The 144,179-nt window shown below is 37.4% G+C and overlaps 1 protein-coding gene and 1 pseudogene across 1 annotated transcript in view; both read right to left on the minus strand.

The window, feature by feature from the left end:
- The window catches only part of SCN7A (sodium voltage-gated channel alpha subunit 7), a 77,176-nt gene extending 75,455 nt beyond the window's left edge, over positions 1 to 1,721 (minus strand). The window contains exon 1 of the mRNA XM_065927887.1: positions 1,498 to 1,721. Coding sequence (XP_065783959.1) covers positions 1,498 to 1,507 — 10 coding nt within the window. The 5' untranslated portion in view covers positions 1,508 to 1,721. The remainder of the gene's footprint in view (positions 1 to 1,497) is intronic.
- Positions 1,722 to 42,985: 41,264 nt separating this feature from the next.
- On the minus strand, positions 42,986 to 82,718 carry LOC136164235 (DNA primase small subunit-like; annotated as a pseudogene).
- Between the last annotated feature and the right edge of the window lie 61,461 nt (positions 82,719 to 144,179).

Raw genomic sequence — 144,179 nt, forward strand, 5'->3', positions numbered from 1 at the left:
AAATATGTAATGGTTTCATTCCAAGGAAGTAAGAACATATGCCCAAAACAAAATTTAAAACTAAAAAGAGGAAGATAGTAAATCATATTTTGAGAATATTCAGAAGTGTTTAAATATGAATTGTTATCCAAGGCACACAATTTTGTAAGGATGGAGGCTCACAGGTTGAATATACTTTAAATTGTATTGGTGGCAGTAGTTCATGACTTGAATTTGAATTTTGCTTCCTCTAGTGCATTCTAGTGAGACCTGTCAAAACTTATATTGAGCTGGAGTTTAATTGAGAGCTAGAGAGTGCAGTGGATGAAAATGAGGAACAATTCCTTATATAAGCAGTAGTTACACACGGTACTACCTTTACATAAACCTCCATGTAATCTCTCTCATTTGGTCCTTATCAGGGTCTGTAATTTTTTATATCATTTACAAATAAGAAACATAAAGTTTAAATAAAAAGTTAAATAACTTCAATTTTACAGAAACAAACATAAAGTTTTACCACATTAAATTCAAAGTAATTTGTCATATTAAATTCAAAGTTTTCTTCAGTGATTAGCTCATCAGTGATTAACCCAAGTTAGCTCATCAAATTATTACTCATGGGTCTTATCTTCTTTACTTGTAAAACTAGAGGTTGGGTTATAGAAACTTGAATTAGGGCTGGTCATAGCAAGGCCTGGCTTCCTTATATTTGCTATAGACTACATGATAGCTAGGAAGAAAAATATTCACAAAAAGCACCACTCAAACTCCTTTCCATTTCAAGAGATTTTTCTGGCCAGTATCCAAACTTGACTCTATGATTTCCACTAATGAAAGGAACCCATTAGTGTGTTATTCCACGTGAATTCATCATTTGTCCTTCTCAGACTGATAGTATTGGAAGCAACATACAACCAGAGTCACCATGAACACATCATCATCACTTCCAAAAGAAAACCTTCAGAAGGTATGCATATTACAGAGCCAAACAATGGAAAAATGAAAAAAAAAAAAAAAACCTGTTGATCCAAACAGTACCAAAATGCCCAGCCATTAAAACTGGGCATGCCATTTCCTATCACATTTGTGCTGCTAATTTTATACTATTGATTCTTACACAAAAAGCACCTATCTTGAAATCACTAAGTTACTTGGAGTAAGAGATAAGATTCGTCAGAAGAAGTCTACTTTATCTAGCAGAAGCTTTTATTCCTTCTGTTCTATTATTGTACCATGTAACCAAAAAGTCATTGGCATATAAGGAGTTTAGAAATTTTACAGAAACTTACCTGGCGAGATGAGAAAACTGACCACACATAACATACAGTGCAGAGAAAACATTCACAGACCGTGGTTGCTGGTGAAGCAGTTCTCTTAATCTGAGCCCAGCATTTCCCACCGGGGACCCTAAGGAGTTTATGGGGTGGGGCAGGCAGGGTGGGCCGGAAAGGCTGGCCGCAGACGGCAGCTATCGCCAACCTGGGACTGGGCACTCAGCAAGAAAAAGGTACTTACTTGCTGCCATGGGACAGGCTTCCACCAGCACCTACGGGAACCCCGAGAAGCTGGGCTCCCTGGACCCCCTTTCTCCTCCCGGGTTCTCTTTCCTCCGGATCTCTGCTTTCCTGAGTTCTGGCTGCTCAGGAGGCGGCGCCTGCCCGCACCAGCTGATGCCACCCAGGCCACGACAGCTCCGCAGTCAACGGACCCCACCGGACTGCCGGCTGCAAAGTGTCTCTGGGGCGGCCGTCCAGTCGGTCGCCCAAAGACCTGTCCTGCCCAGAGGCGCAGTGGAGTCCTGCCCGCCGCGGGGAGGCCGCTTTTGAGCCCTCCGCAGTCCTCCCGCCCCTCTCCCAGCCACGCCACGCTCGCCGACTGCCTCAGCCCCCGGCCCCGGCGCGGGCTGGGTGAGGACGACCCAGAGGGGCCGCGGCGGCGGCGGCGGCGGCTGCAGCTGTGGCGTCTCTTCCACCAGCTGCTCGGGAAGGAAGGGGGCGAGAGGAGCAGGGCGGGCGAGGAGGGGGAGCGGGCAGAGGACCGCTAGGGCCAGAAGGAATGGAGCATCCAGGACGAGCCGGGATGCGGCTGGGCGTGGGCCAAGAGACGCGAATCGGAGGGACAGGAGCGGGAGAGGAGGCAAAGGCAGCGAACTCGGGTCTCTACCTCTAGTCGCTTGCTTTGTCTCCTTGCCTAGCTGTCCCCGTAGAGCTGCCAGGGGCAGATGTCAGCCTGCAGCATTCAAATCTGGACGCTGCTGTAGAGGTGTGCTCGGCTCCTCTGTGTGGGGAGGGAGGGGGGACGGAGTGCGGATGTTTAGGAAAGAATGGGTTGGAGTCCCTACAGCCTTCTCCCTGGAGATGAGATTTCCTTCCCATTCTGGTGACTTGAGACACAAGGACAGAGGAACAGTTATCCACATGTTGAAAAACTAGCGCGCAACAGCGTGCTCCATGGTGGCGAAAGGTGATGGATCCGCTTTCCCAGAGGGAGTTTGGAAAATTTTACTACATCACAGAACATTCATTTTACAACCCAGTCTTGTTCAGTAGTGAAGTTTCCTTAACAACAACAACAACAAAAGAGTCCTACAACATAGATAATAAAAGTAAGGAAAAGGTAAAAGAAATTATGTGCATTTATAAGAGGCTCAAATTTTATGTCCCAAGGCATCAGACAGAAAAATAAAGGAGAACCAAGCTAAGTTCTGTCCAAGCCATGTCAGAAATAGCATGCTTTATCCATGATTCATAGAAAAGGTCTTATTACTTCTATTTTGTTTGCTTGTTTAAATTATACACTTGCTATGGAAAGTTTCCAAATATATACGAAAATAGAAAGCATAATAAACTCCTGTGTACTCAGCCTCAACTATTGTCAATATGAAGTCAATTTTATCTATACCCACATTTTTACCTTGGCTTAATTTAAAAGTAGTACAGTTATTTGGAGAAGGCAATGTCACCCCACTCCAGTAATTTTGGCTGGAGAATTCCATGGACGGAGGAACCTGATGGGCTGCAGTTCATGGGGTCTCGGAAGAGTCAGACAGGACTGAGCTACTTCACTTTCACTTTTCACTTTCCTGCATTGGAGAAGGAAATGGCAACCCACTCCAGTGTTCTTGCCTGGAGAATCCCAGGGACGGCGGAGCCTGGTGGGCTGCCATCTATGGGGTCACACAGGGTTGGACACGACTGAAGACTTAGCGGCAGCAGCAGCAGCAGTACAGTTATTTTATTTTATCCAAAAAATCAGCACATGTCTCTGAATGATAGGGTCTCCTAAAGAATAACGCCCCTCCCAAAAAAAAAACCAATACAAATATCATACCAAAAACTAACAATCATTATTTTGTAGTCAAACATCCACTTGATTTATTTGACAACATGTGAATTACCAGCCTCTCTTCCTCACACTTTGTGGTTACATTCCAAGTAGATTTTCTAATTCACTGAACTTTTCTTGAAGCAATTCAACTTACACATCCTCCTCACCCAGTAAAATTCTATGCATCTTTCTGTAATTCAATCATAGTACAAATAATAAAAATTTGATACAACTTAAAATAAATAAATAATAAAAACATGATAAAAATTTAACGAATATAAAATATCTAATACTTTAAAGTTTAAATAAGATGTCTGACATAAAGTGAAGAGAAATATTGCTTTGTATAAAGTGCAACTAAAACAGGCAACTAATCCCAAGCGGTTGTGCAAACCAGTAATAGAAACCAAAGGCAAACAGAAAGGAAACCAATGATACTAGATTTACCTTCTGAGTTGAGTAACCAATTTTTGTTGTTATTCTGGAGCAAATATTTTCTCTCTACTATAGATAATATTACTATGTTAATCTGACAAATTTTTAGCAATTATTATGCTCCTAATAATAATAATAGCTGATAAGCACACTTTGGGTTGCTGTGCCAGGGCAAATGTTTGGTGGGAGGGGTTATTCGCAGTATGCTCTCAAGGCTTCTGCCTTAAGAATCTGCTATGTTCCAAGCTGTGCTTCCAGAATATGTACTTAGAAGATAGAAGCTCTAGACCCACTTGCCCTGCTGCTCATCAGGAGAAACATTTTCTATCACACTACACTTGAACCAGGTAAGTCCCTGGGGGAATTATTTCCCTCGAAGCCTACGTCAGTGGAGGCTGTTTATTCTAACCTCAAAGATGTTAGTGTCAGGTGTGTGGATGGGCTTGGTGTTTTGATTCTCACTCCACATCACCACATCTAGAGTTGGTAAAACCTTAAACAATTATCGAAAAATACAAACAAATCAAAACATACCTTCCTTTGAAAGTATGGCTACTAGCTGTATCATCCTTTTCTTCTTCTGGTCGAGCATTCATCTTTGGCTTCCCCTGTAGCTCGGCTGATAAAGAATCTGCCCACAGTGTGGGAGACCTGAGTTTGATCCCTGGGTTGGGAAGATCCCCTGGAGAAGGGAAATGCTACCCACTACAGTCATCTGGCCTGAAGAATTCCATGGACTGTAGTTCATGAAGTCACAAAGAGTTGGACACAACTGAGCAACTTTTACTTTTCTGACTTTGTATTTTTATTAATTAAGGATTTATTTTCTGGTTGATAATTTCCCCTACTGTCTGGACATTTAACAAATTTCTCATCCATTTGGATGCTGGTAACCATTTTAATAGCCTAGTTTCTAATTTCTTCCCTAATAGATGATTTTTCTCTAGTCTGTTTTGGCTATTAAATCCCACACTCACACTTTGAATCTTGTCATAGCTAGCAACTACTTGTTTTTCTCTGTAACTTTTATCTGACATGCTAAATATCAGTTGCTGATTGTTTTTTTCTGTTTTTTCCCACCAGAATCCATGCTGCATGACAAAGGGGAATTGTTTATTCCCTGTTGTAAGACACTTAGAACAGAGGGTGTAATACAGTAGGTACTCAGTAAATCTGCTAAAAGAATGAACCCTAAGCATACTCTCAGTTCACTGAGTGCTTCTTGGAAGAATGTGGTGATTCACCAGTGATAAATCATAGGCCACATGTAATATGAAGAATGTGAAAATTGTTTGTTGATCTGCTTTCATTCTGCTGAATTTATGATACTTATGTACTTCAATGCTTCTGTAATACACAAGTGTAAATATTTCCCCTGGCTGCAGAATCTTGATACAAAGCACAGAGCTGTCTCAAGAGAAGTGATAGAAATAAGAAAGTCCAATGTTTTGTCTGTGGGGAATGCCAAGACACTCAGAGAGATAAAACATTCAGCATCAAAACAAAACCCTTATTCTAAGCTACTAAGGAACAGACCTTGGTTTGGGATTGTTGTCAAAATCCAGGCCTAGATATTTTTAAGGATGAATATAAAATAAACCATATTGTAGAAACATGTCTCTGAATCACTCAAATTTTGTGATTGTTAAGAGTTCATATTTTCTTTTGCAAATACTAACTTTCCACATCATATGTAATATCACAAGCAAATGCCTATGATCCTTTATGTCTTAGTCAGTTAGAGCTGATATAAAATATATCACAAACTTGGTGGTTTATAAATAATAGAAAATCATTTTTCACAATTTTGGAGGCTAGAAAGTACCTACAGAGTGAGGTTCTGTGTTGCAGACTGCAGGTTTTTCATTGTATCCTCCCATGATGAACTGAGAGAGGACAAAAGCTCTCTCATGATTCTTATACAGGGATTAAATCCACTCACAAGGGCTCCACCTCTATGACCCCATCTAATCCTAATCACTTCTCAAGGGGCCCTGTCTCCTAATGCTGTCACATTGGGGAGTAGAGTTTCAATGTTTGCATTTTTTTGGAGGAGTACACAGATACCTTCCTTTCAGTTTTTATCATCCTAACCTACCTACATCGTCAGTGCTGCAAAACCAAAATCTGTGCCTTATGATTATTTTTCTTTGTATATTCTACTTATGATTCTGACTATATTTGAACTCCTTAGAACTATTCCAAGAAAACCTTGCCATAGTTTTCAATTCTACCCCAAGTTTCAGAACTATAAGAATTTGGAAAGTGAGCAAAACTGTAAAAAGTTGCTTAAACAGTTGCAGAGAAACAAAATAAATGTTTTGATTCTTAAGGATTCTCAGAATTGAAAGAACAGACTATAGATGGTGACAGTCAACTGGAGTCCCCCTACAAAAAAAAGTGGGTAAAATCTTTTTAGAGCTTTATCAGTCGATAAATTACTAAACTGGTTCTAATTTCTCAGATTCCCTTAAATATATGTGTATGTAAACAATGTCCCATTTTTGACACTTCCCCAAAATATTCCAAATAGCCAACAGAGACTATCAATGAAAAGCCAAATTAAATATTGGAAAGCAGCAGGGGAAAATATGTCAAATATTTCATTTGGAAAACACATTCATTTGGTATAAGGTGGACAATTTTGTGCCTATATTCATCTCATAGTTTCCTATGAGACGAATATAGGACACATCTGGAGTCTGTGTTCAAAATGTTCCTGATCACTGTGAGCATTGATGTTTCAGTGGTATAATCCTCACTTGCCAAAAGGTTGTTGATCACAGTGCTTTCCATCTTATAATTTTGTGTCCAAGATTCATCTATTAAGTAATTTCTAACCAGTCTTGGCAGAAACTCAAAATACTTTCTAGTGAAATAATAAAACACAAAACAAAGATAATTACAAAATCACAATTTGTTGTTATCTGAATGTTCCATTAAAATTTGTGTGTCCATATGTGAAATAGTTGAATATATGCATGTAGTATGTAAAAGTAGGATTTGACTACAGTTACAAAAACCTAAAAAAACTGTGGCTTAAATATGGTATAAATTTATTTCTCTCAAACTTAATAATCTATATAGAGGGAGTTCAGGACTATAAAACATCACCAAAGCAGGCTCTTTCAATTTTGTTGATCTGCTCTCTCTACTATATTATACAATTGTTTGCAAGATTCAGGATGGTTCAGCAACACATTTGTATTACGGTAGAAAAAGGGAGTAAAGAAAATGTAATTCACACCCATTTCATGAAAGATAGCACTCCAAAAGTTTTATTTTACACATTCTTGAGCTCATATCATGTTGGCCAGAACTTAAACCCATAGATACAACCTGGGGAATGTCATGTGTATTCTGATGTCTATTTGGTGAGCCAAAAGTTGAGGCTTCTACTAATGTAGAGAAAGGTAAGAATAAATATTGGGGATGACCAGTAACTTCTGTCATGCCATGTCTGCATCTGCAATTAGCATTCTGACTGGATTGAATGCCCTCACCACACAGCAAATTAGGGGGAAAACGTGTGACTCCTAAAGATTTAAGAACTTATAAAAACATAACTAAATTTATCAATAAACATTTTTTCCACCTAAATCAGAATTATTAGGAAAGAAATTCAGATTGAAAAACAATCATTTGAACAGTTACAATATTGGATTCTAGTTTGTTTCCTCAAATGCATTAGGTTTCTTACCTATCAAGAGTGATACTGGTGGGGTTCCCTTGTGGCCCAGTGGTGAAGAACCCACCTGCCAGCACAGGAGACTTGGGTTCGATCCCTAATAGGGGAAGATCCCACATACTGCGAAGCAAATGAGCCCCTGCACCGCAACTATTGAGCCTGTGCTCGAAAGTCCAGGAGCTGCAACTTCTTAAGCCTGTGCACCCTGGAGCCTGTCCTCTACAAGAGAAGCCACTGCAGTGAGAAGCCTGCAAACCACATCTAGAGAGTAACCCCTGCTTTCCACAAGTATAGAAAAGCCCATGCAGCAACCATGACTCAGCACAGCCATAAATAAATAAATAATAAAAAAGCGCTGATACTGTGAAAGCTCAGATAACCATCTCAGCAGACAGCTAGAAAACCTCAGGAATTAGGGAGACCTGGGAAACTTGCACCTGGGCTAAGCTGGGTGCTGAAAATAGGGAGTTGTTTGAAAATCTGTAGGCCATTAGAGGTCCAACTGATGGACCTATCCCACTAGCTGCTCTCTTTCTCAACTCAAGGCAGGAAGTATATTCTCTAGAAAATTTGGATTATAAAGACCTGAAATCTCGAATATTAAACAGAGAGAAGAATAGAGAGAGGTTGCTGGACTGAAAGGAAGAACACTAATAAAAATGTTTATTCTAGCAACTCAAATATCCATCAACAGATGAATGGATAAAGAAGTTGTGGGACATATATACAATGGAACATTGCTACTGCTAAGTCACTTCAGCCGTGTCCGACTCTGTGCGACCCCATAGATGGCAGCCCACCAGGCTCCCCCATCCCTGGGATTCTCCAGGCAAGACAACTGGAGTGGGTTGCCTTTTCCTTCTCCAATGCGTGAAAGTGAAAAGTGAAAGTGAAGTTGCTCAATGGAGTCCGACACTTCGCGACCCCATGGACTACAGCCTACCAGGCTCCTCCATCCATGGGATTTTCTAGGCAAGATCCTGGAGTGGGGTGCCATTGCCTTCTCCGAATGGAATATTGCTTAGGAATACAAAGTAATAAATTTGAGTTAATTGCAATGATGTGGATGAAACCAGAGCCTGTTATATAGAGTGAAGTAAGCCAGAAAGAGAAAAACAAATATGTATATTAACACATACATATGGAATTTAGAAAATGGTACTGATGAAATCTATTTGCAGGGCAGGAACAGAGATGCAGATGTAGAGAAGGGACTTGTGGTCACAGCGGGGGGAGGAGAGGATGAGACAGATGGAAAGAGTAGCATTGACATATATACACTATCATGTGTAAAATAGATAAGCTGGTGGGAAGCTGCCGTCCAGCCCAGGGGGCTGAGCTTGCTCTCTGAGGACCTAGAGGGGTGGGATGAGGGGGTGGGAGGGAGGCTCAAAAGGGAGGGCATATATGTGTAGTTATAGCTGACTCATATTGTTGTACAGCCAAAACCAACACAATATTGTAAAGCAATTATCCTCCAATTTTACTTTTTAATTTGTATTCTAGATGATGAGACTCTCCCCTGTGCTCCAGGTAATTTCCCTTAATTAGCACCAGTATTCTGGTAATCACATTTTATATTTCAGAAAGAAGATTCTGGGCTCTCCTCCTGCAAAATTTGGCATATCCCACAGGATAGACTCATTGCTACTGGTACATTCATACCTTCAACAACAATTAACTAATTACTGGATCATTCTAGAATAAAGTCTTCTAGTCCACAAGATTTACTTTATCAATCCTCAAACCCATGCATAAATATACAGTGTATCTGATTAGTTTCTTAGTGATCACTAAGCAAAAATCACTTGACATTTGAGGGATGACTTCATCATGGCAGAAAAGAACTCAATCAAATCTACTGAACAAAGTAACTTTTTGAAGGTAAAGACAGAGTAAGACAAAGAAGAAAATTCAAAGAAAATATAATTAACATGAGAAATGAGTTATATGTCCATGGAACAAAGAGAGGATGTACTATTTGAAGGATCAGTATATGAAATAGCTCTTGAAATCTTAATCTATGATTGATGGTGATGAAGCTGATAATGTGCTACACTCAACAAATTTGGAAAATTTGCCAGAAAATTTGGAAAACTCAGCAGTGGTCACAGGACTGGAAAAGGTGAATTTTCATTACAATCACAAAGAAAGGCAATGCCAAAGAATGCTCTAACTACCGCACAATTGCACTCATCTCACACACTAGTAAAGTAATGCTCAAAATTCTACAAGCCAGGCTTCAGCAATATGTGAACCATGAACTTCCAGATGTTCAAGTTGGTTTTAGAAAAGGCAGAGGAACCAGAGATCAAATTGCCAACTTCCGCTGGATCATCGAAAAAGCAAGAGTGTTCCAGAAAAATATCTATTTCTGCTTTATTGACTACACCAAAGCCTTTGACTCTGTGGATCACACAGAGTGAGATCCACTCTGTGGATCACTGGAAAATTCTAAAAGAGATAGGAATACCAGACCACCTGACCTACCTCTTGAGAAACATATATGCAGGTCAGGAAGCAACAGCTAGAACTGGACATGGAACAACAGACTGGTTCCAAATAGGAAAAGGAGTACGTCAAGGCTGTATATTGTCACCCTGCTTATTTAACTTATATGCAGAGTACATCAGGAGAAATGCTGGGCTGGAAGAAGCACAAGCTGGAATCAAGATTGCCAGGAGAAATATCAATAACCTCAGATATGCAGATGACAGCACCCTTGTGGCAGAAAGTGAAGAGGAACTAAAAAGCATCTTGATGAAAGTGAAAGAGGAGAGTGAAAATGTTGACTTAAAGCTCAACATTCAGAAAACTAAGATCATGGCATCTGGTCCCATCACTCCATGGGAAATAGATGGGGAAACAGTGGAAATAGTGTCAGACTTTATTTTGGGGGGCTCCAAAATCGCTGCAGATGGTGATTGCAGCCATGAAATTAAAAGATGCTTACTGCTTGGAAGGAGTTATGACCAACCTAGATCGCATATTAAAAAGCAGAGACATTACTTTGCCAGCAAAGGTCCGTCTAGTCAAGGCTATGGTTTTTACAGTGGTCATGTATGGATGCGAGAGTTGGACGGTGAAAAAAACTGAGCGCCGAAGAATTGATGCTTTTGAACTGTGGTGTTGGAAAAGACTCTTGAGAGTCCCTTGGACTGCAAGGAGATCCAACCAGTCCATCCTAAAGGAGATCAGTCCTGGGTGTTCATCAGAAAGACTGATGCTGAAGCTGAAACTCCAATACTTTGGCCACCTCATGTGAAGAGTTGACTTGTTGGGAAAGTCCCTGATGCTGGGAGAGATTGGGGGCAGGAGGAGAAGGGGATGACAGAGAATGAGATGGCTGGATGGCATCACCGACCTAATGGACCTGAGTTTGAGTAAACTCCGGGAGTTGGTGATGGACAGGGAGGCCTGGTGTGCTGCGATTCATGGGGTTGCAGAGTCGGACACGACTGAGTGACTGAACTGAACTGATGCTAATAATGATGGAAGAGTTTGATAATAATATTGTGGAAATGAGCAAGTATGTACAAATAAAGAGACAACAGTATATTAAAGATAAAATGAGACAAAATTTCAAAGGTTCAATCTTCAGCTTCCAGAAGGAGAATATAGTGAATAAGTGAGAATAAATCATAAAATAAACAGCACAAGGAAATCTCTCAGAATTGAAGGATCCAAGTCTCCCAACTAAATGGGCCCAGAGATAGAAAATCCATTTATATGGAAATAATTTCTCAACAGGGAAAATAACCATGAAATACTAGAATTTTTAGATTAAGATATTAAAGCTCCCAGACAGAAAAAGCTGGATTAAAACTCAACATTCAAAAAACAAGGGTCATTGCATCCAGTTCCATCACTTAGGCAAATAGGTGGGGAAACAGTGGAAACACTGACAGATTTTATTTTCTTGGGCTCCAAAATCACTGCAGATTGTGACTGCAGACATGTAATTAAAAGATGCTTGCTCCTTGGAAGAAAAGCTATGACAAACTTAGACAGCGTATTAAAAAGGTAGAGACATCAGTTTGCCAACAAAGGTCCTTATAGTCAAACCTATGCTTTTTCCCGTAATCATGTGGATGTGAGAGTTGGACCATAAAGAAGGCTGAGCACTGGAGAATTGATGCTTTTGAACTGTGGTGTTGGAGAAGACTCTTGAGAGTCCCTTGGACTGCAAGGAGATCCAACCAGTCCATCCTAAAGGAAATCAACACTGAATATTCATTGGAAGAGCTAATACTGAAGCTGAAGCTCCAATACTTTGACCACCTGATGTGAAGAGTCAACTCATTACAAAAGACTCTGATGCTGGGAAAGATTGAAGGCAGGAGGAGAAGGGATGACAGAGGATGAGATGGCTGGATGGCATCACTGACTCAATGGACATGAGTTTGAGCAAGATCTGGGAGGTGGTGAATGACAGGGAAGCCTGGTGTGCTGCAGTTCATGGAGTGCAAAGAGTCAGACATGAGTTACATACCCTTTTCCCAAATCTTGAGTTATATCATTTTCCAACAAAATCAAGCAGATTCCTTTGAGAGATGGTTGATTGTAGGACTGGGACATGTAATATATAAGATGAGTCTGGAGCATCTTGCTTTTCCAGAAAATAAAAGCTCAAAAAAACTTCACAGTAAATAGGGCACATCAAAACAAAAAGACAAGAGAGCCAACTGAAAGCTACTAATGACCAAAGCTAGAACAATTTGAGCAATGAACTAAGTAAAGTAGTGTTGGATTATAACCCAAAGTATAAAATATCCATGAGTTCATGCTGATATAAATAAATGATTGAATATTATAATAAATGTGGGAGAAGAGACAAATCTTCCATGCAGAAGAATTCTAAATAATTTATATAGATTCTCCACACTGAAGGAGAGGGAGTATAACTCCTTACCCCTTAAATGTGGGTTACACATAGATACTTCAGTCCAAAGTGTACAGTATTGAAATGGGAGAAAAGAGTAACTTTACAGTGCAGAAACCTGAAAATCCTACCTCAGCCAGGTGATCAATGGCAACATCAACAGTCATAAATCCACTGCACTCTTATGAAACGACTTGATGGAAATAGCACTTTACCTCTGTGATCTTCTTCTTTGCAGACAAAAAGAAAAACATCAGACAAATCCCAATAGAGGAACAACCTACAATTTATCTGACTGTTACTCTTCAAAACTGTTGATGACATTAATGCAAGGAAAAGTCTCAGAAACTGTCATATCCAAAAGAAGCCTAAGGATACAACTAAATATAAAGATGATAAGCTGGATGGGATCCTGGAACAGCAAAAAGAACATGAGGATAAAAACTATGGATTCCAGTTAATAATTTTATCAACATTGGTTCATTAATTGTGACAAATGTATCATACTAATGAAAAATGTAAATAGTAAGGGAAATTCTGTGTGAGTGTGTGTGTGTGTGTGTGTGTGTGTTGGGAGGGGTGCGGAGAAGGTATATAGGACTCTTTGTATTATGCTTTCAAAATTTTTTTTTATAAATCTAAAACTATAAGAAATGCAGTATTATTAGGACAAAATAAAAGAGGAATAGATATTTCCATATTCTCAAAGAATCTAGTCACAAAATAAGCATTGATTACAAAGGAAAAAATAGCAACTTTACAGTGGAGTATCCTGACAGAGGCCAACATAAAGAAATGATCAAAATGAGGCAGCCTGGATGGGAGGGGAGTTGGGGGAAAATGGATATATGTATATGTATGGCTGAGTCCCTGTGCTATTCACCTGAAACTATCATAATATTGTTTGATAATTGGCTATACCCCAAGACAAAATAAGACGTTGATAAAATTAACATCACCAGTAATAAGACATGTAATATTTTGTCAGAATATTCACAAATTCAATTTAATCAGGCGAGCACACAAAGCAAACTCAAATGGAGAGATAAACTAAAAAATAACTGGTCCATATACATCAAAGGTGTCAACATCACTAAAGACAAAGAAAGACCAAGAGACGGTAATAGATTGTAGGGACCAAGGAAGCTCGACAAGTACAGATAATGTGGAATTCTGGATTGTATCCTGATCATTAATACAACATTGGTGGAAAAACAAGTGAAATTCTAGTAAAATCTGTAGAGTAAAACAACACCACAAAGAATTGTGCTATAGGAATCCAGAAGGCAACGGGGTGGTGAATTCAAATATCTAGAGAAGAATGAACTCCAATCTAGTATTTTAGACACAGCTAAACCATCAGTTTAGCTTATTGCCAACTTCAGACTTAAATAGAAGAAAGTAAGGAAAACCACTAGACTATTCAGGTATGACCTAAATCAAATCCCTTATGACAATTCAGTCAGTGGAAGTGACAAATAGATTCAAGGAATTAGATGTGATAGACAGAGTGCCTGAAGAACTATGGAAGGAGGTTTGTGACATTGTACAGGAGGCAGTGATCAAAATCACCCCCCAAAAAAGAAATGCAAAATGGTTGTCTGAGGAGGCCTATGGAAAACAGATACAAAAAGAAGAGAAGTAAAAGGCAAAGGAGAAAAGGAAAGATATACCCATCTGAATGCAGAGTTCCAAAGAATAGCAAGAAGAGATAAGAAAGCCATCCTCAGTGATCAATGAAAAGAAATAGAGGAAAATAATAGAATGGGAAAGACTATATTTCTCTTCAAGAAAATTAGAGATACCAAGGGAACATTCCATGCAAAGATGAGTGCAATAAAGGACAGAAATGGTATGGACCTAACAGAAGTAGAAGATATTAAGAAGAGGTGGCAAGAATACACAGAAGAACTACACAAAGAAGATCTTCATGACCCAGATAATCATGATGGTGTGATCACTCACCTAGAGTCAGACATCCTGGAATGTGAAGTCAAGTGGCCCCTAGGCAGTATCACTACAAACAAAGCTAGTAGAGGTGATGGAACTCCAGTTGAGCTATTTCAAGTCCTAAAAGATGATGCTGTGAAAATGCTGCACTCAATATGCCGGCTAATTTGGAAAACTCAGCAGTGGCCACAGGACTGGAAAAGGTCAGTTCTCATTCCAATCCCAAGGAAAGGCAATGCCAAAGAATGCTCAAACTACCACACAATTCCACTCATCTCACACGCTAGGAAAGTAATGCTCAAAATTTTCCAAGCAAGGCTTCAACAGTACGTGAACCATGAACTTCCAGATGTTCAAGCTGGATTTAGAAAGGGCAGAGGAAACAGAGATCAAATTGCCAACATCCCTTGGCTCATCAAAAAAGCAACAGAGTTCCAGAAAAACATATTCTATTTTACTGACTATGCCAAAGCCTTTGACTGTGTGTATGACAACAAATTGTGAAAAATTCTTCAAGAAATGGGAACTCCAGACCACCTTACCTGCTTCCTAAGAAATCTGTATGCAGGTCAAGAAGCAACATTTAGAACTGGACATGGAACAACAGATTGGTTCCAAATTGGGAAAGGAGTACGTCAAGGCTGTATATTGTCTCCCTGCTTATTTAACTTCAAAGCAGAGTACATTGTGTGAAATGCTGGGCTGGACTGAAGCACAAGTTGGAATCAAGATTGCAGGGAGAAATATCAATAACCTCAGATATGCAGATAACACCACCCTTATGGCAGAAAGCAAAGAATATCTAAAGAAAGTCTTGACGAAAGTGAAAGAGGAGAGTGAAAAAGTTGGCTTAAAACTCAACATTCAGAAAACTAAGATCATGGCATCTGGTCCCATCACTTAAAGACAAATAGATGGGGAAACAGTGGAAACAGTGACTGACTTTATTTTTCTGGCTCCAAAATCACTGCAGATGGTGACTGCAGCCATGAAATTAAAAGACACTTACTCCTTGGAAGGAAAGTTATGACCAACCTAGACAGCATATTAAAAAGCAGAGATGTTACTTTGCCAACAAAGGTCCGTCTAGTCAAGGCTCTGGTTTTTCCAGTGGTCATGTGTGGATGTGAGAGTTGGACTATAAAGAAAGCTGAGCACAAAAGAATTGATGCTTTTGAACTGTGGTGTTGGAGAAGACTCTTGAGAGTCTCTAGGACAAAAAGGAGATCCAACCAGTCCATCCTAAAGGAGATCAGTCCTGGGTGTTCATTGGAAGGACTGATGCTGAAGCTGAAACTCCAATACTTTGGCCACCTGACGCAAAGAACTGACTCATTTGAAAAGACCCTGATGCTGGGAAAGATTGAGGTCACGAGGGGAAGGGGACAACAGAGGGTGAGACAGCTGGATGGCATCACCGAGTCAATGGACATGAGTCTGAGTAAACTCTGGGAGTTGGTGATAGACAGGGTGGCCTGGCATACTGTAGTTCATGGGGTCGCAAAGAGTCAGACATGACTGAGTGACTGAATTGAACTGAACTGAAAACGTCAGTAACATAAGAAAAGGAGATAAATAATTTTCAGACATGGGAGTTCTCAAAACTTTATTTTCCATGTTTTTAAGAAATTTTGAAAAATATGATTTATCCAGAGAGAATAATACAAAATTACTCCTGGGATCTAATAAACAGGGTTTCAAAACAGAACAAATGTGCCAGAATGAGAGCTACACTGTAGACTCCGAGAGATCCAGTTCAGACTGGATGTGGAAGTAAATGTGGTATTTTACAGAAATTCTGAAGAGTGTGAGAATATTTAGTTAACAGTTTTAAAAAATAAGGAAATTTAAAAATGATTTGAGTATTAACCCTAGCAAAACAAAATCACACACACACATGGAAATATGGTTACGGTACTCTCCTTGACTTAGCAGAATCTTATTATCAAAGCAACCAACGTGGGTTTAATCTGTGTCATAGAGCAACACGGGCAGGATGTTTACATGGGCAAGGGGTGAAAGAGAGGGGAAACACTAATTTTCCATAGTGGAAATCTGATAAATAATACTTTAAATTGATGAGTCAAAAAACAACAGTGTCTGCATACTATTTGTAAATTTGGAAGAAGATTACAGATGAAAGTTAAAATAATTTAAAGGGTTGCCTGCCTAAAGTCAAGAAAATGAATTTTTATACATGTCTTTTAGGACTAGTTAACATTTTAGTCAATGTTTATGTTTTACTTTAATAAAACACAAAATTAATTGAAAATAAAGTTGATATATAATTTCCCAGGAAGTTATCATATCAGTATCAATATATAAATATTGTCTCTCCTCTCCTCTCGACTGCTGCTTTATCTCTTTATCCCATCTGAAGAAAAGACAAACTTGGAGTGAGAGAATTCACAAAAGAGGTATTCAAGAGATGATTCTCTGAAGAGATGCTGGCATCCCCAATTTATCACATCACCAGAAATGAAAGAAATTTCCAGAGTCACCCAATATTCAATTGGCTCTTCCCTTGTTAAGTGAATATTGCATTGATAGCCATAGCCTGAGAAGTTCACCTACACATTCTTCCAGACTGCACTCTCACATTCGACAAAGTCTATTTGTAAGTGCCATCTTGTAACTCCCTTTAAACAAAGAAAAAAACTGTGTTGTTCACAATCAGGTTCTACAAGGATAAGTTGTTAGACACAGCAAGTCTCTGACCAACGACCCTGAGAGGAATTCAGGATGAAAAATAGAATGGGGCACCCTATGCTCTGGGTAAGCAAGTCCCATAGATAGATGTATATATCTCAGGAAGAATTTATTTTAGTGGACCCAGATTCTCACATCTTCCCATGTAATCAAAAAAGCAGTAAAATCATTAACCTGAGATAGCTGTTATGTGTGACTAGCAGTAGACTTTTACCAAGATGTATGCTTGACTGCATACATAGCCAAAAATCATATATAAACTAGCTTCTCCTCTGCCTCTTGGGAGAAATTTCCTCAGAGCTACTGAGCAGTTGCCTTCCGGCTATCGTGTTGCCTAAGGTCCCTGAATAAAACTTAAACTCACAGCTCTTAAGTTGTGTGTTTTTCTTTAAGTTAACATTCCCCCTGGAAACTCTCTTCCAGAAGCAAGGACATCCCTTCCAGAAACAGAAAGCAACTGCCTTTCAGGACCCCCACCTCCCCATGCCCCGATATTCCAGCTGATGGAGGGAGTAAATCTTTTTTTTTTTAAATTATTTTATTTTAATTGGAAGCTAATTACTTTACAATATTGTAGTGGTTTTGCCATACATTGACATGAATCAGCCATGGGTGTACATGTGTTCCCCATCCTGAACCCCCCTTCCACCTCCCTCCCCACCCCATCGCTCTGGGTCATCCCAGTGCACCAGCCCTGAGCACCCTGTCTCATGCATTGAACCTGGACGGGCGATTTGTTTCATATATGATAATATACATGTTTCAATGCTATTCTCTCAGATCATCCCACCCTCGCCTTCTCCCACAGAGTCCAAAAGTCTGTTCTATACATCTGTGTCTCTTGCTGTCTCACTTATAGGGTCATCATTGCCATCTTTCTAAATTCCATATATATCTGTTAGTATACTGTATTGGTGTTTTTCTTTCTGGCTTACTTCACTCTGTATAATGGGCTCCAGTTTCATCCACCTCATTAGAACTGATTCAAATGTATTCTTTTTAATGGCTTAGTAATATTCCATTGTGTATATGTACTACAGCTTTCTTATCCATTCGTCTGCTGATGGGCATCTAGGTTGCTTCCATGTCCTGGCTATTATAAACAGTGTGGTGATGAACATTGGGGTACATGTGTATTTCAATTCCGGTTTCCTTAGAAGGAGCAAATCTTGAATGAAACAGTAGTCTAGCAGGGTTCATATCTTGCCAACACCATCTTTTCTGATGCACAACAAACATCAGCTAATGTAAATAGATAATCATCTAAATCCAGCATTCTGAAATTTTATGAAGGGAAATAAGTCAGGTTTTTCCCCTTCACCATGTTACAAAAAGCAAAAAGAATTAACTATTGTTTCATTCTTCTTTCTGGTTTCGCTTCTTCTATGTTTGTCAAGCCATTTGCCTCTTGCTCTATTTTCCCTTCAATAGTTTATACTTCATTTTAAAAATCCTTAGGAAACCCTTTGCTGTCTCCTACCAGATCAAGTTAATTATCCCAGCTATGGGCTTTCATATTACTTATTGTAATTTATTTATTTAATGTGCCACTCTGATTTTTATCTTCTTCTCAGAATGTAACATCCAAGGGGTCAGTGACTGTGTTATTCTTACCACTGTATCTCAGTATGAGCTCTGCAGATTCAAGAATTGTTGTATATTTTATCTGTAAAACAAAATAATAATGTACCAGTGTCTAAAGTCATTGGGATGGTTAAATAATGCAATGTATGTAAGGCTCATTAATAGTAATTACATAATAAATGTTATATTTTATTGTGATTCAACTTTTATTACAGATTATTAAGGAACAATCACAACAATAACAGAATAACAATGCAATTTCCAAACACCTACTTTAGAATAAACTAGAAGGGTTAAAGGAAATAGTATCACATTGTAATTAGACAAGCTTCCTAAGAACTGTGGTTACATAATGTAAAGTATAATGAGGATTTTGGACACACTAGAGAAGGCAGAAAATAAATTATGCATGATGAATAGGAAAGAAAAGTAAGATTCCCAAGTGTACTAAACATATAAAATTATTAAAGTCATATTGGACAAGGCTTTGCTTTTGCACAGTTCTGGCCTTGGTACTAGTAAACATATGTAAGAATATTAAAACATAGTACCAAGTGTAATCAGCTTATACTAAGTGCTTAATTAGTATTTATTGATAAAATAGTTTATAATTAGTGGTTTTACACATTTCCCACAAAATGTAACATATCGTTTAACAGAAACATTTCTCTGCTTAGAGGAGGCCTAGGGAAACCAAGAAATTTAGAGGGCCGAAAAATTGATGCTTTTGAACTTCGGTGTTGGAGAAGACTCTTGAGAGTCCCTTGGATTGCAAGGAGATCCAACCAGTCCATCCTAAAGGAGATCAGTCCTGGGTGTCATTGGAAGGACTGATGTTGAAGCTGAAACTCCAATACTTGGGCCACCTCATGTGAAGAGTGGATTCATTGGAGAAGACCCTATGCTGGGAGGGATTGGGGGCAGGAGGAGAAGGGGACGACAGAGGATGAAATGGCTGGATGGCATCACCGACCTAATAGACATGAGTTTGAGTAAACTCCGGGAGCTGGTGATGGACAGGGAGGCCTGGCGAGCTGCAATTCATGAGGTCGCAAAGAGTCGGACACGACTGAGCAACTGAACTGAACTGAACTGAAATAGTTTTGCAGGACTTCTCAGTATGATTATTCAAGACTGTCTCCACATATACAGCCTTTCTTCCCTAAGATGACCAAAACTGAGGCTTTTTTACTCTCCCCTAAGATTTACATTTCCTATCTCTTCCTGATCCCCGCCCCCCCTTTTTTTTTCTGCTTTCTTCCTCTGGGACCTTGCTCAGTTTTCTGCTTTTTCTTTATCTTCTAATTTTCCCATTAGGCTGTAGACTGTAGATACACTACACACTCTGTCTACAGAAAAAGGCACATAGACACAAGCCTAGAACGTTTTGCACTTAGTTTCTTAAGATTCGTGAGCCAGTCTGAGAGTCATTTATGAATCTTAAAGTAGACAGTGTTTCTGCAGAGCACCACTCTATTTCTTTTCTCTGTCATCCTAAAGGAACAGCTCGTGCTTGATATTTTGCTTCCTCCCCATTCATTCTTTCATTCTATTCTGGAATTTGGCTTTAGGCTCTTCCTGTTGAAATGCTTTTGCCAGTCACTAGAGTATCTTATATAAATAAAATACCATGCAACAGACATGGTTGTTGTCTCCATAAGAACTATACTGTTTTACTCTTCTTTCACTTTATATTTTCACAAACTTTTTGCAAAGTTTACACTACAAAAATTGCAATTATACATGTTTCAATGCTGATTAACTGAAATTGTGTATTACCATATGCTATAATTCAGTAATCTCATTTTGTTGCAATGGTTTTTCCTCTCTGGAAAATCATATTATGTTAGGATTCTGGGAAGTGAGCAGGCACTGTATTAAAGCTGTAAAAAATGATTTGCTATATGTCAGAATCAACAGACACTTTTCAGTTTCCATCTGCCTAACACCTCTGTTGCATTATTATTTCCTTCTTGAAGCTATATTTTTCTTTGTGTTTGCTGATCCTACACTTTTCTAATCCAATTTCTCTGGCCCATTATCTCAAGAGACCTGGTTTTATTCCAGTTCTTTCTCTAGTCTAGGGCCTTCCAAAATAATTCTCTGCAATGATGGAAACGTTCCATAGCTGCCTAATACAATAGTCATTAGCCCTATGGAGCTATTGAGCACTTGAAATATAGCTAGTGAAATTGAGGAACTGCACTATAAATTTTTATTCTCTTGAAACTGATTTAAATTCAAATAATGACATGTGTCTAGCAGCTACCTCATTGGGCAGTATAGCACTAGAGAGTAGTGAGGTTTTGAAGATTTTTTTTTCTCAGTTGCTTTAGTTGCAAAAAAAGGGGGAGCGGCATCAGAACAGCTGGCTGCAATGATTTTTTCTACTTCCAGGTTTACATTCTGAAAATAAAATAACATGTCATGAAGAATGACATAAAAATATGTCATTTTTCACATAAAAATGTCATGATTTCCTGAAAACGCAAACCCCAAAGATTTTCCCTTCTACGATATGAAGCAGTTTGAATACTAGAGAACACAATTAGTACTCAGTTAGTTATTGGAATTTATTCAGAGAGCATTTGCACAGAGGAGTAGAATACCACTCAAGAAATTATAGTTTGCTAAGAGAGTAGGTCTTTTTTTTTTTTTTAAGAGAGTAGGTCTTAAAAGTTCTCAAAAAGAAAAAAAAGTGCAACTGTGTGATGATGGATGTTAACTAGTTTATTGTGGTGACTATTTCATGATATATACACATATTGAATCACTGCTATACACTGAAATCAATATAATGCTAAATGTCTGTGACAAAAAAGAAATTATAGCTTGCTGTTGCAAGAAGCATACATATTGGCTACTTATGTCTTAATTGAATTAGAAAGCATTGACTTAAATTAGATAACAGAACTGATTTTGGATTTAATAATTATTCCATGATAATTTTAAATATTTATGAACTGTGTACATTATTTAAGGAATTTCCTCAACATGTTCTTTCAAGTGTCTGCACATAGTGGGCATTGAGTAAATGTGACTTACTGAAGAAATAATTTTTTGCATCTGTGCATTATTTTATTTGGGGCTTCCAAGGTGGTGCAGTGGTAAAGAATCCACTTCCCTGGGTTGGGAAGATCCCTGGAAAAGGAAGTTGCAATCCACTCCAGTATTCTTGCCTGGATAATTCCATGGACAAAAGAGCCTGCCGGGCTACAGTCTACGGGGTCACAAAGAACAGGACGCAATTGAAGGACTGAGCATGCACGCATGCACTGTTTTATTTATTTTTACTGGAGTATAGTTGCTTTACAATGCTGTGTTTCTGCTATACAGTGAAGTGAATCAGCTATATGTACACTTACGCGGTTGCTGTTGTTTAGTCACTAAGCCGTGTCTGACTCTTTTGTAACCCCATAGACTGTTGCAATGGCAACCCACTCCAGTATTCTTGCCTGGAGAATCCCATGGACAGAAGAACCTGGGGAACTATGGTCTATAGGATCACAAAGAGTCAGATACAACTAAAGCAACTTAGCATGCAGACTGTAACCTGCCAGGCTCCTCTGTCCATGGGATTTCCCAGGCAAGAATACTGGAGTGGGTTGCCATTACCTTCTTTGGGAGGATCGTCCCAATTTAGGGATGAAACCCAGGTTGCTTACTTGGCAGGAAGATTCTCTACCACTGAGCCACATGGGGAGACCATATGTATACTTTCATCTCCTCTTTTTGTATTTCCTTCCCATTTAGGTCTTCACAGATCGTTGAGTAGAGTTCCCTATGCTATAGAGTAGGTTCTCATTAGTTATCTGTTTTATACATAGCAGTGTCTATATGTCAACCCCACTCTCCCAATTCGTCCTACCTCTGCTTTCCTCCTTGGTATCCATACATTTGTTTTCTGCATCTGTGCCTCTATTTTGAAGAACGATTTTAAATTCAGTTTTTTCTTTAAATACATCACATTTTAAATAAGAAAATACCCTATTGCCCCCTGGTGGTCAAATCATGTCTTATATTCTACACAGTTTACCTCCTGCCCTACATTCCCATTGTTTGATTCAGGCTTTTTCTTATCAAAGGCAGGGTTTTGGTGCAGATCTATTTTCATTTCAGCTGTGACTTTTTTGAGATTAATAATTATACCTGACATGTCTGAGCTGACTCAACTGCTGTATCTAACGTCATTCCTGCCTCAAATCCACATTTCTCAGTCTCTGTTTTCCCTTTACCTCTCTTTCCTTCCCTTGCTCCCTTTCTCCTCCCTTCCTCTCATGATAACACACTTCATGCACATTTGCAAGGATGCACATTAATTTAGCTTCCTTTCTGTACTTCCTGTTCAAATTGACTTGGAAGGAATAGCAAAATTATATTACTAGACAGCCAAAGATGACAATGATCTCTAGTTCAAATCTCTCATGGAAGAAGCTAAGATGTATGTCACAAGGGGCGTTTAAGATAATAGTGTCAATAGTAAGATGTTAGATATCCTGCCCACCACTCAAGCCTTTCCCTTCTGTATTCCTTCTTAGTTTCCTTCTTAATTTCTTGCACAATTGCCTTAAAGTCAGGGATTTTTCACTGTTAATTTCATACACAAATATTCTTAAATTTTGTGCCAAGAGGTACAAGGCAAACACTTGGTTCTCTTATGAAAATTATAGACTAATAGAGGATACAGATAAAAAGGATTTACAGTACGATGTGATAGTGCATTAAAAGGACAAATAGAAGTTACTATGGAGAATCAAGACAAAATTGTTCTGAATCAAGATGCCAAGGATCAAACAAAAACATTTCTCATGAGAAGCAGTGGCTAAGTTTTGGCCAATGTTGCAATTTCAATAACCACATAATAGTCAATTTGGTGGTAGCTATAAGAAATTTGACCATGTGATATAAAAGCAAAGCAACTTATCTTTCTACAGGACAGGTTTGTTTAGTAATAGGGATTGATTTATAAAAAGAAAGCAAAAACAAACTCAGGACTCAGTCTGTTCCAGATTAAATACCTGAGCATCCCCTAACCCAGGCAAAGAGAAATGTGAGGAAAGAAGAGAGAGAAACAGGTAAGCTGACAGGAAGGTCATTAGATTTTACAATCAATTGAGTAAAAAATAAAAGCACTAATGTGCTTCAGAAAAAAACAACTTATGAAATTCTAGGCAGATAATAAGGAGTTTATATAAAATAAGTGCTCAGACTTTATTTCAATAATGTAATTTTTTTAAGAACTCAGAATGTATGAAAATTTTTGCTACATTTTGGGGGAGGTTAGTTGCAAAAAAGTGACAATTTATATTGGCATTTAGGAAAAAAGAACAATATTTTGAGGGTCATAATTAGGTACAAGTTCCAGATTTTGTTTTAAAAAAGAATATTGTTTTAGGAAATTATATTTTATATTTTAATGATAATGGAGAATTTGTCTTTTGAGACATATACAATTAAGGCTTTAAAAATTTACACAAATACCATAATTGTGACTAAAAGGACTTCCTGTGTAGAATGTATTGCAATTGCTTTTTGGCTTCCACTCTTGTAGTCATTAAGAATAAACGTCAGTATTTGTAAAGGCACAAAATTTTGTCTTGCTGCAATGGTAATGATTTTCAATAGTCCAAGAACAGGGAAGGAAAACAAAATGCATTTAGAGAGTGAAGATAATTTAAGAAATATATTACCGCTCAGGAAATTCTTAGAGTCTTGAGGACATTGAGACTAAGAATACTGTGATTGTGAACTGACATTTGTATCTGAAACACAATGGTTTTATTTTATTTTAAATCAGCTAACATCATTTATAGTTAAAAATTTTATTGAGGACATTATATACAATACATTCTTCATCTCAAACTGAAACTTATGGTAAGTATTCATTTTATGGAGGATTAATTATTTATTGAAGTCAGAGACATAATGGAGAATATGAATAATGCAGTATATTGTACTCTCCAATAATTTGTTTGCTTGAAAATAGCCCAGATTTTCTTTTCAGTAGGATTCCTCACTCTTCACTCAGTTTCCTTCCAGCTAAGCTATTCTACACTTGTTTTGAAACTCCAAAGAATTCTGAATTGCTTAGTGAAGTGAAGTCGCTCAGTCGTGTCCGACTCTTTCCGACCCCAGGGACAGTAGCCTGTACCAGGCTCCTCCGTCCATGGGATTTTCTAGGCAAGAGTACTGGAGTGGGTTGCCATTTCCTTCTCCAGGGAATCTTTCCCACCCAGGGATCGAATCCGGGTCTCCCACATTGTAGACAGATGCTTTACGGTCTGAGCCACCAGGGAAGTCCAGGGTCCCAATTATTTCAGTCATTTGGGGATAACTCAGCCTACTATCCTCTGACATTTAATAGAGGTGAACAATGATGCTTCTACCTCACATAATTCTATGTTTCTCCATGCATAGAGAAGTAACAAGACCATGGTAAATAGGCCCTTGACTCCAGAAGAATGCAGAAATCATTTTTTCAATTAAAAGCCTCCCCAATTGAAATGCAATTAAAATGATCATTCAGGGTGTTAGTAAAGGGGAAATGAACTTATTAAAAGGCAGCACAGAACGAGCAAAGGCAGTGACAGTGGAACTGTGCTCTGACAGCTGTCATTGGAGCCGACATCGTTCTGCACATATTATATGCGGAGCTAACGGCTCATAAGGAAAGTAAGATTATCGTCTCAACATACTTAACGAGTCCAGGTAGAGCTAATTCAGGGTCCATGTTCTTAACCCCTAGTGGATAACCTCTTAACCTCTATATTCCAAGCCAATTTACAGTCCCCAAACTCTGGTTTGCTTTAAAATTAGTTTAAACAAATTATTGCAAATTTAGTAAATATGGAGTGAGCTTCAGGGATCAACATTTTAACTGCAGCCCAGATACAAGTGTAGACAAACCAAAGTTCTGGGATATACTGGCTTGGCAGGAATCATGAATACAACAATGGAGTTACACCTGCGAGCATCAGGTATTTGGTTTGTGCAAGTTGGAGGAGCCAGCTCCTTTACTCAATACCCTTCACTCACCATCAGCAGCCTGCACGCATCACTTGCCGAGCACCAGGCAAGTTCCCTTCTAGGGATTCTTTAAGCAAAGAGGCACTGCCTTCTTTCAAACATTTATTCTTCCTAATGTAACTGCTTCGGCTAAGCATTGGCATCTTCTTAGAATATTATGCCAAGAAGAACATAATACTCTTCCCAGGTCCTCTGGGACTGCTAAGTGGGGAACATTGAAAAGCAACTCTTTCCAAGTTTTACTAAGAGCCATCAGTGACAAGTTAAATTCTAATCCATCTTCTAAACACAATTAATGGAAATGCTGAAAGGAATGGACTCAGAAGTAGCCAGCTCTTATGTAATAACACCATTTCCAGTTTCATTGTAATTTGTCTATAAAAGTGTTAAACAGCATATAAGCCAGTTAGAATATTGATCTTTTTTTTATTTTTTGTTACTTCTAAGCACCCATTCTTCAATTTCACTCTTCTCTAAATTTATTTCATTTTGTACTCAGATGCTCAGTCCTAGCCAACTTTCTGCGGGCCCATGGACTATAGCCCTCCAGGCTCCTCTGCCCATGGGATTTTCCAGGCAAGAATACTGGAGTGAGGTACTGTTTCCCACTCCAGGGGATCTTCCATACCCAAGGGTCAAACCCATGTCTCGAGCGTTTCCTGCATTGGTAGGTGGATTCTTTACCATTAGCACCATTTGGGAAGCCCATTTCATTTTACAGATGCTATTATTTATAACCATATACACTTGATTCAGTTTTAGTTATCACACCAAGTTTTACAATGTCTGAAAAGTGCATGGGGCACTCAAGATACTTTAGTACAACAAATGAGTATACTCTAAGAAGCACTATAAAATATGAAACAAAAATGAGTTTGGGTAGAATTACTGATTTTGACAAATTTTGCTATAAGCATTAATATTATTAATATATAGTCAATATATATTATTAATAAATTCATTAATGTAATGAATTTCAACATGTGATGTATTTTTTGAATGATAAATTACTTGGAGATACTAACTTGAAGGTGCTCTGCTAGGACTAGGTCCCAGATTTTAAAAATGCAGTAGCATGGAATATGAAAAAAATCAGACAGTCAATCTAATAGTGTTCTTGAGTGTCAAATTATATACCACCAAAAAGTTTTGTTCATTAAAAGGTCAACACTGGAAGTATGGACTGCATTTCTGGAGCTTAAAAGGCTGAGTTGGGATTCATGAGAATCAGGGTACCACTGACTGCCACCACAGATCTAAAGCTCACCCACATTTCCTAAACCGATTATGTTGTCCAAGTTACTGCCAATCCACTGATTTTATGTGGACCATGTTCAAATTACTACAGAACAATCTAAAGCTAAATTTTGTGATGCTTACTCATCCCACCACTTTTGACAAAAAAAGTTTCACGCAGCAGATGGAGGAATTTGGCTTTCTGATGGGAGCCGAGACAATCCGGTTGAGAGAGCTGTAAATGAAGGCCAAATTAACCCCCCATGGGGAAAACTTTGACCAATGAGGGATGAGAGTCCAGAGGGAACCAGGATAAATTCCCGCTCAACATTCTCCGGTTTGGACTATTTGGGATGCAATAGTTCCACACTGCTGCTAGGAAAACGCCCACCAAACTAAAGCAAAAACTTACCCTTGTTAAAGAGCTGTGACTGCCTCACTCCTGGATATATGTGCACTCCCCTTTATCACTGAGAAATCAGAGCCTGAAGCAAAATCTATCTGCTTATGCTTTATTGGTACTGCGGTCCCTGAGACCTCAATTCCTATTGTATTGCAATCACCAACAAAAAGCAAGCATATAAACTTTTACTTCAGATTCTATTTTCTATGTAATCCTATCAAAGAAAATACAGCTGACCAGGCAGGGTTTTTAACATCATTTCAGCCCTAATGCAAGTTTCTAAAGCTTTAAGAATTTGTTCAGCTTTCATAGGAGAGAACACGGGAAGCCATACAGAGAAATACTTCATAGAGCAGGCTGAGTTAGGGAACTCAGAAATTGCTCCAACAGGGAGAGTTTTATGCCTGAAACTGTTTACTCAAGGCTACCTGACTTTCGCTAAAAGGAGATATCGAATTGAAGTTAGTAGGGACAGTTACAGACTTAAATAAGATTAAGATTTCTGAAAGCCAAGGGAAAGGAAACATGATAATATAAAAAATTAAGTTTGAAAAATCAAGGAACAAAAGAGGCAAATTGTTTAGAATTCAGCTGAGAAGGAAACTTGGCTTAGGAAAAGGCATCTAAAATAAACTGCCTTACTAATGTACCACTAGCTTTCGATTCTTGAAAGTAGATCAATATAATAATGGCATATTATTCTTTTTTATTTATTTTTGGATTTGATATGCTAATATTGTGTTAGGGTTTTGCATTTATGATTATGAGAGACAGTAGCATACAATTTTTTTTTTTTTTTTTTTTTTCTTTTTTTTTTTTTAGTAGCATACAATTTGACTTTCTTAATATTTTCTTGTCAGATATTGGATGCATGTTTATGCTGACTTCATACCAGAATTCAAGTCTTTTTTCTATTTTCTGAAAGAGCTTTTGTATATGTCTAGAAAGTTTACATGTGAAACCATGGCTTTATAAGACTACTCACAGACTACTCAAATTTTATATTTCTTCCCAAGCCAAATTTGAAAAAATACATTTTAAAGAAATTTGTCCATTAAATGTTTAACTTCTAGAAATAGACCTGTCCATTATATTTTCACTTTGCTTTGTATACTAGAATATGTAATGATGTTCTGTTTAAAAAATCTCGATCTGGTAATTTCCTTTCTTCTTAATCAGTCTTGCTATTTTTCAAAACAAATTTTAGCTTAGTCTTTTTAAAGAACTAATTTTGGTTCTTTTGAGTCCTCGTCCTCTATTGTTCATTTATTTTCTATTTTATTACTTGTGCATTTTATCTTTATTATTTATTTTCTTCTCTTGTATTTCCCTTTGATTTGCTGTTATTTTCCAGCTACTTTAGAGGGATTCTTCAATTATTAATGCTTAGGCTTTCTTCTTTCCACAATATGCATTTCAGTTTATAAATTTCACATAGCACCACTTTAGGTGCATATCATGAGTTTATTTGTTTTCTTTTTATTTTCATTTAGCTTAAAATATTATCTGATTTCCTTGACAATTTGTAGAATAGGCTATTTAGAATTGTGTTATTTAATCACTATAGTGTTAGAAATTTATTTTTGTTGTTGTGTTGTTGTTATTGTTTGCTATTTGTTACTTGCTTAATTTCATTGTGGTCAGATAAATATTCTGTATGATTTTTAAACCTTAGGGGCTTTATGGTTCAAGACGTGGTCTGTTTTGTTAAATGTTTCATGTGCCTTTGGGGGGAAAAGTGTATTCTGTTGTTAATGGGTAGAATGTTCTATATGTCAGTCATTTTTAATGGTGTTGCTCAAATACATTATGTGCTTCCTCATTTTTGTGCCCTTCTTTGAAGAGTAACTGAAAGAGGTATGGCAAAATATCCTACTATGATTGTGAATGTGTGTACTTTCATATACTGTTGCCAATATTTATTCTCTATATTTTATTTTATTGATATTTTGGATATCAAAAGATATTGAATATCATGATATCTCCTCAGTACATTCAATCTTTTATCATTATGAAATATCATCTTTAAATGATGCTATTTGTTTTAAAGTATTTTTGTATGACTTTAGTAAAACTAAACATTCTTTTGGTTTATATTGCACAGCATAATTTGTACATCATTTTACTTTCAATCTTTCTTAAATGTGTTTTTTATAATCAGAGAATAGTTAGATCTATTTTCATCCAGAATGAACATCCTCATCTTTTAATGGTATCACTGGTATATTTGGATCTAGATCTATCAGCTTACTGCTTTTTCCCATTTTTCCCTTTTGCTCATTTCCTTTTTCTTCTTTCTTGACTTATTATGAATTAATCAAATGCATTTTTAACATTTCTAATTTATCTTTCTTAACTATGTGTTGGAGAAGACTCTTGAGAGTCCCTTGGACTGCAAGGAGATCCAACCAGTCCATCCTAGAGGAGATCATTCCTGGGTGTTCACTGGAAGGACTGATGTTGAAGCTGAAACCCCGATACTTTGGCCACCTGATGCAAAGAGCTGACTCATTTGAAAAGACCCTGATGCTGGGAAAGATTGAGGGCAGGAGGAGAAGGGGACAACAGAGGATGAGATGGTTGGATGGCATCACTGACTCAATGGACATGGGTTTGAGCAAGCTCCGAGAGTTGGTGATGGACAAGGAAGCCTGACGTGCTGCGGTTCACGGGGTCGCAAAGAGTCAGACACGACTGAGCGACTGAACTGAACTGAACTATGTGTGGTCAGTTGCTCAGTTGTGTCCGACTTTTCACAAGCCTGTAGACTGCAGCCTTCCAGGTTCCTCTGACCATTGGATTTTACAGGCAAGAATCCTGGAATGGATTGCCATTTCCTTCTCCAAGGGATCTTCCCAACCCAGGAATTGAACCTACTTCTCCTGCATCTCCTGCATTGTCAGGCAGATTCCTTATCACCGTACCCTTGTTAACTATGTATTGTATTATTATTTGGGCTTCCCTGGTGGCTCAAATGGTAAAGAGTCTGCCTGTAATACAGGAGACCTGGGGTCAGTCCCTTGGTTGGGAAGATTCCCTGGAGGAGGAAAAGGCAGCCCACTCCAGTGTTCTTGCCTGGAGAATCCCATGGACAGAGGAGCCTGGGGGGCTACAGTCCATGGAATCACAAAGAGGGGAGAGTTTGATTTCCTAGAGATTACACAGTGAATCCTTGATTTATTGAGTCTACTTTAAATTAATACTTTACTCTATCTAAAGATAGTACACATAGATACATATTATAGTATATTCAAATTGCTGCTGTATACAGCAATTTGGATAAATCTCAAAATCATAATATTAAAGAAGATATATACAAAAAAGTACGTACTTCAGGATACTATTTATATAAGATACTACTATCTGCCAAACTAATTATGGTCATATAAGTCAAGATAATGATTTCTTTGGGGGAAAATTGACAGAGATGAGGTACAGAGGAAATTTTGTGCATGCTGGCATTTTCTATATTTTTATCTGTGTGTTGATGGCATGGTTGTACTATATCCCATGGACAAAAGAGCCAGGAGGGTTACAATCCATAGAGTTGCAGAGTTGGACACAACTGAAATGACTTAGCATGCATGCACACATATACTATATCCATTTTAATGAAAATTCACTGAGGTATACACTTACATTAGCCTTCCCAGGTGGTGCTAGTGGTAAAGAACCCACTTGCCAATTCAGGAGATCTAAGAGATGCAGATTCAATCCCTGAGTTGGGAAGATCCCCTGGAGGAGGGCATGGCAACCCAATCCAATATTCTTGCCTGGAGAATCCCATGGACAGAGGAGCCTGGTGGGCTACAGTCCATAGAGTCACACAGAGTCAGACACAAATAAAGCAACTTAGCACACATGTGCACATATACACTTATATCTGTACAATTTAATAGATATATTGATATGTGTGATAAGTTAATATATATTAACCTTTAGTAAATGTAAATAATCTAGTTTTATATATATTTTTTTTACTTTTAGGAAAGAGAATTTACTGCTTCACATTTGCATTCATTCAAAAATAACTGATGTAAGTAAAATATACCAATTGGAATAATGATTACAAATAATTAGCAATATTAATAATTATAAGGAGTGTTTTAAAAACACTCCTTATAACTTCTGTAAGTTGTCCAGACAGGATGAATCCACCCCTCTGTGCTCATAACACAGTGCTCATATGTTTTTGAGTAGTCATATAGCTACCACATTTAAATGTGCAACTGTACGCAGCAGATGAATAATAGTCATTCAGTTTTCAAGGAGGGTTCTGGGAAATGTAAGGCCATGGGTCTTTAAGCGTAATCCATTACAACATAGTAATCCATTTTGTAATCAACCTTGATTTCAGAAAAAAAATCTTGTAAATCTTATTCTCTTCAGCTCTGCCTTAGGCTTGCTCTGGTGATCCTAGAGATCGTGGGGTCCAACTCTTGACTCCATGGACTATACAGTTCATGGAATTCTTCAGGTCAGAATACTGGAGTGGGTAGCCTTTCCCTTTTCCAGGGGATCTTCCCAACCCAGGGATCGAATTCAGCATTGGAGGTGGATTCTTTACCAGCTTAGCCACAAGGGAAGCCCAAGAATACTGGAGTGGGTAGCCTATCCCTTCTCTAGCAGATCTTCCCAAACCGGGGTGTCCTCCATTGCAAGCGGATTCTTTACCAACTGAGCTATCAGGGAAGCCCTGATCCTAGAGACAGAGATTGGAAAAACAGTCTGTGAGAGGCTTGCGGTGTCTTTCTCCAAGAACCTGAGGCTTATCTGCATGACATCTATTTCCTCAAATCTGCCTGTTTCTTTTTTCTAAGTCCTAGAATCCTGCCACAATTGTCCTCCTTTTTTTCTTCATTATTTACTAACTTTACTAAGTAGTCAAGATGTGTGCTAGGTGTGTGATTAAGACAGGAATCTTGAAGAAAGATTTCTTCTTATCTTGGTTCAACTTTTAAAATATTCCAAATACCTTGTCACTCAGAGTAGAACTTCTTCTCTTTAAGCTCGTAGGTAGCTTATTTCTACTGTTCTTGTTTAAAGAATTGTTATAGGGACCTCCTTGGTCCCTGATTAAAGGACCAATGATTAAGACTTCATCTTCCAATGCAGGAGGTGTGGGTTTAATCCTTGGTTGGGGAGCTAAGATCCTACATGCCTTGTGGACAAAAAAACCAAAACAGAAGCAATATTGTAACAAATTCAATAAAGACTTTAAAAGAGTGGTCCATACCAAAACATTCTTTTTTAAAAAAATAAAGAGTTGTTATAAATTCTGCATGTGAATCCAAATAACTGCACTACCTCTAGTGTAGTGAAGACAACCTCTGTTGAAATATTGTCTACTAGTGTCTGACCTTGCAAACTTTTCATAGTTGACAACATTTTCATGTTTCTTTGATGGTTTTCATCTTTCTCTTATAACAAGAATTTATTGGGCTTACAAACAAATTCATATCCTCTTCTTTGCACAATATTTCTTCAGTTTCCAGTAGAAAACAACCCTTACTGTTTTCAAATTTTATAGCAGTAGCCACAGTCTTCAGCCTCAGCCAGCAAGGTAGTGCAATGGCTTTAAATTCATTCAGACATTATAATAATGACCATTACCTTCCAACCAAGAAAAGTCCTACTGCTTTAGAAATTCGGTTTCCAAGCAGATTGTGTTGAAAATGTTGTTTAGCCTGCAATATTACAGAGAATTTTCCTTGGCTTTCTCTGTGCCGTTAAAACAAATAAACAAAGAAAGCAACCATGATACAGAATGTTTTATATCTTCTGATTGAATAAACAAATTTTCCCTCCAAATCACAACTCTAGTCTTGTCAACTTGGATGCCTTTCAACAGTAAATTTCAGTATCATGTTTGTAGTTAATTTTTACTTTTGACTCATCTCTAGGGAGATGATTTTAATTCTAGATAAACTCTGCTTTCATTTTGAGGACAGAGCTTTCAACGAGTCAGAAATAAATCCAACACAATTTCTAGTCCTCTGTAGTCTTCCCAGGAAATAACTGCTGTCTGTCCAATTAGTTACTCAAGTTAGAAATTAGGAGTCATCAGTGTCATATTCTTATTGATCCTTTACTCACTCCATCATTATTAGTGAAATCTGCTGATTCACTTTAGAATAGCTTTTAAAAAAAATTTAATTTTATTTTATTCTCATTTATTTTTATTAGTTGGAGGTTAATTACTTTACAATATTGTAGTGGTTTTTGTCATACATTGACATGAATCAGCCATGGATTTACATGTATTCCCCACCCCGATCCCCCCGATCCCTCTAGGTCTTCCCAGTGCACCAGGCCTGAGCACTTATCTCATGCATCCAACCTGGGCTGGTGATCTGTTTCACCCTAGATAATATACTTTTAAATTCATATACACATCCACATTTACAACATCACTAACCTATTCCTAGTCACTATCGCCTGTCACCATTACTAATACAAGAGTCTCCTATGAGTACATCCACAGACCTGCTCCTATTCCAAACGGTTTCTGTCTGAAGAAAAATTCCTTCACATTGGAAAACTGATTATACCAATCCATTTCTCCTAAAGTCAAGATCAAAATCATTATTAAGACCCTCGTGACCCTGCATGGTCTGACATCTTTCTATCCCTCCGTCACCTTTCACTCCAAGCACCACCTCACTGAAGGCACTTCAGCCACATTTCTTCCTTTTGTTCCCAGAAACGTCTATACGACTTCACCTGATCATTCTTCAGATTCCAGGGAACGCTTTGTTGACCATCCTGTGTATACTAAACTATCAAATTCCTCTATTTTTTCAGTTGTAGCAGTTCACTTCAGTTCAGTCGCTCAGTCATGTCCGACTCTTTGTGACCCCATGGACTGCAGCACGCCAGGCTTCCCTGACCATCACCAACTCCTGGAGCTTGCTCAAACTCATGTCCATCAAGTCGGTGATGCCATCCAACCATCTCATCCTCTGTCGTTCCCTTCTCTTCCTGCCTTCAATCTTTCCCAGCATCAGGGTCTTTTCAAATGAGTCAGTTCTTCACATCAGGCGGCCAGAGTACTGGAGCTTCAGCTTCGGCATCAGTCCTTCCAATGAATATTCAGGACTGATCTCCTTTAGGATGGACTGGTTGGATCTCCTTGCAGTCCAAGAGATGCTCAAGAGTCTTCTCCAACACCACAGTTCAAAGGCATCAATTCTTCGGCATTCAGCTTTCTTTATAGTCCAACTTTCACATCCATACATGACTACTGGAAAAACCATAGCTTTGATTAGACAGACTTTTGTTGGAAAAGTAATGTCTCTTGTTTTTTAATATGCTGTCTAGGTTGGTAATAGTTTTTTTTTCCCAGGTGCAATTGTCTTTTAAGTTCATGGCAACAGTCACCATCTGCAGTGATTTTTGTAGCAATTAGAACATTAATAATTTAACATCTGTATGACTGATTATTATTCACCATCTGCAGCGATTTTTGTAGCAATTAGAACATTAATAATTTAACATATGTATGACTGATTATTAGTATTTCTCATCTTTCTTCTACAAAAGCTAAGTGCAGACAGAAACCCAGTTTGCTTTTTCTCTCAGGTATGTCATGAGTACCTAGCACAGTACCTAGCTCATCAATCATTTGTTGAATGAATGAAAAAATGATCTGGCAACCTTAAATAAAAGCAGTTTTAGTCTCTACAATATTCTGTTAAAAATTCTTAAGTCTCAGTATCTTACTAAGGCATGTTCTTAAAAATCATTTTTTTTCCACTTTCCATATTTCACATACCTCTTGGTTATCTGTTTCTTTTCTCTTTCCTCTCTTCATTCCCAAGAGAAATCCTGTGATTTAACTAAAACAAACCCCACTATCCTTTTCTCCAGCTTTCTCTTTTACTCACTTTTAGTATAAGTATGGGGATCTTTGGTTCGTAGGTAATTGTTAAAGAGATAAGTGAGGACTGGGAAATAATAACAGTTAACATCTGTTGAGGGCTTCTTAATGTGTCTGGTGCCGATTTCAGTACTTTACATGGATTGGCTCACTTAAACTTCAGAAACACCATTATGTAAGGTCTGAAGCAATTCTCATTTTATTTAGGAAAGATATGAGGCACGAAGGAGTTAGTGATCTGTCAAGACCAGAGGAATGATAAATAGTTGAGCCCTGTCTAAACTTAGAAATTTCTGAGACCTGTCTATCACCAAGCAGTATGCTGCCATCTCCCAAAGGTAACAAAATAATTCTCAGTGGTGATGAGTCTGGAAAGGACTGTAAAAAACCCATGTATTTTATACTGTTTTGTGCTTGTCACACACACATACGCCCACCCAGTATTTAGCATAGGCTCTAGGATATGGCCAATAAAATATCAGTAGAATGAACTAATGAATGAAAGAATTGATGATCCAATATACTAGTCCATCAAGTGGTACGACTTAAGGTGGTGAAGTAACAAAATGATAGATAAGCAGCATATGTTAAGAAGAATAATCTGTAGGGCAAATTGCAGGGGACAGTCTTGAAAAACTCCAGTAACTAGTCACATAGGAAGTGGTAAGACAGATGCTTTTAAAAAAATTTCTTGAATGTGAAGTACTTTTCCTTTTTCTCCTTCCACCACATATCTGTAGGACAGATAAGGCAGATAATGAGAAAAGGAAGGCAATTCACATCCATAAACTGTTTAAATACATTATTGTCCAGAATAAAAAAAATTCTCTCCAGAAACAGACCAGCTTATGCCTCAATGAAATTTATTTTCTATTTAATATCTCATAGAGAAGGCAATGGCGCCCCACTCCAGTACTCTTGCCTGGAAAATCCTATGGACGGAGGAGCCTGCTAGGCTGCAGTCCTTGAGGTCGCTAAGAGTCGGACACGACTGAGCGACTTCACTTTCACTTTTCACTTTCATGCATTGGAGAAGGAAATGGCAGCCCACTCCAGTGTTCTTGCCTGGAGACTCCCAGGGACGGGAGAGCCTGGTGGGCTGCCGTCTATGGGGTCGCATAGAGTCGGACACGACTGAAGTGACTTAGCAGCAGCAGCAGGGATTATATTAATCTCTTTCACTGTAGTTTTAGTGATAAGGAAGGAATGCAAATTGTTTCCTAAAGGGCCTTTTCCTTTTACCATCTCTATTACCTTCTCTTCCCAAACCACATTAGATTTAGCGTCAGGGTTCTAAATGTTACTATAGTAGACAGAACTCCGTTTTCCTCCTCTTTTGCCAAGGATGTGCACATCCCAATGCTCAGAATGTCAATGCTACTTTACCTGACATAAGAGACTTTGCAAATGTGGTTAAGTTAAGGGTCTTGTGAAAAGGGAGAGTAGTCTGGATTATCTGAGTGGGTGCAGTATACTCATAGGGATTCTTATAAGACAGAGGCAGGGATGTCAGAGTCAGCGATAGTTTTGGAAGATAGAAGAGGGACCATGAGCCAAAAAGTGCAGGAGGCTTCTAGAAGCTGGAAAAGGCAAGGAAACATATTCTTCTCTAGAGCCTCCAGAAAAAGTGCAGCTCCTATGACACTTAGGTTTTAAGATATCTGACCCACCCCCATAACGTAGCAGTCACCCTAAGCTACCACGTTGGTGACAATTTGCTACAGCAGTGATAGGAATGTAATATCCCTATAGTATGTCCATAATTTTTTTTTTTTTATTTAAGGTTGGCAAAGGAGCAAAGCACTGATATTGATTCACCTCAAAGAGTTAATTATTTTGCTATAGCTGAGGACAGAGACGAAGTAATTCCTGTAGCACTGAAAAGTTAAAGTCATCCAGTTTTGTTTTATTTTCAGAGATGCTCTAAGTGGCTTCAATAAAGTATCTTAGTTTTTCAAAGCTAGGTTACCTCTGGAGGAGTAAAAGATTGATAGAGGGAGAAGGGAGAGAGGCAATGTATATGTAAAAATATGTAGACACTGATTTATATATGTGTTTACTCTATAAAGTACCAATTTTTATTCCACTGTTTAAGATTATCAGAGGGAAAAAAAAATAGCTCCTGAGAGTTAATCACATAAATCCAAGCATATGTATATCATTTTGATATATAAACTTGACTATATAAAAAGCATTCCAGAATTATATTGTTCAAAACAAAGTTTTCTAACAAGTTAGAAGCAATGTTTACACTTTATTCTGGGTTAATTACTCCATTTATCCATATCCTAACCATAATTTACATTTAAAGTAGTATATTTGAATACAATACAAATATTCTATACAAATATTTGTACAATTTGTACAGTACAAATATTCTATACAATTCTATACACATTGACTGTACACTATAGTTTGGTCTTTCATTAATTTACTCATAACTTGAAACTCAATTTCTCCATTGTATCCAACCAATACATGTTTATCTTTTTCCATTTACTGCATATCTATGCTATGTTCCTATTGGTCAGAAGCTTTCCAAGGCTGATTGAATTTATATTTAAATAGCAGTAGAGAGAATTCATATCTTGGTATAATCTTATACTTAAATAAAACAGACTGGGAAGAAAACCTGTATTATTACTGATGCTGTGTAGATAAACCAGGGATAATTCCAAATAAGTTTGTGACTGTGCCTCTTAAATGATGTATGATTAACAAGTTTTAGTCCTCAAAGTAATTTAAGAAAATATACCTTCTACCTGCCAGACATCCGTCTCCCCTCTATTGCACCTCTTACTCAGGGAGAATTTTCACAACCCAACGTTTTGCTTTCCCAGTAGCTGTGAAGTGTAAACTGACAGGCTGCAATCTCACTAGATGATGCGAAGAGAATCTGTTATGTCTGTCTGATTGCATGAAAACATAGCCCTGGTGAGTCACTCAAGTCATAGGCTTAGATAAGACTTCTAGAATTTAGACTCTAAAAGAAGAAAACATATGACATTTAAAATGTCATAGACAAATGAGTTCTTTTCCTCACGCCAGTAACTTATTGGCCTTGCCACCATTTTTTAAATTAAAGATTACTCTTGTGTCTGAATTAAATTCTTCTTACATTAAGGATGAACATTAAAACTCCATGAAAACAGAAAATTGGTGGTTAGCCTTCCTTTTACTTACTTGTCTTTATATCAGTCATCTCTTTGCAGTTGAACTTCATCATGTCAAACAGTTCATTTAAGTGGTGGTGACCACTGACCCTTGTAATTCATTCCACAGTTTTTTGCAATTTCACACTGTCTCATTAGGTTCAGTTATAGCCCGTTTCATGATCAGACTATAATTTGTTCATTTTCTACTTAGCTTCATTATAGGCAATCATTTAAGAAACTCAAAGAGTTGTTAAATGGAGAGAAATTCAGCAGCCTTTAGAGTTACTCTGCCTTTGGATATACTCTAGGTAGATAATACTCCAGAGAGTCTGGACTTGTTCTTAAGCAACCTCAGATGTGTACTGTAATTTCTATGGTTTCTATTGTCAAGAGTTTGAGGGAGCCTCATCAATCGCTCTTCCCATCTTTGGGAACTTAACCAATCTGTCAGACAACGAGTCGGTAAATATTAAAATAGGCTCAGAATTTTTCCCGTAAAGCTGGATTGAAAAGTATAGCAGAGTCTTTCTATCTTTATTTTGAACCTAGAATTTGAGATCTTCAAGTTTCTGATCTGTCTCATCACAGCTGGATAATCTGGACCTGAAAGAAGCCCTGCTTCTTCAGTTTACTCCATGGAATTTACAAGTGCAAGCATTAGCTTTGCCTGCACATAGCTCTCTCCAAAAAGTGAAAGAATTGGGTTCATGCTGCTTAAATTATAATGGTTCAGTCCTAACCCCATAATTATGTAATTCAGGAAAGTACAGACTTTAATCGGAAGGGTCATTTTTTCTATTATAGGGAGAACTCAATGCTGAAATAAGGTGGAAAGAAGGATGAAACGAAGTGCTCCTTCCTAGGAAGTGGAATGAAATTCCTCTGTAGAAAAATGAACATTGAGAGATAGTTCCCTGCACCCAGGAAACCCTAACTTGCCAGGTATATGACAGCCTGAATTCCAAGTGTTTCTTTAAGCTATTATGGAGTTTTGGCTGAGCACTGAAGAATTGATGCTTTCGAACTGCGGTGAGGGAAGACTCTTGAAGTTCCCTTGGACAGAAAGGAGATCAAACCGGTCAATCCTAATGGAAATCCACTCTGAATATTCATTGGAAGGACTGGTGCTGTAGCTGAAGCTCCAATACTTTGGCAACTTGATGCGAAGAGCCGACTCATTGGTAAAGACCCTGCTGATGGGCAAGAGAAGTGGGTGACAGAGGATGAGATGGTTGGATGGCATCACTGACTCAGTGTATATGAATCTGAGCAAACTCAGGGAGATAGTGAAGGACAGGAAAGCCTGGCATGCTGCACTCCCTGGAGTCACAAAGAGTGGGACACGACTTCGCGGCTGAACAACAGCAACAATTTACAACTTGGACTCAGCAGAGATGACCTTAAATCCCAAACTACTACCTTTCAACTAGAACACTGAATAAATGTTAAGTGTCTAAACTCTTGTTTTTTCATCTTCCATAGGGCAATGATAACAGTACCTACTTCACAGGGTTGATGTGGATATTGAGAAATCACATGGAAAACACTGTATAAAGTGCCTGACCTATGGAAAGGCCCTTCCAGAATGATAACTATTGCAGTAATTGTGATTATTATTATCACTATTATATCCTCAAATGAATTTCTTTTTGAACTGAACTTGCTTATATATTCACATGCGTATTAATGGTGGTTATGCAGTTATTGAAATCAGAGTTTAACTATAACCCAGGATCAGCAAACACAGCCCATAGACCAAATTCAGCCCATACTCCTCTTCTTTTTCTTATAAGCAAATTTATATAGGAACATAGTCCAATTTATTCATTTTTATATTGATTATGGCTGCTTTGGAATAACAGTGGCAGGGTTGAGTGGCTGAGACAGATATGAGACTGTGAGACTGAACACCAACCAGCTCAGAAAGCCAAAGATATATGCTTTGAGACCCAAACAAAAAAAGTTTGGCCATCACTCCTAACCTTTGTGCAGGAATATGGGCTTCCCTGATGGCTCAGATTGTAAAGAATCCACCTGCGATGTGGGAGATTGGGATTCATTCCCTGGGTTGAGAAGATTCCCTGGAGGAGGGCATGGCAAGCCACTCCAATATTCTTGCCTGGAGAATCCCCACGGACAGAGGAGCCTGGCGGACTACAGTCCATGGGGTCTCAAAGAGTTGGACACGACTGAGCGAGTAGCACAGCACAGCACATGTGAAACATCAAGATGCGCCCACCTTGGGTAGTAAGAAACACTTCGGCAATTCAAAATTAGAGCATCAAGACATTTTGAAAAAGGTAATGGTTAAAAATGTGAAAATGCCTCTGACAAGGGTTTGCGAGGCAGTCAAGACTGAAAACTTTGCTGGGATAACTTGGAAATAATAGTGCATTTGGCTCCTCCAACCAGACACAAATAGGCATGTTTTTGTTTTATATTATTGTTTGTTAATAAAGCAAATCAGTCCTTTTCACCTTTAATAGTTCTCTTCTCTATTTGGGATTGTCATTCTTTTTCTAATACTTTAATGTACATACCAACTCCTCTATTTTTCATCTTTCTTTATTAATAACAATTGTGAGGATATTGTGAGGATACAATTTTTCCTCAAACCTGCTTTTTTCTGTAACCCCTAGGTTCAGTTATAAAGTATTCTCCTTTTCACTGATTTTTAGTTTTTAATTTTATTTTTCTGTTTCCATAGATTCAAGAGTTGGGTTTGCTTCTTAACACTCAAATAATTATGATAAACTTAAAATTCTGTCTAGTTTATATTATGAGAATGTGGTATATAAATATTTCACTTTTTGGATATTCATTTTAGCTAAGTGCATGATTTTTAAAAATTTCCATTGGTATATAGTAAAGATTATTCTTGATTTGGTGATTTTAAGCCCCTTTCCATCATAGCCATAGTTATGTAATCAGATATACCAGTTGCATCATAGCAACTGTATAGTTTTACCTGTTTTTTGTGCACTATCTCAGTCCAATTTCAAAATGGGTATATTAAAATCTTTCACTTGTACTAAAAGAAAGAAAGGGAAAAAAACCCAGCACAATATGACCTCATTCATGCATATGTAAATTTATCCTTAGATATGTGTAAACTTTCTTATTCCCAGGTGTTACTGCCATTCTGCCTGCCATCACCGTCTATTCTTATTTCTACCAATCCAGGGTTTCTATCATCTCAAATCTTCCTATTTTTTAAAGTGGATATATGAAAGAGTACTTCTGTTGATTGGCCCTGTAAGTATCTGATGATTTCCTTAGATCTAATAGTAGCTTCTTTAGCATGGTTATTTTTCAGGGTAGTAACAAACAAGCACAAAACAACGTCTCTTTGACTGTACCTGCTTTGAGTCAGTGCCCAGACTCACGCTAGCTCCCGAATCTTTGAGTTGTGATATGTTAAATTTTCTCTCTAAGAAGTGATTCCATGTAGCGGACACTAGGTGGGGCAAAAACCTCACTTAATGCTTCTAGGGCACACTGATTTGGGTTTTGTCCAAAATAAACTGATTTAGGCTGTTTCTTACTGAGGCACTTTCTTGATCCTCATATACAGACCACAATCCAGGGCATTTGCTTTTTGCAAACAGTCTTTAATGTTTCTGTAAAGAAAATAGGAAGGAGAAAGAAATGCAAGGTATTTCAATGTGTTGACTGTTGACTGCATGACAGACTTTGTTCTCCATAAACTACAAGATTTAAAAATTTGAAAAGGACTGTGTGCCTATAGAAAAAAACAACCTTAAAGGAAATACAATTTTTATTAAGCACTAGTCCAATAGCCCACTTCTCAATGTTTCTCAGAAAATAAAATGGAAATCAGAACAACTGTTCTGTCCAAACTGGTTGTAAACTTAGGCAAAATAAATCTGACACTTCAAAATCAATCACACAAAATAACATGGAAGAAACCAAACCTTTAAAATTCAATTTAAGTATCTAGATAAATGGAAAGTCAAAGTGTTTTGACAAACACAACAGGTTTTATATTGGTGAAATGAAGTTGGTTATTTTTTCTAAGCTGCTTCTTTATAGTAGGCTAATCTAATGTTCTCTGAGGGAAGAAGGTAGGAGCTACAGCTGTGATAGTTGTAAAAAAAAAAATGACTAGCCCCTAATGTTGTAATCTAGTAATTTATATCTTTGAATTGAAGTTTTGGTAGGTTTAGATGTTTAGTTCAAAATAATATTTAAAATATGGGCAGTGGGGTATAGTCTAGCCAATAAAAATATTAGTAGGCAAAACCAGGGATTGATTGAATGCACCTTCCACATATAAATGAGTGTCTAAGTCTTAAGGACAAAGACCTCATTCACCTAGAACATTCACTCCAGAAATACGGAGGCTGTATCCAGTGAGCTGAGACATATTACTTAAACATATTACTGCTCATTTACCTCTGTATATGGCAACTGTCAGGACTCTATATTCATATAAGAAATCTTAGAATTATCTTTGTACAATACTAAATTTTACAAGTTTATCTGCAATCCACTTATCTTTTCTATTATGGCTCCTTCCAGGAAAACTGATACTCTCCTTCGGTAGTCTCAGGAATATTTTCAACGTAATCATTTAAGAAAAAAGAATTGCTTTGAGCATTAAAAATGCATACATACTTCTGTCCTATTTATGAAATGGTTCTTGAAGTATTCGATTCCTGGTTGAAGGTAGAAGATAGCCACACTGGTTTGAAGAGAGTTGTTATCTTCAGAAGTGTTTTTGTAAATCACTCTTCTGAAAGATAACTTCTCCTTTGGAGGACTTACCTAAACTTTCAAGAAACTGTTCAGAAACTTTTGCACAAGGAGCTAGACAGGTTTTCTTATAATCTCTGATTCTATGCTTGATATCAGATTCAGCTTACTTCTTTTCCTCTTCACTAGTGGAAATAGTATCCTGTTCATGGCAGATGGAGCTTATGGTGGAAACTGTAAATTGATCTACTTTCTGTAAATCAATAAGCACACTGCAACATGTATTAGGATGCACACTTAAAAGGGCTCTTTAGTCAATGATTGATTCCTTTGCTAACACTGATATCCCACTGTGGCAAACAGTACTGGAGCGTGATCTCTCACTTCAGCCAGAGTCCACATTTGTCATTTTCAATGTTATTCTGACATCTGCCGGCTACCTTCTTCAAAGGCTCCCAATCCTCAAGTGAACTGTGATTTTGGAAGCTCTGTTGAAGTTCATCATGAATTGTTTCAGAAACAAGGGCTAAAATCTTATTCTACCTTTCTTGTTTTCAAGAATATTTGATCAACCAAGCCAAATCTGTCAATGTATTTTTATAAGTTATGTTTATAGATTTTCTGAGAAAAGAGTGCTTTCTTTACTTAGGTGAACGTTGTAACCTTTGTGCTGTGCTAAGCTGCTTCAGTCCTGTCTGACTCTTTGCCACCCCATGGACTGCAGCCCACGAGGTTCCTCTGTCCATGGGGTTCTCCAGGCAAGAATACCGGAGTGGGTTGCCATGCCTTCCTCTAGGGGATCTTCCCAACCCAGGGATCGAACCCAACTCTCCTGCATTGCAAGCCGATTCTTTACTGCTGACTCACTGGGGAAGCCCTGACTACCTTTAGCCGCAATAACTCAACTATCCCGGAAAGTATTTCAGAGGACAATTTTCTGATTAATCCCAGACCCAGCAATGAAAACCTCTCCTTGCAGAATACATCCAGAAACGATGCTTAAATCTTTCAGTGCTCTGTCTATGGTGCACATCGCCAACGTCATGAGATTCCAGCACTTAGAACACCTGTCTACATCGTCCTTTCCAGATCGCTCTGGTTGATGCAGGAGTGATAGCGGACGTAAAGATCCTCTTTGATGAGAATGAAAATCCGTGGTGTCAAAAGTAACTCAGTAATTCTCTATCACTCTGCCATATTTGAGACAGCGATAGTACCTTGCATTTGGAAAGAGCCTCTGGTCATACAGCTTAAGCAGCTCCGGGAGCTGAGGCACGTTCAGCGCTTCCACAGAACGCAGAACTAGTTCCAGGCCGGCTCGCACCGAGAATTGGCAGGAACTGCAGAAGGCCGCCTTCGCCCACTGCGCAGGCGCGTCGCGGCCTCGGCGACCGCCTGAAGCGGTTACTGAGAATTGTATTTCCCGCTTGGGAGAGGGCCTGGCGACTGGAGGCTCTGCGGCATCCCTGAGCATCCGTCCGGCAGTGGGTCCGGCGCTCAGCTGGAGAGAAGGAGGCCATGCCTGTTCCAGAAAGAAGTTATTCTGAGAGAAGGTGAGCCCTTCCGCATGCTGGAGATCAGCCCCGTGAAGAGAAATGTGGGGCCAGGCGTGTAGGAAGGGGCAGGAGCTTCTAGGGCCTCCCAACTCTGCTTCCGCTTTCTGAATCTCTATTCGGTTCTCCAACCCGGAAGCTCCCAGGGTGATTTATCATACACCTGCTTTCTTGCTGTAATAACTTGTGTATGCCTAAGGAGGAGGAGGTTGAAACAGAGGGGGATGTCAAGCTTATTTGCCCCCACAGCTGAGGTGGAACGTTTGTCAGGAGTCTGAGCTGCGCAGAGTGTGAATTAACTTGAGATGGGGTTCAGAATTTACTTATAATATGTCTCCAAAACCTCATGGCCGAAATGGTTTAGAAATGGATGAAAATAAGACATGGTTTCTCTCTGAGTAAACTTCAGTCGATTCTTTCAGACCTAGTAATTTAAATTTCAAAACGGTGAGGAAAAGAAACCAGCCAATTGGTACTTGACTCTAGTTCATTTCCTGTCTGAAACATTACTCCCATTTTAGAGAGAGGATCTGACTTAATATTTTTCCCTATCCTGAGACTGTAAATATATGCTCCTATATTTTCTTTAAGAATAAGGTCTTCATTAGCCTGAAATGCTTTTTTTCCCTTTATCTATTGAGAAAAAAAAAAAAAAGGACTTACTGGGGGAGAAGGCATGGAAGGGCTTGCGTACCATGGAAGATAGACTATATTAAAGTATTCATATTTCAGGAAGATAGCAATGTTAAATTTTCAAAAAAAAGAAAAAGGAAAGGAATGGTAGCAACCAGAAAAAAAGTTGAAGGATGGGAATGGCATCTCCATGACTTATTTATTTTAAACTAGAGGTTTCTACCTTTTAACTCAGCTCATGCATTTTGTCCACCATCACCCTGTCACCCTCGCTCTCCGGCAACCACCAATCTTTTTCTTTGTATTGATAAGATTGTTTTTGTTGTTGTTGTTTTGGTTTGTTTCCCCCCCAGTGTCATTCTTCTCTTTTCTTAAAGAATAATGCATATTTGTAGGGGTTGCACAGAGTCAGACACAACTGAAGCGACTTAGCATGCATGCCTGCACTGGAGAAGGAAATGGCGACCCACTTCAGTATTCTTGCCTGGAGAATCCCAGGGACAGAGGAGCCTGGTGGGCTGCCGTCTCTGGGGTCGCACAGAGTCTGGACATGACTGAAGTGACTTGGCAGCAGCAGCAGCAGAAGATGAATAGCTTTATTGCCCTGTCCTGTGGAATCTAAGAAGTCCAGTAACCTTTGGTTATTTTATCCTGTCTATCTTCAATTCAAACTAGCAGTGTTTCTGCTCATATACTCCTATAATGTCTTTATCCTCGAGTAGGAAATGGCAATCCACTCCAGTTTTTTTGCCTGGAAAAATCCCATGGACAGAGGAGCCTGGCAGCCTACAATCCGTATCGTTGCAAAAGAGTCGGACACAACTGAAGCAACTTAGCATGCGGGCATGTAATGTCTCTATCGAGTGATAGTCCAGCCATATCCTTGCTGTTGCCTTCTGAATACACTTGCTCAGTTTTTGAAATATGAATAGGCTGAGAATTTTCCAAATCTTATAAAGTCTGGTTTTTCTTTGTATAACAGTTCTTTCTTCAATTTATCTCTCTTCTTCACTTTTATTATAAGGAGGCAGGTGGAAACAAGTCTTTCTAAGCAACAGTTTGCTTAGAAATGTCCTCAGCTAAATATCCAATATTTATCCAGTCATCATTTGCAAATTATAATTTACACAAAACACTAAAATACGAATGCAATTCATGCAAGTTATTTGCCACTTTGTAACAAGTATTACCATTCCTCTGATTTCTAATAACCTGTTACTCATTTTCATCTGAGACCTCAAAGTGGCCTGCCTTAATATCCATATTTCTGCTAGTATTCTAATTATGATTATTTATGTATTTTTTTAAGAAGATGGAAAATTTCTGTCCATCTCTGTTTCCTTTTTCCCTGAGTTCCTCAGAATCACTCTTAATGTGATCTCAATTTTTTTGGCATGTACCACAGAACTCCTCAGGTCTTTACCCATTACCCACATCCAAAGCCACTTCCACAATTTTAGATATTTGTTGTAGTAGTACCTCCTTTCTTGGTATCAAAATTTATATTAGCTCAGCCTACCATCGACTTAAACAGTAGGAATTTTTTCTCACAGTTCTGTAGGTTGGAAAGTCTGAGATCAAAGTGCTGGCTCATTTGGTTCCCCTTTGAGGACTGTCTTCTGGCTTGTAGATGGCTGTCTTCTTGCTGGGGTCTCATATGCAGAGTGAGAGGAAGCAAGCTCTGTGGTATTGATCTCAGGGGGCCTCAGCCTGCAGCGGCTTGAAGCAGAATTTTGGTTCCTGGCCAGAGATTGAAGTCAGGTTGTGGCAGTGAGAGTGCTGAATCCTAGCCACTAGACCAGCGGCCAGTGACAAAACTCCTGGCCCACTGACTTTGTAGAATGAATTCCCACAAAGAGACAGAAAGGAGTGAAACAAGCGTCTTTGGGGAAAATAGAGAGTATGCATGAATAGACACATGGTGATTGTGCCCTTACAGTAATTTGAATCACTTATATCAGGTATTTCTCCTGGGTTTCCTTTGGCCAGTCATCTTGCTTTGCCTGGTTCTGAGTCCATATTTGGCTTACTGATGCATCTCTTAGCCAAGAAGGATTCCAGCAAAGAGGCCTAAGAGCAGGTTGACACTACTTCCTTTTTGACCTTCAAGGAGCCTTTCTGGACATGTGTAGTCAGGAAGGTCTCCTTGACCTCAAGGATGAGAAGTATGTGGTCTCTGTCTCTTATCTAGGTAGGGCTCAGCCTCTCCTATTAGCCTCCTGCTATTATCTTCATCTTGGAGTATCTGTTCATAGGTGACATACTGCAGCTCCTCAGCCTGGGACTGTCTATATTCTGCCTCAGTATATCCTCCTCTGTGTATGTGCATGTGTGTGTGTGTTTGTCTGTGCACACGTGCCTGCACGCTCAGTTGCTCAGTCGTGTCTGACTCTTTGCAGCCCCATGGCCTGTAGCCCACCAGGCTCCTCTGTCCATGGGATTTCCCAGGCAAGAATACTGGAGTGGGTTGTCATTTCCTTCTCCAGAGGAAGCATCTCATGGGAAGCCCATCTCTTTCTATAAGAACACTGATTCCATCATGAAGCCCTCCACCTCATATATGATATATAGGATATTTATGTATATAAATGTATGATATATAATGTATAAATTTGTATTTAATATGTGTTATATTAAGTTTATTAAACAACTTTGAATAAATAATAGGTATATCACATCCATAGTGAAATGACACAACATACTAAATGTGTTAAATATTATTTTTATTTATTTATTTATTTTTTCATTAATTTTTATTAGTTAGAGGCTAATTACTTTACAATGTGTTAAATATTATTAAGTTTTTCTGTATTATTTTACAAATACAATTCAATCTCAAAAATAATTATGCTGGATCTGTAGTATAACTGAACAGATTCATTAAAAAATTATGTTGTAGAGAAAAATAAACATTTAGAGATTGCTAGGTTCACTTTAAGAAGATAAATGAGAATACTGACTAGATATTAAGGCATCTGCAAAGCTATAGTTATAAAACCAATATTTTCTTTATACCTGAAGATACAAATAAAAACTCTTTTATTTTGGAATTTGGCTTGCAGGCCTGTCTAGGGTGGCATTTGTCTCCTTTCATCCCCTCTCTATACAGTTTCCCTTACTTCTAGTTTTGTGTGTTTCATTTGGCCCTAAGGTCCTATTAATAGACAGGTCTTATGTTATTGATTAAAGTTAGTGCTTTAACCTTCTGGGGATATTAGGAAAACTCAGGTTAAGTCATGATCTAGCAAGTGGTTGGGTACCTTTCTTAGTGGGAAGATTTTTCTATTTCTTCTCCATGTTTTTAGGTATGTCTCTTTATATGTCATTTCCTTGGGAAGAGTTACAATTTTTCTTTGACCCCCTTTGTAGGTCTCAATTCAAATAGTGAGTCTGTATTTAGTGTCTACGTCTGTGAGGCATTTTTTTGTGTGTGTGAGGCATTTTTAATTTGTGCTTCTCCCTATCTACTCTGCCTGCTGCTGGAGGCAAAACCCAGGAGATTTGAAGTTTCAACTCTACTTCCTGCTTTACACATCTGATTCCATTTTTGGTTTCATAGATGTTTATCTTATTTTTGAAGATTACTATGCTTAAAAAACCTTTTTCCTTTCCATATTTTCTCTGTAATTGAAATTTGTTTAATATGCAGAGACTGTCTCAAAGAATAAACTGTTTTTTAGTCTCTTTTATCATTAAAAACAAAGCAAAAAAATAACTGTAAGAAAAGATTCTTTTAAAGTCATGTAAAAGAAATTATTGTCTCAAAGTCTTAAGATGTATAACTGTATTCTAGTTTTCATTCTTAAATCTTCCAGAAGAGTGATGTTTTAAAAATTACTTTCCTAAAATGGTGTAAATTATTTTTAATCTATAAGTTGCTAATCAGTTTAAAGATTTAAATGACATAATTACTAGTTTTTAGAAAAATTTTCTCTTTTTTGTTGTTGATGACATACTAAAACATAATTGCAAATAATATTGTTTAATAGACTTATTTTAGTTGAAGTTATTCTCATATATTCATTTTGTAAATATCAAACTTAGGTACTGAGCGTGCTTTATTTGAGTCTTAATTTAGGCCAGTGTCTTAACTGAGGGTGCAGTTTCACACTGTGCTGTACTGCGCTGGACTTAGTCACTCAGTCATGTCCTCCTCTTTGCGATCTCATGGGCTGTAGCCTGCCAGTTTCTTCTGTCCAAAACGGGAATCTTCAGGCAAGAATACTGGAGTGAGTTACTCCTGTTAAAAAATAAAATTTTGAAAGTGGATTAAAAATAATGAAGTACTTATAATTTTGTATGAATATTTTGGTGACAGAGAGATAAACCTATGTTAATATTAATAAGAAACATCTACTGAAAAGTGTCTTTTCAATAGTGCTGTAAAATTATTCATTTCTATGAATTGCATTTTTCAGGTTTTTTTTTAATCATAAAGACATTTCTCCATTTATTTGTGCCTGAGATGGTTATAAAATACTAAGTACATATTTTTTTAACAAGTAAGTTGCCAGCTTTATTTAATAAAAGGTAGTAATGTTGAAATTAATGATACGAAAATATATCATCTTACTCCCTGTGAGGCAAAGTCAAAATAGAGTCCTGTATTAAATTATGGCATCTGAGTGATTTTAGTTCACTTACACTAGAGAAATTAATTAGTTTTGACTTCATGTGTCCTTTAATCCCAACTTTATTCACTTTATTAATTTAGCAAGTTTAGAATTGCAAGTATTTTAAACCATCTTCAGTAGCCTTTAGCTTAATGTTTTAAACTACCATTACTCTGGAAGAACAGCTTAGTTGAAAACTGGATGCATACAAATTTGAGCAACTTTACATAAATAAAATATGAAAAGAACATGGGTTCTGGAATTGGAGAGACCTGAATTTGTTCTCTGACTTCACCACTTAGTGCCTTTATGACCTTAGGAAAGTTATTTAAGTCCCAGTTTCATCATCTGTGAAATGCTGGAAATAGCACATAATTCAGAAGTTTGTTGAGGGGTAAAATGAGATAATGCAAAACTATTGACCCAACACATACCCCATAACAGAGACTCTGTCAGTGATGATTCTCTCAGATGTGAGAATCCTAAATTATCTGTTTGATTCCTTGGAACCAAAGTATCTAAGCAAACTAATGTCTTTAAAAAATACATGTTATGTGTAGTTTTATATATAGTTTTAAAAAGTAATAACCATTTTCAGTGCTTACTATGAGATCTATATAGTCCTAGTTGTTGGCAGTGCACACAAGAGCTTGAATTTGACTCTGGTAAGGAAGAACGTTTATAATGATCTTATTTTATCTAATTCCAAATGGAATTTAGTTAGGGGAATAAAAACCAAGAATGATGAAATAATCAGACACTAAGAAAACTGTTACCCTTATTTTTTGCTTTGTTTCTCTTTCTGGGTTCATATTTTGTCTCATTCCTACTTCTCTTTTGAATCAGCTTCTTTAATATTTCATCTTGCATATCGGATTGCTCCAAGTTCCTCGGGTAGCTCAGAGACAGCCCCATAAGACTCTCTCAGTGCAGAGACTGCATCTCCTTGTCTCTCTGGTTAATGGCTCCACATTCCTTGAAGGCATTCCAGTTGACTCAGTTCTGGTTGACTGTCTTTCTAGTTCAGTTGGCTGTGGCAAATGGCAAGGTGGTGGAGTAGGCTACTATTCAAAAGAAGCTGAGAAGGTATAGGATCTAAGGGTGTGGTTTATACAGACTGGAATAGGTTAGTTTCTAGTCACTGGTAAATATTCTTAAGAAAAAAAAAAATCTTACTGAGAGAAAAGGAGCTTAAAAAAATAGCATAGGTTGATTGAAATAAGATAACTGTGTCATAGCTGAAAGTGAGAGTGAAATTTGCTCAGTTGTGTCCAACTCTTTGTAACCCCATGGACTATACAGTCCATGGAATTCCCCAGGCCAGAATACTGGAGTGGGTAGCCTTTCCCTTCTCCAGGAGATCTTCCCAACCCAGGGATTGAACCCAGGTCTCCTGCATTGCAGGCCGGTTCTTTACCAGCTGAGTCACAAGGGAAATCCAAGAATATTGGAGTGGGTAGCCTATTCCTGGGAGAAGGATATGGCAACCCACTCTAGTATTCTTGCCTGGAGAATCCCATGGAAAGAGGAGCCTGGTGGGCTGCTGTCCATGGGGTCACACAGAGTCAGACACAACTGAAGCGACTTAGCAGCAGCAGCAGCAGCCTATCCCTTCTTCAGCGGATCTTCCCAACCCAGGAATTGACCAGGGTCTCCTACATTGCAGGCAGATTTTTTACCAACTGGCTATCAGGGAAACCCATTGACTTATCTAAATTTTCCCACATCAAAATATCTTATTTCAATGCTGTGATAAAAAGAGAAATATTTAAGAGAGTTGAGAAACTTTTACATGAAACCAAGAATTCCCTGGCAAAGACTTTTGGCATCTTGATAAAATGTTATGATTGTCCAAAACCTTCTTAGGCACTTTTATGAACCACATTTATTTGTAAACTCATTTACTTCAATCACCTTGCTATTGTGACCAAGGATACAACATTTGGCTTCATTCTACTCCATTGATACAAACTGTCCCCCAAGCCCCAGCCAAATAGAATCTATTGATCTGAAAGATTAATAAGTGAGACTCTGTATGTGTGTATATTTACATATATATGTTTACACAGCAATATTTGAGAAAGGATTTATAGTAGTTCATTCAGTATTGCATCAAAAATTATAACTTTGCTAGAAAAGTGTTTTCAAATAGGATACCCTATTAAAAATGGATAAAAGGTACCTCTCTACATTATATACACACACAAATCAATAGTATTATCTGGAATTTAGATTTAGGAAAAAAGAGTTGAGATATTCAAGGACAAAGGGTAGGTCAGATAGAAGTAGAAACATAATTTGAATTCTTAGCACCAATTCTTAACACTAATTCTATAGTGAGCACAGAGGAATTTAAAACATGGTAATAGACTCAGAGGGTAACTTATTTAAATTAAAAAAAAATTTCTCAGTATGCTATGGAAAATTAATAATATTTGGTTCATATGGCTGAAAATCACATTTTCTTTAACAAAAGTATCTTTAGTAAAGTTCTTATCAGCTAGTATTGAATGCCTACCATATGTAAGATTTTATTTTCTGAGGATAAAGAATTAATGAAAGTTATGATGCCATCCTTTAAGGATTTTAAATGAGAATATTAGATGAAGAAGACATGAATACACATAATATTAATTCACTGTTACTTCTAGAGTGATGGGAATGTATATACAGTGCAACAATAATATGATGAAAGGTATGTTGAAAGCATCAGTGTATAAACCACAGAGTGGTTCACTTACCTTGTAGCTTCCAGATGTATGAAGATCGGAGCTTTACCACAAACTCTGATGTCACCTGGACGAGGTGAGAATAATGAACAGATTTCTTTTCTAAGGAGTGTCAAAACTTCAAGCCACATGCTTGAGGTGTTGAATATGGAATCAGCAATCAGTCAATGGATAAAGGAATCATTTTTTTCTTTCTGTCTTATATAGTAGGTTCTTCCTAACCATCTGCAATGAAACTTGGTAGACAGGTAACTACATCATACCTTGTACATGTACATGAACATGCTCCTAATTGAGACTCCCTTTTTTTTTTTTTTTTCATTTATTTTTATTAGTTGGAGGCTAATTACTTTACAATATTGTGGTGGTTTTTGCCATACATTGACATGAATCAGTCATGGATTTACATGTGTTCCCCATCCTGAACCCCCCTCCCACCTCCCTCCCCATCCCATCTCTTTGGGTCTTCCCAGTGCACCAACCCCGAGCACTTGTCTCATGCATCCAACCTGGACTGGCGATCTGTTTCACACTTGATAATATACATGTTGTGACTCCTTTTTTATGATAGAACTCAATGCTTCTGGCTTTCTTGTTTCTTATTTTTTGTTCCAAAGCCCCAGTTTATTCTTGCCTGTGATATTCTGTGATCTCCTTCCTATGGCCTTCCGCTCTAGAAGGCTGTCCTTCTTTTGCCCACTCAGACTTGGCATTCAGGATATTCCTTTTGTTTTGTCCTAATGACCTCAGTTCTGCTTAAATTTTTTTCCAGTAGATTCGTGTTTGTCTACATTATTACGTAGAGTGTGACATATAATTTTCCATGCCTTGATTACCTGGCCCAGATTCTCTTCTTTTCTTCTTGCATCTTGCTATAAAAACTTTGGGATTATTTTAGGAATATATAATAATTCTCTTGTATTGCTCAAAAATCTAATTTGTATTTGATTATTTCATCTAAGTTTGCAGATTTTGAGCAAAGACTATTTTTATTTTCAGTGTATCTTCAGAGCCCATCACATCTAGTCCTCTCCTTCTCCCAGGGCCAGTGGGAAGCATCTTGACTAAGTTTGTGATTAGAGGATTAACACGGAGCATATTCAGATAATACTTCCAGCAGTAGTGCAAGTGAATGCTTTGGTAGAGGATGAAAGACACAAGGTGAGTTCGTTGGTACCAGGCTTTCCTCTCCTTGCAATGTGACCTTCTATGCTTAAGTATTTGACTTTAATAAGCTCCATTAAAAATACAGGTATTATTTAGGAGAATAATCCCTTAAGAATTATTGAAACAACCTCTATTGTTATTATATACATTACACATTGTTATATTCTACTGACATTACCATTGAAAGTACACTTGGAATACAGGACAAAGACATGGGAAAAATGGGAGGCCCTGTTAGAGGGAAGTGGATGAAAGCATTTCACAAATACCAAACATACAAATTACCGGGACTGGCAACTAAGAGATCCCTGTCCTGATCTTAGATTCACCTCTGACTATAACTGGTAAACAATTGATTCTCCATGTTTTCAACATTTTCATTTGAAAATAAGAGAAATTAGATTTGACACATGAAGGTGACTTTCTCAATTATGCAAATTTTGGCAAGGGTATTAGAGCTTCATGTGTTGCCTTAAATTATTTTTTTTTTTTACTGAAAATATATTTATTGCTTAAAACATTCCTCTGAAATGATACCAATTTATAAATTGTAAAGAGGAAACAGCAAGATATAGAACATCAAAATGTTGTAAAACTTTTGAGGTGTGGGAGTTACATTTTTAAATATCTTTTTTAAAATATGGAATATTGGTAAAAAACATACACTATAAAAATATAGAATCAGCAATTTGGTGGCATTAACTACCCTGCGTTCTTGAATTTCATAGTCTTGCCATTCTCAGATATATTCTCTCTTCAAAATTTCAGACAACAGTGCTCTCAAATTCTGAACTGATTCCTTTCTAGCCAGATGTTTACAAACCATTTATAATAAGGCATAAATGCATGATAGGAGTTGAATTTCTTACTTTTCTCAGGAACATTTGCATTTAAACCGGGTCAAAGCTTAAGCCAAATGACTGATATTAAATGTGGTCATACCAAGAATTAGCCCAACATTAAAGGAATTTATTTTCTCTCTTAAACAACCTACTCTTCCAGTGCATATGGAATAAAGCATGGTAGACAATTAATTGTCAAGCATGCTAGGACAATGCTATACCTAAATTCATTATTCTCTTATATTTCAGAAAAATTTATATATGAATAATTCATAATACAGAATTTGTTTAAATGTATTTTTCACATCATATTTACAAAAACATTTTTAAAATGGGACAAAACACACAGAATGCACAAAAGATGAAGTAAAATGAATTTTATTTATCTGTGCTTTTTGAACCCAAGACATATTATTAGACAAATCAGTTTTTACTTATATGCATTTGCATGCCAAAGGGATGGAAGAAACATTATTTTAAATCAAGGGAGTTAGAGTATATTACACTTATGACCTTAGAGATTTGGACTGCTTCTAGAACCATGTCATGTCTGTGATTTTCAAAGGTGGTATAGAGATCTAAACCTGAGAAAATAAGTTTTTCTGAGATGGTAAAGACACTATTTAGGATTAGCCCAAGATTAGCCAAATTACCCCAAGATATCTAGAAAGACAGAAAGTGATGGAGAATATTAGAGCAATGACTGCCGGCCATTTTTAATACCTTTATTATAGATTTATTGGTCTTAGTTTCTATGGCTTGGGAAAGTTAATTTTATTGATGTTTCCTGTTAATGGTTTCCCTTCATTTTTAGCACATTATTTATACAAAACATCACAAGATAACAATTTGCAAATAGTGTTAAAAAGCATAGAGAACTTAATTTGACTTACCTTTGAGATTTATTACCTTAAAAAAAGAGGCTTAAGAGAGAAATTCAAGAACTTTATTGTATAACAAATGGAATGAGACTGAGGGTTGAACTGTTAGAATATAAATTAGTTGATTAATATGTAATCATGTAAACAACATTATGAAACTATGTTCATATCCCTTAAAAATAATTTATACTTGAGAACTATGCCTACAAATTTAAAATCCAGTGAAAGCATTGTTCTATCTTTTTAACAAAAGTGAATAAATTTTGTTCCAATGATTAAAAGAAAATTCCACTTACAAGGACTGAACTGAGGCTCTTACAGTCAGTTAAACTCACGTCACCAAGACAGAATGATCATCCTATCCATTCATAATTGTAACTTCCAGTGTAATTACTCATTGTATATAAAGTGTGGACTTCTAATTCAGCTATTTAGGAAGCTGAATTTAACAATATTTATGTTGGTTTATATATGACTTTGTATATTTCATTTAATAGTGTTATTTGTTATTATCCCATACGCAAAAATCTTAGACATAATTCATGAGTTGAAACTTAAAATGATGTATGCAAAAAGTAATGTCATTGAGTTTTGAGTTATTTTTCAGTTAGATTTAAGCTAAAGCTCTTTGACCACACTTCAACTAATTCTATAATGTTATTTTTAAAACATCACTGGAATTTGTTCTATTTGAAAGTATGAAGACTTTCTGCTAAAATTTGAAACCGTTGAAAATAGCAAAGGCCAGGCTCAAAAACTGTCTTTTTACTTCTATACTGCTATATACTTAGAGGCTATTAATTTTAAATGGTTATAAAACAGTGTGAAACTATTATATTTATAAAACATTAAGCCCAATTCCTTTCCCAAAAAGTCTTGCCAGTTGCCTGTTTCTGATATTTTAAATATAAATTATTCAATAACTGGTTCTTTTTGTGGTTTTAAAGTGACTATTGTGAATATGGGATGGTTTCAAAATAAACTCACAGGGGACTATGATCTTCAGCCAAGATGGAGTCGCATAACAAGATGTATACTTTCATATGAAAACAATGTGAAAAAATATATATTTATTTATCTTTATTATTGGATACCAGGTAATGCAAGGACAGTGATCTTTGAACCATGAGAGAGGAAGAAATAAAAGGTTAGTCTTGTAACTGCCTTAACTTACCACCCAAGACTTTCCAAGATTCAGCACAGGAAGGGGGACCCCAGGGAGGCTCCCAGTAAAATTCTTAAGTTGAGGAGATGGAACTTAGTGCCTGTGAAGGCCAAGGTGTTGAAATGTCCCACGGCAGAGTTCTAGAGAGATAAGAGCTTTGCAGAGAGAGGTGCTCTGGAGATTCTGAGGGTGTCATTCACATATTCAGTCAGATAGAAACTACTTGAGGCTAGGAAAAAGACCATCTGAAAAGAGCAGAGGGAACATCCAGAGAGCTCATACAGGAGCTGGAAAAGTTGGTATTCCTACAATCCAAAAAGCCTCATGTTTTATGGGTCATTGGGTATTCCTTAGTAGCAGGATACTGCTTCAGCAGTAGGGAAATAGCCCTAGATTAATGTTGCTTTATTTCCAGATAATTAATTTTAAAAGTGTACCTTGAAAAAAATAAAAGTTCCTGAGAGTTCCCCAGAAAAATCTCAAGAGTATATGCTGCTGCTGCTGCTGCTGCTGCTAAGTCGCTTCAGTCGTGTCCAACTCTGTGCGACCCGAAAGACGGCAGCCCACCAGGCTCCCCCATCCCTGGGATTCTCCAGGCAAGAACACTGGAGTGGGTTGCCATTTCCTTCTCCAGTGCATGAAAGTGAAAAGTGAAAGTGGAGTCGCTCAGTCGTGTCCCACTCTTAGCGGACCGCATGGACTGCAGCCCACCAGGCTCTTCTGCCCATGGGATTTTCCAGGCAAGAGTACTGGAGTGGGGTGCCATTGCCTTCTCCGTCAAGAGTATATAGGGGAATACAAATATATAAAGCACCACAAAAGATTAAATTCACAGTGTCTGGCATATAGTAAAAATTGCCAGACATGGCAAAGAAAAGAAAATTATGACTCATAATGAAGACAAAAAATAAAAGGAATGTGCCCAGAACTAACACATGATAGAATCTGTTATAAGAACAATTAAAGGGTTATTATAATGTATTCTGTATATCTTTATTCTGTATATTCAAGCTAGAAAAAATTGAGCAGCTGAAGCAATGATATTGTATCTGTTTTTTTTAATGCCTAAGAAAACTTCTAGAAATGAGAAAAGATCTTCATGAAAAATACACTGGAAACTATCCAAAATGAAAATCAGAGAGGTCTTCCTTGGTGGCTCAGTGGTAAAGAGTTCACCTGCCAATGCAGGAGACATGGTTTGATCCCTGGTCCAGGAAGGTCCCACATGCAGTGCAGTAATTAAGCCTGTGCACACAACTTCTGAGCCTGTGATCTAGAGCCCACAGACTCTACCTACTGAGCTGAGCTCACGTGCCGCAACTCCTGGAGCCCGCATACCCTGAAGCCCATGCTCCTCCGCAACAGAAGCCGCCACAATGAGAAGCCTGTGCACTGCAACTAGAGAGTAGCCCCAGCTCTCTGCAACTAGAGAAAAACCTGCACAACGAAAACCAGGCACAATTATAAATAAATTTAGAAAGTCAGAGAAAAATGACGTTAAAAATATGAACAAAGGAACAGTGGGACAAATTTAAGTGACAAGCTATGAAATTGAATCTCAAAGCATAGGAAGTGAGTTGAAAAAAATAGTTGAAGAAATTATGGTCAATTTTTTTCCCAAATTTGTTGATAATTTTAAGCCAGCAAATTCAAGGATCTAAATGAAATATAAATACAGGGATGCTTAAGAAAACTACACCAAGGCACATGACAGTCAGTGTCCAATATTACTCTGGATTATTAGGAAGTCACCTATTGGAATAGTTCACTGCCATCTCAATCAAGGGAAAAAAAATCTTTTGAATCATGCATGGTTCTATGTTAGTACCTCAGTTCAGTTTAGAAAATTTTCAAGAAGACTGTTGGTAGTTCAAAAGTAAGGGTCAGGTGCTCTTTTTGGCAACACATATACAAAAGTAAGGGTCAGTGGGGTTTCCTCATTTTTGAACATAATGGATGTTGAATTTTTTCCAGCCAACTTTGTAGTCCTCATTATAGAGACTTTTTTTCATTTTTTTAAAAAGTAAATTTATTTATTTATGTCAGGTCTTAGTAGCAACACACAGGATCTTCTATTTGGCATGTGGGATCTTTCATTGTGGCACATGGACTTCTATCTAGTTGTGGTGCATGGGCTTCGTTGCCCCGTGGCATGTGGACCTTAGTTACCCAACCAGGGATTGAACCCATGTACTCTACATTGGAAGGCAGATTCTTAACCACTGGATCAGCAAGGAAGTTTTCTTTTCATTTTCTACTTTAAGAACTCTGATCTGCAAATTACTTTCCCATCCTAATATCACCTACCTTTTTCTAGCTCTGATTTTACACTAAATTTTTAAATGGGAAAACAAATTCTGCAAGTCCTTACTTCATCTGTCAGTCTTGCATGGCTGATAGAGTTTCTTAGAGTCAATAAAGAGTGCAGAGTAAGAAATAATGGAGAAAATGAATGTTAATTTTTTGAAATATAATTCTACTCAAGTAATTAAGATGAAGGTGTCAGACATAGGTTTGGATACTGGTTTGGAGACTCTGCTTTGACCATATCATATAGTCAAGTGGTTTTTTGATAGGTTTTTTTCCTGAGTATCCTCGTATTTGTCATCTCTTTTTCTGTTCTAAATCTGTCATGTCTTGGTAGTCTCTTTGAAAGTGTCAGTGGAAAGCAAAATTTATGTTTTGATAACAATATTTTATTTTGGCAATGGTGACTAGGATACCTATGTAATAAAAAATAAGAAGTGAGTGAAATGTTTTTAGTATTGATCAAAGTCTCAGTGAGCTTCTCCGCTCACTCAGGAAGGAAACTGTGCTTAAAAAAGAGCTGTTACAAATTAGAGCTAATTACCATAGTTTCATTTTCATAGATAGTCAAGGGAAAGGGATACAATTAGTGATGCTTACATTTTTTATGGAGAAAGGTGTGACTTTTGGAAGATTAAATCAGTATATATATAAATAGACAAAGAACAGGACTTGATTTTCAGAACCTTGGCCTAAGATTTCAGAATTCCTTGTTCCTAGAAAAGACAATATGTTTAGGTAGGACAATAGGTAATTTTATCAAAAAATTCTTAAATTTAATGAAAAAGTAGATAGGATCCATTGATCATCTCTAAATATTAATAAAACTTGAATCAATAATAAATTAAAAAATAAAATTAAGGTGTGTCAAATTCAAGATAATTCAGCTAAGAAAACTACAGGTAGGGATTTTCTGTGTGCTCAGGTTTTAAATATGCATTAATCAATCATGTAAGAAGTATTACATAATTATAATAAAATAAAAATATCCTGCAAGAATGGAGTGAAAAGCTATAGATCGTGAAGAAGATGTTAAGAAATGATTAATACTTTTCAGGCTAAATTCAAAACAAGAACAAGAATTTCTATTTGGATCAAATAAGATAGAGAGAGAACACTCAACTACTACTTTTAATTTTTTTATTATTTGCTTCCTTAGTAGTATAGAAATTGTTAAGATAATTATATTAAAGAGTACTAAAAATGCTAAACACTGAAGATATGAATATAGCATCATTGTTGGTAACATTTTTGATGTAAATAGACATTAGGCAAGTTCCAGGGAATCTTTATGGACCAGGGATTGAAACCATGTCTCCTGCATCGGCAGGGAGATTTTTACCACTTAGCCACCAGGGAAGTCCTCAGTTGTTGGTAGCACATGTGAATGAGTTCCCCTGAAGGAGGAAATGGCAACCCACTTCAGTATTCCTGCCTGGAAGAGCCCATGGACAGCAGAGCTTGTGGGCTGTAGTCCATGGGGTAGCAAAGAGTTGGACATGACCTAGTGACTGAGCATGAGCACATGAATGAGTTATTAAAATTTAAGTTATTTAGGAGAAAACAGTCTCTGACTTAATTAAGAATATTTTTCTGAAAGATGTTTTTCATTTTTTAAAATATTTTTTATTTGATTGATATTGTAACAGCAAAGCAGAACATTTCTTGGTCTGTGTTGCAGTAGACCAAACTTATCTAAATAGCGGTGCTCATGCACAATTTTGATATGAGCCAAGATAGTATAACTTGAAATAACATAAAGAATTACCAGCAACTTGATTATCACATACTGTTCATGGGGTTCTCAAGGCAAGAATACTGAAGTAGTTTGCCATCCCCTTCTTTAGTGTACCACATTCTGTCAGGACATTTCATGCAAAACTGGGCTCAATAAAGGACAGAAATGGTATGGACCTAACAGAAGCAGAAGATATTAAGAAGAGGTGGCAAGAATACACAGAAGAACCTTACGAAAAAGATCTTCATGACCCAGATAATCACGATGGTGTAATAACTCACCTAGAGCCAGATATCCTGAAATGTGAAGTCAAGTGGGCCTTAGGAAGCATCACTATGAACAAAGCTAGTGGAGGTGATGGAATTCCAGTTGAGTTATTTCAAATCCTAAAAAGTGATGCTGTAAAGTGGTGCATTCAATATGTCAGCAAATTTGGAAAACTCAGCAGTGGCCACAGGACTGGAAAAAGTCAGTTTTCATTCCAATCCCAAAGAAAGGCAATCCCAAATAATGCTCTAACTACTGCACAATTGCACTCATCTCACACGTTAGTAAAGTAATCCTCAAAATTCTCCAAGCCAGGCTTCAGCAATACCTGAACTATGACCTTCCAGATGTTCAAGCTGGATTTAGAAAAGGCAGAGGAACCAGAGATCAAATTGCCAACATCCTCTGGATCATTGAAAAGCAAGAGAGTTCCAGAAGAACATCTATTTTGCTTTATTGACTATACCAAATCCTTTGACTGTGTGGATCACAATAAACTGTGGAAAATTCTGAAAGCGATGGGAATACCAGACCACCTGATCTGCCTCTTGAGAAACCTGTATGCAGGTCAGGAAGCAACAGTTAAAACTGGACATGGAACAACAGACTGGTCCCAAATAGGAAAAGGAGTATGTCAAGGCTGTATATATTGTCACCCTGCTTATTTAACTTATATGCAGAGTACATCATGAGAAGTGCTGGGCTGGATGAAGTACAAGCTGGAATCAAGATTGCCAGGAGAAATATCAATAACCTCAGATATGCAGATGACACCACCGTAATGGCAGAAAGTGAGGAAGAATTAAAGAGCTTCTTGATGAAAGTGAAAGAGGAGAGTGAAAAAGTTGACTTAAAGCTTAACATTCAGAAAACTAAGATCATGGTACCTGGTCCCATCACTTCATGGCAAATAGATGGGGAAAGAGTGGAAACGGTGGCTGACTTTATTTTTGGGGGCTCCAAAATGACTGCAGATGGTGATTGCAGCCATGAAATTAAAAGACGCTTACTCCTTGGTAGGAAAGTTATGACCAATCTAGACAGCATATTAAAAAGCAGAGACATTACTTTGTCAACAAAGGTCCATCTAGTCAAGGCTATGTTTTTTCCAGTGGTCATGTATGGATGTGAGAGTTGGACTATAAAGAAAACTGAGTGCCAAAGAATTGATGCTTTTGAACTGTGGTGTTAGAGAAGACTCTTCAGAGTCCCGTGGACTGCAAGGAGATCCAACCAGTCCATCCTAAAGGAGATCAGTCCTGGGTGTTCATTGGAAGGACTGATGTTGGAGCTGAAACTCCAATACCTTGGCCAGCTGATGCGAAGGGCTGACTCATTTGAAAAGACCCTGATTTGGGGAAAGATTGAAGGCAGGAGGAGAAGGGGATGACAGATGAGATGGCTAGATGACATCACCGACTCAATGGACATGAGTTTGGGTAAACTCTGGGAGTTGGTGATGGCAGAAGGAGCCCTGGCGTGCTGTGGTTCATAGGGTTGCAAAGAGTTGGACACGATTGAGCAACTGAACTGAACTGAAACTGATTATCACAAAAGTAGTGACTCAAATAGAAAGACAAAGATAGCAAAAGAAAAATCTCTTGGATTTCAATTTCTTTAGACTTATATAACTGGAAGTTGCACTTTTGGTTAGGGTGTAAAATTTAAATTTAGAGGACTTTTGCTCCTCTAATAATACAAAGGGAAACCTAGATAAAGCAGAAGATTATGCTTATCTAAGGGACTATTGAAAAACACTGGATGTAAGGAGGTCTTGATGATCTGATTACCAGAGAAAGGAATATGTGAGCAGTAAGTCCCTGAGCAGGTCTGAGACTGTTGCTGGGGCCGATTCAGGCAGAGAGAAGCAAGTCTCCCCAAAACCATAAGGATTTATTGAGGAGACATCAGCTAAGCTATTGGTCGGGGTAGGAGTGGGCAGGAATGACTGTATTCCTGAAGTCACTCAAGTGAAAGAATATATTTCTACGCCCAACGATTGTCTCTACTGCCCCACCACCATTACCAGTTTTGCTGAGAAAGAATAGTGAAGGTAAGCCTGAAATGCAAGAGAACAAGATAAAACAGAACAAATCAAACAATCAAGCTAATGGCAAGAGGTCTAATATTGGAACCTCCAAGGAGAGAAAAAAATTAACTGGTCAGAAAATATTTAAAGAAATAATCGTTAGACAGTTTCCAAGTTTCATGAAAGGCATTAACCCACAAGCTTATGATGTTCAGCAAATCCCAAACAGTCCATAAGTCTCAAATAGCTTCATCCTAGTAACACTGCTGAAAATTTATGACAAATTCTAAAAGCATCCGGATAAAAAAGTAATGTTATGTACAGCAAATCACAATAAATGTGATGGCTGACTTATCATTATGAATGAAGCATACCAAAAGTTATGGAACGGCATCTTTAAAGTAGCTTAAAACACAGACACACACACACATACACACACACAAAAGGGAACTATAAGTATAGATTTTATATCCAGCAAAAACCACATTTGAAGTAAAGGTGAAATAAAGACATTTTCAGATAAGCAAAAGCCAATCTAACTGTGGCCAGCAGGTCTACATTATAAGAAGTGCTAAAGGCAGTTCTTCATTCCAAACAGAAGTAATACAAACTGGAAAGGTAGATTTACAGGAACGATTGAAAGGCATTATAAAAGTTAAATAAGTAGCTATACAAGACTTTTCCTAACTTCTTCAAAATATAATTGTCTGTTTAAAAATATATATATATATAATTGTCTGTTTAAAGCAGACACAATAAACATTTTGTTGTGGAGGGTTATATCACGCATAGTGGTTAAGTTGTATCATAATAATAGTGCAAAGGATAGTGAGGGAGTAACGTAGATTACTTTTCATACATTAAGAACATCTTTAAAATCTTAAATAGGAGGAGGTCTTATGTTTCATTAAAACTTCGTGAAAATTTTCAAGCTCCATTAAACTTGGTTAAGCCTCATTAAATGAGGCTTAGTGTTTCTACCCCTCTTAAGCCAAGCTGGGAATAACTAAACTTTAAAAAATTCTTGTTATGCTCTTAGACGTAAGAGACTAGATAAGACTGGTTAAGCATTGAAAAGTAATTAAGTGAGATCATTTAACATCTTTCTCTTCTTGGTTGACAGAACATTCAGGTTGTTAAATCAATTTGGATTAGTTTTAAATATTGTTCAAATTTGTTAAGTATTATTAATCCAACTAATCATCATAAAGACAGTAAAAACAAACTTTTGTTTGATTTTTTAAAGAAAAATTCTTATGTGATTTGTACAAAATTCATTATGTTTTGGGTAATTAAAATTAATAATTTGTATCTTCCATTAGAATTAATTATTAAGTAACTTTAAGTGAAAGTATTAGTCATTCAGTCATATCTGACTCTTTGTGACCCTGTGGACAGTAGCCCATCAGCCTCCTCTGTCCATGGAATTCTCTAGGCAAGGATACTGAAGTGAGTTGTCATTTCCTTCTCTAGGGGACCTTCCTGACCCAGGGTTCGAACCCAGGTCTCCCGCATTGCAGGCAGATTCTTTACCGTTTGAGCCACAGGCATGCCTGTGACAATTATTAACTTATTTAATAATTATTGAACATTAATTTATTTAACAATTAAGCTAATATTTGTTAACTTAATTAGTAATACTATTATTAATTATTGCTACTGTTAATTTTTGTAAGCATGCCAACCTATATACCCACTGTTGTAAACATCTACTGTTTGTGATGCAGACTTTCTATCTATATCTATATCTGTATCTATATCTGTATCAATGAATGAACTTCCCTGGTGACTCAGCGATAAAGAATTTGCCTGTAATGCAGGAGTCGCAGGAGATGCAGATTCAATCACTGGGTAGGGAAGATCCCCTACAGCCCTAGAGGAGGGCATGACAGCCCACTCTCCTGTTCTTGCCTGGAGAATTCCTTGGGCAGAGGAGCCTGGTGGGCTACAGTCCATGGGGTCGCAAAGAGTCGGACGTGACTGAAACAACTTAACACGTATCAATGAATAATGAATGAACATGTGATTGTAGACATTATAATTCTATGTATGCGGTTGTTACTAAAAGGAAGAAAATCGATTCTAAATGGCACTTGAAGTAACTTACAATTGCTTTTTGTATCACCATCTGCTATTTGGTGGGTTGTTAGAATATTTTTTTTTTTTTTTGGTTTCAGTACCATATTAATTAATATTTATGAATGTCTCTATATGTTTCAGAAAGTTAAATATCCTTCATGATCTCCTTTTGCTTTATTTCCTTTCAATTAAAGAACTATCAATCAGAACAAGGTAATGGAGAAGGGGAAAAAATGTATGAAGATGATAAAAAGCAACACTTATTCAAGTTTTAACAAGTATTTTTGTTTAAGTGTGAGTTGTTCCTGGTAATGTACAGTTTTGTTCCTCAGTAATCAGATAATATGCAGGTCATAAAGGACAGTTAACTTGAATTAATCACAATGTCCAGGGTGAATCTCTACCACGTTGCAGTAGCAATCTGAGAACTATGCAGAAGAGGGCATGTCCTTAGTCCTAAACTCTACATTCTGATTCCCCTATAACCTGCAAGACACTTTATTTAGCATCTTTTCCACTGACATTTCCATTGCTGTTAGGTATGACAGGTATTAAGGCATGAATGGAGGAGGCAAATTGTCTGAATGTGCTTTGAAGTCCTTTCTCCATTCATACCCCCTGCTAAACAGGCTGGTGAATGAGTCAGAAGAGCAACCCCCGAAATGGAGTGTGTTTTCTCCAATTATCCTAAGACTCCAGACAAACATTATACTTCTTTCCTCATAGGATATGGTGTAAATTGCCTGTCACTTTAGAAGCAGTATTCCAATATACCCTTTTTCCTACAACTGTACAGAGGTGTCAGACTCCTTAACTTTGACAAGCTTCATCTCCTGTCCTCTTGTATGCTAGAGAATTTGTCATGTCCTGCCACCAACTTGAATTAGTGTAATGTCATCAGTAAAAAGAACCAGCCTGGAAGTTTGAGGAATTACAAGATAGTCAGGGTTTTCTTAATGATCCAGATAACCACAATGATTTGGTCACTTACTTAGAGCCAGATGTCCTGGAGTGTGAAGTTAAGTGGGCCTTAGGAAGCATTACTTTGAACAAAGCTAGTGGAGATGATGGAATTCCAGCTGAGCTACTTCAAATCTTAGAAGATGATGCTGCACTCAATATGCCAGCAAATCTGGAAAAACTCAGCAGTGGTCACAGGACTGGAAAAGGTCAATTTTCATTCCAGTCCCAAAGAAAGACAATGCCAAATAATGTTCAAACTATATACATATAGTTGCACTCATTCCACACGCTAGCAAGATTATGCTTAAATTACTTCTAGCTAGGCTTTAGGAGTACATGAACTGAGAACTTGCAGATGTACAAATTAGATATAGAAAAGGCAGAGAAACCAGAGATGAAATTGCCAACATCCTCTGGATCATAGAAGAAGCAAGGAAATTAAAAAAAAAAAAATCTACGTCTGCTTCGTTGACTACACTAAAGCCTTTGACTGTGGGTATGACAACAAACTGTGGAAAATTCTTAAAGGGATAGAAATACCAGACCCCCTTACCTGCCTCCTGATAAATCGGTATACAGGACAAGAAGTGACAAGTTAGAACTGGACATGGAACAACAGACTGGTTCAAAATTGGGAAAGAAGTGCGTTAAGGCTGTATATTGTCACCTGGCCTATGTCATGCGAAGTACCAAGTTTGATGACTCACAAGCTGGAATCAATATTGTCAGGAGAAATATCAACAATCTAAGATAATGTAGATGATACCACCTTAATGGTAAAAAGGAAAGTGAAATTAGAGAGCCTCTTGAGGAAGGTGAAAGAGGAGAGTGAAAAAACTGGCTTAAAACTCAACATTCAAAAAACTAAGATCGTGGCATCCTGTCCCATCACTTCATGGCAAATAGATGGGGAAACAATGGAAACAGTGACAGACTTTATTTTCTTGGGCTCCAAAATCACTGCATATGGTGACTGCAGCCATGAAATTAAAAGATGCTTGCTCCTTGGAAGAAAAGCTTTGACAAATCTACACAGTATGTTAAAAAGTAGAGATCTCACTTTGCCGACAAAGATCCTTATAATCAAAGCTCTGATTTTTCCAGTAGTCATGTACAGATGTGAGAGTTGGACCATAAAGAAGGCTGAGCACCCAAGGACTGATGCTTTCAAACTGTAGTGCTGGAGAAGATTCTTGAGAGTCCCTTGAACAGCAAGGAGATCAAACCAGTCAATCCTAAAGGAAATCAACCCTGAATATTTATGGAAAGACTGATGTTGAAGCTGAAACTCCAGTACTTTGGCAACCTGATACGAAGAGCCAACTCATTGGAAAAACCCTGATGCTGTTAAAGATTGATGGCAAGATGAGAAGAGGGTGATGGAGGATGAAATATTTGGATAGCATCACTGACTCACTGGACGTGAGTTTGAGCAATCCGGAAGATAGTGAATGTCAGGAAAGTCTGGCGTCCTCAGTCCATGATTGAGCGATTGAACAACAACAGTGTTCCTTGGGACTATGATGTCTGGGAGCAGAACTGTGGTACCGTGAGATAAGACAGTCAAGGTGTTCTGCTGTATTTGAGCATGATTATCATTATTGATAGGAAGTTCGAAGAAAGCATCATAGATGTGTCAAGGTGTATCGGTTTTATCTACTAAAATTTCTTTTTCTTCACAGTTTTGATTGGGAAATTATTTACTTAAATTCACAATAATATATAGTCATTCATTTTGCAAGGCCTATCTGGCTTTTGTATCAACCAAAAGGTAAATTAGTGGGGATGCAATAGGAATCATCACCACTAAACTTTTCAGGTATTTGATAGTAACATTGATTTCTGCCAATCTCCTGGAATAGTTTGTTGCTTTTAAGTTACTATCTAGACATAGGTATGATATGATGGCTTCTTTTTGACACTGCTACTGTAATGACCCACACTTCACAGAATAAACCTAGGAATTCTTTCAGTTACCAAGTATATATCTAAGACTAAGGAAGGTACCACAGTAGATGACTGTGATTTCACTGGATGCCTTGTGAGATAATTCAGCCTACATCATCATCTTTTTTTTTTTTTTAATTTTTTAAAATTAAAAAAATTTTTTTTCATTTATTTTTATTAGTTGGAGGCTAATTACTTTACAATATTGAAGTGGGTTTTGTCATACATTGACATGAATCAGCCATGGAGTTACCTGTATCCCCCATCCTGATCCCCCCTCCCACCGCCCTCTCCACCTGATTCCTCTGGGTCTTCCCAGTGCACCAGCCCCGAGCACTTGTCTCATGCATCCAACCTGGGCTGGTGATCTGTTTCACTATAGATAATATACATGTTTCGATGCTGTTCTTTCGAAACACCCCACCCTCACCTTCTCCCACAGAGTCCAAAAGTCTGTTCTGTACATCTGTGTCTCTTTTTGTTTTGCATATAGGGTTATCATTACCATCTTTCTAAATTCCATATATATCTGTTAGTATGCTGTAATGTTCTTTATCTTTCTGGCTTACTTCACTCTGTATAATGGGCTTCAATTTCATCCATCTCATTAGAACTGATTCAAATGAATTCTTTTTATGGCTGAGTAATATTCCATGGTGTATATGTACCACAGCTTCCTTATCCATTCATCTGCTGATGGGCATCTAGGTTGCTTCCATGTCCTGGCTATTTTAAACAGTGCTGCGATGAACATTGGGGTGCACGTGTCTCTTTCAGATCTGGTTTCCTCGGTGTGTATGCCCAGAAGTGGAATTGCTGGGTCCTATGGCAGTTCTATTTCCAGTTTTTTAAGAAATCTCCACACTGTTCTCCATAGTGGCTGTACTAGTTTGCATTCCCACCAACAGTGTAAGAGGGTTCCCTTTTCTCCACACCCTGTCCAGCATTTATTGTTTGTAGACTTTTGGATAGCACCCATCCTGACTGGCGGCATCATCATCTTTTCACTGACCTCCAATGCCACTCAGAGAAGGCAATGGCAACCCACTCCAGTACTCTCATCTGGAGAATCTTAGGGACAGAGGAGCCTGGTGGGCTGCTGTCTGTGGGGTCACATAGATGCGACTTAGCAGCAGCAGCAGCCAATGCCACTAATCCTGACGAGTGATTCATAGTGGAGTTTTAAGTATTAGCTTCAGTTAAGAGCCAACTTCCTATAATTCCTGGAAAACCTGGTATTTCGATTTCCCCAAGCATCTTTACTTGCTAATACTTCTGTTAGCAAGTTTCTACAGTTCTTTTGGGCAAAGACTGTGTTTTCCCAGAGAAGATATTTAACTTCTCCATTTGGGCTATGATAGGATAAAATACCTTGCTATGAACTTGGAGACAGTAAGAGATGATGAGGTTGAGTCTCTGCAAGAATTAGGCATCCTTGGGGCAACTGCCTGATGTAAAATTTTTGGTGAACAGTAAAGCTAGTTCACTCAGATGTGGATTAGCTGCTTCGATAAGTAAGGAAGATTGGAATGATTTAGTAAATCAAATTTCTGGGTCTTACATATGTTTTTACCAAAGTGACCCTGTATCTTAGGCTCCAGTGTTGTCCATACCATGCTTGTAAGTTAGGAAAGAGACATGACTAAGTTCTACATTTAATTGGCACTGTAGCTTTGTTACCTTTGCAGTCAGATTCAGTTGTGTCTGTTTTGTGGCTATAGAAGATAAGGAACCTTTTGAGACTTTCACATATATTTTCTCTAAGTCTTTTTTTTCTTATGTTCTGAGCCTGGTTTTCAAAAGCTTTCACTTCCCATTTTCCCTAGGTACTCTAGGTGTCTAGAGTTTTCAGAAGCAGTCATCTCATGCCACAATCTTTGTAATCTCTATTGTGATATAATCTCTAAAGGAACAATCACTTAATATTCAAATGTCAGTAAAAACATACCAAAAATATTGAGCATTTTCCTTCAATTTATATAATAGGTCAGTCTTTCAAAAGAGCTGTTTTTATAACTCAGAAAGATCATTAGGAGCCACAGAAATATCTCTTAAATCAGCACGGTGGTAGCTGTGATCTTTCTGTAAGAGATAATGATAAGTTAAAACTCCTCATTAATCAAACCTGGTCTAAAGGAGAACGTCACTCAACCAGAAATGCTAAGTCTGAAATACAGGTAATAAACATTTAATCAACTTTTTAATGTAAAATGAGGAATCTGAGTAATCTGTGACATAATCATATTAAAATGAACTTCATTTAATCATGTGAGATGGACATAAAATGACATGCTGACACATGACCAATCTAAAACGGTGATGGTTGTTGGTATCGTCTCAAATTGTCTGAAGTCTTTTAAACCCAATGTGGATCTTGAGGCTTGACAATACTGAAAGCACAACTGAGGAAATAGGCAAGAGTCAAGTGAAATAGCAACCAGGAGTTCAGTGGAATTTGTCTGAGCCTCAGGTCTGTGATCTGCTCTGCTTCTCTCTCAAATACCTGAACCACAAACTCAGTTTCCCTCCCAGCATTTTGTGACTGAATTCTCTATAACCATCACAAGCTGCTTGACTCTGTGAGGACTCATGTTACAAAATCAGAATGGCTTAAGATATTTCCTCTGTCCATTTTTGTAATAGATTCTGTGAGACTCCTCTGTCTCTAAATCCTGTTGAGTGATGTTAGACATGTACATCTTTAGTACTCACACTGTACTAAAAGAATACAGTCTGGTACCATTACTTTATGATTATGATTGTTTTCATAATAAGAAATAAAGCCAAATTTGGTTCCACACTGTACAAAGAAAACCCCTTGGTGTTCTAGGCACCATCTTTCCAGTCATTTGCAGAAACAATCAATCTTAATATCTACCCACTCAAATTTTATTTCGTATCTCAGAATGTAAAAAAATTAGCAATCAGGAATAACATCTAGTAAAAGAAACATTATATTCTAAATTGCTTCATCTTATAAAGTGAAGTTAAGTGAGGTATTAGTCGCTCAGTTGTGTCTGACTCCTTGCGACCCCTTGGACTGTAGCACCTACCAGGCTCCTCTGTCCGTAGAATTCTCCAGGAAAGAATACTGGAGTGGGTTGCTGTTCCCTTCTCCAAGGACAGGTTTGTTTGAATAAGTAAAATTATGGACTAAAAAGCTTTTTCTTATATAGAAATGTCTTTTTATAACACCCTCAACCATGCTATATTCAGCCTTGAAGTACACTGAACTTAGAAAACTTGACTAAACTGACAGCTGAAGAATAATTTATAATTAGTGTATCAATTATTCATATGTAAATATTTCCAGGCTACTTGGAATATGTATACAATTTGTCACATGAGGGTAATTTCGTCACAAGTTAAATATGCTTAGTAAATTATTTTCTTATAAAGCAAAAGTAAAATTAAGCTCTTATTAAAATATAAAAAATGTGAATTAGGCTCAAATCAGTTTTTCCTATATCCTTTAAAGCAGTATCTAATAGCTTTACAGTCATGTGATAATTGATACCCATATATTTGCATATAAATCACTCTTTAAGTTATTTTTAATATGTATATGGAAAATACTGAAAATGTAGTGAGTGTTAAAAGCACAATAAAATGCATCTTTTGTTTGAAAAAGTGCCTTTCCTAAGACTGCATCAATGATTTCCATATTAAATTTTCTTAGTTTATGCTTCCCAGCAGTATTTTTTCTAATGCTCTAATGTCACAACCAGAGCATACGGACTTCAAATCAAGCCATGTTTATTCTGCTTCTAGTACTAACAATAAAAGAAAAATTTTGGAGTCAGACTTGAGCTGCCAATTTTGCAGATGATGCATGAGGCAAGCCAGCATGGCTCCTGTAGTTTTCCTTCACCATTATGTTTTAACATTGAGAGGAAAAGCCAAGCATGTCTACATTCAAACAAAAAGGATGTGAAAAATAATCACTTTACAACATGAGAAGTATAGTTGATGGATGATTTAAACTGCATGCTTGCCATTGTTTTTCACTAGAGCCTCTGTAATCATTGGGGAATAATTGGAAGATTGTGGGTTGAATCACATCCCCCTGAAGAATATGTGTCAAAGTCCTATCCCTAGTAACTGTGAGGTTGATCTTATTTTAAATTAGGATCATTGCAAATATAATCATTAGGATAAGGTCACACTGAATTAGGGTGGGCCCTAATTGTTTTCAATTGGTATCCTTGTAAGAAGGGAGAAAAGACAGAAGACACTCAGGAAAATGACATGTGATGATGGAAGCAGAGCTTAGAATGATACATCAGTAAGCCAAAGAACACCAAGAATTGCTGACAACACCAAAAGCAAAATAAAAGCATGAAATATCTTCCTTAGAACCTCAGAGATGGTTCTGCTGACACCTTCTACTCTTCAGAATTGTGAGAATCAATTTGTATTGTATGCCACCATTAGTGGTAATTTGTTACAGCAGCTCTGAAGCTAATAAGCCTGAATTTCTATGAAAGATTTATTAGTTGAGCTAAAAGAGGCCTTTATTTAAATGTTTTTTTTTAAAGACAATGAATAAACATATTAGCAATTGTTATCATAGCCTCTGAAAAATATGTTCTTTGAAGAAGTGATTGAGATAGGGAAAGCTTCAAAGTATGGGAGTCTGTCCAAAAGGAGTGATACAGTTGGGGTCTGACCATTGTATTTTCCATTTATTCACCAAGTAGAGCAAGAGCCTATTAACTGGAAAGTGAAAAAAGTATTGCAGATTAGGTGGCAATCAGGGTGTTGGACACACCCATAGAATTCCACTGTTTTGAGAACAAGGTAAAAACATCAGAACTTCCAGTGATGTTCGCATTAAGACCAAGGATAAGAGGAAATTGAATAAATTCATTACACAGAATACAAAGAGGTCTTTAAACATTATAATGTTCAATATTTGCTAGTGTTAGAATAAAATGTAGGCTTGAAAATATTAATATAAGTAATTAGTGACTAATAAATTGAACTAAATTATTAATATGTAAAGAAGTGATAATATCAATATAAATGATATGGTGATAAAGAATTTCATATGCTGAGAATGGACTGTTTGAAAACTCTAATCATCTGGAATAATTTCTTTCACTTTATCTAGTCCTTGCATAAAGCTTCATTGAGATCTTGTGGCAGCTATAGTCATTTAAGCAAAAGCCCTGAAGTTAGATTACTGTAGGAAAATGCTACTATAGAAATGAAATTTTACAACCTGATTGTAACAGAACTCCTAACTTTCATTTTAATCTGTCCTGTGAAGCTATTTTTTAGCACATTCATTTTGTTTTGTCATTATCCAAATGATGAAAAAGACCATGTGCTAAACCAGACAAACTCTTCAGGCTTTCCCAAATACAAACCTAATTGGCTTTGGAACCAAATTTTTTTATGATTTGATAAATTGACCATACTATAAAAGACGTGACTCTGTTTAACTATCATGGAGTGTCAAATATACTTTAACTCTTGTGGGACTGTTTTCTTCTATATAAGGTCTTGGGATTCACAGTGCCAAATAGGGCTCCATTTCTGTAGGTTATCAAGTTCACCTCACATGTGCTAAACAGGAGCTAAAACTATGTGAATGACAAGCCAGAAGTTAGACACAGATAGCTGGGGCTCCTGTAAGTAAGTAGAAGCCTAATAAAATCCAGAGATTGGTTATATATAACTGCCAGAAAATTATTTCAAACTCAAAGTAGTCAACAAAGAGTGTTGGTGTTCTTTCAGTGTATTGCTGGACTTGACTAGGCTGTTTTCAATTCTGAAGGGAGAAGAGTTTAACTTACAGACTTTTGTCTGGGAGAGAAACAAATTATGTCTGTCAGTAGAATAGATAAGGCTGAAGATTGGATCTAAGAAGTTTCATGTGTAACGCAGAAATCTTTTTCTAACATTTCTTTGTTTAAATACTTGTGTATACCTAGCTTCTTAAAGGATCTGTGAACCAGTCATGAAATTTATTGGCTTCTTTATTAACTAATTTTTCAAATCTCTGATGTGTTTGCTTTATATTGTATTGTAAGAATCACATTTTCCAACTTTTGAAAATTATGGTTTGTTTGGAGATCATTGAGATGCCCAAGTAGACTCATGGCAGTACTAAGTAAACCGAATTGTAGAACTCATGTACCTCATGGCTACTTAAATTCAACCATGTCTTCTTGGCTGCTAGAGTAAATCCCAAGTGGCAATGAATTTTAACTATTTTGACTTGTCTCTTTCTTTCTCTCTCTTGTTTCTTTTCAGCTGTGTTTATCTTTAGTTCATATACAGTTGTTAATTGCTTCTCCATTTCAGTTTTCAGTTCAGTCGCTCAGTTGTGTCTGACTCTTTGCGACCCCATGAACCGCAGCACACAAGGCCTGCCTGTCCATGACCAACTCCTGCAGTCTACCCAAACTCGTGTCCATCGAGTCGGTGATGCCATCCAACCATCTCATCCTCTGTTGTCCCCTTCTCCTCCTGCCTCCAGTCCCTCCCAGCATCAGGGTCTTTTCCAGTGAGTCAACTCTTCGCATGAGGTGGCCAAAGTATTAGAGTTTCAGACTCAGCATCAGTCCTTCCAATGAACACCCAGGACTGATCTCCTTTAGGATGGACTGGTTGGATCTCCTTGCAGTCCAAGGAACTCTAAAGAGTCTTCCCCAACACCACAGTTCAAAAGCATCAATTCTTTGGTGCTCAGCTTTCTTTATAGTCCAACTCTCACATCCATACATGACTACTGGAAAAACCAGAGCTTTGACTAGACGGACCTTTGTTGACAAAGTAATGTCTCTGCTGTTTAATATGCTATGTAGGTTGTTTATAACTTTCCTTTCAAGGAGTAAGCGTCTTTTAATTTCATGGCTGCAGTCACCATCTGCAGTGACTTTGGACCCCCAAAAATAGTGTCAGCCATTGTTGCCATGCTTTCCTCATCTATTTGCCATGAAATGATGGGACCAGATGTCATGATCTTAGTTTTCTGAATGTTGAGCTTTAAGCCGACTTTTTCACTTTCCTCTTTCACTTTAGTCAAGAGGATCTTTATTTCTTCTTCACTTTCTGCCATAAGGGTGGTGTCATCTGCATATCTGAGGCTATTGATATTTCTCCCAGCAATCTTGATTCCAGCTTGTGCTTCATCCAGCCAGCCCAGCACTTCTCATGATGTACTCTGCATATAAGTTAAATAAGCAGGGTGACAATATACAGCCTTGACGTACTCCTTTTCCTGTTTGGGGTAGCAATAGATAGAAATTTGACTCTTTGGTGAAATGCCTGTTCTATGGATGATGATCTGTCCTCACTTGGGTGATATATAGCAGAGAACTTGGTTTGTTAGTCTTTGTTTGTTTCTTTGTCTATTTGTGAGCTTAAAACACTTAAAATTTTGTGCCTTTTGGGAAGGAGAACAACTCCTTAATTCTGAACTGGTGAGTTTTGTGCTTCTTTTTATTTTTGATCTACAACTGAAGTTACAGAACTGAAGCTGTAGGTTCTCTTTATAACTGTGTTTATGTTTGTGTGTCTATAATTCAGAAAAATATTTACATATCTTTGACAAGTGTGAAGTGTTTTCTTATCTCTGCCAGATGTAAATAGGTTACATTAGAATGTCTCTTCAGTTAATAGAGCTCTAGTCTGATAGATTTTTCAAGAACAAATAAATACTTACATTCACTATGTGTTTTTAAATTCATAGAAAATAAACTTGTCTTCTCATACTTTAAATCATCTGTTCCTCTCTCCTGGAAAAATAGTACTCCTTCTTTCAGGTATTGTTAATTTAGAAACATTTAAAGAGTCTAAGTCACACAATGAAAATGAATATTTAGCAAATCACACTGATTTATAATTTTGATTTAAGGAAAAAACTACATCTATTTTCTATGATTTATCAGTGTTAACTATAATACAAAGGTTCAAATTATTTTTCATAAAATTTGTTTCCTCAGAAAGTAACTAGTAAATGAATCTGCACTACTTCTACTACTTGCTGATCAAACAAGCTGACATTTCTACATGATGTTTAAGCTTATGAAAAGTGTAAATTTGTATTCAACTAAGTTGAATAACAGTACTGATTGAGGCTTTTATATTACAGTGATTATTGTTTTGCATTTCTTAGCTTGAAAACAATTGCTGAGTTCTTTTGTTATTTAAGATCTTTATCTAATTTTTTAAAAATTAATTAACAGGTATTTTTTCCTTATCAGGAAAAGAACCACTTAAGACTCAATACTGAAATATGAACTACATATAAAAGGTAAATTTAAGATTCTGTCCTTTTGCTTCTTAATCTTATATATTATGATATGACAGTACTGTTGAATAATGTTTATCAGTGTTCAGCAATTTTGCTACTTTAAGAAAATGTGTCTATAGAAAGTTTGTGTTATATGTACTTATAAGTTACCGGTATGTTAGCTTGTCTGCTAACATATTGTAAATGACAGTTTTCATTTTTCTGCCTCTCAGTATTTTCTATAAAGAGAAGTTATTAGTTTGGTGAAAAATTACAGTTAACATAGGTGGGTGAAATTAAACTAGGAAAAATAATGACAGAGAAAGATAACTTCTTGTCTTTTTAAAAGATTTTTAAGCCTTTACTGTTAATTATTGTATTAATATAAATATTATGTTAATGATTTCTCTCAGTTAAAATGTAACTTTGTTATTGAGTCTTAACATGGAATAGTACAGTTACTCTCTATCTTCTATACTATGTGTACGTTAGCAGAGGCTCTGTACTTTTCTAATATAATTGTTTGTTTTTAGGTTGACTATATCATGTCCTCAACTATTAAAAAAAAAATATTTTTTTGATTGTGAATGTGCTGTTTCCTTAAAATTATGTCCCTCTCTTCTATGACAGTAAATATTTTATTTTTCCTTTATTTAAATAGGTAACAGTGTTTCCCTGTCAGTCATAATCCAGTATAATCCACTTATAAATCTTCTTTGATAAACTCTTCATTTTTGAGTTTTGAGTTTCAACCCTAAATTAAAGCAAATAAAATCAAATTTTCCCAGTATTTTTCACAACTAAAATTATTTTCGAAATTACCAGCAGAACTCTTGGAAAATCATAAATTGGTATTTTGCAGAAAGGAGGATGCTAAAACAATTTAGGTTGATTGATATGCTCCATATTTCTTAATTAGCTCAAAATTATTGTCAAATCTGATTAGATATATAACCTTCCCTGGTTAACATGGGAGAAATGTCAAATCAGAAGAATTGATCAGCCTTCCTTACGTTTTTTTTTTTTTTTTTTTAGGTAAAATGCATTTATTTAATACAAATGTTTTAAAGAGTATGAACTCTAAAAGGATCCTGGGTTATTGCCAGTGCCCTTGCAGTTTGGATAATATTCAACTCTATAAGAGAAAGGATAATTTGTAGATTTTCTTTCTGCAGCAATGCAAATAAATTCCAGTTAATGAAACATAAAACCTAATAGGTTATGAATTTTGGATTTTGTTGGGTATTAAGTAATTTTGCATCCCATCTAAAAACCTTATGCTAACAATTTTTTATTGATTGTATCTATGTATTTGTGTATATGTATGTTTGTGAATGCATATATGTAAATAAACTGAAGTGCTTTTTGAACCATTGTAACTTCTTGAGTTATAACTTTTTCAGTTTATTTTCTCTTACTAATCAATGAGTTGAATAAAATTGTTGAAATATGGTTATTTTATTTATGTATGATAGTCATGGCTTCTTTGCAATATACATTTTGTTTATTGTGGTAAAATACATATAAAATTTATCGCTTTAACCATTTTGTAGTGTACAATACAATAGCATTGTTGTTGTTTAGTTGCTACGTCATGTCTGACCCTTGTGACCCCATGGACTGTAACTCACTAGGCTTCTCTGTCCATGGGATTTCTCAGGCAAGAATACTGGAGTGGGTTGCTATTTCCTTCTCTGGGGGAATCTTCTTGACCCAGGGATTAAATCCTCATCTCTTGCCTTGGCAGGAAGATTCTTTACCTCTGAGCCACCTGGGAAGCCACATTAAATATATTCAAAATGTCTGTATAGTCATTACCAGCATCTAGTTCCAGAAATTTTTCATCTGCAAAAGGAAATCTTCTGAAAATAGTACCTTAACACAGTAAATATTTATTGAGCATTTTGTGTTTTATTTACTTACTGGCCAAGCACTATTGTAGATGTTGGGATACAGATGAATAAAACAAACCAAAACTCCAACTTTTATGTGGTTTACAATTTAACAGAGGCGGAGAAGTTAAACCAGAGAAAACTATGTAGTATTTTAGACAGAGAAAAGTGCTAAAGAGGAGTGGAAAAGGCACTTTTCAAGTGTCAGAATCAGAAGGTTGCAATGAAAAGGCTTCACTGAGAAAGTGACATTTGAGGAAATATCAAAAAACAAAGGGTGTAAACCATGTGAATATTGGGGTTAGAGGAAGCCTTCTAGCCAAAAGCAAAATGAAGGGCAAAGGCCTGCACTGAAAGTTAACTGGTGCATTAAGAAACAACAAAAGATTGGTATGAGAGGAATTATCAAGGAGGAGATAGTAGATTATAAGTGTAAATCAGTGTAAATCATTTGTTTTTAACCTGAATATCTGAATTAGATGGGAAATCACTGGGGGACTCTAAACAGAGAAATGATGTGATGTGACTTATTTTTAAATAATTGTTTTGAAAGTTGTGTTGTAAAGAAGTCAAGTGAAACAAGGTCAATTTGAAGACTGTTTTAGTAATCTGGATCATATATCTGGGTCATATAATCTCTGTCATAGAGTAGCAGATAGAAAGGTGAAGGAAATCAGCCTCTTTTAGATATAGTTTGAAGGTAGAGTCAAGAGGACTTGCTGGGACATCAATGTGGGTTTGTGTAAGAACTAAAGTACTTGGTTTCTGTGATTGTGGTTTTGTCTGTTTGCCCTCTGATGGAGAAAGGTAAGAGGCTTATGGAAGCCTCCTGATGGGAGAGACTGACTGAGAGGGAAACTGGGTCTTGTTTTGATGGGTGGGGCCATGCTCAGTAAATCTTTAATCCAATTTTCCGTTGATGGGTGGAGCTGTGTTCCCTCCCTGTTATTTACCTGGGGCCAAACTATGGTGGAGGTAATGAAGATAATGGCGACCTCCTTCAATAGGTCCCTTGCATGTATTGCCACACTCAGTGCCCCCAACTCTGCAGCAGGCCACCACCAACCCATGCCTCCGCTGGAGACTCCTGGACACTCACGGGCAAGTCCGGGTCAGCCTCTTGTGGGGTCACTGCTCCTTTCTCCTGGGTCCTGGCGCACACAAGCTTCTGCTTCTGCCCTTCAAGAGCCTATTTCCCAGTCTGTGTAAATTCTGGCAGCCCTGTGGTGGGGTTAATGGCGACCTCCGCCAAGAGGGCTTATGCCATGCCCAAGTCTGCTGCACCCAGAGCCCCTGTCCCTGCGGCCGTCCACTGCTGACCCGTTCCTCCGCAGGAGATGCTTAAACACAGCTCTGTCTCAGTCTCTGTGGGGTCGCTGGGTCCTGGTGCATGCAAGGTTTGTTTGAGCCCCCTGAGCATCTCTGGCGGGAATGGGGGTTGATTCTAAACGTGAATTCACCCCTCCTAACGTCTTGCTGGGGCTTCTCCTTTGCCCTTGAGCATGGGGTATCTCCTCAAAGTCACTCCAGTGCCGCGCAGCTGCTGCTCCAGCGCCGTGCTAAGGAGCACTGATTCTGGAGCTCAGTCTGCCTCAAAGAGACCTCTGGACTCTGCCCTCTGCCTCATGAATTGAAGACATTCTCTACCCAGGCCAGTGTGTGCAGGCCCAGTCCCAGCAAACTGAGCTCTGGGGACCTTCCCTCCCATGCTAAGGTGGGGGTGTGTGGGGGCGGGGCGGTGTCCCACCTTCCCCTGCTAAAGACTACAGGGGACCCTCTGTTCTCTCTGTGCATCTCTCCCCTTCCTGGTTCTCTGTCTTGGGCCTCAGGAAGCATCACTGTGAAGAAAGCTAGTGGAGGTGATGGAATTCCTGTTGAGCTATTTCAAATCCTAAAAGATGATGCTATAGAAGTGCTGCAATCAATATGCCACCAAAGTTGGAAAACTCAGCAGTGACCACAAGATTGGAAAAGGTCAGTTTTCATTCCAATCCCAAAGAAAGGCAATGCCGAAGAATGCTCAAACTATGTACAATTGCACTCGTCTCACACGCTAGTAAAGTAATGCTCAAACTTCTCTAAGTCAGGCTTCAACATTCTGTGAGCTGTGAACTTCCAGATGTGCAAGCTGGATTTAGAACAGGCAGAGGAACTAGATATCAAATTGCCAACATCTGCTGGATCATCGAAAGAGCAAGAGAGTTCAAGAAAAACATCTATTTCTGCTTTATTGACCATGCCTAAGCCTTTGACTGTGTAAATCACAACAAACTGGAAAATTCTGAAAGAGAAGAGAATACCAGACCACCTGACCTGCCTCTTGAGAAACCTGTATGCAGGTCAGGAAGCAACAGTTAGAACTGGACATGGAACAACAGACTGGTTCCAAATAGGAAAAGGAGTACGTCAAGGCTGTATATTGTCACCCTGCTTATTTAACTTATATGCAGAGTACATCATGAGAAACACTGGGCTGGAAGAAGCAGAAGCTGGAATCAAGATTGCTGGGAGAAAAAGCAATAACCTCAGCTATGCAGATGACACCACCCTTATGGCAGAAAGTGAAGAAGAACGAAAGAGCCTCTTGATGAAAGTGAAAGAGGAGAATGAAAAAGTTGGCTTAAAGCTCAACATTCAGAAAACTAAGATCATGGCATCTGGTCCCGTCACTTCATGGCAAATAGATGGGGAAACAGAGGAATCAGTGGCGGACTTTATTTTTGGGGGCTCCAAAATGACTGCAGATGGTGATTGCAGCCATGAAATTAAAAGACGCTTACTCATTGGAAGGAAAGTTATGACCAACCTCGACAGCATATTAAAAAGCAGACACATTATTTTGCAAACAAAGGTAAGTTTTATGTCACTAATAGTGTATATCAGAAGACAATGGAATAGTATATTCATAGTGCTGAGGGAAAGTATCTTTGAACTTGGATTTCTTTGTCCAAACTATTTTTAAGGTATTTTACACAGACACAATAATCCAAACAGCCCACCACTAAGACAGAATAAAATAAGACCTCTCTTAAAAAGGAAACAAATTGGCAGTATCCTTTAAACTTAGAATCACCTTTAAATGAAAAAGAAGCTGTAATGTAAATCACTAGGATCTAAGGCATTTCTGTTTATCCAGGAAACATGCTGTGAATTATTTCCCTTCACTGCTAAGAGAAGCTAAGCATTCAGAATATTTATAACATAGGGTGTTAGGTAGATTCATGTCTTCCCACTGATCAAGTTAAAACTAGTCTTAAGACAAAGAAATTTTTCTATGGGATTGAAAGTAAATTTCCTGTGCTATTGTTCTTGCCCTTTAATTTCCATGATAAGAATTCTCTACATTTTATTTTTATTACCTTTTTCAATGTAAACTTTTATGCTTGTTAACATCATGGAATATTTAGAAAAGTATGGGAAGTAAGAATGTGTGGTTAGCTTTTTAGATAATATTGATTGATTAATTAGACTTATTGTTAATATTTCAGATTTAACTGAATGTCAAAACCAAAATACATTCGAAACGTATGTGTAGTGAAAAAGTTTTTAATCAGAACTATCCTTTTCACCTCACATCAAGAAGATTCCAATATGATTTATATTTTTTGGAACAATAGGTCAGAATTTTCTATTGTCTTTCAGAAGCATAAATAAAATGAATACGTTTCTGAAATGTTTGTCTTTTAATCTCCCCACAGACTGTCATGGATAAGATTAAACTGTATACAGGCACAAAAAATAACCCCAGGCAGAAGGAGTGGTATTCTACAAACAGAGGTGAGCAAAATATCTTAAAACATATTAAAAAAACTTAAAGGATTCTAAAAGTAATAACAAATGTGTGCATACTTCACATGGTTTGGGATAAGAAGTGGGGATTCAAAGAAAGGTTAAAACTTAAGGTTCTTTTCTTCAGGAAAGGGATTGATATTGTGATTTACTTTAGAACATGTCACAAAATATTGATAAAAATACTTATATTAGCTATTAGTAATTATTTAAATAACAAAAATGACATATATACTTCTATATACTTTGTGTATATTCAAAATATATCTTAATAAAATTTTAAAAAATTCCCACATACAATTGTTTAATGTATTTTTCATGTATGTGTCTATGTATATAGCCCACCAGGCTTCTCTGTCCATGGAATTCTCCAGGCAAAAATACTAGAGTGGGTTGCCATTCCCTTCTCCAGGGGATCTTCCCAATTCAGGGATCAAACCCAGGTTTCTTGCATTGCAGACAGATTTTTTATAGTCTGAGCCACCAGGGAAGCCCATGTATATGTTAAAGTATAAAACATTGTTAGGAAATAAACACTAAATTCATGATAGTGGTTGTCTCTGATGGGAGTCCTCACAGAATCGGATTTGGATCAGGCATAATTCCCCTTATACAGCAGAGCCTTAAGGCATCTTGTTATGTTAGAAGGACAGGGTCAAATGCAGTGAAATAGCTCATTTCTCCACCTATGAGTGATTTGGTAAAAGGAAAGAAGAGAAAGAGAGGAGAGCAAAAAGACATCAAACTTGTGTTTCTGCAATTTTCATCTCCATGTTTCCATTGTTTGTTGAGGGTAGCATCTAGGAATGTTAGATGTGTTGAGGATAGGTTACACTATTCCAGGTTTACCTTTCAGTTTCCTGGTAGAAGGAGCTCTCAAAAGTTGCCTAGTACCAGCCCGAAGCATGGTCGTAATAAAGTGAACATGGTAGGTCCTTTGGCTCCGCTGAAGCCGACCTTGTTGTTTCTCCTTCCTAAGAGGCTCTTAATTCCTATATGGTGTGAATCTTGACTTACGAACTGTGGGGCTGCCATGACAAGCTCAGGTGATTCCAAAGCTGAGGCTGCAGTAGAGGATTTGGCAACTGATGGAATGTAAAATGAGGCAATCTGAAAAATAGTTTGCAATTTGTAAAAAGCTACACATGAGTACTGTATCACCCACCTATTAGCTATTTACTCTGCATAAATGAAAAATGCAACCACAAAAATATTTGTATATACAAATATTTTGTAGAAACTTTGTAATAATAGAACCAAATATCCATTAATCAATGAGTGGATAAACAAATAGTGATATATTCATATTTAACAAGGACAAGGAACAAATTATTAATGCATCCAACCATTTAATTAATCTCTAAATAATTGTGAGGAATGAAACAGTGGACAAAAAAGAATGGATAGTATGTTTTTCAATTTGTATAAAACTGTAGAAATTGGAAACAAATATAGAAAGAAAATAAGTATTTTCCTGGGGAATGGGTAGAAGATGTGATAAAGGAAGGATTATGAAAGGGCAAAAAGAAACTGTGAAGATAATGGTGATGTTTATTATTTCAGTCGTTGTGATGGTTACTTGGGTTTGTATAAATGTCACAGCTTATCAAATTGTACAGTTAAATATGTAAAGTTTATTGTACATCAATTATAGCTCAAGAAAGCTGCAGAAAATATTTAAAATGTGCTAAGCCTTTAAAAAGGGTGACAAGTTTTGTGTTCCACATACACTGCTGATACATAGGTTCCAGTCCACTAAGAGAATATATACTCGTTCTGTCCTTTTTCTAGTTATTTCACTTGAGTGAATATAGATATAATCACAGTGTGTATATTACCTGTATTTTAAAAGACAGTGTAGCATAGTTATTCTAATGACAGAAATGGAAAACAGGTAAATCATATTAATTCTGTATCAAGTCGCAACAACCAGTGTTGACAAGTATCTGAAGTGGCTAATCTCACCAGTGCCAATGGTAATAACTTACTAGAAAATACTATGACAATGCTGATCACAATTCTAGAACTTTATGTTGCTGGCATTTGTAATTAGATTCATGAGATAATTAAGAATTTCATTGTAATTAAAGTATTGTAATGCTCATAGTAGTTTTGTGCACACTAGTAAAATGCTGTGGAAAACTCTGTAAAAGTAAACGATCATTTAGATGGCATTTTTGATAAATTACATGTGCAATAGCATAATATGCAAGCAGAAAAAATAGTATTTTAGAAAATATATAGTCCTTGTCCACTTGAAGACTATCTTCTAACACTAGTAAATAGTATACATAAAAATTCATTTTCAGATTTATTTGCAGTTGCAAAATTTAGATATATTTTACATTTATATAAATAATAAAGTAATTAAATTAATTATGTTACATTCAGAACATGAAATGCAGCTAAAAGTAATGAGATATCCTTTACAGTCATACTGATTTGCAAAGGTTACTGTGACATAATCAGTGATACACAAACACATTGACACTCAGACACAAAAACAACACTCAAAATATTATGTCTGATGCTACTATCCTATTTTATAAGTGTGTTTGAATGTGTGAAAGAGACAGGAAGAAGGGTCATATACTCACAGAAGAATATGCTATACATTCTTAATAACATTATCTGGAGGATTCGTTGGGATTGTCAAAGTTTGGGAAAGTGTACTACGAAATTTCACTTTTAACTTCATATCTGTTAAGTTTTGAAACTAAAGTGCTTGTATTATTTGTAATTTAAAACATAGGAAATAATTGGAAAAGAATATACTAGTCATCCTGTTTGGCTTCATGAAAATTTACTAAATAAAGCAAAGTTTATTATATAACTTCATTTCTGAAATACATTTTATATGCATATCTATTAGCTTTCTCATTTTCATGATATAGTAACACAATTTCCATTAGTAACACTTCTTTTCTGTGACTCTATTCAAGATAGTTTTTACCTCGGGACCTACTATACAAAAATTAGCTTCTATTTGTGCTCAGCCATTCTCATGGCAGAATAGTACCAAAAATCTGGCAGAAACAGGGGAGGTTTCTTCAAGCCTCTCTCAGAACCAGAGCAAACGGTTACTGCATACACCTCACTGGCTGACGGAGGTAAAGGATGACAGTGAGGGAGGAGGTGACCTGTGACCCTGTATTGTGCTGCGCTGGTTTGCTCCGTAGTGTCCAATTCTTTGCGGCCCCATGGACTGGGGCCCTCCTGGCTCCTCTGCCCATGGGGGATTGCGCTGTAAGTAACAAGACAGTGAGTGGAAAGGTAGAATCATCTTATTGAAGGATGGACAGAACAGATGTTTCAAACAATAGAACCATGCACCACATTAAAAAAATTATATATATATCTCTATGAAATATACTAGCACAGGTTTTCTATCCTTTGTTGTTCAATCGCTCAGTTGTGTCTGACTTTTGTGACTCCGTGGACTACAGCAGGCCAGGCTTCCCTGTCCATTATCTCCCAGAGCTTGATCAAACCCATGTCTATTTTGTTGGTGATCCCATCCAACCATCTCATCCTCAGTCACCCCCTTCTCCTCCGGCCTTCAATCTTTCCCAGCATCAGAGTCTTTTCCAAGGAGTTGGCTCTTTGCATCAGGTGGCCAGAGTATTGGAGCTTCAGCTTCAGAATCAGTCCTTCCAATGAATATTTAGGACTGATCTCCTTTAGGATGGACTGGTTGGATCTCCTTGCAGTCCAAGGTACTCTCAAGAGTCTTCTCCAAGCTGCAGTTTGAAAGCATTAATTCTTTGGTGCTCAGCCTTCCTTATGGTCCGTCTCTCACATCCATACATGACGGCTGGAAAAGCCGTAACTTTGACTGTACAGACCCTTGTCGGCAGAGTACTGTCTCTGCTTTTTATACACAGTCGAGGATTATCATAGCTTTTCTTCCAAGGAGCAAGTAGCTCTTAATTTCATGGCTGCAGTCACCGTTCACAGTGATTTTGGATCTCGTGAAAATAAAGTCTGTCATTGTTTCCCCATCTATTTGCCATGAAGTGATGGGACCTTAGGTCATAAAATAGGAAGTCTCAGCTTTTCATTCTGTTCATCTTTATTTGTTAAAAATCTCCTACCATTAGCATGAATTAATTTGAGGATAAGTCATTTTCCCTGACTACCCTAATGAAAATACTAATTTCCCATGTACATTGCTCCTTTATTTCTCTTTTTTAGCATTTATGCCATGTGTGACATTCTGTTTGCTTATTTGTTTAGCTATTGGTTTGTTTATTTCTATATCTTTCCAGCTAGAATTTAAGCTGCATGAGTGTGGAGAATTTCTTGTTTTGTTCAATGCTCTATCAAGAATACTTTTCCGGCACATAACAGACATTCAATACACATTTTCTGGATTAAAAAAATAGCAATAAATGCAATTTAAAAGTTGATATAATCAGTAGGGAGGAAAACTGTTTTGTGTCTTTTTTGATTCAAGTCAGGGAGTGATTGTGAAATAAATAATACTAGTCTTTCTTTTTCAGTTTGCATTTCAAAGTACAGAGCAAGCTTCCTTAATACAAATCTATTCCCATCTACCCACACCCCACCCCTACCTTTTCTCTCTCTGTCTCTGTGATTACTCAGAGGATTAATCTTCTCTTAAGGTTGGTTGCCAAGTGATCTGTCTCTGCAAGCTTTTTTTTCCATCTCTCTCTCCTTTTCCCCCTCTCACTTCACTTGTTTGCTTTCCTTTGTGTTTTTTTGTCAAGGAACAGCATCCTCTGGGCAGGTCTTTCCCCAAAGGGAGAGCAGTCACAAGGAGACATCATAGCTGTCTCCTTGTCCTCACCTCCTGGGAAGTCTGAGAAGTAATCTTGTTGGTGTATAGAAACACAATTATTTTTATGGCTCTCTTGTATCCTGCAGTTTGCCTTAACTCATTTTTTAGTTCTAGGATTTTTTTGGGGGGGGGGTACATTCCTTGAGTTTTTCTATGTAAACAATCATGACACCTGCAAATAGGGATGCTTTTATTTCTTTATTTCTGATCTATACACCTTTTTAAGGGGAAAAAAAACATTTCTTGCATATTGCACTAGATAAAAGAATTGGATAAAAGAATTAGCAACTGAACAACAACAATACTGGTATGACAAAATTGAGACGTGTTCCCTTCTCTTTTATATTCTAGAAGAGGCTTTGTATTACTGGAGTTAATTCTTCTTTAAAAATTTGTTAGAATTCTCCATTGAATTCATCTGAGCCTGGATATTTCTTTTTTGGGGTATTTCAAAATTATAAAATGAATTTGTAATAAGTATTGGGTTGTTAAATAATCAATTTCATGTCTGATAACTTATTCTAGTTTGTGTTATTTGAGAAATTCTTGTAAGTTGTCAAATTTATGTGTGTAGAGTTGTTCATATTGTTGTTGTTTAATTGCTAAGTCATATCTGTTTCTTTGCGACCCCATGGCCTCTAGCCCACCAGGCTCCTCTGTCCTTGGGATTCTCCAGGCAAGAATGTTGGAGTGGGTCTCCATTTCCTTCTCCAGGGGATCTTCCCAAACAGGGGATCGAACCACGGGTCTCTAATCAAGGTCTCTGCCTTCTCCCCACATCTCATAGTTTCCTTATGTTTATTTTGTCCATAATTTAAGGATTTTTGTTGTACACAGCGGAAGCAATAGATAAAGTGCTTCTGCTCTGTCTTCTTGGAAGCAGAAGTAAAAATGCAATTCTATTAAAAAATAAAATTAAAAAGCTTTTCTATAAATTTCAATATTTCCCTGCCTTTATCTGTGCTGGTCTTTATGCTTGAGATACCCTGCCATACCTCTCCGGCACAGTGGCAAACTCGTCCTTCTTCATGACACAGCTCGAGAATTTCTATTTTGTTAAACCTCTAACCTCTGTTTCCCTGACCGCAGTCACTTCTACAGCGCATCACTGTGTAAACACACCGCAGTTTACTTAACTCCTTATTTACTTCTTTTACAGACGGGGTCATGCTTTTCTCATATTGTATAGGGGGAAAAAAAGTGCCTGATAACACTATGAGATAGCTGATGTATTTTAAATGAGTTAATGGATATGAAGTAAAGATAATAGGAGGTTTTAATTGAACATAAAGACTAGATGTTTCTTTTGGAACATAGAGTTGAAACAGTGGGACCAATACATAAGCATGAGGAGGAAGAGTCATAAATAGCTAATAGTTCAGTTTCATTTTATTGCTAATGACTGGCTTCCTGAAAGATACAAAATAAGAGATATGGAAAATAAAGATAACTTTTATGTAAAATAAAATGTAATAATCCATAGTTTTCCACATCTATACTAGTATTTCTACAAACTGATTTATTTATTTGGGATATGCATTTTAAGATCCTAATATCTCAGTTAAACCTAAACTTTCAGCTGGAAATATTAATAGGAAATTTTGAAAAGGGATGTTGTTACTATTGTTTAGTCACTAAGTTGTGTTCAACTCTTTGGTGACCCCATGGACTATAGTGTGCCAGGCTCTTCTGTCCATGGAATTCCCCAGGCAAGAATACTGGAGTGGGTTGTATTTCCTTCTCTAGGGGATTTTGCCAACCCAGGGATCGAACCTGAGTCTCCTGCATCGGCAGTCAGATTCTTTACCATCTGAGCAACCTAGAAAGCCTTGAAAAGAGATAACAAGACATTAATTTGCATGCCCTTTAATGATTAGTTATCATTTGCTTACACATTAAACAAATATTTATTTATACTAATCATATATTATTCTATTGTGCATCTAGCAGAATATCAATAGCAGCAGTAAAATATTAAACTAATATTAATTTACCTAGCTGTTGGTGAATGACAATTTGTGCTGATTTTGGAGGAAATGAAGGTTATTTAAACAATAGATTTCTTTAAAGCAGTCTAATTATCATCAGTGAAATGAAAAGCTCAAGGCTCTGTGTTTTTCTGAATTTTCCAAGTGATGCACTCATGTTTGCACACCATTTAATTAGACCACATTGTTTATGTTCCTCTATTGAGTGGGAAAATCCTGAAATACTTTCAGTGAGCATTTTAATGAAGTGGGTTTTTTTTTTTAATTTAGTTTTTTTGTAAAAGCTTTATTGAGATAAAATTCATATGCCAAGTAATCACCCATTTTAAAGTTACCAATTCAGTGTTTTTTAGTTTATTGATAGAGTTATGCAACAACCACCGCAATCCAAATTTAAACATTTTAGTGCTCTCCCAAAGAAACCCTAAACTCATTGAAAGTAATTCCCTATTCTACCCTAACCCATTCCTAGACAAACCCAAATTCACTTTCTGTCTTTATAAATTTGTTTATACTGGAGATGGAATCATACATGGAATCATGCAATATGTGGTCTTTTGTGACTGGCTTCTTTTACTTGGCATAATGATATCAAGATTCACTCATGTTACAGCATATATCAGTACTTCATTACTTTTATTGCTGAATAATATTCTATTGTGTGGGTCTTTACATCTTGTTTCTTCTTTCATCAGTTGATGCACATTTGGGTTGTTTCTAACTTTAGTCTGTTATAAATAATGCTGATGTGAACACTTGCTTACAAGTTTTTTTGTAGACATAGTCTTTCAGATCCCACAGTGCTGGGTCATACGGAGACTTTATGTTTAACCTTTTGAGGAACTGCCAGACTGTAATCTAAAAGGCCTGCACCTTTTTACATTCAGACTAACAGTGAATACGAGTTCTAATTTCACCATATTTTTGTCAATATTATTATCTGTATTTTTGATGATAGGATCCTTATGGGTATAAAGTGGTATCTCCTTGTGATTTGGATATGCATTTCCCTGATGGCTAAATGTGATAGGCTGAATAATGGTCTTCAAAAGATATCTGTGTCATAATCCCTGGATCTTATGTAGATATTACTTTAGAGGGATAAAGGGACTTTATAAATATAAGTTAATGATCTTGAGATAGGAAAATTATCCTGGATTATGTGGGAAGGACCAATGTAATTACAAGGGATCTTTTAAAAGGGAGCAAAAGGGTCAAAGTCCGAAAAAAGGAGCTATGTCAACAAAACCAGAGGTTTAAAGGATGCCTTTGGAAGGTGGAGGGATGGGGATAGCAGCCAGGGTGGGCTCAAGGAACTAGAAAAGAGGAAAAAGAATAAATATTTAAGTCTCTGGAAGAAATGCAGCCCTACCACCACCTTGATTTTAGACTTTTGATCTCCAAAACTGTTAGAGAGATATTTGTATTTTTAAAATCATTACATTTTTGCTTATTTGTTGTAACAGTAACAAAATTCTGATACAGATTTTAGCACTTGAAAGTCAGCTGTTACTGTAACAACTACCTAAATGAAGTTGGCTTTGAAATTGGGCATTGGGCAAAGGCTTGAAAGTTTTAATGAGTATGGTATAAAAAAGCCTATATTGCCTTGAACTATGATAGAATTACGCATGTTAAACACTGTCTATGAGGACTTAGGATGAACTGAGAACATGGTGGAAAGACCTGTATTGTTTTGAGACTACCTCAGCCATCTTAAGCAGACTGTTGATTAAAAAAAAAAAAAATGCACCATCTCAGAGTTGTGAGTTCAGTTTTACTTGGGGCTTAATGAAGACTATAGCCTTGGAGACAAACTCTCCCATAGCTTTGAGGAACTGCCTACAGAGGTGCGAGGAGGGGGATCAGTATATATATGATTTTGGTGAATGCAGTGTGTGCAATCAAGCATCCATCTCACTGGGAGGTTATTGCTAGTCATGAGGAGCAATGTCTCTATTAATGCTTTTAGTGCTTTCCTATGTGTGTGAAAGAAATTGGGTATGAGAAATGATTAGATATGAGAAGGAAATTAAGTATGCAAGAGATTGGCTCCATAAAGTGTTTTTCTGAAACTAACTCTCTGAAGGTCTCCAGATATTTTTTTCCCCAGAGCACAGAATGCCTCATTCCTGGTCTCCTCCATGAACTCCTTTCAGGATGTGTTGAGAGTCAGTGACTATAGTGGCTAGTGACCGAACCCTTGTTGAGTTGGATTGCGAGTGACATTATTTGTTGACAAGACTTGGTAGAAATACTGCTGTTGAAAATACTACTAGTGAGAGACACTTGTAGTGTCTGTGACTGTTAAGCCCAGTGTTCCTGAATCCCTCACGGGTGTTTCTCTCACTTCATTTTGTTCCTTTAAGTGGGCCATACTTTCTTGTTTATTTGTGTATTGTGATCTTTAAAAATCTAGATATTTAAATACCATAATGTAGTAGCACTGGAAATCAGATTCTCCACTTTTTCTAAGACTTGCTGCTATTGTGCTTATTGAAAGCTGTAATAATCCATTTGTTTAATGATTTTTACTATTTTCAGAGACTGTATTCCTTGCATGTTTTGGTCACTGAAGTGTGTTGGTAGCTTATGTTCAGTTACTGTTTTGACAAGTTCCTTGAATGCCAGGAACTGAAACAGCAGACAAAATCTCCCTCTTCTCCCAGTCTTTGCAGATTACTTCTGCACTAGAGTGTTCCTTTAATACCTAGGTTACACTGGGCTTATGTAAAAGTTTACACTGAGCCTATGTAAAAGAGAAAGGAAAAAGCTTAGGGTTATCTCAGATGTTTTTGAGCATTCATCTTGCACTGGACATGCACGTGGCTTTGTGAATTTCTTCATATTAGTGTGCTTTTGAATACCTTGCTTTCCCAAAGAACTCCCTGTTTTTCCTCCTAGACATCTGCTGTGTGTCTCAGCTGTAATCTTTTGCTGCAGAGTGTGTCCATTTTTGAGTGGTTTTGAGCAGTTTCCCTACTTTCCAGGCTTGAGTTAGTTCTTCAAATGAGACATAGGCTAGTGCCTTCTGGTAGTCCTTCATGTAGCCACCGACAGGTTAAAGCAGATATAAGCAGTAATGTAAGAATAAGGACAGCTTGCTCCCACCACAGCAAGGATTAAGTTCTCACACTGGAAATGTAAGATTTCCATCGTCCAGACTGCTGCCAAGCCAGGGAGGTGGCGGGGGAAGGGCAAATAAAAGCACCACAAAGTTTTCCTACCATTTAAAGCTGTTTTTTCTTAATTTAACGTATGTTTGGCTGCTGTAAACCTTTGATTGTCTTCCAGAGTTCTAATGAAGTTGGTTGGAGTAGTTGATCTGTTAGGGGACAGGAGCTCAGGAGTTCTGATTCACTTTTTTCTTTTTTAGTTGGAGGCTAATTACTTTACAATATTGTGATGGTTTTTGCCTTACATTGACATGAATCAGCCATGGGTGTACATGTGTTCCCCATCTTGACCCTCCCTCCCACCTCCCTCCCCATCCCATCCCTCAGGGTCATCCCAGTGTACCAGTCCTGAGCACCCTGCCTCATGCATCAAACCTGGACTGGTCATCTATTTCACATATAATAATATCCATGTTTCAATGCTATTCTCTCAAATCATCCCACCCTGGCCTTCTCCCACAGAGTCTAGCAGTCTGTTCTTTAAATCTCTTTTGCTGTCTCACATATAGGGTCATTGTTACCATCTTTCTAAATTCCATATATATGTGTTAATATACTGTATTGGTGTTTTACTTTCTGACTTACTTCATTCTGTATAATAGGCTCCAGTTTCATCCACCTCATTAGAACTGATTCAAATGCATTCTTTTTAATAGCTGAGTAATATTCCATGGTGTATATGTACCACAGCTTTCTTATCCATTTGTCTGACAGTGGACATCTAGGTTGCTTCCATGTCCTAGCTATTGTAAACAGTGCTGCAATGAACATTGGGGTGCACGTGTCTCTTTCAGATCTGGTTTCCTCAGTGTGTATGCCCAGCAGTGGGATTGCTGGGTCATATGGCAGTTCTATTTCCAGTTTTTTAAGGAATCTCCACACTGTTCTCCACAGTGGCTGTAGTAGTTTGCATTCCCACCAACAGTATAAGAGGGTTCCCTTTTCTCCACACCCTCTTCAGCATTTATTGTTCATAGACTTTTGGATAGCAGCCATTCTGACCGGCATGAGATGGTACCTCATTGTGGTTTTGATTTGCATTTCTCTGATGATGAGTGATGTTGAGCATCTTTTCATGTGTTTGTTAGCCATCTGTATGCCTTCTTTGGAGAAATGTCTGTTTAGTTCCTTGGCCCATTTTTTAATTGGATTGCTTAATTTTCTGGAATTGATCTGCAGGAGTTGCTTGTATATTTTTGAGGTTAATTCTTTGTCAGTTGCTTCATTTGCTATTATTTTCTTCCATTTTAAAGGGTGTCTTTTCACCTTGCTTATAGTTTCCTTTGCAAAAGCTTTTAAGTTTAATTAGGTCTCATTTGTTTGTTTTTGCTTTTATTTCCATTACACTGGGAGGTGGGTCATAGAGGATCCTGCTGTGATTTATGTTAGAGAGTGTTTTGCCTATGTTCTCCTCTAGGAGTTTTATAGTTTCTGGTCTTACATTTAGATCTTTAATCCATTTTGAGTGTATTTTTGTGTATGGTGTTAGAAAGTGTTCTAGTTTCATTCTTTTACAAGTGGTTGACCAGTTTTCCCAGCACCACTTGTTAAAGTCTTTTCTTCATTGTATATTCTTGCCTCCTTTGTCAAAGATAAGGTGTCCACAGGTACGTGGATTTATCTCTGGGCTTTCTATTCTGTTCCATTGATCTATATTTCTGTCTTTGTGCCAGTACCATACTGTCTTTATGGCTGTGGCTTTGTAGTAGAGCCTCAAGTCAGGCAGGTTGATTCCTCCAGTTCCATTCTTCTTTCTCAAGATTGCTTTGGCTCTTCGAGGTTTTTTTGTAATTCCATACAAACTGTGAAATTATTTGTTCTATCACACTTCACATTTTAGTTTAGAGTAAGTTACCGTGGGGTCTTCCTGGATGGCTCAGTGGCAAATAATCCAAATAATCCCCATGCCAGTGCTGGAAATGCAGGTTCGATTCCTGGGTGAGGAAGATCCCCTGGAGAAGGAAATGGGAACCCACTCCAGTATTCTTGCCTGGGAAATCCCGTGGACAGAGGAGCCTAGTGGGCTACAGTTCATGGGGTCACAAAAATGTTGGGAACCACGTAGTGACTAAACGACGACAAACAGCAAAACGTTACCCTGATGATTAAGGATGTTTTTCTAGAACTTTGGTTCTATGTGTTTATATCTTATTATCCATTTGACTTAGCTTCTATGTATGATGCAAAGTATGGAACAAAGTTTGATCTTTTGCCTGTGGATGTTCTATTGTTCCAGTATGGTTACAGCAGGTAGGTAACTAGATGTGAGCAGAGAATTGCAGGCAAGGGCCAGGTGGCAGGAAGTCACACATCTTGTAAGTAGTGGGGGTCCATGGGCAAAGAAGAGCAGGAATCTCCAGGTTTACAGGAAACTGCACAGTTTGGGTGATACGTGTCCTGGAGGCAGACAAAGAAAGGTGGGAAAAGGTGGGAACCTCCTGCATCGGAATGTAAGCTGTTGCTCATTATGCTCTCATTACAAGAACATTAGCCTTGAAGATAAGAAGTACCCGTCATGCACCTATGCCATGTCACTCTGATCTAAGCTAAACAAGGACAAAAATCCCTCCTTCCCTTGGGAAGATGGAGCTGGGATGAAAATCAAGGAGTATAACCCCCAAACTCCTCCTTCCCCAGTGAATATTCTGCCTCTTCATTTGTATGCCCTTCATAACCAGGAGATAGTGGAGGACAGAGGAGCCTGGTGTGCTACAGTCCAAGAGGTCTCAAAGAGTTTCAGACGAGACTGAACAACAACAACATGACCAGCTTGCCAAAGAAACCCAGGGCAGCCCTGCTGACCTGTGTGCCTGTCTTTCCCTCTGAAAGCGTTGTTTGTTGTTAGGGTTTTTTTTTGTCGCTAAGTCATGTCTTACTCTTTTGTGATCCCATGAACTGTAGCCTGCCAGACTCCTCTGTCCATGGGATTTTCCAGGCAAGAATACTGGAATGGGTTGCCATTTCCTTCTCCAGAGGATCTTCCTAACCCAGGGATCGAACCCACGTCTCCTGCATTGCAGGTGGACTCTACAGCTGAGCCTCCAGGGAAGCTTCTGAGAGCATATTCTTGCTGAAATAAATTTTCATTTTAGTTTCTTAACCTCCCTGTTTCATCTTCAAATTCTTTCCATGACAAAGTAAGAACTTTAAATTCACTGAGAGTAGTGCCATTTGTTGAAAAAAACCTATACTTTCTCTACTGAGAAAATTGAGTGAAAAGTAGAGATTTCTCACTTGCTACGTTCCTCAATACATATATATTCTCTCATATTTTCAACACTGCCCACAAGAGTGGGGCAATTATTGCAGTTGGTGAACCTACACTGGTACATCGTTATCACTCAGAGTTCATAGTCTACATTAGAGTTTTTTCTTGTTATTGTACTTTCTGTGGGTTTGATCCACAGTATTCTTGCAACCCACTCCAGTATTCTTGCCTAGAGAGTATTCTTGTCCATATTCCATGGACAGAGGAGCCTGGTAGGCTATAGTCCACGGGGTGGCAAAGATTTGGACACAACTAAGGAACTATCACTCACATTTACCATTACAGAGTCATTTCACTGCCCTAAAAACCCTTTCCTTTTTCAGAGTAGCCACAAAATAAGTATTGTGATCCTTTAAGAATATAAAAATTGGTAGGGAGAGGGGATTTGCATTTTTACTTTTTAAAGCATTTGAAACTTGTGTGTAGTCAAAACCAGAAAAAAAATCTTCTTTTTCAATGTTCATACATTTTGGGAGAAATGTGTTCTTATATGTAAATATCCAGAGTCAGACAACTCCCTACTCTCTGGCGTTTCCCACAATCATCTCCTACTTGTACTATTTCATTAGTCTCCCATCTAGTCTTCCTGTTTCCATTCATTACAATTTATAGTTTTCTCCATGATCGCATCTAGAGAAATCCTTTCAAAATGTCATTGAGATCATGTTACCCTCTTTAAACTACATCAGTGGCCTTCCTTTTCACTGACAATAAAATCCAGTGGCCTTACAATAACCATTAAAAGGCCATATATGTTCTGGCCTTCGAACTTTCTGACTATGTCTCCTACCACTTTCCTTTTCTTAGTTGCTGTGTTTCAGTCGTTCAGGTTCTGTTTCCGTTGTTTGTTGGATATAACATTAACAATGCCACATCAAGTTATTTGCATTTGCCATGCTTCTTCCTTGGAATGCTTTTTACCCAGATAGTTCTTGCTCTATGATTACACATGTTTTTTTCAAATACTGCCTCACCTGAGGCCATATCTAACTACACAGTTCGAAACATACCTTTCTCCGTTTATTTAACCCTGTTTGCTTCTTTCTGTTTTCTGTGTTGCAGTATTTACTCCCTATATTGCTTTATTTATGTTTATTTTTTATTGTATGTCTCCCCACAACTAGAGTAGATGTTGTATGATAGTAGGGATGGTATTTTGTTTACTGCTGTATCCCTGGTCCTTAGAATAATGCCTGATGTAGAGAGGTTTAAATATATGTTACTTATTTATTGAAGTATAGTTAATTTACAATGCTGTGTTAGTTTAAAGTGTATAGCAAAGTGATTCAATTATACATATATGTATTGTATTCATTATATATATGTAAAACAGAGTTGAAGTTTATATAATCATAGAAAATTTAATGAAGCCCCTTTTTTGTAATTATAGTTAAATTTCTTTAAAGCAAAAAAAAAAGTACACCAACTAAAAAAGATTCTCCTATTTTCTGTTTTTCTACAGTTACTTCTGAAGCTTAGAAGTAGTTATATGTCAAAACTAGGAGGATACTCCACTGTTATACATTTCAGTGTGATGTTAATTAAAATGAACATAATATATAACATTTTCCTATTCAAACTATCGACTCTAGCTGTCTGTACTAAACCATACAAAGATAAATTTAAAAATTCAGCTAGACACAAAAATAGTAAAAAGCAGACACAGTTTTGTCTTTTATTTTTAAGTATCATTTTCCTCACCGTCTACATCAACCTATTATCTTTTCTTGTTGGCAAGGACTTTATCTTATTCTCATTTCTGCAAACATATTCCTATGTATCCACTTCCTTATTCCTCTGTTCCTGGAAGAGTATTTTGCATTTTAATATTTCAGTAGACAGATATTTTGTTTTTAAATCCACAAATAGATTTCTGTGGTACACAGATTTGATGTATGATGAAGCCAATAAAGAACCGTCTCAGCATGTACAATATATCAATAGCCTCATGACAGTTAGATAGATTAAGTCAAGTTAATACCAAAATAGACTATGATATATTGGTTTTTCAATAGTAGTTCATCTTCTCATAAATAGGAACTCCACTATTCAGTGTAGATAATATTTAGCACCTTTTCAGTTTGCAAATTCAAGTGACATATAGATGAAGCCTATGATAATACCTGGAAGAGAAAACTGAATCATATTACCTGTTTTGTGACAGTAGACCTGTTTAGGAAACATCAACATAAGTGGTAAAAAGCTATTAGAAATTTTCTTTTGCTGAAGTGATAAAATTTCTGCTTTTAAGTTTGAGATATGAAAGTCCAAAGTTCAATTTTCAGCAGAAATTAATTTTTCACATTCTGGCATCAAGAATACACTTAGTTTTGATATCTATCTGTGATAAGAGGGAAAGCCACAAAACAAAGACAAGCTCTAGAATAATTTAAAAGATTTGGTCTCTGATCTCCCACATACTTGAGAGAACAAAAACAGAGAGAAATACTTTTATGAAAAACTCTGTCGTATTTCGAAAAAAATTACTTCCACTTTATCATTTAGATATTTTCAGGAACAACTAATGTAAGACTGTTTTCATAAACTTAATTGTTGTCTAAAATAACTAACAGTAAATTCAGTGTTTGCCAACAAAGATCCATCTAGGTTTTTCAGGCTATGGTTTTTCAGTAGTCATGTATGGATGTTGAGTGTTGGACTGTAAAGAAGTCTGAGCACTGAAGAATTGATGCTTTTGAACTGTGGTGTTGGAGAAGACTCTTGAGAGTCCCTTGGACTGCGAGGGGATCCAACCAGTCCATCCTAAAGGAAATCAGCCCTGAATATTCATTTGAAGGACTGATGTTGAAGCTGAAACTCTAATACTTTGGCCACCTGATGCGAAGAGCTGACTCATTTAAAAAGACCTTGATGCTGAGAAAGATTGAAGGTGGGAGGAGAAGGGGACGGCAGAGGATGAGATGGTTGGATGGCGTCACCGGCCTGATGGACATGAGTTTGAGTAAACACGTGGAGTTGGTGATGGACAGGGAGGCCTGGCATGCTGCAGTCCATGGAGTCACAAAGAGTCAGACACGATTGAGCGATTGAACTGAACTGAACTGAAATTCAGTGTCTCTCACTCTTTTCCTCAGTAACTATTTTGGTTCTTTCTCTTTCCACATGTTGGTTTTCAAGTGAGATTGTTATTAAGATCAGGGAGTCAGCCCCAAGCTTCAGATTAATTCATTACAGTGAAAGAAAATGGACAAACGGTAATTTAAGGATTATTTCTAGAAGATAAAGGGAGTAATTGTCATAGTTTTCCAGAAGACCTTTTTTCACATCCCGTTGGTCCTCATTGGCTCCATTCCTAACACAGTTCTGTTTAGTGTTGGATATTAGCATCCTTCATCCTGAATATTCTGCTTTTCTCATTTCCAAATCCATTAATAAATCAGAACCCCATCTTTTCTAGCAAATGAAATTTAGAATATTAGATGAATGCACTATGTGTTAGTATATGTTGTATTTGGACTCACTTGCTATAGCAGTTGGAAGCATATTTAGGCCCATAAACTCCAACTTCCCCACCTCCATCTCTGCATACCATACACTTTGCTAGTTGTTCTGAAGAAATCAGCACATCTTTTTAACCTGTGTTTCCAGTTAAAAATAGAAAGAAGGTGGTTTGCAATGGGATATACAGTGTAGCCTTGCCCCCTTATGCTTTCTTTGCCCAGTTAACAGTTCTATGTTCTACAATAAGGAAGAAGAAAAAAAGAGGAAATCATAACTAGTTTCTTTTTTTAATAGTGCTGCTTTGATAATTAAAGAGAATTTTCTACAGTGCTAACATTACCAGAGGTATTGGCTATCGGTGATCTCGAAGTTCCATCTGTTGATGCTACTTGCAACACGTATTTTGCTAATTGTTCTAACCACTTAATGTTTGTGGGGCAGCCGTCATTGGTTATGCAAAAGCAGAGAAAGAATGCCTAGGGAGAGTAGGGAAGCTAAGAAAGAATGCCCTGCTACAATTGATATATTTCTGTTTTTAATATCACATTTTTAAAGTTAATTATTTCCACTTGGTTAAGGACAAGTAAGTTGGGGTTATAACCCTAATGCTAGAAGGAGAAGAAATGCTCTACATGGCTCTTAGACCACAGTAGTGTACTCCAGCCTAATACTCTACTTACATCATATTTGTTACAGCCACATTGTTCCTATTGCTAATGGTTCTTCTTTTTTCTGTGATAACTTAGGGCTTCTGCTCTAAGTCCTATCAAGTTGCTCAGGGCTCCATCTGCCTAGCCCTTGCCTGGTTTCTTCTTACTGGAGACTTGTCATTTAGTCACTAAGTTGTTTTCCGCTCTTTTGCAACCCCATGAACCATAGCCCGCCAAGCTCCTCGGTCCATGAGATTTCCTAAGCAAGAATACTGGAGTGAGTTGCCATTTCCTACTCCACGGGGTCTTCCCAATGACCCAGGGATCAAATCTGCACTTCCTGCCTTGCAGGCAGATTCTTTACTGCTGAGCCATCTGGGAAGCCGCAGGAGACTGTACCTTATTCCTAAGTCATAGTGACTGTTAGCAAACTGCGGTCTTGCCTTACTCTGGATAGATAAATAGCATTCTAGCATCCAGGAAGCAAACCCTGTCACCATGCTTTCAGTCTCCTGTGTTCCTACTAATTAAGGAAAATTTGGGGATATAGACATCATTAAGCAGATCAAAATGTCTTCATAATTGTAGATTCTGGGAATTACACATAGCAAATGATGCCTGTAAAGTGAAGATAGAGTAATTTCTCTGGAAATATCTATTCTTAATTCTACCCCCTTCCTTTCTGGTCCAAAGTTTAAGTCACAGAATAGTTTGTGGCTGAGATTGTATTGTGTGTATAGTATGTATTTAAAATAGTTCCATGCATTTGAAGGGTTTTAAATGTAGGTACTAGGTCTAATGTACCTAGTTAAGAAACTGGATAAAGTCACAGTCAGCTCTAAAAACTACCTTTTTTTTTTTTTTTTTTTTGGGTTAAGATCACAAGTATAATCTTACCAGTATATCTACATCCTCCAGGAGCTTTAATATTACTTTTGAGTTGGTGTATTTAAGATGTTACCAGCTACTATTCAAATAAATCCTAGAATTTAGTAGTTTATCCTTCTAGAAGTTTATTTCTTTCTTATGTTATATCCCCAAATATGGGTTCAGTGGGCAGCCGTACATGAAGCAATTAAAAAATGCATGCTCTTTCCATTTTATTGTGCTGCCATTCATATATGGTCATGGATAATTCTAATTAGAGAAGAGAGTTCATAACATCTACGTATTTCTTTCCTTTTTAGCCCAGATGTGGCACACTTTGGTCCCTTATATATTTTTGGTAAGACTATAGTCCCAGGAGAAATAAAGGTTTAAAAATGTAGTTCCTGAAGGGGCAGCCTCTTTCCAGAAACTAATCTCTTCTGTGAAGACATGACATGACAGTTATGTGTGCTCAGTCATGTCCAACTCTTTGCTACTCCATGAACCTGTAGCCTGCTAGACTCCTGTGTCCATGAAATTTTCCAGGCAGGGATACTGGAGTGGGGTGTCATTTCCAAATCCAGGAGATCTTCTTGACCCAGAGATCAAACCTGCATCTTTTGTGTCTCCTTCATTGGCTAGTATATTCTTTACCCCTGAACCACCTGGGAAGTCTGTCTTCTATGAAACTGGAACACAAATTGTTAAGAAACTGGAACACAAATTGTTAAGAGGACTGGTAATTACTTGGTCAATTTTCATTCCAATCCCAAAGAAAGGCAATGCCAAAGAATGCTCAAACTATTGCACAGTTGCACTCATCTCACATGCTAGTAAAGTAATGCTCAAAATTCTCCAAACCACACTTCAATAATATGTGAACTACGAACTACCAGATATTCAAGCTGGATTTAGAAAAGGCAGAAGAACCGGAGATCAAATTGCCAACATCCGCCGGATCATTGAAAAAGCAAGAGAGTTCCAGAAAAACATCTATTTCTGCTTTATTGACTATGCCAAAACCTTTGACTGTGTGGATCACAATAAACTGTGGAAAATTCTGAAAGAGATGGGAGTACCAGACCACCTGACATGCCTCTTCAGAAATCTGTGTGCAGGTCAGGAAGCAACAGTTAGAATTGGACATGGAACAACAGACTGGTTCCAAATCAGGAAAGGAGTATGTCAAGACTGTATATTGTCACCCTGCTTATTTAACTTATATGCAGAGTACATCGTGAGACATGCTGGGCTGGATGAAGCACAAGCTAGAATCAAGATTGCCTGGAGAAATATCAATAACCTAAGATATGTAGATGACACTACCCTTATGGCAGAAAGTGAAGAATAAAAGAGCCTCTTGATGAAAGTGAAACAGGAGAGTGAAAATATTGACTTAAAGCTCAACATTCAGAAAACTAAGATCACAGCATCCAGTTCCATTACTTCATGGCAAATAGATGGGGAAAGAGTGGAAACGGTGGCTGACTTTATTTTTGGGGGCTCCAAAATCACTGTAGGTGGTGATTACTGCCATGAAATTAAAAGACGCTTACTCCTTGGAAAGAAAGTTATGACCAACCTAGACAGCATATTAAAAAGCAGAGACATTACCTTGCCAACAAAGGTCTGTCTAGCCAAGGCTATGGTTTTTCCAGTAGTCACATATGGATGTGAGATTTGAACTATAAAGAAAGCTGAGTGAATTGATACTTTTGAACTGTGGTGTTGAAGAAGACTCTTGAGAGTCCCTTGGACAGTGAGGAGATCCAACCAGTCCATCCTAAAGGAGACCAGTCCTGGGTGTTCATTGGAAGGACTGATGCTGAAGCTGAAACTCCAATGCTTTGGCCACCTGATGTGAAGAGCTAACTCATTTGAAAAGACCCTGATGCTAGAAAATATTAAAGCAGGGAAGAGAAGGGGACGACAGAGGGTGAGATGGTTGGATGGCATCACCGAGTCAATAGACATGAGTTTGAGTAAACTGTGGGAGTTGGTGATGGACAGGGAGGCCTGGCATGCTGCAGTCCATGAATGGGGTCGCAAAGAGTCGGACACAACTGAGTAACTGAACTGAACTGAATTACTTGCTTAACAATAATATTATTAACCAGTGAGACTGTCTTAATAATCATTCTAGAAAAACACAAACACACATCTTGGTAAATATTTCATAACCTGGCAGGAGCACTTGGGCATTTCAGATTCTGTTGCAAATCAAAGAACAAAAAGATGCTGGGAAAATCTATTTTGCTTGAAAATCTACTCTAAAAAAAAATCAGACCTTTAGTCATGCTGGCAATTTGAGGTAGTCCAGTGAAACCGCCCACAAAAATTATTATAAAATTTTTAAAAATATTTTAAACAGATTCAACTCTTTGAAATAGCAAAACACTAAATAAAGCAGGCAGAAACTATAGGAGGGTTTCCTTTGAAAAATATGGTGATAAGTAAGATTTACAAGTGCTTGACTTTTCTTTTTTTTTGTCTCAGAATACATCTCCTACAAACACACTTTTCAGCTCCATTAACAAAAAGGCATAGCCTTATCAGCTCAGGTTAACAGTGGACAAAATTAAAAAGTTGACAGAATATTTGGAAATTGAGGGAGAAATCCTGGGTGCCAGAGAGCCTCATGAGGTGTAACTTCCATCTGTACATAATATAAATTACACATGCAGAAGAAAGTTATTCCACTTATTCTTTTATTCACTCAGCTCCAAGTTCACTGTTGCCTATTCTACCAAAATAGATGTGGATCCTCTGAATAGCGTTTTCCTTTTCCAGTATTGTTAGTGGAAGGTGCTGGAGAGACGTTGAAGGAGGGAGGAGTTGAGCTTTCTCGTTCTGGTTTGTTCCCAGGCAGCTCCTACAGCTTTATGCAGCTTCCCCTGACTCAACTCTAGCTCCCGCAGCCTGGATGCCTTCTCTGGTGTCCACCTCTCACCAAACACAGCAGCAGTAGTCAGCATTTACCTGAGCATCTGTCTCTCAGGCAAGTTTGTGGCAGAATGATTTCAAGGAAGCAACTGTCCTTGAGAAGCCTTCCCTGGCATTTTAGAGGGTGGATTTCTAGTAGATGCAGCTCTCCAGTAAATTCTTCATCTCAGCCCTGTAACCTCTTTCTTGGACTACGGATGTTAAGAAATGTCTTCTGCACCTGTGACATTTTTGCACACTATCTGTAGGAAAGGGAGACAGGGTTGGAAACAGTCACTCAAAGCAGCCACTGAGTAATTTGTAACTTTATGTTTCCAGGGTTATTTTGAAAAGTAATGCTGTTAGGGTATTTTTAAAAAGAAGACATAAAGGTTAAGTTAAAATGGAAAGATTTTTAGAACAAGCCTCTGAAAATGGGTGGGGTTAAATTCCTAAATTTCCTCTTTTTTAAGATTATGTTTAAGGAAAGTAAATAAAGTGAAATTTTAGAATTTATTTCCTGTGAAATAACTCAGAAGAAATGATATATTCTCTCTGTTTTAACAACAACAAAAAAAGGTTATGGTAATACTTGATTAGTTGTTCAGTTGGATTAGAATCAACTACCTTTAGAAAGGGGCTTCCTTCCCAGGTGGCTCAGTGGATAAAGAATATGTCTACAATGCAGGAGATGCAGGAGACTTAGTTTTGATACCTGGGTTGGAAAGATCCCCTGAAGGAGGGCACAGCTACCCACTCAAGTATTCTTGTCTGGCGAATCCCATGGACAGAGGAGCCTGGCCGTTGCAGTACATAGAGTTGCCAAGTGTTAGAGATGACTGAAGTGACTGAAAACACACATACACACACCCTGAGCAAAATCCATTAAAAAGTGTTCACCTCTCCTCACCTCTTTTCAGTTGCAGTGAGACAATATTAGTGATGTTCAGTTAGTGTTGGGGTAGGGATGCAAGTCAAAATATCGTATAGGTATGCTTATATTATATGGACATATTATATATATAGGTAGGTATAATATTATATAGGTATATGTTATATAGGTATATTATATAGCTATAAATATATACATATTTATACATATATATCTGTATATAGGTATACTGTTAAAGTGCTGCACTCAGTATGTCAGCAAATTTGAAAATTCAGCAGTGGTGACAATCCCAAAGAATGGCAATGCTGAAGACTGTTCAAACTACCGTACAGTTGCACTCATTTCACATGCTAGCAAGGTAATGTTCAAAATCCTTCAGGCTAGGCTTTAGCAAGATATGAACCTAGAACTTCCACATGTACAAGGTAGGTTTAGAAAAGGCAGAGGAACCAGAGATGAAATTGCCAACATTTGCTGGATCATAGAAAAAGTAAAAGAATTCTAGAAAAACATCTACTTCTGCTTCATGGACTATGCTAAAACCTTTAACTATGTGGATCACAACAAACTGTGGGAAATTCTTAAAGCAACAGAAATACCAGACCACCTCACTTGTCTCCTGAGAAACCTGTAGGCAGGTCAAGAAGCAAGAGTAGAATCAGACATGGAACAGTGGACTGGCTCAAGATTGGGAAAGGAGTACATCAAGACTGTATATGGTCTCCCTCCTTATTTAACTTACATTCAGAGTGGTGGTAGTTTAGTTTAGTTGTAGTAGTTTAGTTCACTAAGTCATGTCTGACTCTTGCTACCCCATGGTCTGTAGCCTACCATGCTCCTCTGCTCATGAGATCTCTCAGACAAGAATACTGGAGTGGGGTGCCATTTCCTTCATCATGTGAAATGCCAGGCTGGATGAGTCACAAGCTGGAATCAAGATTGGCAGGAGGAATATAAACAACCTTAGATGCAGATGACACCACCCTAATGGCAGAAAGTAAAGAGAAACTAAGGAGCCTCTTAATGAAGGTGAAGGAAGAGAGTGAAAAAACTGGCTTAAAACTCAACATTCAAAAAACTAAGATCATAGTATCTGGTCCCATCACTACATGGCAAACAGATGGGGAAAAATGGAAACAGTGACAGATTTTAGTTTCTTGGATTCCAAAATCACTGCAGACAGTAATTGCAGCCATGAAATTAAAAGATGGTTGCTCCTTGGGAGAAAGGCTATGACAAAACTAAACAGAGTGTTAAAAAGCAGAGACATAATTTTGCCAACAAAGATCAATCTAGTCAAAGCTGTGGTTTCTCCAGTAGTCATGTATGGTTGTGAGAGTTGGATCATAAAGTGGGCTGAGCACCAAAGAACTGATGCTTTCAAATTGTGGTTTTGGAGAAGGCTCTTGAGGGTCCCTTGGACAGTAAGGAGATGCAACCAGTCAATCCTAAAGGAAATTCACCCTGAGTATTCATTGGAAGGACTGATGCTGAAGTTCCAATACTTAGGCCATCTGATGTGAAGAGCAGACTTATTAGCAAAGACCCTGATGTTGGGAAGATTAAGAGCAAGTGATAGAGGATGAAGAAGGGGGTGACAGGGTGAGATGGTTGGATAGCACCACGAACTCAGTGGACATGAATTTGAGCAAACTCCGGAAGACAGTGAAGGACAGGAAAGCTTGGCATGCTGCAGTCCATGGGGTCACAAAGAGTCAGATACGACTTAGTGACTAAACAACAACAGCAATGCTTATATTAATTTCTTCTTAATAGGTGAGATTTCTTTGAATTCTGCAGCATTTGAGTCTTTAGAGACTCTGAAGAAAATTTACCTGTGCAGCAGAAAAACCCAGGGGAAGAAATCTGATTGTCCACTCTTATAGCTGTTAGGTGTCTTAGGAGTATTTTCAGAAAGTGGAATAAAGCTCATTATATCTAATTTTGCTCACATACGCCTTCCTTTCTATTTTCTCTGCAGCTAAGATATATAGAAAACCTTGGGATATGAAGTTAGTCTGTTTGAATGGAAATTCTCTTTTTTTTCTATACAACTATTAGAGCCACTAAATGAAACATTATACTTAATAAAAAGACTAATGTTTGAGGATCCTTAGACAGTTTTAGGATCAAATTATAACTAAAATTTTGTTTAACTTTAAAAATTCTTTTATTGATTTAGCAAATATCTCATACATTTCTAAAAATAATGTCTTGGTTTCTAAGAGGTTTGTAACAATAAATTTTATTTCAAAAGGGAAAGAACATGTATACTGGCTTGAGCAAATGAGTACTTCTAAGGTGGATAGTGATAGCCAAGTTTCTCACTCTTAGGAGGAAAGCCACAGGCTAGAATGAGCTGTATGGAGCTAGATTAGCATTAGAGGTGTCAGTATGGACTCAGCATTTAACTTAATACAGATGTATAGATATAGAAGTTGTCCCTCAGTATCCATGGGGGATTGGTTCCAGGAGCCCCCCCATGGATACCAAAATTTGTGGATATTTAGTTCAGTTCAGTTGCTCAGTCATGTCCAACTCTATGTGACCCCATGGACTGTAGCACACCAGGCTTCCCTGTTCATCAGCAATTCCCAGAGCTTGCTCAAACTCACATCCATCATGTCAGTCAGTGATGCCATCCCACCATCTCATCCTCTGTCAACCCCTTCTCCTCCTACCTCCAGTCTTTTCGAGCATCAGGGTCTTTTCTAATAGCTCAGTTCTTCACATCAGGCGGCTAATGTATTGGAGCTTCATCTCCACACAGTTGCTCTCATCTCACACGCTAGTAAAGTAATCCTCAAAATTCTCCAAGCCAGGCTTCAGCAATACATGAACCATGAACTTCCAGATGTTCAAGCTGGTTTTAGAATAGACAGAGGAACCTGAGATCAAATTGCCATCCACTGGATCATCGAAAAAGCAAGAGAGTTCCAGAAAGTCATCTATTTCTGCTTTATTGACTATGCTAAAGCCTTTGACTGTGTGGATCACAATAAACAATGGAAAATTCTGAAACAGATGGGAATATCAGAATATCTGACTTGAGAAACCTGTATGCAGGTCAGGAAGGAACAGTTAGAACTGTACATGGAACAACAAACTGGTTCCAAATAGGGAAAGGAGTACGTCAAGGCTGTATATTGTCACCCTGCTTATTTAACTTATATGCAGAGTACATCATGAGAAATGCTGGGCTGGAAGAAGCACAAGCTGGAATCAAGATTGTCGGGAGAAATATCAATAACCTCAGATATGCACATGACACCACTCTTATGGCAGAAAGTGAAGAGCTAAAGAGCCTCTTGATGAAAGTGAAAGAGGAGAGTGAAAACGTTGGCTTAAAGCTCAACATTCAGAAAACTAAGATCATGGCATCTGGTTCCATCACTTCATGGCAAATAGATGAGGAAACAGTGGAAACAGTGGCTGACTTTATTTTTCTGGGCTCTAAAATGACCACAGATGGTGATTGCAGCCATGAAATTAAAAGACGCTTACTCCTTGGAGGGAAAGTTATGACCAACCTAGACAGCATATTAAAAAGCAGAGACATTACCTTGCCAACAAAGGTCCATCTAGTCAAGGCGTGGTTTTTCCAGTGGTCATGTATGGATATGAGAGTTGGAGTATAAAGAAAGCTGAGTGCCAAAGAATTGATCCTGTTAAACTGTGGTGTTGAAGAAGGCTCTTGAGAGTCCCTTTGACTGCAAGGAGATTCAACCAGTTCATCCTATAGGAGGTTGGTCTTGGGTGTTCATTGGTAGGACTGATGTTGAAGCTGAAACTGCAATACTTTGACCACCTGATGTGAAGAGCTGACTCATTTAAAAAGACCCTGATGCTGGGAAAGATTGAGGGCAGACAAGAAGGGGACCACAGAGGATGAGATGGTTGTATGGCATCACCGACTCAATGGACATGGGTTTGGGTGACTCCGGGCGTTGAAGATGCACAGGGAGTCCTGGCGATCTGAAGTTCATGGGGTCCAAAAAGTCAGACACGACGGCGCGACTGAACTGAACTGAACTGACAGTGCTTAGCTTATAGTAAACAATTCAAACTATAAAGGTTACAATGACTAAATGTTCATGATTCCTTTTTGCCAACCTATACCACTTGGCTTGTACTTAGAATTCCATTATTCTACATGTTAATAAGTGATGTTACATACAAGTAGTTCTTTCACACCATTCATTATCTAAGGGGGGACTGGGGGGGAATATAAGCTCTCAGGCCCTCTTCTATTTGTTGTTGTTCAGCCAATAAGTCACATCCAACCCTGTGACACCATGGACTGCAGCATGCCAAGCTCCTCTGTCCTCCTGTATCTCCTGGAGTTTGCTCAAATTCTTGTCCATTGAGTTGGTGATTCTATATAACCATCCTTTCCTCTGCCATCCCCTTCTCTTCTTGCCTTCAATCTTTCCCAGCATCAGGCTCTTTTCCAAAAGTAGCCTCTTCACATCAGGTGGCCAAAGTATTGGAGCTTCAGCATCAGCCTTTTCTATAATGGATGGCAAAGCTGTATCAATACTGTTAGGGTGTTTCCTGAAGAGAATCTACTGGTGCTGATCTTTAGAAGCAAACACAGAAAGAAACCAGGAGAGAGGTTATCAGAAAGGCAACAGGGGATATGGACAGAGCACCAACATTTTCCTTCCAGTCTTGCAAATAAGTTATCTTCCCTCTTGTCACAGCAAGTGTCCTGGAACACTTTCTACCATTCACCTTTTAGAATTCAACTCAAAATCACTGTCTTGGGAATACTTTACCTAATTTTTAGTTTTTGATGATACATATTTAATATCTACTAATTGCCTAGTATTTTCTTCTTCCTTATATTATCTATCAGCATAACCACACCTGCTGCTGCTGCTACTACTAAGTCACTTCAGTTGTGTCTGACGCTTTGTGACCCCATGGACTGTAGCCTACCAGGCTCCTCTGTCCATGGGATTCTCCAGGCAAAAATATTGGAGTGGGTTCCCATGCCCTCCTCCAGGGAGCCTTCCTGACTCAGGAATCAAACCTGTTTGGGAAGTTAAGACAAGCCTATCCCACTGAAGATATTCCATATTTTCCAAAATTAGTTAAACCCCATCTGAATGAATGCATTTTCAGCTCAATAGCTCAATCATTTATTTAACAAGTCTTTATTATTATTATGAATGCTGGCTTTGTGCTGAGCCACAGAGGTGTGGAAGTTACTGGGGATACAAATATATGAGGAAAACATATATTGGCTTTAATAATATCTAGTCAATTGGAAAAGATATTAAACAAATGAGAACACACATATTTACTTCAGAATAGTTGATAAATGATTTGAAGGTAAAATGGCCATAAATGATGTTCGTAGATACACACAATTATATTATGATATAGTTTGTGTTATATACAAAGCATACAGCTAGAATATATAATTTGGGGGTTTATGATGCAGAAGAGACTTGTTGGATTTTACATTTTCGGATATATTTTGTTTGTATATGGCTTTGGAGAAATCAAAATACTTTTATCTACTTTAGTATGAATATCCTTCATTCTCAGTTCCAATAGTTATTATTGCTGTGATTATGCTGTCATTTTGTATTGATTTTAGACGTCATTTGAGTGTTAAACCTGTTTTCTTAACTAAATCTGTAATGCTCATGTTTTCTGAACAACTTAGATTCTTTTTCAAGTGCAGAAAAATATCAGAACACATTCCTCTGTTGTGAGGGAAGATGGTAAATAAAATTCCAAAATGAAAACAATTCAAAAAATAAAGTTCCATAAGGAAACTGAGTATATATAAGACACAGAAGTCAAGCAATGAATATTTAATGAACAAAAAACAAATAACCACTGATAAAATGTCTAAGTAATTAGATTAAAAGAGCTCATGTAACACATGATTCCTGACTTTAGTGTGCTTTCCAACAGTTGAAGAGATGATGTAATTGCATCACCAACAAAAACATGACAATAGCGATCATTTATTGAACATCTGTTGTTTCAAGTACTATGCTGCTGCTGCTGCTGCTGCTAAGTTGCTTCAGTCGTGTCCGACTCTGTGCGACCCCATAGACGGCAGCCCACCAGGCTCCTCTGTCCCTGGGATTCTCCAGGCAAGAATACTGGAGTGGGTTGCCATTTCCTTCTCCAGTGCATGAAAGTGAAAAGTGAAAGTGAAGTCGCTCAGTCGTGTCTGACTCTTTGAGATCCCGTCGACTGTAGCCTACCAGGCTCCTCTGTCCATGGGATTTTCCAGGCAAGAGTACTAGAGTTGGGGTGCCATTGCCTTCTCCATTCAAGTACTATACTTTATGTGTATTTCTATTTAATTCAAATAAACCCAGTGAGTTAGGAACTATTATTATCTAGGTTTTACATCTAATTATAGATATCATATTCTGAATCCTGGCTTAGAGAGCCTGACTGATAAGATCTAGAATGAGGAAGATGGCATTTTATAAAGAAAGGATTATGGGAAATGCCTATATATTATTTCAAAAAATGGAACAATACACAATAAACAATATGCAATACATAGCATTCTAGATGGATTAAGTCACTCAAGGATTTTGAGAAACTGAAGAAAAAATTGTAATTTGTGAAAAACTTTAAAAATACAATGCAAACCAAGCCCATAAGTATTCAGTAAATTTGACTAAAAATTATTTTTTATTTCTGAAATTCAAAACACTCTGAATGCAAAATTAAAATATAAACTACAGAGAATTCCCTTCTCTGTAGCATTTGTAGATCACAGTGTATGATCAGGCCATTTAAGATGGCGTTCTCTTGCTCTCTGTACATGCCCTGCTAAACCAGTCTCTGCTTCATTCACAGGACTATCCAATCCTCTTAAATACAAAGCTTAATCAGTAACTGCCAATGTGCTTGCTGCCTGCCCCAGCGAGTGATTGTTCTAATCCTGAGGCAACAATGGCTCCCCCATTAGTTTATTATTAGCTACCCTCCACTATGGTGATTAGCCTGGGGGACTGTGAGGGACACTGCCCAGCTGCTGGTCTTCCTGTTAGCTGAAGCAACCTGATGTCAACTTCTCTATAAATGGTAGTCTCCTTGTCCCTGGAATAATGAAGAGTGTTGTCATGTTGCCGTACATGGTCAAGCTTTACTCCAACGCCTTTGCTTTGGGCATGTAAGACTTCCCTGTCCAGTAAACCACTGATGTCTCTGTCACTGTCTCTGGGCTTTTGGGTTGAGGCTGGGCAACTATAAGGTTTGCAGGTCGGGGGGTGACACCCAACAAACGTGAAGCAAGTGTTCCTTCTGCCATGACTAGAAAACTGAGGCAAACCATAACAGTAGTGTTTAAAACATAGGCTAGCTGTGAGAACAAAAAAATATGTGAACTAAAGTTTCATAGAGGAAAGCGCTTTCCTTTGGTGAGATAACCACAGCCAACTATTTTCTTTCTTGGGGAAAACTTCCAGTTCTTAGTTTAAACCACAGATTACTTTAGCTTTTGTTTAGGGACTTAACTAAGGGGAAGATAAGCCAACATATTTCTAAGAGCATTCTAGGTTGTATGAAGGATGAGAATCTAGATAGAACTCATATACATGACTAGTTTTACCCACAAAGTGTGGTGTCTCAGAGTTTAAAGCAAGAATCTAAAGAGGTATGCTCAAAATCTCTGACATACAGAACTGAACATTCCACTGTCTTTTTGGTCTGAGGCAACAGGTTTCCTAGGCTATAAATTAAAAGATTTTGGTGGAGAATATTAAAGGAATAAGGAAGAGCCAGAAATAGATTAAATTTCCTAAAAAATGAACCCTTGCTGCCCACCTAAGTTCAATCCCGAATTGAATGAATGGAATCAGAATCACACCTTATCTGCCTATGAGCGCTGAGTATACCTTCTTTTGGGGGTAAATAGCATCACCTGGTGGTTCAGACGATAAAGTGTCTGCCTACAATGATGGAGACCTGGGTTCAATCCCTGGTTTGGGAAGATCTCCTGGAGAAGGAAATGGCAACCCAGTCCAGTATTCTTCCCTGGAAAATCCCATAGATGGAGGAGCCTGGTAGGCTACATTCCACGGGGTCACAAAGAGTCGGACACGACTGAGTGACTTCAATTCCCTTAGCATCACCTGAAACCTCTAGTTTTTTTCCCCGTGCACATTATTTAATGTAAAATAAAACCTACAAGCTATGCAAATTGGCAGAAAAATGTGCTTAAAAATCTTGAAACAGGTGATAGGGTTAGACCAATAGATGGTTCATACACATTGGACTTAGGAGGACAAAAACATTAAAGCAACTATATAAATGTTAATTAAAATAGATTAATATATGGACAAATGCATTAAAAGATGTTTAATTTAACCAGAGTTTTCATATCTACCATAAAAGGATTTCTGGAACTGAAAACAGAGTATCTGAATAATTCAACATAGTGGAAGGCAAGATTAATAACCTGAAGACATCCAATAGAAAATATCCAAACTAAATCAAAGAGTGGTGGTGGTTGGGGGGAGGGGGAGGAAATGGAAATAAAAACAAGTATAGAGTATGAAAGAAATGAGTCAGTTCAGTTACTCAGTCATGTCCCACTCTTTGTGACCCCATGGACTGCAGCACCACAGACTTCCCTGTCCATCACCAACTCTCAGAGCTTGCTCAAACTCATGTCCATCAAGTCGGTGATGCCATCCAACCATCGCATCCTCTGTTGTCCCCTTTTCCTCCTGCCTTCAATCTCTCCCAGGATCAGGGTCTTTTCCAATGAGTCAGTTCTTCGCATCAGGTGGCCAAAGTATTAGATTTCAGCTTCAGCATCAGTCCTTCAAATGAATATTCAGGGTGATTTTCCTTTAGGATTGACTGGTTGGATCTCCTTGCAGTCCAAGGGACTCTCAAGAGACTTCTCTAACACCACAGTTCAAAAGCATCAAACCTTCAGCACTCAGCTTTCTTTATGATCCAACTCTCACATCCATACGTGACTACTGGAAAAACCATAGCTTTTATTAGATGGGCCTTTGTTGGCACAGTAATGTCTGCTGTTTAATATCCTGTCTAGGTTGGTCATAGCTTGTCTTCCAAATAGCAAGCGTCTTATAATTTTGTGGCTGCAGTCACCATCTGCAGTGATTTTGGAGTCACAACAAATAAAGTCTCTCACTGTTTCTATTGTTTTCCCATCTATTTACCATGAAGTGATGGGACCGGATGCCATGATCTTTGTTTTCTGAATGTTGAGCTTTAAGCCAATTTTTTCACTCTCCTCTTTCACTTTCATCAAGAGGCTCTTTAGTTCTTTGCTTTCTACCATAAGGGTGATGTCATCTGCATATCTGAGATTATTGATATTTCTCATGGCAATCTTGATTCCAGCCTGTGCTTCATCCAGTCTGGCATTTCACATGATGTACTCTGTATAGAAGTCAAATAAGCAGAGTGACAACATACAGCCTTGATATACTCCTTTCCTGATTTGGAACCAGTCTGTTGTTCCATGTCTGGTTCTAACTGTTTCTTCTTGACCTGCATATAGATTTCTCAAGAGGGAAATAAGGTGGTCTGAAAATTCCATCTCTTGAGGAATTTTTCACAGTTTGTTGTGATCCACACAGTCAAAGGCTTTAGCGTAGTCAATGAAGTGGAAGTAGATATTTTTCTGGAATTCTTTTGCTTTTTCTATGATCCAGCGGATGTTGGCAATTTGATCTCTGGTTCCTCTATGTTTTCTAAATCAGCTTGAACATCTGGAAGTTCACAGTTTGCATACTATTAAAGACTGGAGAATTTTGAGCATTGCTTTGCTGGTGTGTGAGATGACTGCAATTGTGCAGTAGTCTGAACACTGTTTGGCATTGCCCTTCTTTGGGATTGGAATGAAAACTGACCTTTTCCAGTCTTCAGCCACTGCTGAGTTTTCCGAATTTGCTGGCATATTGAGTGCAACACTTTCACAGCATCATCTTTTAGGATTTTGAAATAGCTCAACTGGAATTCCATCACCTCCACTAGCTTTGTTTGTAGTGATGCTGCCTAGGGCCCACTTGATTTCACATTTCAGGATGTCTGGCTCTAGGTGAGTGATCACACCATCATATTCTGTTATGTCCCTACCATTTCTATCCTTTATTGAGCCCATCTTTGCATGAAATGTTCCCTTGGTAGCTCTAGTTTTCTTGAAGAGATCTCTAGTCTTTCCCATTCTACTGTTTTCCTCTATTTCTTTGCATTGATCATTAAGGAAGGCTTTCTTATCTCTCCTTGCTATTCTTTGGAACTCTGCATTCAGATGGGAATATCTTTCCTTTTCTCCTTTGCCTTTTGCTTCTCCTCTTTTCTCAGCTATTTGTAAGGCCTCCTCAGGCAACCATTTTGCCTTTTTGCATTTCTTTTTCTTGGGGATGGTCTTGATCACTGCCTCCTGTACAATGTCACGAATCTCCATTCATTGTTCTTCAGGCACTCTATCAGATCTAATCCCTTGATCTATTTGTCACTTCAGTGTATAATTGTAAGGAATTTGATTTAGATCATACCTGAAAGGTCTAGTGGTTTTCCATACTTTCTTCAATTTAAGTCTGAATTTGGCAATAAGGAGTTCATGATCTGAACCACAGTCAGCTCCCGATCTTATTTTTGCTGACTGTATAGAGCTTCTCCATCTTTGGCTGCAAAGAATATAATCAATCTGATTTCAGTATTGACCATCGGGTGATGTCCATGTGTAGAGTATTCTCTTGTGTTGTTGGAAGAGGGTTTTTGCTATGACCAGTCCACCATCTTGCCAGACTCACTGAAATAAATGAGGGATGTATTCAAATGCAAATGGGAAGAAGCATTCTATACATTTGGGATTATGTAACAATAGAAATAATTTTAGGTTTTTGTGGTCCTGGGTCGCTGGACTGATTTTCAAAACTCTTTCTTAGACTTCCGTTTCTCCTAAGTAAATTAGGAAGGTTAGAGGGGTATGAAGATGTCCAAATGAATTGCCCTTCCCCCTGATCAGCTAAAACCCTGATAAAGTAATTATTTCCCTCGAGTCAGGTCTCTTTGATGGATAATGCTCTGAGCCTATTTTAACATAGGGCTATCTGAAACACGAGTTATAACTGGAGTTTCTTGAAGGTAAAACCCATGAAAGTTTAGGGGCTCCCCTCAGTGTAGGTCCCCAGGAATTTTTAATCTTTAATCCACACTCAGCCTCTATTAGTCAATTATTACTTAAGGGTCCGAACAAGTTCCAGCTGTTAAACCGATCTCAGCTGTGATTCTTTATATATACTTATCTCTTCAGCTTTCAAGGCAGCAGTTTGCCCTGTGACCTCAGATCTCTGATGGATCTAAGAAGAGTGCCGGCTTTCTGATTTTCCATGATAACTTCCAAGCTCTTGACATGTTGGAACTAAAACTGTGAGTTTTGATTACTTTTCATTAGTTTTTTGCATTGTGGCTTTCCTGACAGCATCGATACTGTACTCTCACCCTATAAATGTACATGAATGAAGCCTGTTGTTAAGTATTCTTGAGACTGTTCACTCTAAGTCCAAGATGAGACAGACAAGATTAAGTTTTTCTTGGCTGTAACATATTTTTTCAGTCCTTTCTTTCAATGTGTTGTTTTTTTACAATCCCTGTTTTATTCAGTGTTCTCAATTCCCATGTCTTGTGTTGTTCTAGTTCAGGGTCTTATCTTTGTCCACTAGAGGTGAGATTAGCAAAAGCCTTTAGCCACAACTTCTGAACCTGCTTACAACTGTGGTTTCCTGATCCTACTTTATTCTTGGCCCTTTACATAATTGCAAGTTCAGATTACAATTTAAAAGTTTGTTGCTTCCATTATTTTTAATCCAAAACATCCATCTATTTCTTTTTTGCAAGCATATCTTTAGTTGCTTGTTTGTTGACTTGTGTGGGGTTAAACTAAAAGCTCATTTCCTTCTGTTTATAACTGTTGTGGAAAGTTCAGATTATACAGTATGTGATGTTTAATCACTGAAATGTAGCATAGTTCATTAATGGAAGCAGTTTTTAGCCCTACATGTGACAGGCAAATGGGATGCAAGAATGAGAAGAACATCATTAGTTAAATTTCATTTTTTCTAATATTTTTCTATTTGAAACAGTTAGGGAGGGAAAATTTTCCCTTCTTGCCTTCTAGCTTCTTTGGCTGGTCTAGTAAGTAAATTGACAGAAAACAGATTAACAGTTACATATTGATAATTGCATAATAGTTCCATACTAATTTTGTATGCATAGGGACCCCATAAAAATGAGAGTCAAGTGATCAAAGCAGCAGACTCTTACATCTTTTAGATAAACAATACATCTGTGAAGACTGGCAAGACAGAAGTTGAGTTTGGGATTGTGAATTAGTGAAGTTAACAAGGTTCATTTGTACAGTCTTCTTGACTCTAAATCCCCTTTGTCTGGTGTTAGGGATGCTCCCCGCCTTCCTGATACAGTGCAGGTTACTTTTCACCTGGCAGATTTATTTCCTGCTTTCCAGGGGGATAATGTTTGAGTGTCTAGAGTGTCCTTCTTGTTTCTCAAGTGGCTTAAATCAGAATAATCAGTGTGACAAGTGGCATATTTTAGGCTGATGCATTCTGCTTCCCTTCAAAAGAGACAAATTTAAAAACATCTCTAGAAAAGCAAAGTGCTACAGGTACATGTATAGAGTGATAAGAGAATACAATGAAGAGAAAATGCCTAAATACATGTTGTTGGGTAAACATTGTGGTGGATGACTGTGGGACAAATGAATGCAGAAGGTGATCCTTGAGGGGAAAGTAGCTAGAAATGTTCTGGATCTAAAAGAATATGTAGGGTTATCCAATAATCAGACAGCAATATGCATAGGTGACAAGGGGAAGTAAATGAATTTCAGTGTGGCTGGCATGCTGTGGTGAGGTGAGGTGAGGATAGAGGAGAAGTATATGAATCAGGCCACACGATGGGTTTTATGTTAGAATGCGCCTGGATTGTGTTTTGAAGATGAAATAGAAAATGTGTTGAAGTATTTTAAGCAGAGGAATAGGAGCATGGTGAGAAATGTGTTTTAGAAAAATAGATGTATAGAGCAGTGCTTCTGAAAACTCAGCATGTATCAGTCTCCCGGAGAGATTGTTGAAACCAGATCACGACACAAAACCCCTAGAGTCTCTGTTTAAGTCTGGAGTAGGGCCTGAACGTTTACATTTCTAGCAAGTTCCAGGGTAATAGTGATACTGCTGATCTGAGGACCACACTTTGAAAATCACAGAGGGTGAGTATAGTACATGAAGGGCAGGAGTGGTTAACGGACCAGTTAGTTAATGTGAAAGAAGTAAAAACCCATCAACCAGTAACAAAACAAAACAAAAAAAAGAAGCAAAAGCAACAATAACAAAATTATTGACTCAATTTAGTTGTATTTTATTGTAAAAGAACAAACTTAGAACATCTTGCTGTAGCATATATTTCTAATTGAGCATTGTGATCCCCTTTTCTTCTTTACTTCCTCTCCTTTCCTTTGGTTTTTCTTCATCCATTCTCTTCCTTATTCCCTAACTAGTCTATCATGCTTTGAAGTGAGGTACCTGGAGAGAGGTCCAGAAAGAAGCAAAGTTAAAATACACACTACGAAAGAATGGAAGAAGCAAGAGCAATAGGGTTACTCAATAATTATTATTCCTTAGTGAATACTTTTGTATGTTATGATACAATAGTTCATATGTTCTTATGGGCTTATAATTTCAGATGCTATGCTTAGTTGCTCAGCCATGTCCAACTCTTTGTGACTCCACGGACTGTAACCTGGTCTGTAACCTGCCAAGTTCCTCTGTCCGTGGGACTTTCCAGGCAAGGATACTGGAGTGGGCTGCCATTTTCTTCTCCAGGGATTGAACCTGCATCCTCTTCCATGTCTCCTGCATTGTAGGCAGGTTCTTTTCCCGCTGAGTCACCTGGGAAGCCCCAAGTCCTTCTAATACCTTTTTCTGGTTGTGAGTAAATGACTTAAGAGACACCAATTGTGACTAAGGTTGAAGTTGAGGTCTTTGTGCTTCTTTCTCCTCCCCTAGTGAGTGTGAGGGTAACTTGGCTTCTATAGTTAGGCTTTAATCAGCCTTTGGAGAGGCAAATGTACAAACTGAGATTCTTCTAGTTTGTAAAACCACTTGTTTCAGTGGTTATTTAGTGAAGATTTCACATGTTTAAATTAAAAGTGCAAAGTAAAATCAAAGGGAAAAAAACTCTAGTGGTTGAGTCTGACACTCTGATCAATAGGATATAGGTTTCTAGTAGGTGTGTGTTTGTTTTTAATATTATCACTCAAAAGGTAGTTTGGTCTTGAATATTACTAAGTCTTTTGTCTCCAAACTATCACTTACCATATGATTCTGGAGGTAGTACTGGAAAGCATCTGTTCTTTTTCATTAATGGATCCACTTGATTTTCATTTAGTGGTCGGCTTTTAAACCCAGTGGTTATGGATTTCCTTGGGGATTGTTGTTGACAAAGCACAGCCTCTGTTCACTAATACCAAATAGAAATGTGGAGACAGTTAGCTTTATTGTTTCGCCAGGCAAAGGGGACCCCCAAGCAGGCTAATGCCATCAGAACTGTCCCTCCTCCCCGGGAGGGTAGTGAGGAGTCTGACAGTATTTAAGGAGCAGGGCATGGTCAGCTCATGGACATTCTTCTGATTGGTCGGTGAGGTGATTGGGGGTCAGCATCATCAACCTTCTGGTTTCAGCTGGTCTGGGTTCTATGTGCATGTGGGCAGCATATAGTTAACTTCTTCCACCTGGTGGGAGTTTTAGTGTCTGCAAGACAGCTCAAAGGACATGGCTCACTCAGGATATTAAAGTATTTGAGGAAGAACTGAAAGTCCTTGGCTTTGTTTGATGGCTGTACTATGATTATTTTGTTTTGTTTGACTGTTTTCTTTCTGCATCAATTCATTTCTCTTATTAAATTATTCTTTGACTAAAGTTTTTCTATAGCAAAAGGAAGCTGGAGGACATGGGTGTGGGGTTTATTCTGGAAGGACTCATTGGGTCCTGCTCGGTTACATTGTCATCTTGCATAGTGTTGGCATAATGTTATAAAACATGGATCCCAGTAGAGGAGACAAATTTTAAAGACTGTGTGTTTGGTCTGTTGCACCATCTGGGATAAGGACATTAAATACTACATCTCTGTAAACTCAAATTTTAAAAATATAATGTATAGCTTTTCCTTGGTTATTTGGGACTCCTTATTAAACTAGCAATGTGATTGCTTTTTAACATTGAAAATGTCGCCTTATCCTAGGTGACAGATCTTCAGTCTTAAACTCTGTTTTTGGCATTCTTACCTCCCCAACTTCACACAGATTTTTTTTTCCCCCTCACTTAACTGCATGTGATCCAAATGGCTTTACAGTTATTTTCCTGGTTATATTTTTGTGCTTTTTTCTTTTTTCCCATAGTACCTTGCTTATATATTTTGTTGGTAAAAGGACTCTAAATTGTTTAAAGATCGAAAACTTTTGTCTACTCATCTTTATATCTCTATTAATCTGAATGCATTTATTAACTGAAAGATTATTATATTATATATTATAATATGCATTCTATATTATGTATATAATATAAATAATATATAATGTATAATTATATAATTATAATATAATTATTATAATATATATATTATATAACTGAAAGATTATTCCCAATCTCTTTGAGAAGCTTTTCTTAATATGCCCTCCTTTCATCATTTCATTGAAATATACTGTGCTATATATGCACATATAATATATGTGCACAAATAATATATGCACTACGTATTCTTAAGCAGTCTTGGCCTTGTTTTACAGAACTATCTTCTGATCTGTAAGTCATGTATCCAAATGAAAATGGCCATTATGAGAAGTGGTAGGATTTAAGATAACTGGAAAAATGAAGTTTTGATAAGATAAAACAGTTTATCATTATGAATACTAAAAAAAAAGTATCTTAAGAGTTATAAATAAAGCTGAACAACAAATAAAAATGGTTAAATGTTCTTGTCCTACTCAGCTGAATACAAAATACTTAGAGAGGCATTTTTATATATTTTTTTTCAATTTTCAATTGACTTTTTTATTTGAAAGATAATTGCTTTACAGAATTGTGTTGGTTTCTGCCAAAACTAGAGGCATTTCTTAAACAATTGCTATATTAGGATCTGAAATACAAATGTATCTTAATACCACTTATTCTATTTCTAAAAATTCCCATTTAAATAGCATTTTTTTCCCTCCCTTGTCTGTACAATTCTGTCATGGGAAATGATTAAAAGTGTTATGCACTTAGTGTAATATACAGTATCCTTTTGAATCCTAGCCTTTCAAAACCTCACAACTTGATTGAGTGGCATATTCCAATGTACCCATCATTGGCTTATATTATAAAAACGATATTTGAAGGTGAAGGGTTTTTTTAAAAGATCTTTATTTCTGTCAAGGGCCTTAGCCTCTGGACTGCACATCTTGTCTTCTAGTTTTATAAAGCATTCTCCTATTTTGAGTTCTTGATTAATGTAAAAAGCAGGCAAATTACTCTTAAGAATTTTGTCATTTCTTTTCACAGCAGCAGTATATGCTGGTAATGCTAGCATTGCTGTTATTCCTATACAAAATACAACTGAAAATATCAATTCAAGATCAAGAATAACTGAATCAAAAAGATGATATGGGGAAATTTAATCTGAAGATGTAAAATAATGGTTTTTGAAAATCACTGAAACCTTTGCTACATTTATTATGAATTGCATATAACTGTACTGCATGTTAAGATACTGATTTTTTCTTTGCCTTGGCATTTTCCTCTTTTCTTGCCCATTACTTGTGATTTTTGCTAAAATTAAATGTGAGAACAACAAATCCTGTGGCTGATGCATTAAATTCTAGGATGCAGAAGAAGCTACAACCACATTTCTTCTTAAAGCAGATAACATAGCAATGAGCTAATATCCCCCATTAGCTAGATTCTAGATAACGGCACACCGCAGACTGCTGCTGTGAACAGATGTTGGCACATGTTTGACCTTTTGTGAAATGAAGCAAGTTTACCAAATGTTATGTGTCCGAATTAAAATTGTGAGGATACTTGGCCCACTTCCTGGGGCTTCTCAATGTTTTTACTGAATAGATCAGTTTCACTTAACTTGACTCTTCATAGAAAAAATGGCAAAATACAGAGTGGCTCCCAAACAAAGGATCTTGTGTCTGTAGAGGGTGACATAAATTCCTCTGTTTTTAAGTTTATTTTGGTAACTCTAATTTAGGTGGGGAGCATAATTAATATATGGCAGAGAATCTGTCTCATCTGAATGAGGGTAACCAGATGGTTTTAACCTTGTACTGAATCATTCCAGTAAAATCTACTTTCCATGAAGTGTTTCAGATAATTTTATCACTGATGCTATCAACTGTATCTAATAAAACGAAATTATAAGAAAATTAAGGCATATTTTATGAAGAAATGATTTCAGTATATTTCAGAACCGAATATTGCTGGATTTGAAAAAGAAATAATGTGTGTAGGAAATACATATGTGACTATAAACAATAAAAATAAAGGTAGAGATAAGTGCATTTTAATCAATAAATTTTATACAGTACTTTATGGTACAGGGTTTATATTTACTCTAGTCAAGTTACCTGCAAGTAAAAAAATAAAGTAGTCAAAATTTTAAATGACATTCTCTGCAGTTGTACTCATGTGTTTTTAGATGAGAGAAGGCATTTTAGACCCCATTTCATAAAATTCCATGTAGGCATTGAGACATTTAAGGGTGTTTAATGAAATACTTTCCATTGTTTTTTAGGAAACATGGAGGAATGGGGCAATTAATAAATACAGTTTCTGTTTAAAAAGTCTAAAGGAAGTCACATATTCTATCTAAGGAATCAACACTTATATCTACTACTAAATATATGTAGCAATATTCACATTGACAATGTAAGACAGAATATATCTACCCTTATATGCAATCTTATAAGAATTGGTTTATATATCCTTAGAGTTCATGTTGTCTTTTAGACACTTTACATGTGAGATGGTAAAGCTTTGTTTTTAATTCAGAGTACACACCTTGCCATAAATTTTAAATAAGCCACCTTTTATTGAGCATTAAATATGCTTCAGCTGTTTTACATTCAATTTTCTGACTTCATATAAGAGAACAAAGTTTAATAACTTGTTTAAGCTCACATAACCATTTAATATCTGTGCTGGTATGGTTAAACCCAGGCTTATGTGACTCAAATCTACTCATTCTACCACAGCGCACTGACTCTTCTCATGGAGTGGCTTTATAATGAAAGCAGGAGTGTTCAGTCATTTGTCCATGCTAGATTTTTTTTCCATTTAGGTAGCAGTGTTATCTAAAAGAGAATTTTAAAGTAAGGAAAACTGGAATGTAGACAAACTTTTACATGTCCTATCTCTGCTGTCTCAGGTCATTTTGTGCCACATTTTTTTTTTTTTTTTCTGTATTTGCCTCTTCTCTAGACATCCTAGGACTACCATGGCCTCTGGTGACGCAGGCTCCTTGATTTGAGGATGCCTTCATTGTGCCCTCTCTTGGCAATAACATTTTTTACTTTTATATCTCTAAAAGCCTTGCTCTCTCATTAAACTTTACCTTTCTATGATAGACTGTGAGGTTTGCACTCCACTTTCTAAGGTAACAGTTGACACATTAATCCTCATAACAAGGACTCATAACTGCTACAGGTTACGGGCTGTGTCCTTCTCAAAGGCATATGTATTTTAACAGGAGAGGTACAAAGATATTTTTAAAACAGTGTAAACCTTGGATGGTGATACATGTGAGACTATAGCAAAGATTTAGGGGAGATATTGGGAGAGAAGACAAATATGTCAGATACTTCAAATCACATTACATTTTCAAGTTAATCCTCATTGTGTTTAATGTTTTAAAAATTGATGGAAAATAAAGCTAAAATACAATATTGTTTTCAGGGAAAAATGATGGAAAAAATAATTGAAATCGCAGTAACATAAAGAAAATAACAAACATAAGGTTAAACTTGCAATTTGAATGTTTTGGGAATAGCAATATGTTGATATAATCAATAAGAACACTAACCTGATACATGAACTGAAAGTTGAACATCAAAAGAATACCATTTCCATTAGCTCAGTGAAGGAAGATAAATGATTGGAAGTATGATTGTAGTTTAATTTTAAGAAAGTGGCTTTTTGGAATGATAAGAATGAAATTTTTTCTTATAATGTTTTTTAATTGTGTAAATGAGTTTCATTATTGCTTTGTTTTAACAACCTATGATTGTGTCACATATAATTAATACAGAAATTTAAAAAATGTCATTATAAACCGAGTGACTAGAAATTGCTGTAATTATTGTTAATACCCACCTAGAAGAGAATATTCAAGAATATGCCCCCAAGAAAGTGATGCTCAGTCACAGGTACTCTATTCAAGAAAAATTAAATCAGACTCTCTGAGCATAAATCCATACATCTTTAAGTTGCAAGTTGATTCTAATGTGAATTGATGAGCTCTGACCTTGTAAACATAGATGATAGGATGTGTGGAGGGACAGATCAAGAACTTGGAGAACTAGAACTTACTTGATGAAAGTTACTGGTGCTTGTAAGTGTTTCTAGATCTCTTCCTACTCCTAAAGATATAGAATGATTGATCTGTTGAACTTAGTCAAAATTGTCTGACTTCTGTCAATTGATAAAATAGGAGTGGTGGTTCTCAATACTTTTTTAATCTCATTCTCTGCTCATCTATTAAAGTTAGAATTCCTCAATATTTTAACCTCAGCTTCCTTTTTTGGGGGGTGGTTATATCCTTTGTAGGCAATTTGCCTGGAGGCAATCACATGCAATTATTCCAAAACTCATTTTTTTCAGGTTTTATCTCTCCATTGAGCTTAATATTTCTATATTCATTCCTTTATCCAGTGTTCATTGAACTTTTACCATGTGATAGACATTATTAGAAGTACTAGAGACACAAGGAATTATAAGACTGGCCACATCTTCTTTTTGTTATGGTGTATCAAGTAAGTGGAGGGAACTGAAGCTTATTTCAACTATGAGTGTCTCTTCCTCTTCCATTGGAGCATAAGAGTCTGAAAAACAGAGGCTGTATCTGATTTTTCTCATCATTATATTTTCACTTCCTAACACAGTGCCTGATAGGAACTCAGTGACTATTTTGAATGAATGAATGACTGAGTAGTTTGCAAATACCCCTATATTATACGAAAGTCTAATTTTGCTTCCTTTTCGGCCTCTGAATAAATCTCTTGACCCTTTTTGACTTCCTATTGCAGTACAAATACCTAAACTAAAGAAATGCAAACACTTTCATGTCTTCAGTTTCAACTAGAGTAATGCATTAAAAATATGAGCCAAATCATCTTCAGATGTAAAATGATACAAACACCATCAATAACACTAAAGGTAAAAATTGTAGAAGTCCTTTGATCCTTTTATTTGATAATTCCAACAGACTTTATGAAATATTTTGTTATTAATTTTAATTGGTTATTATTCTTAGTTTTCTTTGCTAAGTGAAAATTGTTTGGAAATGACTAATAGAATTTAGACCAAAATTTATGCACTTCAGCCACAACACAACATCCTTTGACATGTATCTGAGATTCTCTAAATGTTGGTTCTACTTAGATACTAAAGGCAAGCCTCTGAATTCAGAAGTAGTAATTGTTTCTCAGTGTAGTTGGTATTTTCAAATTAAAATGGTGTGGCCAATATTTAAAGAAACTAGTGCCTACTGTGTTAATTTCAGTTAAGTTCAGTCGCTCAGTTGTGTCCAACTCTTGGACACATGACTCCATCGAGTGCAGCACTCCAGCATTCCCTGTCCATCACCAACTCCCAGGGCTTTCTCAAACTCATGTGAATGCAAAGCCAGCACCACCATATCTGGCAGTTCAGGCTGTTGCACTGCACGGACACATTTGCTTAAAAGGCAAGTGTATGGTGAAACTTCTTCATGGAATATGTGGGACGATGTCTGGTTTTTCCATTCAGTCACTAAATTTTAAGACCTACTCCTAAAGGCTTTATCTTAGTGTCTGGCTCTACAGTTCTCTTAAAAATCTCTGACAGTGCCTAATCCACTGTGTATCAAGCATATACAGAGTTGAGGAGGGTCAATAAGGAGAGCCTCCCTTATACCAGAACACTGTGCTCTAGTTACTCTGGTCTAAATTAATGGCCATGAGTGGATTGTAAGAGTTCAGGAGACTTAATGAATGTGAGTGAGGAGTCAGTGGTGGTAGAAAATATGAACTGATGTTATAACCAAGTTGCCCATCTAACATGGGAATTCTTGACAAACAACTTGAAGTTTATACGTACTTTGTGGGTTCCATGCAAAGGAATTAAAAACAGAAAACCACATGGCTTTTAATGGTAAGACTTTGCTGTTTTGTAGCTACTGTGAAAGTGGTTATCCTCATTGTATTTCAGATGCAATATTTAAAGCTGGATTTACATGTATATTATCATATTTGTCAATCTTATACATCATGCCACTTACAATCTCCAGGCAAAGGTTTATGTTACTTACGGGAGGTGAAAAACAGTAAAGAAAAGTTACTTTGACAAAGCCATTGAAGAACTGTTCTTGAAATCATTTAGCCTTCTACCAAAATCAAAAGATTTTCTTAAAATCAGCATTATTTATTCTTTATATACTGCCATCTACCTTTTGAAGTACAGGAAATCAACCCAGTTACATCAGGAAAAATCTTTTTGCTACAGAAAAAGACTAGTCAACCTAGGATGCTGATTTTGAAGAATTGCAATAATTCAACTTAATGATTCTTGAAATAGCAATTTTGCCAGTGACAGTTATCATAATATTTTCATTTTTGGAAAGGGAGTAACACTTTTCGTAAAATTGCATCTTCATATACAGCTGTAAAAAACAGGCTCCCATTTAAATAAAGATATACTACTTTGTCTGTAAACTTTTTACCAAAATTTCTTAAGTTTTTAAAAGCTCTTAGTATATTCTGTCATATAACCATTACTACATCAATTTGAGAACATTTTCATTACTCCAAAAAGAAATCTCATACCCATTAGCAGTCATCTCCTATTTCACCCCAAATCCTGCAGCCCTAAGCAGCTACTATTTTCTGTATCTGTATGTAGTATTTTTAAATATGGAAATTTCATATAAATGTAACATACAATTTGTGGTCTATTAGCTGTGCTGGTGGCTGAGATGGTAAAACATCTGCCCGCAATGAGGGAGACCTGGGTTTGATCCCTGGGTCGGGAAGATCCCCTTGGAGAAGGAAATGGCAGCCCACTCCAGTACTCTTGCCTGGAAAATTCCATGGATGAAGGAGCCTGGTAGGCTACATTCCATGGGGTCGCAAAGAGTTGGATGTGACTGAGCAACTTCACTAAGTCACTAAGCTGCTGTAGAATGTTATCTCATAGTTTTGATGTGCTTTCTCTAGTGGTTAATGTTGACCATTTTTTCATGTATTTATTACTCATTTATGTATCTTCTAATTTCTTGTGATGTTTTAGTTTTCAGAGCATAAGTTTTGCAGTTCTTTTAAACTCTTTATCTTTGATGCCATTATAAGCTATTTTTTTCAGACTGTTCATTAGTAATGTACAGAAATAAGTTGTTTTTTTTTTTAATATATTGACCTTGTGTTGGGAAATAATTTGAACTCAATTATTCTGCTAGTTATTTTTTAGAGGTGGGATTCCTTGGGATTTTCTATATATGAAATCATGGTATGTATGAATAGTTTGATTTCTTCCCAATATATATTCCTTTGAATATTTTTTTTCTCCTGTCTGATTGACCGAGCTAAAACCTCTAGCATATAGTTGAATAAAGTGCACAGTAGATGTCCCTTTATTTTTCTTTATTTGGGGGGGGGTTAGTATACAGTCTTTTACCATTTTTCAATGTTTTTTAATCTATAGATTCCCTATTAGTTTGGGAAAGTTCTATTCATAGTTGATTTTTATAGTAAAGGTGTATTGGTTTTTGTCAGGGGCTTCCTGCATAGCTCAGTTGATAAAGCATCTGCCTGCAATGGGGAGACCTGGGTTCAATTCCTGGGTCAGGAAGATCCCCTAGAGAAGGAAATGGCATCCCACTTCACTATTCTTGCCTGGAGAGTCCCATGGACAGAGGAGCCTGATGGGCTGCAGTTCTGTTTTTGCATGTATTGAAATGAGCATGTGTGTTTTATCATTACCTTATAGGTGGAGTTGTTCAGTTACTCAGTCTTGTCAGACTCTTTGAGACCCTATGGACTGCAGCACGCCAGACTTCCCTGTCCTTCACTATCTCCTAGAATTTGTGCAAACTCATGTCCATTGAGTCAGTGATGCCATCCAACTGTCTCATTCTTTGTTGCCCCTCTTACCCCTGCCCTCAATCTCTCTCAGCATCAGGGTCTTTTCCAATGAGTCCACTCATTGGAGCTTCGCAATCAGTCCTTCCAGTGAATATTGAGGACTGATTTCCTTTAGGATTGACTGGTTTGATCTCCTTGCAGTCCCTGGAACTCTCAAGAGTCTTCTCCAGCACCACTGTTTGAAACCATCAATGCTTGGGAGCTCAGCCTTCATTGTGGTCCAACTGTCACATCTGTACATGACTACTGGAAAAACCATAGCTTTAACTAGATAGACCTTTGTTGGCATAGTGATGTCTCTGCTTTTTAATACGCTGTCTAGGTTTGTCATAGCTTTTCTTCCAAGGAGGAAGCCTCTTTTAATTTCATGGCTGCAGTCACCATCTGCAGTGATTTTGGAGCCTAAGAAAATAAAGTCTGTTTTCATTGTTTCCATTGTTTCCCCATGTATTTGCCATGAAGTGATGGGACTAGATGCCATGATCTTAGTTTTTCGAATGTTGAGTTTTAAGCCAGCTTTTCATTCACCTTCATTAGGAGGCTCTTAGTTCCTCTTTGCTTTCTGCCATTAAGCTGGTATCATCTGCATATGTGAGGTTATTGATATTTGTCCCAGCAATCTTGATTCCAGCTTGTGCTTCATCCAGCCTGGCATTTCACATGATATACTCTGCATAGAAGTTAAATAAGCAGGTTGACAATATACAGCCTTGATGTACTCCTTTCCCAATTTTGAACCAGTTCATTTGTTCTATGTCTGGTTCTAACTGTTGCTTCTTTACTTGCATGCAGGTTTCTCAGGAAGCAGGAAAGGTGGTCTGGTATTCCCATCTCTTGAATTTTCCACAGTTTGTTGTGATCCACACAGTCAAAGGCTTTAGCTTAGTCAGTGAAGCAGAATTATATGTTTTTCTGGAATTCTGTTGCTTTTTTGTATGATCCAACAGATGTTGGGAATTTAATCTCTGGTTTCTCTGCCTTTTCTAAATCCAACTTGTACATCTGAAAGTCATTGATTCATGTACTGTTGAAGCCTTGCTTGAAGGATTTTGAGCATTACTTTGCTAGCATGTGAAATGAACACAAGCGTGTGGTATTTTGAACGTTCTTCAGCATTGCCTTTCTTTGGAATTGGCATGAAAACTGAGCTTTTCCAAGGTATATTATTGATTTGGCATATTATATTAATTGACTTTGGGAAAATAATCTTTTAATCTTGGGTCAAACTTTTCTTCATGATGTATAGTTCTTTTTATATGTTGTTGGGTTCAACTTGCTAGTGTGTTGTAATTGTTTTTATGTTTTATGAAAACATAAAATATGTTTTATTAATAGATACCCATAGTGTTCGAACAATGGGTGTAAGAACAGTGTTCATAACAGTGGCTTCATCTGGTTTTGATATCAGAGTAATTCTGGCCTCAGAATGAGTTAAGAAGTTTTACCTCTTCTGTTATTTTAAAAGTCTTTGTGAAGAATTAATTCATAGTAATGTTTTCTTAAATGCTTGGTAAAATTCAACAGTGAAGTCATCTGGGCCTGTGCTTATCTTTTTAGAGTTTTTAAACTAATTCAAACTCTACTTATTACCGGTCTTTTCGGATTTGGGAGTACATTTCTCCCTATTTTCATTTTAAAAGTTTGTGTCTATCTAGGAATTTGTCCACTTAATGTAGATTATCTAATATATTGACATAGAATTGTATCCCCTTTAAAACATTAAAAAAATTTTTTAACACCAGTAGAAATGCACCATCTTTCATTTTTGACTTCAGTAATTTGAATGTTTTCTTTTTTGTTGTTTTTAGTCTAGCTAAAGCTTTGTAATTAAAAATCCTTTTCAAAGAACCAACTTTTGTTTTTTTTTTTCTTTCTTACTATTCTGATCTCTCATTTATACTCTAATATTTATGTATTTGTTTTTATTCTTTTTGCTTTGGGTTTAATTTGCTTTCATTTTTCCAATGTCTTAACTCTGGAAAGTTAGGCTGTTTTTTTGAGATTCTTTCACTTTTTTTAATGTTGGCATTTATAACTATAAATTTCACATTAACCACTGGTTTAGCTGCATTCTGTAATATGATATGTCTTTATTTTAATTTATCTCAAATATTTTCTTCTCTTATGATTTTTACTTGATTCATTTGCTATGTAGGTGCATTTAAAAGTTTTTCCTTATATCAATTTCTCAAAATTTTCTGCTACTGATACCTAGTTTCACTCTGTTCATGTTGGAGCACTTACCTTCCATGATCTTAGTTCTTTTACATTCATTGAAGGCTGTTTTATGACCTATCATGTAATCTATACTGAATAATATTTCATGTGCACTTGAGAAAAATGAGTGTTTTGCTGTTTCTGTGTGGAGTGTCAATTAGGTCTAATTGATTAGTGTTCAAATTTTCCGTTTATTTCATCTTTTGTGTAATTGGTTACCCACTATTGAAAGTAGACTCTTGAACTCTCAAATTATTTTGAATTGTCTGTTGCTCCATTTAAATCTTTCAGTTTTTGCTTTATGTATATAGAACTTTGTTCAGTCGCTCAGTCATGTCTGACTCTTTGTGACCCCGTGGACTGCAGCACGTCAGACCTCCCTGTCCATCACCAACTCCCAGAATTTACTCAAACTCATGTCCATTGAGTTGGTGATGCCATCCAACCATCTCATCCTCTGTCATCTCTTCTCCTCCTGCCTTCAGTCTTTCCCAGCATCAGAGTCTTTTCCAATGGGTCAGTTCTTCACATCAGGGGGCCAAAGTATTGGAGTTTCAGCTTCAGCATCAATCCTTCCAATGAGTAATCAGGACTGGTTTCCTTTAGGATGGACTCGTTGGATCTCCTTGCAGCCCAAGGGACTGTCAAGAGTCTTCTCCAACATAACAATTCAAAAACATCAATTCTTCAGCACTCAGCTTTCTTTATAGTCCAACTCTCTCATCCATACATGACTATTGGAAAACCATAGCTTTGACTAGACAGACCTTTTTTGGCAAAGTAATATCTCTGCTTTTTAATATGCTGTCTAGGTTGGTCATAACTTTTTTTCCAAGGAGCTAATATCTTTTAATTTCATGGCTGCAGTTGCGATCTGCAGTGATTTTGGAACCTCCAAAGATAGTCTGTCACTGTTTCCCCTTCTATTTGCCATGAAGTGATGGGACTAGATGCTATGATCTTAGTTTTTTGAGTGTTGAGTTTTAAGCCAGCTTTTTCACTATCCTCTTTTACTTTCATCAAGAGGCTCTTTAGTTCTTCTTCACTTTCTGCTGTAAGGGTGGTGTTATTTGCATATCTGAGGTTACTGATGTTTTTCCCAGCAATTTTGATTCCAGCTTGTGGTTCATTCAGCCCAGCATTTCTCATGATGTACTCTGCGTATAAGTTAAATAAGCAAGGTGACAATATACAGCCTTGGCATACTCCTCTTCCTATTTGGAACCAGTCTGTTGTTCTATTTCTGGTTCTTAACTATTGCTTCTTGACCTGCATACAGATTTCTCAAGAGGCAGGTCAGGTTGTCTGGTATTCCCATCTCTTTCAGAATTTTCCAGTTTATTGTGATCCACACAGTCTAAGGCTTTGGCATAGTCAATAAAGCAGAAGTAGATGTTTTTCTGGAATTCTTTTGCTTTTTCAATGATCCAGTGGATGTTGGCAATTTGATATCTAGTTCCTCTGCCTTTTCTAAATCCATCTTGAACATCTGGAAGTTCATGGCTCACATACTGTTGAAGCCTGGCTTGGAGAATTTTGAGCATTACTTTGCTAGTGTGTGAGATGAGTGCAATTGTGCTGTAGTTTGAGCATTCTTTGACTTTGCCTTTCTTTGGGATTGGAATGAAAATGGACCTTTTCCAGAACTTTGTTAGGTCCATATATGTTCAATTGTTAAAATTTCCTGATGGATTGGCCTCTTTGTTTTTATTATAAAATGTTCTGTCTCCAGTAATATTTTCTGTTCTAAAGTATATTTTGTCTGATATGTGTACAGGCACTGCATCTTTCTTATGGTTTCTGTTTGTATGACATAGTCCTTTCCATGTATTTACTTTGAAGCAATATGTATTTTTGAATCTGAAGTATATTTCCTGTAAACAGCCTCATTTGGATCATTTTCTTAAATCTGGTCTTGCAGTCTCTGCATTTTGATTGTTCGTTTCTTTAATATTTACCATTATTACTGTAACTGATTCAAATCTATTATTTTCCTGTTTTATATAGTTCTCATGTCATTTTTCTTCCTCCTCTACTAATATTTAAAATGCAACATTCAAGTTTCTTTTATTTTTTAGTATATTTTAAAAATTATTAATGGAAAATTATTAATGGGCTTATTATATCTCATAAAAATCTACTTCCATGTTTATATTAACTTAATTCTAGTGATACATAGAAATGTTCTTCCTGTAGATCCTTGTTCCCTTGTCATTCCATTTTATGTATTATATCTGTATATGTTACCTAACAGTACATTGTGTTATATACTAGTTTATATAGTTTTAGTACATTGTATAATTTTATGTCAATTAGGAAAAGTGAGATAAGAATGGAAATCAAGTATATATTTATAGTTTGTTGTATTAAACTATTTTCTTTTTTTGGCCGCTTTTTGTCCCTGTATATTCACATTACCATATAGTATAATTTATTTACTTTAAAATAGTGTTCCTCCAACCTACCTCCTTTGTTCTGTTATTGTAAAATCTGTTACATTTCTATGTTGTTGTTCCAAGAATTCAGTTATAAATACACTGTTTTAAAATGTTTTTAAAATATGAGAAGAAATAAGAAATATTCATTTATAATTGTCTTTTATAATTACATGATTACCTTTACTGGTGCTGTTTGGATTTTCATGTGGATTTGAGTTAATCTCAATGTTGCCTGTTTTCAAATTTAAGATTTTCTTTTATCTCAGTTTTTTTTTGGTTAATGTCTTTATTTCACCTTTTTAAAAAAAAATAAAATTGTTTTGTTTACCAGAAGGCTCTTGGTTGACAGTTTTTCTTAAGTACTTTGAATCTTATCCCACTGTCTTTGAACATGACTGTTAATTGATTATGTCAACTGTTAACCATATTTGGGTTTTTTTCTATGTGATAAGTGGTTCTTCTCTTATGCTATCAAAATTTTCTCTTGACTTTGACCTTCAGCCAATTTTGTATGATGTGTCTGGGTGTGGTTCTTTGTGTTTATTTTACTGTAGTGTAACCTGACAAATCGTTTTTTGATTATAATGTTGGTGCTCAACATTAAGTTTTGATCATTGAGACATTAATTTCAAAGACATTTTTGGATAAATGTAACTTTTTTCTATGCAACTGAATAAAGCACCAGGCTTCACCACTCCAAGTTTTCCTTTTAGAAAGTCATGGATGGTAAAGTCAGAAAGATAAAGAACATTACAGTATACTAACACATATATACGGAATTTAGATAGATGGTGGCGATAACCCTATATGCAAAACAGAAAAAGAGACACAGAAATACAGAACAGACTTTTGAACTCTGGGGGAGAACGTGAGGGTGGGATGTTTTGAAAGAACAGCATGTATATTATCTATGGTGAAACGGACCACCAGCCCAGGTGGGATACATGAGTCAGGTGCTCGGGCCTGGTGCACTGGGAGGACCCTGAGGAGTCGGGTGGGGAGGGAGGTGGGAGGGGGGATCGGGATGGGGAATACATGTAACTATATGGCTGATTCATGTCAATGTATGACAAAACCCACTGAAATGTTGTGAGGTGATTGGCCTCCAACTAATAAAATAATATTAAAAAAAAAAAAAAAAAAAAAAAAAAGAAAGTCATGGATGACCTAGATAACTGATTACTTGAGTAACCCTGTGTTTACCTTCATGTCATGTAATTCCCATTCTTATGTTGTAAATTTACCAACAAAGCAAGCCCTCAAAACCCTCAGCTCTCCACCATCAATCCCAGTAAAGGCAGAACCCCAGTTAATCCCATTCCATGCTTCCTCTTTCTGTCTCTACTTGGGGCCTTGTTGGGTAGCTCCAGATGTGTCCTGCGTCCTTTTGGACCTGACTGTAATAAACCCTTTTCTTCCCCAAATTTTCCTGATATTTTTTTTTGCAGTGCATCTTGCAGTCATAGTAACCACAAAGGTGGGTCCAGTCTCAACGTTGACTCTAGGTGGGGAAATGTCTCTGGGGCCTCACCACAATAATATGGGCCCAGCTGAGATCTGTCAGGACACTCTAGTTGATAGCATCAGTGTTCATAGGCTAAAATCTATGTAGAACAAGTAGTTGAAGTTTATTGACCTTCTTGGTTGTCTAAAATAAATTTTTTAATCACACCGAGACTTTTTCAGTCATTAATTTTCTATTTTCTCATGTTTTTTTTCTTTACTCTCCATTATGTATATGTTGGTACATTTAATGGTGTCTCACATTTCTCTGAGGCTCTGTTAATTTCTTCAACCTTTTCTCTGTTCTTCAGATTGTATAATTCTCTATTAATCTATCTTTAAGTTTCTTGATTCTTAGACCAGTTTGAATAAACTATTGATCCCTTTATGTGATTTCCCCCCCAACACTTTGGGTTACTCTACTTTTCAACTGCAATATTTCCATTTGATTCTTTATTCTCTATTTGATGTGACATTGTCTTTGTATCTTCCTTAAGTGGTTCCTTTTTTGTTCTTTAAACATATTCATTATAGCTTCTTCAGAGCCTGTGTCTATTAAATGTGATATCTCGGACCTCTCACAATTTCTGTTGCCTTTTGTTTTTTCCTGCACATGGGTCACACTTTTCCATTTCTTTGTATGTGTTACAGTTTTTTTTCTGGAAAATTGACATTTTATTAATCTTGATGTGCTAAGGTGCTTCAATTGTGTCTGATTCTTTGTTGAGCCTGTGAACAGTAACCCACCCGGCTCTTTTGTCCGTGGGATTCTCCAGGCAAGAGTATTGGAATGGGTTGCCATTTCCTACTCCAGGGAATCTTCCTGACCCAGGGATTGAACATGCCTCACTTTTCTCTCCTGCATTTGCAGGCAGGTTCTTTACCACCTACTACTACTGTGTAGTAATTTGGAAACTGACTTTTCCACCTTCAGTATTTGTTATGCTGCTGTTTATTTAATGATGTGTTTCTTACTGCTCTATAATCATAACACACTTGGTGGATTAAGACAAATTTATTATATCACTATTTGGAGGTCGGAAGCTGAGAATGGTTTTCCATGGGCTCAAACCAGGATGACAGCTTGGCTGCTTTCCTTCTGGAGACTCAAGAGAAGAATCTGTTTCCTGTCCTTTTCTAGCTTCTCCATTTGGCCCATAGTTTCTGACTTGTGTTCCTCTTCTATCTTGAAAGCCAACAATAGCTAGGCAAGCCTTTCTCATGCTCCATCACTCTAACACTAACTTTATTGCATCTCTCTTCCATGTTATAAGGACCCTTATTACATTTGGTCCACCCAGATAATCTAGGAGACTCTCCCTATCTCAAATCCCCTGATCAGCAAGCTTAATTCTATCTCCAAACTTAATACCCTGTTGCATTATAGCCTAACATAGTTACAGTTTCCAGGATATCACCATTTGTGGGGAGTCAATATTCTCCCTACCATACTTGAATAGAATATTTTAGTTAATTGCATTTCCCCACATTATAAAGTCATTGAAATCCCTCTCCAAAGGGAGCTGCCTTGGGCATATTTACCATATCCCTAGATTACTTACTATACATTCTGGAAAACTGATCCATAAATATGAAAATTTTTTTGTTTTTGAATGTCATAGGTATTTATTAGCAGAGCTTGACTAAAAGCTAGTTATTTTGTGTTCTAGTTCAGTGCATATTTTTTCTCAACAATCTGCCTTCCAAATATTTATAAGTGAGGATTGTAATGATGGTGACTAGATAGATCTGTCTTCATCTATGAAAGGGAGTGGTGTTATTAATGACTGTATATGTGGACACATGCACTCATTAGACAACTAAATCTATTCAAATTACATATGAAAATTTAAAAAAATTTTCCATTTTGTTGAGTACTGTTGTCAAGTGAGTATAGAAACGATTTACATAGAGACAAAGTTAAATTTATAGCTGTTCGCTTTGACTACAATGTGTTGTGAATATATTTTAAGAATTGTGATATCATTTAGGTTAATTTGTACTGAGGTAATAAATGTATTCATAAGAGCTATCAGAATTCTGATAATGGGATAATTCTGAGAAATAAGATCAAATTGTAAGACACTAAGTATTTTGTGTATTCACTAAGTATTCAAGACTGAGAAAGGAGTAAGACAGGGCTGTCGGCTCTCACCCTGTTTGTTTAATCTACATGCTCAGCGCATCATGAGAAATGACTGGCTGGATAAGTTTCAAGCTGGAATCAAAATAAGCAAGAGAAATGTCAACAAACTCAGATACGCAGATGATACCACTCTAATGGCAGAAAGTGAAGAGGAACTGAAGAGCTTCTTGATGAGGGTAAAGGAAGAAAGGTGGCTTAAAATTAAATATTAAAAAAGCTAAGATGATGGCATTTGGCCCCATTACTTCATGAAATAGAGGGGGAAAAGGTGGAAGTAGTGACAAATTTCCTCTTCTTGGGCTCTAAAATCACTGGCAGTGGTGACTGCAGCCATGAGATCAGACGACATTTGCTTCTTGGCAGGAAAGCTATGACAAACTCAGACAGTGTGTTGAAAAGCAGAGACATTACTCTGCTTACAAAGGTCCATGTGTAGTCAAGGCTATGGTTTCCCCAGTGATCATGTATGATTGTGAGAGCTGGACTGTAAAGAAGGCGGAGCGCTGATACCTTCAAAGTATGGTGCTGGAGAAGACTTCTGAGAGTCCCTTGGACAGCAAGGAGATTAAACCAGTCAATCTTAAAGGAAATCAGCCCTGAAAACTTGTTAGAAGGACTGATGCTGAAGCTGAAACTTCAGTATTTTGGTCATCTGATGTGAACAGCTAACTTATTGGACGTCCCTGATGCTGGGAAAGATTGAGGGCAGTAGAAGAGGGTGTCAGAGGATGAGATGGCTGGATGGCATCACTGATGCAATGGACATGAACTTGGACAAACTTCCGGAGATGGTGAGGGACAGAGAGGTCTGGCGTGCTGCAGTCTATGGCGTCTCAAAGAGTTGGAAATGACTGGGCAACTGAATAACAAGTATTTTGAAGCCATTGATTTTTGTCATGATCACAAGATCTAGTGTTAAACAGTTAAAGTTGTATTTTTGTGATAAATTAGAAGTACAAACACCTTTATAAAATTTTATGCTGCATTCTATTGTAATTCATCTGTGAAATGTTGTACTGTTTTAATTATGAAAATTGGACTTTTTCCTTAAATCTTAAATGCCAGGAGGCATTTGTCCAGATCAAGATTAATAGCTCGATATACTTAACATTTGTCAGTTTTTAAAAATAGACTCTTTCATCTGTTGAATATTAAATGAAAGAATATTTTTCAAGTACTGAATCACTTATGGACAAACTTCACAACAACTGAGTTGTTAAATAAAAAACAAACAAAAAAACAGCATATGTCGCTCAAGTAGTATAAAAAGATAATTCAATGAAGAAAGCAGTAGTATCAATAGCAAGAACTGATATATGAAGGGCAAGAAAGAAATTAAGATGGTACCTAAGGAGGATAAATCTATTTGGAGATGGAATTGTAAATGAGATGGAAAATCTAAAAGGAGAGGTGGAGGAGTTAAATTACTCCAGATGAAAGGTGCTGCCAAAAATAACAACTCAATGCTCACATAAGAAGACAGAGAAAAGACCTGTGTTATATAAATTTTAACTGAATTGAAACCTTAACCATAATATCCATTCATTAGCAATAGTAATGCCTAGTTCTTGAACTTGATGCTTTTATAACTAAAAGACCTGTTGAAAGAGGAAATGTTCATCATTGCTTTTTTTATTGAAAGGATCAAGTTTTTGCAAGGGAAATCTGGAACTATACTAAAGTTCTAATGGATTCACCATGTGTCTGAAACTTAGATAATGTGTAAACCTTTCTACAGGTTTTCTGCCTTTTGAATGGAAAATAGTATCTGCCCATCAAAATAGTGAATGGTTACTATGAAGGATATCTAGAGAAAAGACAGTATGTTTAATAATACAACTCCAAAAGCTTCCATTCTCCTGGGGATGCTGAGCATAATATGGATACATATTTAGTATACTTGGTTATGAATTATTGTGAGGAAAAGAGATTATATAACCTCTGTCTTACCTTATGTGTGATCCTGTTCCCATTACAAATTCAAACATGGTTAAGATTATGCTGGAGAGCTATGCTTAACCATTAAAGCGAAAAGTAAAATAGACCTTCATGATTTTTATAAGAGGACTTGTACCTGAATGTATTTTTTCCTTTGAGGAACCCAAAGGGTGTTTTTTGTGGTTTTTTTTTTTTTTTTTTTTTTTTATGTTCCTTTGAATTTGTGTTATGCCATAGATGATTTTATATTCACCTAGTGATTGATAGAAAATCTAGCATTATTTGTGCAGGCTCATTTATATGAGTAATGAGGATCCTAACTAGGACAGCACCATTCACATTTCATGAAATTGTTGTTCAGTTGCTTAGTTGTGTCCAACTCTTTGCAACCCAATGGACTACAGCATGCCACTAACCTTCACTATCTCCCAGAGTTTGCTGTCCTCCAGTATCTTCCAGAGTTTGCTAAAGCTCAAATGCATTGTGTTGATGATGCCATCCAGCCATCTCATCCTCTGATGCCCCTGTCTCCTGCCTTCAGTCTTTCCCAGCATCAGGGTCTTTTCAGTGAGTCAGCTCTTTGCATCAGGTGGCCAAAGTATTGAAGCTTCAGCTTCAGCATCAGTCCTTCCAGTGAATATTCAGGACTGATTTGCTTTAGGATTGAATGGTTTGATCTTGCAGTCCAAAGAACTCTCAAGCATCTCATCCAACACCACAGTTCAAAAGAGTCAATTCTCAGGGGCTTGGCCTTCTATATGGTCTAACTCTCGCATCTGTACATACTACTGAAAACATCATACCTTTAAATAAACGGACCTTTGCTGGCAAAGTGATTTCTCTGCTTTTTAATATACTGTCTAGGTTTTATTTAGCTTTCCTTTTCAGGAGCAAGTATCTTTAAATTTCACTTTAAATTACTGACACTGTAGTCACCATTTGCAGTGATTTTGGAGCTCAAGAAAATAAAGTCTATCACTGTTTCCATTGTTTCCTCCTCTATTTGCCATGAAGTGATAGGACCAGATGTCATGATCTTTGTGTTTTGGATGTTGAGGGTTTCTTTATAAATTATTTTAATTGGAGGATAATTACTTTACAATATTGTGGTGTTTTTTCCCATACATCAACATGAATCACTCATGGGTGCACATGTGTATCCCCATCCTGAACCCCCCTACCACTTTCATCCCCTCCTCATCCCTCTGAGTTGTCCCAGAGCACCAGCTTTGAGTGTTCTGCTTCATGCATTGAACTTGCACTGGTCATCTGTTTTACATATGGTAATATACATGTTTCAGTGCTATTCTCTCAAACTGTCCCACCCTCAGCTTCTCCTATATACTGCAAAAGTCTGTTATTTATATCTGTGTCTCTATTGCTGCCTTGCGTATAGGATCATCATTACCGTCTTTCTAAACTCCATATATATGTATTTATATACGGTACTGGTGTTTTTCTTTCTGACTTACTTCACCCTGTATAGTAGGCTTCAGTTTCATCCACCTCATTAGAACTGACTCAAATCTGTTATTTTTCATCAGCTCAGTTCAGTCGCTCAGTCGTGTCCGATTCTGCGACCCCATGAATTGCAGAACACCAGGCTTCCCTGTCCCACACTAACTCCTGGAATTTACTCAAACTCATGTCCATAGAGTCGGTGATGCCATTCAGCCATCTCATCTCTGTCATCCCCTTCTCCTCCTGCCCACAATCCCTCCCAGCATCAGGGTCTTTTCCAATGAGTCAGCTCTTTGCATGAGGTGGCCAAAGTACTGGAGTTTCAGCTTCAGCATCAGTCCTTCCAATGAATACCCAGGACTGATCTCCTTTAGGATGGGCTGGTTGGATCTCCTTGCAGTCCAAGGGACTCTCAAGAGTCTTCTCCAACACCACAGTTCAAAAGCATCAATTTTTTGGCAGTCAGCTTTCTTCACAGTCCAACTCTCACATCCATACATGACCACTGGAAAAACCGTAGTCTTGACCAGATGGACCTTTGTTGGCAAAGTAATGTCTCTGCTTTTTAATATGCTATTTAGGTTGGTCATAACTTTCCTTCCAAGGAGTAAGTGTCTTTTAATTTCATGGCTGCAATCACCATATACAGTGATTTTGGAGCCCAAAAAATAAAGTCTGACATTGTTTCCACTGTTTCCCCATCTATTTCCCATGAGGTGATGGGACCAGATGCCATGATCTTAGGTTTCTGAATATTAAGCTTTAAGCCAACTTTTTCACTCTCCTCTTTCACTTTCATCAAGAGGCTTATTTAGTTCCTCTTCACTTTCTGCCATAAAGGTGGTGTCACCTGCATATCTGAGGTTATTGATATTTCTCCTGGTAATCTTGATTCCAGCTTGTGCTTCTTCCAGCCCAGCGTTTCTCATGATGTCCTCTGCATATAAGTTAAATAAGCAGGGTGACAGTATACAGCCTTGAAGTACTCCTTTTCCTATTTGGAACCAGTCTGTTGTTCCATGTGCAGTTCTAACTGTTGCTTCCTGACCTGCATATAGGTTTCTCAAGAGGCAGCTGAGTAATATTCCATTGTGTATGTATACCACAGCTTCTTTATCCATTTGTCTGCTGATGGACATCTAGATTTGGGTCCTGGGTGGTACACATCTGCCAGGAGTGTCACAGACTGAGATCAGCTCCCCAGAGGAGACACAGGCACACCTGGGACAATGTCCTTGTGGCGCAGCCGGAACACGGAGCAGCTGGGACCAGGAGGTGTGTAAGAGGCATGGGCCACCTGGGACCGTGTGCTCGCCAAGCACCCAGTCGCCTGAGCACCTTGAAAGCAGAAGGTGCTTCCTGAGCACCTGGGAAGGGCACAAAATGCACAGCCTATCTGGGTCAAGGCCCTTGCAGAACACTTGAGAACCTGAGTGGCGTAGACCTGGGAAGGGCACGAAATGCAGGGTCCACTTGGGGCAGTGCCCTTGCAGAGCACTCTGGAGCCTGAGCAATCTGGACCTGGGGGAGTACATGCTGCCGTGGGCTGTGGCAAACCCAGTGTGGTCCATCCACTGAGAACACTCCCCACACTTGCCAGCTGCATTTGGCTGCAGTGTCCCCCCTCCCCACAGCACGACTGAATGAGTGACCCTGAATAAGTGGCCCCCTTCACCCCCTTGGTCAGGGTGGAACTTAAACATTGTAGAAACTTGCAAACAGGAAGCCAAAATAAACAAAGAAGGGGGAACCACTCTGAATGTTGAGTTTTAAACCAGTTTTTTCACTCTCCTCTTTTACCCTCATCAAGAGGCTCCTCAGTTCCTCTTTGTTTTCTGCCATTAGAGTGATATAATCTACGTGTCTGAGGTTGTTGATATTTTTCCCAGCAATCTTGATTCCAGCTTTTGATTCAATCCAGCCCAGCATTTCACACAATATACTCTGTATTAGAGTTAAATAAGCAGGGAGACAATATACAGCCTTGACGTACTCCTTTCCCAATTTGGAACCAGTCCATTGTTCTTTGACCAGTTCTAACTGTTGCTTCTTGACCTGCATACAGGTTTCTCAGGTAGTCTGTTATTCCTATGTCTTGAAGAATTCTCTACAGTTTGCTGTGATCCACATAGTCAAAGGCTTTAGCATAGTCAATAAAGCAGATATTTTTCTGGAATTCCCTAACTTTCTCTATGATCCAACAGGTGTTGGATATTTGATCTGTGATTCCTCTGCCTTTTCTAAATCTAGCTTATACATCTGGAAGTTCTCAGTTCACATACTGTTGAAGCCTAGCTTGAAGGATTTTGAGTGAAACCTTATTAGGACATGAAATTCATGCAATTTTGTGGTAGTTTGAGCATTCTTTGGCATTGCCTTTCTTTGGGACTATAATGAAAACTGACCTTTTCCAGTCCTGTGGCCACTGCTGAGTTTTCCAAATTTGCTGGCATACTGAGTGCAGCACTTTCACAAGTCATCTTTTGGGATTTTTAGGTAGCTCAACTGGAATTCCATCACCTCCAAGTAGCTGTGTTCATAGTGATGCTTCTTAAAGCCCACTTGTCGTCACACTCCATGGTTTCTGACTCTAGGTGAGTGACTACACTGTTGTGGTTGTCCATGTTATTAAGAACTTTTTTGTTTAGTTGTTCTGTGTGTTCTTGCTGTCTCTTTTTAATCTCTTCTGCTTCTGTTAGGTCTTTATTGTTTCTGTCCTTTTTCTTGCCCATCTTTGCATGAAATGTTCTCTTGATATTTCTAACTTTTTAAAAGAGATCTTTAGTCTTTCCCATTCTATTGTTTTCCTGTATTTATTTGCATTGTTCACATGAGAAGACTATCTCTCCTTGCTATTCTCTGGAACTCTGCATTCGGTTGGGTATATCTTACATGGTCTAGTTAAACTAATTAAGGTAATTAGTTTTTACCTTAGTTAAACAACTTAAATATAAGCAACATTCAGAGAATAGCTACTGTGTATTATCTTATGACCAGGACTGATGTGTTTTATAGAATCTTTAACATTTGAGATAAAGGAAACTTGGAGATCATCTAGAAGATTGGTATATAATTAGTAACAAGTAATTGTTGTTATTCAGTTGCCTATAGTGCGGGAGACCGAGGTCAGGAAGATCCCTGGAGAAGGAAACTGCAACCCACTCCAGTACTCTTGCCTAGAAAATCCCATGGATGGCGGAACCTGGCAGGCTACAGTCCATGGGGTCACAAAGAGTTGGACAGGACTGAGTGACTTCACCTCTTTCTTTTCAGTTGCTAAGTCTTGTCTGACCTTTGGGCTCCATGAACTGCAGTGTGCCAGGCTTCTCTGGCCTTCACTATCTCCTGGACTTTGCTTGAACTCCCATCCATTGAGTCAGTGATGCCATCCAACCACCTCATTCTCTGTCATTCTGTTCTCCTGCCCCCAGTCTTTCCCAGCATCAGGGGTTTTTCCAATCAGTTGGCTCTTTGTATCAGGTGGCTAAACTATTGGAACTTCAGCATCAGTCCTTCCAGTGAATATTCATGGTTAATTTCCTTTAGGATTGACTGGTTTGATCTCCTTGCAGTTCAAGGGACTCTCAAGAGTCTTCTCCAGAAACACAATTGAAAGCATCAATTCTCGGGCATTCAGCCTTCTTTATGATCCAACTCTCACATCCATACATAACTACTGGAGAAACCATAGCTTTGACTAGATGGACCTTTGTTGGCAAAGTGCTGTCTCTGCTTTTTAATACCCTGTCTAGGTTTTGGATACCTGACTTTGTCAATAAATTAGCTTTGTTAAACTAAATCACAGCTATTTCAAGGTTAATCTGGTGATAACATAATTCTCACTCATTTTCATATTTGTTTGGATGACAGAGAAAAGGGAGGATATTTTCATTTTTATGAAGTAAATTGGGTGTATATTGTCTATGAGAAGTAAATAATTTCTATTGTGATGGAAAAACATTTGAAACCTGCTGATGTAAAGCCACCTGTCCAAGAATATTCATCAATAGGAAAATCACTTAAATAACAGAAATTCCAAACTGATTTTTTTTTCTACTGCATCAGTTTCTTTCCTGTTTCTGTATCTTTGTGATTCGGAAAATAAATGGTAGAGGGTAGAGCCAGAAGCACTTTAATCACAATTCATCCTTAATCCCTCTGAACATCCAAAATCAAAGATGCTGCATGTTGTCAGCAGCAAAAACAAGATATGGTAGAATAGTGAGCTGATTCAGAGCTATTGCAAGCCATGAGAGCAGATGAAATAGCCTGTGATTTTGTCATTTCCTTATTTACCTAAGGAAGTAAATATTCCAGCATGTTGTGCCATGTAAGTCTGGATGTGAGTGGAAATCTGGGTACATTTTACTGAGAATTGGAGGGAGTGAGTTGAATCTAGGAAAAGGAATACAATCAAACAACAAGTTTGCCTAATAGACTATAAATTTGGAGTACTGGAAATTTATATTTCTGCATCACACCATATAAAAAAAAAAGGGCACAAATGAACTAAATGTAAAAAAAAAAAAAAAAAAAATAGAACCCCAAAAGAATTAAAAGGTGGGGCTAAAAAAAAAAGGTGGGGCTAGCACTTTATATGATGCAGAGACTCCTATATGACTGGATTGCATTGTATTAATAAATGTATACCATATTTGATTAAGCTCAGTTTAAATTATTAAATTGTTAATGTGAAAATAACTGCGAATATCTATATAAACAGAAGCATTTTATCCCAAGTAGGACCTATATCTGTGACAAATAGGTAGTATTTGCCTTATGCATTTGTTCATCTTGTTTATAAATGTAGTCTTTAAACTTACTAAGAATCATAATTTCAGGTAACCTACCATTAAATCACCATTTTACAAATCTACTTTGTACAAGCTTAATCAGTCATAAAAATGTCAAGGATACAGCATTCAGTACAGAATAGTCCCAAGATACTAGTTAGAAACATTTTCAAGTAATGCAAAAGCAAAAGCTCTTGTTAATAGGATGCTATAATTACAAGATAGCTTGTAATGCAAAGAAACAGTAGATTAATTCTTTTAGACCGGCAAGATGTGGATTAGCATATGAATATAAATGGCACTTCCATTTCCCTTAAATAATCTTCCATATAAATATCAAGCTGCACTGTTAATATCAATGCAGCTGTTCCTTTAATGTCATCATTTTTGTAGTTATGCTCATAAATTTGGAATATGGAGATGT

The sequence above is a fragment of the Muntiacus reevesi genome, chromosome 3, assembly GCF_963930625.1.
Source record: "Muntiacus reevesi chromosome 3, mMunRee1.1, whole genome shotgun sequence".
In the NCBI taxonomy this organism is placed as follows: Eukaryota; Metazoa; Chordata; class Mammalia; order Artiodactyla; family Cervidae; genus Muntiacus; species Muntiacus reevesi.